The 123,629-nt window shown below is 42.9% G+C and overlaps 9 protein-coding genes, 1 long non-coding RNA gene and 1 pseudogene across 12 annotated transcripts; 6 read left to right on the plus strand and 5 right to left on the minus strand.

The window, feature by feature from the left end:
- Nucleotides 1–10,899: 10,899 nt before the first annotated feature.
- LOC118390761 (39S ribosomal protein L49, mitochondrial-like) lies at nucleotides 10,900–12,326 on the plus strand. The gene is made up of 4 exons (XM_035781472.2): nucleotides 10,900–11,057; nucleotides 11,291–11,441; nucleotides 11,766–11,890; nucleotides 12,073–12,326. Exons 1-4 carry the CDS (start codon nucleotides 10,947–10,949, stop codon nucleotides 12,217–12,219), a joined length of 534 nt encoding a protein of 177 aa, XP_035637365.1. The 5' UTR covers nucleotides 10,900–10,946; the 3' UTR covers nucleotides 12,220–12,326.
- A 1,815-nt stretch (nucleotides 12,327–14,141) lies between these two features.
- Nucleotides 14,142–14,998, plus strand: LOC118389710 (zinc finger HIT domain-containing protein 2-like; annotated as a pseudogene).
- Nucleotides 14,999–15,110: 112 nt separating this feature from the next.
- Nucleotides 15,111–21,055, minus strand: LOC118390378 (delta(14)-sterol reductase TM7SF2-like). Its single transcript, XM_035780868.2, has 11 exons — nucleotides 20,802–21,055; nucleotides 20,345–20,412; nucleotides 20,014–20,210; nucleotides 19,850–19,904; nucleotides 19,324–19,518; nucleotides 19,108–19,211; nucleotides 18,893–19,012; nucleotides 18,531–18,699; nucleotides 18,334–18,414; nucleotides 17,695–17,817; nucleotides 15,111–16,074 (listed from the first exon to the last, which is right to left on the minus strand). The coding sequence occupies exons 1-11, from the start codon at nucleotides 20,810–20,812 to the stop codon at nucleotides 15,914–15,916; spliced, it is 1,284 nt and encodes a 427-aa protein (XP_035636761.1). The 5' UTR covers nucleotides 20,813–21,055; the 3' UTR covers nucleotides 15,111–15,913.
- Nucleotides 21,056–21,193: 138 nt separating this feature from the next.
- Nucleotides 21,194–28,162, minus strand: LOC118390377 (vacuolar protein sorting-associated protein 51 homolog). Its single transcript, XM_035780867.2, has 11 exons — nucleotides 27,821–28,162; nucleotides 27,479–27,608; nucleotides 27,221–27,367; nucleotides 26,864–27,083; nucleotides 25,513–26,434; nucleotides 25,162–25,377; nucleotides 24,935–25,018; nucleotides 23,357–23,491; nucleotides 23,085–23,206; nucleotides 22,852–22,939; nucleotides 21,194–21,979 (listed from the first exon to the last, which is right to left on the minus strand). The coding sequence occupies exons 1-11, from the start codon at nucleotides 28,010–28,012 to the stop codon at nucleotides 21,719–21,721; spliced, it is 2,517 nt and encodes an 838-aa protein (XP_035636760.1). The 5' UTR covers nucleotides 28,013–28,162; the 3' UTR covers nucleotides 21,194–21,718.
- A 55-nt stretch (nucleotides 28,163–28,217) lies between these two features.
- LOC118390379 (FERM domain-containing protein 8-like) lies at nucleotides 28,218–35,254 on the minus strand. The gene is made up of 11 exons (XM_035780869.2): nucleotides 35,086–35,254; nucleotides 34,419–34,506; nucleotides 34,044–34,211; nucleotides 33,436–33,537; nucleotides 33,106–33,164; nucleotides 32,668–32,834; nucleotides 32,354–32,569; nucleotides 32,121–32,244; nucleotides 31,611–31,760; nucleotides 31,264–31,492; nucleotides 28,218–31,130 (listed from the first exon to the last, which is right to left on the minus strand). The coding sequence occupies exons 2-11, from the start codon at nucleotides 34,504–34,506 to the stop codon at nucleotides 31,030–31,032; spliced, it is 1,404 nt and encodes a 467-aa protein (XP_035636762.1). The 5' UTR covers nucleotides 35,086–35,254; the 3' UTR covers nucleotides 28,218–31,029.
- Nucleotides 35,255–38,350: 3,096 nt separating this feature from the next.
- On the minus strand, nucleotides 38,351–46,701 carry LOC118390381 (zinc finger protein-like 1). The gene is made up of 8 exons (XM_035780870.2): nucleotides 46,024–46,701; nucleotides 45,665–45,781; nucleotides 43,531–43,642; nucleotides 43,164–43,357; nucleotides 42,847–42,922; nucleotides 42,483–42,677; nucleotides 42,109–42,256; nucleotides 38,351–40,884 (listed from the first exon to the last, which is right to left on the minus strand). Exons 2-8 carry the CDS (start codon nucleotides 45,764–45,766, stop codon nucleotides 40,698–40,700), a joined length of 1,014 nt encoding a protein of 337 aa, XP_035636763.1. The 5' UTR covers nucleotides 45,767–45,781; nucleotides 46,024–46,701; the 3' UTR covers nucleotides 38,351–40,697.
- A 392-nt stretch (nucleotides 46,702–47,093) lies between these two features.
- Nucleotides 47,094–50,771, plus strand: LOC118390382 (sororin-like). Its single transcript, XM_035780871.2, has 5 exons — nucleotides 47,094–47,588; nucleotides 48,807–48,874; nucleotides 49,030–49,098; nucleotides 49,219–49,716; nucleotides 49,896–50,771. The coding sequence occupies exons 1-5, from the start codon at nucleotides 47,555–47,557 to the stop codon at nucleotides 49,974–49,976; spliced, it is 750 nt and encodes a 249-aa protein (XP_035636764.1). The 5' UTR covers nucleotides 47,094–47,554; the 3' UTR covers nucleotides 49,977–50,771.
- Nucleotides 50,772–51,088: 317 nt separating this feature from the next.
- On the plus strand, nucleotides 51,089–56,093 carry LOC127906233 (uncharacterized). Its single transcript, XM_052457532.1, has 4 exons — nucleotides 51,089–52,218; nucleotides 52,551–52,891; nucleotides 53,155–54,725; nucleotides 54,781–56,093. The coding sequence occupies exons 2-4, from the start codon at nucleotides 52,659–52,661 to the stop codon at nucleotides 56,091–56,093; spliced, it is 3,117 nt and encodes a 1,038-aa protein (XP_052313492.1). The 5' UTR covers nucleotides 51,089–52,218; nucleotides 52,551–52,658.
- Nucleotides 56,094–60,429: 4,336 nt separating this feature from the next.
- Nucleotides 60,430–66,436, minus strand: LOC127906194 (uncharacterized). 3 transcript variants are annotated; one of them, XR_008060612.1, is made up of 5 exons: nucleotides 65,709–66,436; nucleotides 64,771–65,021; nucleotides 64,646–64,708; nucleotides 63,657–63,782; nucleotides 60,430–63,594 (listed from the first exon to the last, which is right to left on the minus strand). It is a non-coding gene; the product is annotated as an uncharacterized LOC127906194 (long non-coding RNA). The 3 variants fall into 3 exon arrangements; XR_008060613.1 differs by lacking the exon at nucleotides 64,646–64,708 and having other exon boundaries at nucleotides 64,771–64,896; XR_008060611.1 differs by lacking the exon at nucleotides 64,646–64,708.
- A 925-nt stretch (nucleotides 66,437–67,361) lies between these two features.
- Nucleotides 67,362–71,075, plus strand: LOC118390763 (RDS/peripherin-like protein xRDS35). The gene is made up of 4 exons (XM_035781474.2): nucleotides 67,362–68,034; nucleotides 68,954–69,384; nucleotides 69,567–69,813; nucleotides 69,978–71,075. Exons 1-4 carry the CDS (start codon nucleotides 67,885–67,887, stop codon nucleotides 70,185–70,187), a joined length of 1,038 nt encoding a protein of 345 aa, XP_035637367.1. The 5' UTR covers nucleotides 67,362–67,884; the 3' UTR covers nucleotides 70,188–71,075.
- Nucleotides 71,076–72,108: 1,033 nt separating this feature from the next.
- On the plus strand, nucleotides 72,109–99,099 carry LOC118390384 (ribosomal protein S6 kinase alpha-4-like). Its single transcript, XM_035780875.2, is given in 19 exon segments — nucleotides 72,109–73,166; nucleotides 74,243–74,314; nucleotides 75,319–75,386; nucleotides 75,503–75,653; nucleotides 75,803–75,918; nucleotides 76,085–76,192; nucleotides 76,330–76,410; nucleotides 76,557–76,660; nucleotides 85,640–85,790; nucleotides 85,905–86,066; nucleotides 86,147–86,272; nucleotides 87,532–87,665; nucleotides 87,950–88,043; nucleotides 88,317–88,487; nucleotides 88,810–89,001; nucleotides 89,094–89,262; nucleotides 90,751–90,914; nucleotides 97,012–97,060; nucleotides 97,063–99,099. Coding segments are annotated over 19 exon segments (2,397 nt in total). The 5' UTR covers nucleotides 72,109–73,054; the 3' UTR covers nucleotides 97,236–99,099.
- Nucleotides 99,100–123,629: the final 24,530 nt, after the last annotated feature.

A 123,629-nucleotide genomic window follows, 5' to 3' on the forward strand; every position in this document is an offset into this window, starting at 1 on the left:
CAACCCCCCTTCTCAGATACTAATACCACATCTTTAATTCATTCTATGGCTCTTCCTTATTTTGCCCCCTCTGCGATAATCATTTTCTCAACTCTGTCACTGCACACTCTCCCTTCTCTCTGCCTCCAGGGAGATGTTTCCATGGAAACTGGTTACAATAAATATGTTTGAAACATAAAGTACGTGATTGGCATATGCACACGCACGCACAAACGCACACACGCACGCACACACACACACAGAGAATAATACCCAGAACAAATTAAAATTACTCTGTTCGTTTATTCACTAGGATGTCTACTTGGTGCATATACTGTACTCGCCTCCTTATGAAGTGTAAGCAAGACATCAAGCAATGTTAGGACTTAGACATAGTGTGTCCACGCATGCAGGGAACAGTGTAAGTAATTGGTGGTATGTAACGCCCACTGATGTATAGTTGACAAAGAGGGTAATTAATACTTTACAAAATTCTTGGGTTTCTAGAAGTGAACCCATCCCCTATATTTGGAAGTAATTTCCACAAGCTAAGGTAGAGAGCCAGAGAGCAGGGAGGGGCATTGGAGAGAGATATGAATTATACATTAGAGAAGATTTCAGATAATTATACCTGGCCAGAAATAAGAAAATACCTTAGCTGGAAGGGAAGGAGAGATGGGGAAATGGATAGAGTGATGAAATACTGGGTATTAGGGGAAAAAAAGAGGGTGATTTGGAGATAGCTGGGTGAGCGAGACAGGGGAATCTGGATGGGATTATTAAACAACTGGGCATATGGACTGAAAAGACAAACGAGAGTATTAAATACTCTCCATTTGGGTTGTGTCAGTTGAGGATCTGGCATGACGTGACAGCCTATATTTAGACTGCATGCAATCTATGAGCATGCATGTGTGAGCTGAATGGACTGAACTGGTGGATACAAGTCTCAGTAAACTGAATATGTATGTGTGTTATGTAGTATGTTCCCAGTGAGTCCATATGGCTGGAGACAAGCCTGGCTCTCTGAATAAAAAACGCAACCTATGCACAACATTTGCATGTCTTCCTTTTTTTGGGCAGCGATAAGGCTATGGCTAACTCACAAATAGATTTCCCCAATCTGCAGCCCAATCTGCAACATACAATTGAAGAAGCAAGACTTCTACACTGGGGCTTATTTTCCACTAAATCTCACAGTAAAAGGCACATGCACGCTAATATGTCAATAAAGGTATAGGCGAATGAACACAATGTATACCCTCCCCCCTTCTCTCTCTCCAAGGACACTCTCTCACTGTATTTCTCTCACTGTATTTCTCTCTCACTGTATTTCTCTCTCTCTCTCAAACACACACACCTGCTTTGTTTTGATGCCCAACTTGCACCTTAAAATGCATTCTGAAGAGGTTGTAGGTGTCGTCCGTTCATGACAAACATAGTTGAAAACAACAAAAGACAGGTCTTCCCTCGCTCTTAGTCTCATCTCTTTGCTGCTGTGTCATGCTGTGAAATATAACACTGAAACAGCTGGGGAATAGGGACCACATGTTGGTGTGAGGAATGCGACAGATTCTGTTTTTGAGTGATGCACAAACACATGACTATTAATATTATAGAATACTATAACACTTTCTGACAAAAATGTACTAGAACAAAAGGAACCATGTAAACAGAGTGGTACGGGATTTAATAAGCCCCAAGCAAACAAAGAATGTACACATGGATGATCACGCTGAAGCACATAGCACCTTTGGAAAACACGTTGTCACGGCAACGGGAACGGGCATCTGCAAGCGTTACTGTTGCAATCTGAAAGGAAACGGATGGAGGATGGGACAGGGTGGGGATAGGGGGTGGATAGAAGTGTCGTTATTGACTGAGCTATCAAGGAGAAAGGGAAGGAGGGAGAAAGAAAGAGGGGTAATGGGATGTGCTGTTGTGTTACACATCTCACTGGGCACACCGGTTGAATCTACGTCGTTTCCACAGTATCATTAAAATGAAATTACGTTGAACCAACGTCGAATAGACGTTGAATTGACATCTGTGGACAGTGGGATAATTCTAAAAAGGTCAGAGTGTTATGCCTAGGGCTAACAAATATTTTGGAAAAGAACGACAAAGTAAAAAGCACTGGGTTTTGAAAACTGTCTTGAGACATACATTTGTTTAATTTAATTATCTTAGAAAGCACTGAAGCACATTGCCTCGTCATTTACAGCAAAATGTATTTTTCATAAAAGTGTATTTGTATTTTACTCAATCAAGGAAAAGCAGATCTGTAAGACATCAGATATCTTATGTGTGTAAATTGTGTATAAAATCTTAGACAAAGTGTATTATCAGTGAACCACCTTCAAACAGTAGCCTACTAAAAATGTTTCAGCGTGTTCTCTGGTTTTATAATTGCCCAAAGTCATCCACTCTTGCAGAGTTAGGTGTCCATTTTAGTCATCCATTCTAGCAGAGTTAGGTGCCCATTTTGGTGCATAATATCACAGTAGGACTGAGTTCCACTATATAATTAGATGGAACTCAACCCTGACAGCGCTCTCTCTTTGCACTCTACCTGACACTGATGAATAGATATTATCAGCACTTACAGAATCAACACTCAATACACACCCACACACTGTGACTCTCTCTCTCTCTCTCTCACACACACACACACACACACACACTTTCTGCCAATGTGCACACAGGTGATTTTCTATAGAAATAGTGAACTAGAACAATAGTATATGACAATGAAGACGCTACTTGACTGACACCTGGTGGTAGAAACTGCACAATTTAGCGCATTACTCACCTAAAAAAAGCTGCACAAGGAAAGATAGATTCAGGGTTGCCATGTTGGCAGCTTTCCTCAAAAAATGTTATACTTGGAAAACAATGTAGTTTTTCGGCTACTACTATATTGTACCACGGCCAACATGGCATTTCTCATTTATATTCACACTACCGTTCAAAAGGTTAGGGTCACTTAGAAATGTCCTTGTTTTTGAAAGAAAAGTTAATTTTATATCCATTAAAATAACAGTAAAATGTTGGAAACGCCTAATCATTCAAGGATTTTTCTTTATTTGGACTATTTTCTAAATTGTAGAATAATAGTGAAGACATCAAAACTATGACAAAAACACATATGGAATCATGTAGCAAACAGAAAAGTGTTAAATCTAAAAAAAAAATCAATTTTAGATTCTCCAAAAATAGCCAGCCTTTGCCTTGATGACAGCTTTGCACACTTTTGGCATTCACTCAACAAGCTTGGGTGAACCCATGATCTCCGCATGTGTGGTTCTCGCTGTGAAGCATGGAGGAGGAGGTGTGATGGCGTGTGGGTGCTTTGCTGGTGACACTGTCAGTGATTTATTTAGAATTCAAGGCACACTTAACCAGCATGGCTGCCACAGAATTCTGCAGCGATACGCCATCCCATCTGGTTTGCACTTAGTGGGACTATCATTTTTTTTTCAACAGGACAATGACCCAACACACCTCCAGGCTCTGTAAAGGCTATTTGACCAGGAAGGAGAGCCTGAGCAGGGAATTTGAGGTTTCGAATGGCTGAAGGAGCGAGAATATACAGTACCAGTCAAAGGTTTGGACATAATAGTACAAATAAAGAAAACCCCTTGAATGAGTACGTGTCCAAACTTTTGACTGGTACTGCATACTATAAAAAATGGTGTAGTTTGTGTTGATTATTGTAACCTTTGTCTTCCCCCTTTTGGAATTGACTTTTTCTTTTAAAATGTTTCACCCCCGTCCAGTGGGTGGCGACAATACACATTTTTTGTGTGTAGTTCGCCATTAAACTTGAATGGGTTTATTTTACCGGTTGCATCCATTTCCGGTATGAGAAACGTTTCAAAACTCTGGTCGAAGAGGTTGGGTCGTCACTATTTACCACAGCCACAACATCATAAACACCGCCTATTAACTCTCCTGCTGTGTTCTGATCGAATTGGACCGATTTCCAAATTTTCTCTCTGAAAAATGTAGTTAATTTAATCTGACTGTCAAAAGGTTCCATGACTTTGTCTACACAAGGCATCTGATCACACAAAATACATTTGGATGATTTTCATAAAATTTGGGGTGTTTATTTATCTTTTGTACACCTGTGGTGTTCCTGGTCAAAAAGGACTGGTCATTAGAAATGAATGAGTGAGACTACAATTCGTGTATAAAATTGAGTTCAAGCACATTCCCATTCATCAGATGGACACACTTCCTCTCCCAGACCTGCACATGCATGTGTGTTTGAGCACACACACACACACACACCTCACTCCCCTTCTTGGCTTCCATAGCAACCCCCACAGGAACCTTTCCCCAATAGAATCTTTCCCCCACAGGGAAAGCAAGCAATGCAGGTGTAGAAGCACGGTGGCTAGGAAAAACTCCCTAGAAAGGCCAAAACCTAGGAAGAAACCTAGAGCGGAACCAGGCTATGAGGGGTGGCCAGTCCTCTTCTGGCTGTGCTGGGTGGAGATTATAACAGAACATGGCCAAGATGTTCAAATGTTCATAAATAACCAGCATGGTCAAATAATAATAATCACAGTAGTTGTCGAGGGTGCAAGAAGTCAGCACCTCAGGAGTAAATGTCAGTTGGCTTTTCATAGCCAATCATTGAGAGTATCTCTACCGCTCCTGCTGTCTCTAGAGAGTTGAAAACAGCAGGTCTGGGACAGGTAGCATGATAACCCTGAAGGAGCCGCAAAGCTCCACAGCGGAGATTAGAGTATCTGTCCATAGGATCACTTTAAGTCGTACACTCCACAGAGCTGGGCTCGGAGTGGCCAGAAAAAAATAAGCAAACATGTTTGGTGTTCACCAAAAGGCATGTGGGAGACTCCCCAAACATATGGAAGAAGGTACTCTGGTCAGATGAGACTAAAATGTAACCTTTTGGCCATCAAGGAAAATGCTATGTCTGGTGCAAACCCAACACGTCTCATCACACTGAGAACTCCATCCCCACAGTGAAGCATGGTGGTGGCAGCATCATGCTGTGACTGGGAAACTGGTCAGAATTGAAGGAATGATGGATGGTGCTAAATACAGGGAAATTCTTGGGGGAAACCTGTTTTAGTCTTCCAGAGATTTGAGACTGGGTCGGAGGTTCACCTTCCAGCAGGACAATGACCTAAGCATACTGCTACACCAGCGGAACCCATCCAACTTGAAGGACCTGGAGCATTATTGCCTTGAAGAATGGGCAAAAATCCCAGTGTGCCAAGCTTATAGAGACATGCCCCACTTGCTGCTGTAATTGCTGGTGGCTCTACAAAGTATTGACTTTGGGGGGGATGAATAGCTATGCACGCTGAAGTTTTGTTTTTTTTGTCTTATTTCTTGTTTGTTTCACAATACAAAATATGTTGCATCTTCAGTGGTAAGCATGTTGTGTGAATCAAATTATACAAACACCCCAAAATACATTTTAATTTCAGGTTGTAAGGCAACAAAATAGGACAAATGCCAAGGGGGTGAATACTTTCGCAAGCCACTGTATGTGTTCCTAGCCGCCCAAAAGGTGATGCGCCAAGGTGGGACAACCTCTATGGGAAATGTTTGAGACATGACAGAGAGTATTAAGAGTAAGAACACGTCCTTTGTGTTGGAGGTGCAGTCATAAGTCAATATTTTTGTTTTGGGTTTGGCTGCTTGGAGAATTGTTGTCATATCTGATCCAGTGGGGAAATCACACAGGAAGACGTGATGATGCCCTACTGTCAGATATGTTTTTTGAAGCTGCTGAAGTATAATCCATCCTCCCTGTTAGATATGGAACCATGGTCATATCCAAGATCACTTTGGCAGATAAGAGTGATCTTGGCATACTGGTTGAGATAAGGCCAAAGACTATTCTCATATCATCTGTCAGTGTGACTTGTAAACGTTGTCCAATACATTAAATAAATTGAGAATGTGCATTTGAACTACCTTGTGTTCATGCCAGAGTCCATTTCATCACTGGTTCTTAACCACGACCAGAAGGACAGCCTGTCATACAACTGCTCAATTTTCCCAATGTAATATAACTATCAAATCGGTGCAGAGTACCACTTTCTTTCCTCACTGAGTTTTATTGTATTTAATCACAGTGAATATCAGCCCAATTCCAAATGTAATTCCAAATGACAGAACCTGGTCCAGGTCCATTGCTCACATGTGTGAATGGTCATGTCAATGTTCGACTGGTGAGACACAGCAGACAGGCTTTGGGGGAAATAGTTTGATGAGTTGGCGTTTGGTCCCTCCTTGCTTAATTTTGGTACCACATTCAGAAAGCGCCTGTTATATTGGATCTTTGTTTTAGCCTACCAGTCTTAATTCTTCTCCTGCTTGTCCACCTGTGAGAATGGTTCAAAACAAAGGGTCAGAAGTGTGGCATCTTCAAAGCAAACTTACCAGAAGTGCAAGTCATGAAGAATATGCCACATTCATTTTAGTAGTTAATTTAATTTCTATTAAACACAAAATCCCACCTTGGGAGTAGGTCCCCTGACATTCCATGCTCTGGCCAAGGAGCTTGGACTGGGATAGGAAAAGGAAATGGGAAACATGAATCAAAGTAAACCCCTCCAAATAATCTCTTGAAATAATGGTACACAAATAAATGAATCAGACCTAAATAATTTCACATATTTACAGTAATGTTCTAAATCCTTAGTTGCTACATAATTATTTTTGTAACTTTTAAATGAATGATATGAAATACACCTTATAAAATGCCCAGCCTGGTCTCAGACTAGATGTAACATAGTAACTATAAATCTGTGACATTCAAATTAGTATGATATATTACATTTAGTATGGTTACATAAGATCGATGGTTACTAAAGGCACAAAACTAAAGTAGGGTGGTTTGTCAAGGTGGATGGGTGGCCGAACCCTTTAACCTAACTACTAAACTTAACACTAACCCCTAGCCTAGCTAAACGTAGCCATCTAGCTAGAATTTGTATCATATAATACGTTTTGCAGATTCGTAACATATAATAAGATTTGTAATTCGTAGGTCGGTAGCCAATTGGTTAGAGTATTGGAGCAGTAACCGAAAGGTTGCTAGATCAAATCCTCGAGCTAACAAGGTAAAAATCTGTCGTTCTGCCCCTGAACAAGGCAGTTAACACACTGCTCCCCGGTAGGCCTTCATTGTAAATAAGAATTTGTTCTTAACTGACTTGCTTAGTTTAAAAAAATATATATATAATACAAAATGGGTGATGAACATCCACAAATTAACACATAACATACTAAATGGAGTGTCTTGGATTTATGTACAGAATAATACCAAATGCTCTGAGATCAGGTTGCAGTGCTTCTTGCGCATCGTTCAACTCCTACCCCATCAGTACCCAAAATGTACGCTTTTTTTATTCCAATGTTTGTAAACAAACACTGTATAGCCTCACAACATGGTTAAAACGATCATTTTTACATCATACTGTAGATAGTCAGTCCTTGCATCCATAGCTGTCAATGAATTTGAGAGTGGTTACATTTCTCCAGGCACATCCCTCAGCTTTGAACCACAACAGAGCTGGGGTGACCATTTGGTTATTGTTTCAATTAAGGACTAGATTTAATTATTGATTACTTGCCTCCCAACAGTCTGGGGGTAACCTCAAGTGTGCTGAACTCCAGTGCAGACTGGCTGAACACAGCATTGCCCTGCAGGGGCACACCACCTGGTTATCACAGGACAGTCCTTCCAATTCCTCAATATGAGCCTTGGGGAGAAGGGAAGAAATTAAAGAGCTGAATACCTTTCAATAACCAGTTTTTCATCCAACCATTTAATGCGGATGACTTACCTGATGCATGAAAAAAGTTGCGACCGGGCTGACGGAAACATGAAATGCTGGTACAATTATATAAATGCAGACAGACAATTTGTTTGTTTGACACGATGGGATCTTTTTATGTCTGTAAAGTGTATTATTCTAGAAATGGCGGTGGAAACTCCTTTATGTGCAAATATTGATATAATATAAATGTATTGAAGTAATAAGTTACACTACATAAGCAAAAGTATGTGGACACCTGCTCGTCTAACATCTCATTCCAAAATCATGGGCATTAATATGGAGTTGGTTCCCCCTTTGCTGCTATAACAGCCTCCACTCTTGTGGGAAGACTTCCAATTAGATGTTGGAACATTGCTGCGGGAACTTGCTTCTATTCAGCCACAAGAGCATTAGCGAGGTTGGGCACTGATGTTGGGTGATTAGGCCTGGCTCGCAGTCGGCGTTCCAATTCATCACAAAGGTGTTCGATGGGATTGAGGTCAGGGCTCTGTGCAGGCCAGTCAAGTTCTTCCACACCGATCTCGACAAACCATTTCTGTATGGACCTTGCTTTGTTCATGGGGGGCAGTGTTATGCTGAAACAGGAAAGGGCCTTCCCCAAACTGTCGCCATAAAGTTGGAAGCACAGAATCTTCTAGAATGTCATTGTATGCTGTAGCATTGAGATTTTTCCTTTCGCTGGAACTAAGGGGCTTAGCCTGAACCATGAAAAACAGCCCCTGACCATTATTCCTCCTCCAAACTGTACAATTGGCACTATGCATTGGTGCAGATAGCGTTCTCCTGGCATCCTCCAAACCCAGATTAGTCTGACAGACTGCCAGAAGGTGAAGAGTGATTCATCCCTCCAGAGAACGCGTTTCCTCTATTCCAGAGTCCAATGGCAGTGAGCTTTACACCACTCCAGCCAACACTTAGCATTGCACATGGTGATCTTAGGCTTGTGTGCGGCTGCTCTGCCATGGAAACCAATTTCATAAAGCTCCCGACTTACAGTCATTGTGCTGACCTTGCTTCCAGAGGCAGTTTGGATCTCCATAGTTAGGGTTGCTAACGATGACAGAGGTGGGCCGTTGTTGCTCCTAGACATTTCCACTTCACAATAACAGCACTTACAGTTGACCGGGGCAGCTCTGGCAGGGCAGAAATTTGATGAACTGACTTGTTGGAAAGGTGGCAGCCTATGACGGTGCCACTTTGAAAGTCACTGAGCTCTTCAGTAAGGCCATTCTACTGCCAGTGTGTGTCTATGGAAATGGCATGGCTTTGTGATCGATTTTATACACCTGTCAGCAATGAGTGTGACTAAAATAGCTCAATCCACATACTTTGTACAGTGTACTAATAACAAAGGGACTCAAGTGTCATGATATTTTAAATATCGCCTATTAAGAAGTTGTCCTTGTTGACATTTAAGTCGACAGGAAATATCAAGAGACTCTGGCTGGTCAAATCAAAGTGTATTTGTCACGTGCACAGGATACAAGAGTGGAGGCTGCTATAGTAGCAAAGGAGGGACCAACTCCATGTTAAAGCCCATGATTCTGGAATGAGATGTTTGACAAGCAGGTGTTCACATACTTTCAGTCATGTAGTGTATGTTACAACACAGAGTTTAAATGTATTTTATATCTCACCACAAAGTCGCAGGTCAGCAAGCGTGCCACCTGTCATCTGGACCAAAAGGCCAAATTAGCATGGGCATCCACCATTTTAACACAGGCAGATTTTAATGTAGTCAACTATCTTAAAATTAAGATAGCCTCAATTGCTGTCACAGATGCTATAGTGGCACAGATACAAAGACGAGTCCTCTATCTTTATGGTCTTGACTAAAGCTGTGTTCAAATACCCATAATAACATATTGTATACTACATACTTAAAGAGTATATACTGTAAATGAACAGTATCCTTTCAGTTGAGCGCGCTTTGCCTGTCTACCGGAAGTTGATGCTGTTGCTATGCAACATACTTGTAAATTCAACCTGGAGTGCCAGAGTAGCTAATTCACAAATTCAAAGATTTCGCTCGAGTGTTCAGAGTGCACACTGGCTGCTCTGGCAGAGGAGTAAGGTTGTTCCTAGCATTCTGACCTCACAATGGCAGTCAAGCACCCAAGCTAACTGGCTAGCTACTTCCAAACACAAATGAGAGAATACTTCACTCTGATCATTTTAATCACCCTAGCAGAGCTGGTTAGGCAGTTTATGCAGAGCATTGGTGACTAACTGTGTTGCTAGATTTTTTTCTCCCGACTTTTACTGATGCCGGGACACATTTTGTTTTTTACATGTATTTTTATTTAACTAGGCAAGTAAGTTAAGAACAAATTCTTATTTACAATTACAGCCTACCACATCCAACCGGTGTTGAGCGTTTGTAAATTCATCAGTTGTTCCTATGAATGATGTGAATAATCAAGTCAATAAATGTTGGGTAGTTAGTTAGATAGCATAAAGTAAATACACTTGGCAAGTTCGATGTACTAGTAGCCAACTAATGTTACAGTAGGAAGCTAACATACCAGGTACATACTGCTGTAATGATATGCTATGCGGTTCCTAAGGATAGCGTAGCTTACAAATTGTCAGCCAACATAACGTGTAACGTAATTTACTTTATTACATTGTTCAACATTTTCTTAACATTTGTCATAATTAGTTAAAGCAACGAATTCGTATCTGCTCTCGTTGGACATCGATAACTTGTGGCATGCGAAATATATCCATACTCCGTATCTGCTCTCGTTGGACATCGATAACTTGTGGCATGCGAAATATATCCATACTCCGCGTAAGTAGACTATGGCCCTGATCGGACAGCTCAGAGCCTCTGCTCTTTTCTGTCCATAAGAAATCATTGGATTGGTGGAAGAGGCAGGGCAGGCCTGGAGCAAGGAAGGAGGGTGTGGTCAGCAAGGCATCCCCCGAGGCTGAATGCCCTAAGGTTTTTATCAGAACGGTCGTATCCATACTATGACCAATAAGCATACTATATACTCAATTTACGTCACAAACAGTATTGCTAGTATGAGTATTCGAACACAGTTTATGAATGAAAAGGATGTATTTAACTGCGCATACCTATGACGTTGTATTCTCTGATCCCGCCCACGTGTGGTGGTCAAAAGAAACATGTCGCTCCCCTTCATACACAGATCCGCAATGTTATGCAGAAGATTTAGGGCAAGTTTAAATCTTTACGATCACACGACAAGGATTCCAAATACTACGATACGGTTACGAGTGAGTTAGCTATTTGATATCAATATATTCATAAAAAATATATTTACATGGCCGAAATGTTGGTCAAATCGAAGTAACAAACGTTAGCATGAAATCAAGGATGCTAGCTAGCTCGTGTCAATGTCAAGCAATACGTAATGTGTGGAATTGGGATGGATTGTTTTTTTTATTAATGAGTTATCATGGGTATACGGGAATACATTTCTCCCTGTCTCTTCCCCTTTCAAAAACAGACATTGTGTAGCTCAGTTGGAGAAGCAAATACTGGGATATTACAATCTACAGAAGAATACAAATTTGTGGAACGACTGATCCCACCTTCACGAGTGCCCATTCCCCCTAAACATGACGGTCCTTCCCCATCTGGCTGGACCCCTCCATCAGGTAACGCTTGACACCGGAGATTGATAGCTAATTAGCATAGGTAGTCAACTGTCTTCCGTCTGTTTTCCGTAATCAAGCGCTGTAAAAGTGCAAATATGTCCAGTTGCAGCCGACAGTATATTTTTCGGTGGTATGAAAGACAAGGTCCTTATGCTTCCAAAACCATACCGCTAGTAATGTTAATGTTCAGACCGAACGTCGGGGCTCTTACCAACCCCCCCAAGTCATGATCAAAGACTAACCTAGCAGGTGACATTTACTTTATGGTTAACCTCAAATGTTTTTCCATCTTTTCCTTACCCCCTTTAACCCAACATTTTATAGAGGTACCTCCTGCTTTGCCGTACATGATCCGTCGCTCCCGAATGCACAATGTTCCTGTCTACACAGACCTCACCCATGGCAGCCGCAAGACAACCCTTGTACGCAAGGTTGAAGGGGACATCTGGGTGAGTGAGACAGAATTTCTATGGTTCTTCTGTCAAAACATTTTTGTAACTTTGGTGGAATTGCAAATCAGTATGGATGACTGACTGGAAGTACAAGAGCTTTATATTTATCTATCTGTTATGTTTTCCTGTCAATATGCAATTGTTTCCTCCTAATTAATGGTGCTACTTTCTCCTGTCAGGCTCTTGAGAAGGATGTTAAGGAGTACCTGCAACAGCTTACTGGCAAAGACCTGCCAACACAGGTCAATGAGGTGACCATGATACTTCGGGTCAAAGGTCACTTTGATACAGAGCTGAAGGAGTGGCTGGTGAAGAAGGGATTCTAACTGGACCACTGGCGAGGGGGTAAACTGTTGCAGAACAGTTGTCAGAGAAAAAAAGTGCATACTTTTCTACATGAAACCCGTTGTATTGCAATAAAATATCACCATTACCTGTTTGTGGTGTAGTCAATACTGAAAAATTAATTTACGATTTGGTGTATGGCACATTTTTCATGGCTGTTCATGATATATATATATATATATATATATATATATATATATATATAAAATAAATTATACTTGAGGGAAGTATCTCGAACGATACTGTGATGTTTATGTAGGCAGGTTTCCATTGGCACATGTTTATTCGAAAAAAGCAATGTCAAAAACAAAACAAAAAATCCTTGCAATGCTCATGGAAACTGCAGATAGTTTTCTGAAGATCGATAATATTTTTCTGTTTTCCGAATAGTAATTATGGCCGACAACATTTGAAGGTACGTGGAGCACGTGATATCACAAACTCAATTCCACATTTAATAAATTGCCTAATGCTTGCAAATAAACATGTGAAACTATAAAAATATATATTGACTTTCAAGAATACCTGAATTGCTTGGCCTTTTCTGGTTGGCTGAAAAGTTACCATGCAATTATTTAAGATCTACAATAGTGCAAGTTTTACCATAGAGTGGACTCGTAGCGATCGTTGACATGAAACATGGGAAATAGTATTCTATCCATGCTGGTTTAGGTGGCCTACAAGAGACTTGAAACACAGGTGTGAGGGCATACACGCTGGCGCCAATTTATTAATGGATTATTTTCCTAAATGGGTGATGGAAACACTTGTCATTCGAAACTAGGTTTTTGCGAGAAAAAAACAAGTTTTATATAGGTGTAACGTCATTATGTCCAGCAGTTTATCAACCCAAGATAGTTGAATGGAAACGCACACTAGCAGGCAATTACCGTATCTATTTTGTGTGAATGCTGTGAGTGAACTCGGATGCAAAAATATCTTTCCTTCCAGGCAAATTGGACGTTCATCGTTTCACTCAACATTATTACATCCGCATGCAATCACAATTAGAAACTCATTTGCCCACCCAAAATAATGAATCCAATACTTAGACAGAGAATCCCTCCATCCGTGAGGAAATTACTGACTGACATTGGACCAAATGATCAGCACCGAATGGACTGACACGGAGTCTGATACTATCACTAGAGATCGAATTGAACTTCCTGCCAGAGTAATCACCAATAACAATGATTTTCTGACACCAGCTGCAGGGAAAGATAATGGAGATGCTGATCATACAGATACCACAAAACAAAGTGTGCAGGCTGTGCTTATCCAAACCCTCTTGCTATACCTGTCCACAATACAACGTACCTAACTGTGGAATGGAATACTACCGAACTACAAATCATTCCGTGTGCTCAGAGGAATTCTATAAGGAATTTGTTTTACAGAAGCTGAACACATGGGAGATACAGAGAGTGGGGGGAGGAAGAAGATGCAGGATATTCTGTTTAGGAAGAAACATGGGGAAGAGGGGGGGATGGAGTGTTTTAAAGGCTGTTGAGGAAATGGGAGGTAGTGAGGAGACAAAGGAAAGAGCACAGGTTATAGAGCTCCTCTCCAGGTTAGCAGAAATTCAGTCATCTAGGGAAGTGGGTGTGGAGGAGATTAAGGACATTTTAACCAAACTCAAATAGTTAGGAGACGAGGATGAAGTAGCAGTGCAGGTGGTCGCTGCAAATATTGGAGACAGTCGCTGCAGACATGGAGAAGGGGTTTGAAGAGAGTGAGGAGCTGGACTTTCTGACAGGCTCTCTGGGCTGAATATCGATGCTTTCTTAGAAGAGGCACTGTGGAACCTGTTGAGCAGCCAGGAGAAGGAGAAGTTCAGAAATCTGGGCTCTGGTTCCCCTGTGGAAACCCTAGTGGGAGCAGCACCAGGAGGGAGAAAGCCCAGATGGAGCTACTGGAGGAGGAGATGATGCCGCAGGACAGGAAGGGAGGAGTACAAGAGAAGCAGTGAAGACAGATGATAAAGGACAGAAGGGGCATGTTCACCCAGTTGTGAAGAAAGTGTCAAAGTCAAATTGTGGTCATCGCGGATATCGAAGTCAAGGCTTCTGGGGAAGGACTTGAGAGTGTGGGTAAATCAGTGAAAGAGCAGGGACAGAGAAAGGGTAAACACAGAAAGGAGGTGAGGAAGGCCAAGGGGACAAAATCGACCTCTAATGTGCTTCCAGTCAATGACAAAATCCCACCTCTGAGCTCCTGGTCTTCCCATCCATCCACCCCCTCTTGTTTGCAATGGCTTGGTCAATGCTCTGTTTGGCAACACCTTCGCCCTATGCCTGATGATCAATGGTGACATCGAGTCAGACCTAACTCAGGAGTTCTGCCAGATGGTTCTGACTGTGTCCGAGGCTCTGAGCTCAGGCAGGGTGTTCAGCTCCCTTCAGGGGGCCCTTCAGGGAGGGGAGGCATCCATTTTGTCCAGGGGGTTACTTTGACCGAGAGGACCCCAACCAGAGCTGTGGAATCCGTGGCTCATATTCTGACTGGGAGAAGTAAGGATGATGTTGGATACTGCTTGGCAGCTTTGAGACAACTCCGTACTGTGCTATCCCAGGCCAGGGCAGCTCTGCCCAAAGGGGGAGATGAACGGGGATATGAGAAATAAGTATTTGAAATAAGAAATGTGAGTTCTTTCAAGCTTGGGGGTCTAACAATACCCAGGAGGTGAGAAGGCTGGCTGCTGATTTATGGAGAGAGCACAGGAAGGAGGAGGATGAGATGAGTGCTTTGGAGAAGAGTTGAAGAAAAGTGAAGGATGTGTTGATTGAGAATGTTTTAGTAATCTATAACAGTTAATAAAGAGACTCATATTTACCCATCTTATTTTCAATTCAAATTCAGGGCCAGACTGGTATTACTTGTTTGCATACAATTTTGTAAACATTTATTCTGACTGCAATTACTATTGTTTATTGTGTTTTTTTGTTGTAAAAAAATCACAACAAAGTTATGCAATAACGTTAAGGTAAACTTAAGGCTTCAATTTCAGTTTTCAAATATTAAAGAAACAGGCTAACACTCGTCACTCTCCAAATATCGTCCAACATGACCATTTCAATACATGCATACATTTTCCTGATCATTTGAATATCTTTCAGATCAGTGCTAATACACCACAGTTACTGAAAAGTGACTCATCTGTTCATTTGAAATAAAGTGTAGGGCTGGTTTCTTGGACAGAGATGAAGCCTACTCCTGTGCTAAAACACACTTTAAATGGAGATTCCCCATCGAGCATGCTTTTTAGTCCAGGACTAGGCTTAATCTGTGTCTGGGAAACCAGTCCATAGTGTCCAATCTTGAGGAAGAAAGGAAAGATCAGTATGAAAGCTAATGCTCAAGATTGATCGTGCTTGAGACTCACTAGAAAGACATCACTACTGTGAACAAATGGTAAAGCCACTGGGCCAAACTGTCAGCTTGTCTGGCCAGTTTATATAGAGTCAGAAGTGCCACTTTCTCCACAGTCATCATGTGTAAAGTACATATTCATTATTACAGAGAAAAGACAGGATTTCAGTAGTTTTTGTTCAGTCTAGTCTGTTGAGGTTCAGAAAGTGCACTTTATACAACACAGCTGGCCATCATATGCAGTATCCATCCCTCGCATGCTCTCGGGCCCCAGCTCTGCCCTGACTGCTTCGGTCGAAGCTTAGCTCAGTAGATATAGGGCAAGATCCTGTAGGGCACGCGCCTGCAGTAGCTGTCCCATGCCAGGCCATACTTGGCCCTGCAGTGCCTCTCGTCACGGGCCTCTCGGTGAATTAACAGGACAGTGAAGTACACAACATAAAAGTAAGGTAGAAGATGGTTGAATCCTGGAACAAGACATACAGTACATAGGATCAGAATAAAGTGCCTTCAGAAAGTATTCAGACCCCTTGATATTTTGGTACGTTACAGCCTTATCCTAAAATGGATCTACACAATCTACACACAATGCCCCACAATAAAAAAAACAGGTTTAGACATTTTTGTAAATGTATTAAAAATATAAAACAGATACCTTATTTACCCATCTTTGCTACACGACTCAAAAATTGAGCTCAGGTGCATCCTGTTTCCATTGATCACCATTGATGTTTCAACTTGGAGTCCACATGTGGTAAATTCTATTGATTTGACATGATTTGGAAAGGCACACACCTGTCTATATCAGGTCCCACAGTTGACAGTGCATGTCAGAGGAAAAACCAAGCCATGACGTCAAAGGATTTGTCCGTAGAGCTCCGAGACAGGATTGTGTCGAGGCACAGATCTGGGGAAGGGTACCTAAACATTTCTGCAGCATTGAAGGTCCCCAAGAACACAGTGAACATAATTCTTCAATAGAAGAAGTTTGGAACCACCAAGACTTCCTAGAGCTGGCCACACGGCAAAAATTAGGAATGGGGGGAGAGGGGCATTGGTCAAGGAGGTGACCAGTAACCCAATGGTCACTCTGACAGAGCTTTAGAGTTCCTATGTGCAGATTGAAGAACCTTCCAGAAAGACAACCATCTCTGCAGCACTCCATCAATCATGCCTTTATGATAGAGTGGCCAGACAGAAGCCATTCCTCAGTCAAAGGCACACGACAGCTCGCTTGGAGTTTTCCAAAAGGCACATAAAGACTCTCAAAACATGAGAAACAAGATTCTCTGGTCTGATGAAACCAAGATTGAACTCTTTGGCCTGAATGCCAAGCGTCACGTCTGGAGGAAAACTGGCACCATCCCTACAGCGAAGCATGGTGGTGGCAGCATCATGCTGTGGGGATGTTTATCAGCGGAAGGGAGACTAGTCAGGATCGAGGGAAAAATGAACAGAGCAAAGTACAGAGAGAGCCTTGATGAAAACCTGCTGCAGAGAGCTCAGGACCTAAGACTGGGGGCGAAGATTCACCTTCCAACAGGACAACGACTCTAAGCACACAGCCAAGACAATGCAGGAGTGGCTTCGGGAAAAGTCTTTGAATGTCCTTGAGTGACCCAGCCAGAGCCCGGACCTGAACCAGATCAAACATGTCTGGAGAGACCTGAAAATAGCTGTGCAGTGACGCTCCCCATTCAACCTGACAGAGCTTGAGAGGATCTGCAGAGAAGAATGGCAGAAACTTCCTAAATATAGGCGTGCCAAGCTTGTAGCATCATACCCAAGAAGACTCGAGGCTGTAATTACTGCCAAAGGTTCTTCAACAAAATACTGAGTAAAGGGTCTGAATACTTATGTAAATAAGATATCAGTTTTGTTAGTTGTAAAAAATCAATAAAAAAACATAAAAAAAAAACAGTTTTTGCTTTGTCATTATGGGGTATTGTATGTAGATCAATGATAATATATATATATATATATATATATATTTTAGAATAAGGCTGTAATGTAACAAAATGTGGAAAAAGTCAAGGTGTCTGACATGCTGGCTGGATGCAGAGAGGGTCTATTTGATCTCTACTTACCACACGGCAGGGACCATGCCAGGGCCATGAGAAGGTCTCCTAGGTAGTTAGGATGGCGTACGAGGCCCCACCAGCCAGACACCAAAAGGCGCTTCCCAGTTGCTGTGGCAATAGTCTCCAGGTCTACAGGCACAGGGGGAAATTATATATATATTTCTTTCGTTTTGGACGTGGCGTTACCTTTATTGAACTAGGCAAGTCAGTTAAGAACAAATTCGTATTTTCAATGACTGCCTAGGAACAGTGGGTTAACTTCCTTGTTCAATGACAGATTTTCACCTTGTCAGCTCGGGGATTCGATCTAGCAACCTTTCGGTTACTAGTCCAACACGCTACCTGCCGCCCCATTTGAGAGAGATCAGATTGCAAATTATTCACACTCCATCTGCTCTTTCTGTTGGGGCCAGATTCTACTCTGTGGTGCCTCCTACCGTCCACTGTATTCATTATGCACTTTGTTCCATTATGGAAAACAAAATTTGAAACAGCCAGTAATAAAGATTTCATCAGAGAGATGGCCCAATTCGATCTATCCTCTCAAAACTGTTAAACTGATTTAAGAAAACTGTATTAATTCCAAACTAAAAACGTGTGGAAGTTGCCATGCCAGGAAATCTAATCAAGAAGTTGAATACTAACTTGCAACACTGGGATGTGTAGGGTCCCGTCTGAATTGGTTCTTCTGGGAGTTTGATTTTCTGAAAATATAATACCCAGCACCTAATGACAAGAAGAGATAAAATACATTCCATTAATAAGGGGACAAACAAATATAACAAACAAAACAAAGTGCAGAATGTACACTTTCCCACCCCACATCTTAAAACATGATTTACCATTCAATGTGACTATAGCTGTGGCTCCTAGAGGACTAAGGGACTGTGGGTGCACGACCAGGAAGGCAGCTTGCAGGCTGTACGTAAAGGGAACCCAGGCCAGGTCCCCAAAGACCAACATAAACCCAAAGCCATCATGCACTATGTCCATGGTGGTCAGCACAGCCTCCTGCAACATCACAGAGAAAGCATCAGTCAAGAAAATATATTCCACTGTCAAATGAAACATACAGCACTGTAGAAATGTAATGAATTTTAGGGCTCAATATACATCTGCATTGTAACACCACAACACATTCAATTGGCATCACTCTGTTATACCACTGTTATTTCCTAGCTATTCCTGTGGACTGTCCTCTCACCTCATTCCACAGAGCATCCGCCACGTAGAGCAGCTGGAAGCTGTTGACCAGTATCATGGCCAGGGAGGCGGAGTCCCGTAGCTCCACCTCTTTCATTAGCATCCCAAAGTTAATCACCACCTAATTGGAAGAGAGTGTTTTTTTTTTTTTTACATATCAACACAACTATATTTGACTTCATATAATATAGTCACACTTGCTCCATTTCCACTCACCCAGCCAATCAGACCTGGTCTCAGCTCACAAAAATACTTCAGATCAAAGCTTCCAATCCGCGGGTTCAGCTCTCGCCCCATAAAGAAATCATACAGGGGGTTTCCTGTGTGAGATATAGCAGGCGTGAGCCTATACAGGAAAACCTCTAATGCATTTTGATGCATGTTGTTTACTTGATATTTTATGTTACTTCTCTAATCCTGCACCACCCTTACCTGTGTTTCCCCCCTGGGCGAGGGCATGGTGAGGGGCCCAGAAGGAACATATGTAGAGGTAGAGGGAGAGGAGGAATGACACCCCAATAGCACACACTGCCAGAGGCAACAACAGCTCAAAGAGATACCCCAGAGGCATCCCCAGCCATAGTGACAATGTCAACAGCACAGCTGTGATGCAAAGGGCATGAAAACCTGTAGAAGGAGAGAGAAAAAGAGAAAGATAGAAACAGAGCTTGAAAGGGTGAGGGAGCAGGTGGGAGGGATAGATACAATAGATAATTAGTTGGGAGAAGGAATCATTAAAAAAACAAGTTGAGTTTGGACTGAGTAGCTTGCAACAAGATATATCATTGTGGACTAATGGCCTGCATAGCTCAAGGTCAATGACACCTGCAGTAGATGAAAACATAACCAGTTAACTCTTCGCACCCAGCTCAAAGCAAACCTGCTTAAAATTGAAACTGTACACATTGGAACACACTACTTCAAAGCTTTATTTCTGCACCCGCCAACCCTACAATACCGTTTATGGGGTACTTGAGTCTTGAGCTATCTTTTAGCACCATCCCCTCAGACACCTGCAGGTAAGACAGAGATATGTGTATCAGCCAAACCTCACATGACAACGTAGTCAAGAGACAAGGACTCCAGAACTCAAAGGTATTCATAATGAACAGCTCGTCTCACCTTCCCCATAGGCAGCAGGTAAAAGAAGCTCTGGAGGGCCATCCAGCCCAGTATGAGAACAGGGGCCAGGGGGTCCCATAGCTGGGCTGTGGGGGGCAGGACAGGGGGCCACTGGAGCACGCTGGCCACAGGGGAGCGACATACACAGAGCAGGTAAAGTACCGTCAGGGGCAAGAAGACAGGTATACAGGTGGCACCTTCAAGGGGGAACAGGAAGAGACCAAGGAAGTGAAGTTGGTGGAGAAGAGAATGGGTGTGAGATGGGATTGCAATATGCCTATTTAAAACTGAACAAGCAAAATGTGTTTTCTTTTTAATCAAGCAAACTCACCCAAAGTCCCCCCAAATTCCTTTTCTGCTTGTGGGGATTTTAGTTTGTTGAACTTCATTATCTGTCTCCTGTGAAAATGTTAAGAGGAGGACACTGGTAGTGTGCATGCTCAAGACAAATGTGTATAGGCAGCAATAAAGACCTTTAGCTCATATTCTCTGAATGAACTGGACCAGTATAGACTCTAGTGACTACTAGAATGTCCTACTTTATTGTTGATGTTGAGAAATAAAAACATAACTCTGCTAATATAGTTCATCTCTAGCGTAACGAGGATACGATTCGGTTGAATGACACAATGTAGACAGATACAACATAGACTGATTACATCACAGAAAAACAATTCCATGCGCATTAATAGATAGCAGCTAAATAGAACATTTTTGCGTTGGACGTAAACCAAGAACATTAAAAGGTTGTTTTTTTCCAACATCGCATAATTTATAGCGTCACTCACCTGTATTCCATATGTATACTCAAGCCAAACAAGTACAGTGCGATAAGAACGCGTGCGTAGAACTGCCCCAAAGCTTACCCCCCTGACATGACCCATCTCTAAACCAATGGGATTGAGCCATGGTCATCAGAAGAGCATGGAGAGGGGAGCGTTAAACCAATCAAATTTACACTGGGGCGGTGACCACATATATCATAGGGCCGAGAAAAGTGATGGTCAAATTGAATGTACAACTTTTTACTCTATAGCGCTCTTATTGGTTGCTAGAGACTTAACTCTTGCTTATGACGTGAGAAAGTACTCATGCAACACCTACGCAAACATTATTTCCATAATTGATGCAAAGTATGATGATTAATCAATCATGATTCAAAATGAATTGAAACACAAAGTTATTACTTAGAATGCTGACACTTTATATAACATACAGAGATGATGAATTGTAACCTAATTAGTATAATTTAAATTGCAAGATTAAGTGTGCAATGGGAAAACAAGAGAAATACAAATAATTGAGATCAGGTCCTTGAATTTGTAATGCAGTATTAAGTGTGCAAATTGAGATCACGTCCTTGAAAGCAGGAGGCGCAACTCTGCTTTACATCCGTTTATGAGTTAGATTTTTTAAATTCAATTCATATTACCATATGATAATGTTTGTTATTACTAATCAAATTAATATAGATGCATCCCACCCAAACATCACATCATTCATAATAACATTCATAGTAACCTCAATCCCCCTCCTGACCCACATTTACATCATGGGAATCGAGAGTATCAAGTAAAAGCCCTCTTTGTCCAATCTTCAATGTTCAGTTAACTTCAAAGGCCTTTTTTTGGTTTTAACCTGTTACACCCTCTTCAATTTCACCATCACAATTCACCAGTTCCTCAACCAATGTGACCTCTGGCCTTTAACCTCTCTCACAGATGACCTCAATCACGCTCTGCTCCATGGGAGCGGGGTCCAGGGAGCGGTGGGCAGTGCTGCCAACTATCTCGTCGAGTAGGAAGTGGACCAGGTTTTCATCGGAGACGAAGCGCCACAGATACATCTGCAGGTAGTTGCAGTCAACCTGGATCTGCTGCAGGCCGTAACGACCAAAGGTACGCAGGCGGACACACTCCAGGAACGTCTTCAGACTGATCTTTATGATCCCTGTCACCACAGAGACCTGAGAGAGGAGATTAAGACTGTCAAATTGGGACAGTCTCTATGCAAGGGGTCTCCAACATTTATAGCATGAAAGCTACTTTAAAAAAAAATGCTACTCATTTCAAATAGGCACATTCTTCTCTTCTCCTCTACCCTGCAACTCTTCACCAGGCCCTTGTTGTAAAAGAGATGCGTTTTCTGGTAAAAATAATGGTTAATAAAGGGCCCCATAAAATTATCCATTGTATTTTCCCGGATTAAGTTCTGTTCTTTTTTCACTTTTTTATTTTATTTTTTAACTCTCAATATTACAATTATTTATAGAGAAACAATGAAAATGGATGTTCTGAGTCCATGTTAATTTTCAAATCACATCCGAATTTTAAGGTCAGATTTTTTTTTTTAATAACAATGTTTTGATTTGAATGCAATTCCCCTTTAATTGTGCATTTCATTGCTCAGTCTAGCAATGTTTCTGTTAGGCCGACTGCTGCAACATGTCATGGCCGAGTTTGCAAAACAATGGCCACCCAATTGCTACAAATAATTATGATATCTGTCAGGTGTCAAATGTTATCATTACTGGCATCGCTAACTGGCTACTTACGGAGTGAGCATAGACAAATGAGTGCACCAAACAGACAGAAATGCAATATTTCTGGAAATTAATTGGCAGATATTGTGTTACATTTGGATTTTAAAGCCAAGAGGCGCTAAACAGGGGTGAGATAATGTCAATGTTGCTTTGATTGGATAGTAGCCGGGATGTTTATGTTTATGACAGATTGCGATGGAACACCTGAAAAATAATTGCCTGTACTTTTAGAATTGCTTTCCGACCCCTACTCTAGGCCCTAAGCTACCAGAGCTCTGTGACCCCTCTCTACCCACTTTGTTAAACTCCACAGGACTGAAGATGTCGATCCGCTCAGAGAAGAGCTTGTGTATATTACTCAGGAAATTGGTATCCATAGCAGCACTGCAGGGAGACAAAAACCATTCATAAGCCATTAGGAAAGATAGCAGAGGTAGGATCAGTCTAAACATCCACACATTGTGATGCAGTGTTAATGTATTGTGTTGTTATGAAAGGGTTGTGTGGTAGGCGACTGTAGTTCTGGTACCTGGGTGTGTAGCTGGGGGCGTAGCGGGTTTGCTGCCTTGAGCCGCTGTAGACAGAGAAGGTCCTTTTGCTGGAGTCACTGCTGTGGGCTTTCCTCGTCCCCTCCTCATAGAGAAGACTCACCTGTAGGGCAACACAAGGAGAGACAGATCAGGGGATGGAGTAAAGCTGTTTAGATTCCTAGCACTGATGATTCTTTTGTCCACTCACATTCATCCAGTGATTAGAGTTTTCCTACATTCCAAAGGGTTTGATATAGATAACGGCCATTACCTGCACATCAATGGAAGTGGTGTCCTCCACCACTCTCTTCATCACAGCACGGACGTTCCGTGGCTCGATGGTGTTGACCCAGTCTCGAGTCTCCACACTCTTTCTCAGCATCTGGGATATGATCAGGCCCTGAACCTATCAAACAACAAGAGAGAAGAGGTCAGCTTTGAAATAGAAGGAATAGGCCTGAAATGGCCAGTCGCAGCAACAGTAATTTGTTGGTAAAGTGGGAAAATGTGCCTTCAGAAATTATTCCTACCCCTCGACTTATTCCACATTTTGTTATGTTACTGCCTGAATTCAAAATGGATTAAATCTTCTTTTTTTTTCTCACACATCTACACACAATACCCCATAATGAAGTCAAAACGTGTTGTCAGAAATGTTCAGAAGTATTCACACCCCTGAGTGAATACATGTTAGAATCACCTTTGGCAGCGATTACAGCTGTGAGTCTTTCTGGGTAAGTCTCTAAGAGCTTTGACACCTGGATTGTACAATATTTACATTTTTTTTTTCAATATTCTTCAACCTCAAATTTGTTGTTGATCATTGCTACACAACCATTTTCAGGTTTTGCCATAGATTTTCAAGCAGATTTAAATCAGAACTGTAACTCAGCCATTCAGGAACATTCACTGTCTTCTTGGTAAGCGACTCCAGTGTAGATTTGTCCTTGTGTTTGAGGTTATTGTCTTGCTGAAAGGTGAATTAATCTCCCAGTGTCTGTTTTTATCCTGAAAACCTCCCCAGTCCTTAACGATTGCAAGCATACCCATAACATGATGCAGCCAACACCACCATGCTTGAAAATATGGAGAGTGGGTACTGAGTAATGTGTTGTATTTGCCCAAAACATAACTTTTTGTCCTGAACACAAAGTTAATTGCTTTTTGCTGTTGAAAACGGGATGCATGTAAGTGTAATTAATAACTTCACCGTGCTCAAAGGGATATTCAATGTCTGCTTTTTATTTTTAACAATAGGTGCCCTTCTTTGCAAGGCATTGGAAAACCTCCCTGATCTTTGTGGTTGAATCTGTGTTTGAAATTCACTGCTCAACTGAGGGACCTTGTAAGTGCGGGGCACAGAGATGAGGTAGTCATTCAAAAATGTTAAAACACTGTTATTGCACGCAGAATGAGTCCATGCAGCTTATTATGTGACATGTTAAGAAAATGTTTACTCCTGAACTTATTTAGGCTTACCATAATAAAGGGGTTGAATACTTATTGAATTAACATTTACATTTTTTACATGTTAGTCATTTAGCAGACACTTTTCTCCAGAGCGACCTACAGTAGTGAGTGCATACATTTTCATACGGGTTCCCCGTGGGAATCGAACCCACAACCATGGCGTTGCAAGTGCCATGCCCTACTGAGCTACACATTTCAGCTTTTCATTTCTAAGGAATATGTAAAAATGTCAAACATAATTCCACTTTGACATTATACGGTATTGTATGTAGGCAGTGACCAAAAAAATCTCAATGTAATCCATTTTAAATTCCGGCTGTAACAAAACAAAACGTGGAAAAAGTCAAGGGGTGTGAATACTTTCTGAAGGCACTTTTACCTTAACATAATGGTTCAGTAGCTTCTGTGCTGCCTCTCTGGCCTCTCCACATAAAGCTGCGACTGCAGTTACAGGAGAACGATGCTGTGAAAACGAGAGAAACATGAGGATATAACAGCATGTGATACACATTTCTCATGACTAAAGAGGACCTATTATTTGGATAGATACTCTTACATTCCCATCAACAGCGTTGAAGAAGTGTTCAGTCTCATTGGCATATTTACCTGCACGAGGAACTGCTCGTCTGTGAGGGTGAGGATGTAGGTGATGGTGGAGGTTTCATAGTCCAGGCAGAGGCGTGACAGCAGCAGGAGGAGGGCAGGGGGTGTAGAGCCGCCCCTGTCTCCCGCACTCTCACAGAACTGACGTGAGGACTGGCACACAAACTTAATGAAGTTAACCACAAGGCTCTCACGCACACCCTGGCTGCAAAACTCCCCCTGAAATAGAGAGGTGAAAGAGAGTTGTCAATTACATAAATAGCATACCAAATTCAGAGAATAAGGCAAACTATCAGAGCAACTCACAAACTGAGGGACACAACTAACCCACAAAAGCATCAGTATTAATCTCACCTTGAAGTAAGGCTTATTGGAGAAGGTGATGTCCTTTGCGGTGAAGAGGTGCACTGATGCCAGCACTGACTTGATCTGATTGAGAATGGAGGCAGACAGACAGGAGAGGAGCTCTGGCAGGCTGGCGGGAGCATCTTTCCCAGTGGCTGGTCCCGCCAGATGAGAGCCCCCTCCAGCTGAGCTTCCACCCAGCCGAGGGGTTGCTAGGGCCTGCCTCACGTCTCTCAGGCTGTCCAGGTAGAAGCTCTGCAGGGCTGCCAGGTACTGCTTGATCCTCTCCCTGGCTGCTCGCACCACGATCTCAGTCCCTTGGCTGGGCACAGCAGACCCAGGCAGCAGTTTGGCCACGGCCTGGAGCCTGCGGTGGAAACGGTCCAGAGCCCGGACCAGAAGAGAGTTGTCTCCAACACTTTTCTCCTCCTGTATCCTCCTCTCCACCAGCGAGAAGTAGCAGGTGGCCATGGCATCCACGAAAGCATGCAGCTTGCCAATAGCCATATGGGGGATGTTTTTGGAGGCCAGATTACCCTCTTGTGGACGGTTGACAAACAACTCTTGGTACGAGGCAATGACCAAGCAAAGGCTGCTGACGAATTCATTGCAACCTCTGTCTATGAATTCCAGAATATCAGTCCTTGAGCTGGAAGAGAGGAAGGGATTGCCTGGAGAGGTGGGGTCAGTAGGAGATCCAGCAGTGGGTGTAGCTGACAGTCTGCGGGCAGGGCCAATGGAGGGATCTATCACTGATGTGGGTCCAGAGGACAATGGTGGTCTTAGCTCCGCCTCCAGTCCTCGGAGGTTTGCTTCCAGTCGTGACTGGGCGTGGATCAGGAACTTGTCACACAGTTCCTCTGCTGGCTCATCCAGCTGCAGCAGAAGCTCCACACACTCTGAAAGGTCCTTCGCACTCGAACCTCCATCTCTGCAAACACAGTCAAAACCAGGCAGAGGCATAATGTATTATTACTATAGAATATGAACTAGAAATTAAAATTCAAAGAACATTGTTTTGCAGCCATACTAATCTCAGTTAACACAGAACTAAAGTCTCAGGTAATTGGTCAGCTTCTCCATTAAGTTCTGGGTCCATACATGTTGAGAGAAGAGATCAACAAATGCTAGAAGGACCAGAAAGAGGATCTCCACCCTTTTTCTTTGCAATTTAGGTGCCGAATGTCCCCTCCCCTTCTGAAATTCAAATGATGCGAACACCTGCAAAATCATGATTTGTCTAAATCGCCAGTGAGGAAAAACAAACACCAGATCTACTGCTGCTCGTTATCCTACGCATCCCCTTCAGATTCTCTCGGTTTGCATGCAGAATCTTTCCACAAGTGACTACTTCTCCTACCTGAACTTCTGCCTAAGCTCCTGTGCCAGCTTGTCCATGATGGCATGACAGTCATCCTGGATGCCCCTGAAGGAGGGCATGTGGCTGTACTGCTGCAGCACGCAGCGGGCACGACGATGGGAGCTCACCGCCTGGGAATAAGCCTGCAGCTCCAGACACTTATTCAGCCTGGCAGGCAGCTCAAACAGGAACTGCAGCTTTCGAAGGAGAGTGTGGACTCCTGGGTGGGGGGAGGGAGAGAGGAAAAGTTTGAACAAGTAATCTGACAATGATAGGTATATGACCAACAAATACAATTTGTTAATTAATTTTCATTTCAGGCGATGGAGGCGTGTCACCACAGGTTTCATTACGGACCTGACAGTTTGGTTATCTGTGCATGCTGGTCCTGAAGAGTCCCACTGATGTGTGCACTGAACTCTGTGATAGCAGCCATGTTAGTAGAGAGACAATCCATTTCGTCCTCCATCTTCTTAAAATCATTCTTCATTTTTCTGATTGTGTCTAGTGGGAGGAGATGAGGGCATTCATTCATTACATGGTATGTATACTGAACAGTGAGTGACGCAAACATGATATCCAATGCATCGCATACACTGTCCCCTATTTGCTTACCTGTGGCAGATATGAACTTGTTGTAGTTCTCATACACCAATGTCTGCATGTCACTGTCCAAGGAGCGGATCTGTTTCACCATGCAGGTCTCCTGGTCCATCAGCTCTCCAAGGGAACATTCCCTCCTAAGCTGCAGCCACCAATGACATAAAGGTCCGTTTTGAAGACAAGACAACCAACAGACATCACTGAGTGACCGTACTCCCTGGGTGACTGACGCCAATGCCAGATAAGCAGTTGGCATTGGCTCTTGTACAGAACATAATAATTTGCCTCAATTTAATTTGTTGTCTTATGTTCAATGAATATGTGTGGCATCCAGACACAGAAATGTGATTTTACCTTATTGAGATAAACCTCAGGATCGAAATGCGTGCCGTTTATATCGCAAGGATTCATCGACTCTGCTTGATCCACGGTCTTTCCTTCCTCGTTCAACCCATAATAGAGCTTCAACATACCGTGCACTCGGCGCTTCCGCGCTGGGTCGGAGTCAGGTGGTGTGGTGGCCGTAGCACAAATATCCCCGTCCATTTAGACTGAATACCAGCAAAATTGTTATTAATTGCAGGACAGACCAAAGAACAACTAAATGTAACCGCCAGGTAAACAGAAAACCAGCTATTCGCCACTAAAGCAAATAGAGAAGTTACCGTACATGTCCCGATGAGAAGCCCGTGATAAACGAGCCAGTAGGTGGCAGCAATGACTCAAAAAACACCAAATCAAGGAACGGTGATCGGATATTCAAAACATTTTATTGATCAAATATGAACAAAAAAAACTACGATTGTAAGGTTTAAAACACAATTATAACTAATCTTATAGTTTTGTCAAAACAGTACAAAGCGGAATAAAAAAACTTATTGTGGGTTTAACTAAACCTACAGTCAGTCACTGGTTAAGTTTGGTAGTGCACATTATATAAATTACAAAGGAAAGAAAACAGTGAAGTTACAGGGTTCGATATATTTTAGTCTCTACGGCTGCGTTTACACAGGCAGCCCAATTCTGATATTTTGCCCAATTATAGGAAAGATAGTTTATCTGACTAATTATTTTTTTCCCTTTACCAATCAGATAAGCCATCTTGCCTATAATTGGGAAAAATATCAGAATTGGGCTGCCTGTGTAAACGCAGCCAATGTACACACGAGGTAAAGTAAATGTATAGCAAACAGAGCAGATCATGTTTGACAAACAAGCCTACACGTTTACCACGTCAGTCTCTCAACGGCCAAATTAATACTGAAAGAAAAAGGCACTTGGTCTTTTTATCCAGACTATTGCTTCATTTGAGTGTGAGAAAGACAGAAACAGAGATACAGTGTAAGAGTCAAAAATTATTACTCCAATAATAATACTAAGAATACAAATAATGACCAAAGGTAAAAACTTGACAGTATTTCTGATGTATCAATAGTGCATGTTTAAGATATTGAATGTTGTGCATGTACAGCAAGTGAGTACACCATCTTTTTAAAAAGGAATACCACATCCATAGACCGCGTGCCTTAGGAATTATGAATCGGAACATTTTGTTGTCTTTGCATAATTGACCATATCAGTTATAACATAGTGGAAACCACATTCTTCAGTTTAACACTTAATTGCATCAGAGATATACAGTAGAATCGTTCCTCTCATACTGAAGAGAGGTCAGCAGAAGAACTGTCATCAGGAAACACATCCTCTTGCTGAATGGTCAGCTAAGTGGGTGAGACTAAATGTACTTTTCTGATGTGCAAACCGACTAGCCAAATCTAAAACCGACCCTTACCGTAAGCCAGACCCTAACCCACATTTAACCAATTCAAAAAGTAAATATTGGTTTACGCATCAGAAAATTCTCTTTAGTCTCTCCCCTCCCAAGTCAAGCTGCCCTTGCATAGTGTACAATATAAACAATAACAGTGCTAGAATGCTAGGCCGTGTCATTTCTGGGAGGGAGATACAGATAAAGTCCATGATAACCATGAGACTCTGAATCTGAGTGTTTAGCACGGAGAGGCATAGACTACCACAAGATATACGTTTGTTTTGGTACAAAGACTGAGGTTTGAACAAGATAGTTGCAGAGCCTCCAATATCGCCCTCCTTTCAGATAATACAATCTGCATGACAGATTTTTACCTTGTCAGCTCGGGGTTACCGGCCCAGCAACCTTCCGGTTACCGGCCCAACGCTCTATAACCACTAGGCCACCTGCCACCCCCCAATTCATCCCAAAGGTGTTTGGTGGAGTTGAGGTCAGGGCTCTGTTCAGGCCTGTCAAGTTCTTCCACACGGATCTCGACAAACCATTTCTGTATGGACCTCACTTTGTGCACTGGGGCATTGTCATGCTTTAACAGGAAAGGGCCTTCCCCAAACTTTTGCCACAAGTTGGAAGCACAGAATCGTCTAGAATGTAATTGTATGCTATAGCGTAAATACTTCCCTTCACTGGAACTAAGGGGCCTAGCCCGAACCATGAAAAACAGCCCCAGACCATTATTCCTCCTCCATCAAACTTGACAGCTGGCATTATGCATTTGGGAAGGTAGCGTTCTCCTGGCATCCTCCAAACTGAGAATCGTCTGTCGGACTGCCAGATAGTGAAGCGTGAGTCATCACTCCAGAGAACACATTTCCACTTAGTCCAATGGTGGCAAGCTTCACACCACTCCAGCCGACCCTTAACACTGCGCATGATGATCTTAGGCTCCACGGAAACCCATTTAACAAAGGTCCAAACAGTTCTTGTGCGGATGTTGCTTCCAGAGGCAGTTTGGAACTTGGTATTGAGTGGTGCAACGGGTGACAGGTTATTTTTTTACAAGCTACATGCTTCAGTGGTCCCTTTCTGAGAGCTTGTGTGGCCTACCACTTCGCGGCTGAGTTGTTGTTGCTCTTAGGCATTTCCACTTCACAATAACAGCACTTACAGTTGACCAGGGCAGAAATTTGACAAACTGACTTGTTGGAAAGGTGGCATCCTATGACAGTGCTACGTTGAAAGTCACAGAGCTCTCCAGTAAGACCATTCGAACTGCCAATGTTTTTCTATGGAGATTGCATGGCTGTGTGCTTGATTTTATACACCTGTCAGCAACGGGTGTGGTTTAAATAGCCAAATCCACTCATTTGAAGGGGTGTCCACATACTTTTGTATATATAGTGTACATAGTCATTGCACAAACTCCATCTGAAGGAGAACTGTAATAAAGGTCCCCTATCACAAGGGTAAAAGCTCAAAGGTGGCGCTACTGTCAATGTTACCACTACTCATCAACAGTTTCATATTAAACTCCAACTGGTTCAACTTGACCAGTGAAGCAATGCCACTCAATGTCACTTTCCAGCACCTAAAGAACGTAACTTGATATACACAACATTTAACCATAAATATTTATTCACACTTAAATCCTACTCTTGGTCCATAGTATTTTTGCAATCAAGAAGATAAACCTCACCAACTCCCTACATATATTTTAGCCTTAATCTCAACTTGCATGTTCAGTTTTGGTCTCCAGGTAGTATAGAGCAGTGCCTAGATCAGAGATGGAGGCTCAACCTTGCTCCACCTGTACTGATGAGTATGTAGGTGGCTGTGCCTGCCTGGTGAAAAAGGAAGCAGCTCTCTTCGGCTTCAAGCGTTTGATTTCTTTACCTGCCCGGAGGACAACAAATGCATTTAACAGTTAGTTTTACAACCTAACCTGATCAACAAATGAAGCTTAAATGGATGGTTGATACTGACGAAATGAATGACATGCATGATGCTGGCCTCTCCCCAGACTCACCGTTGTCCACATAGCTGATGGTGTTCAGTGTATGGACCCGACTGCACACCACACTGCTCTGCCTGCGCAGTTTCCCTCGCCGACCGCCCCTTCCTCTGTCACTGTTCCCTGCCTGTCCAGCAGGCTGATGGGATAGACTGACATCATTGTCCGTTTCTGTCGCCGCCCCTCCTTCGGCTGCAGACTGTAGCTCCACACAGAACTCAATAAGACCGCTCATAAGTTCTGCCTAGAGAAACGAGGGAAGAAAGAACAGTAGCAACTCTGGTCACTTCAATGACATCTATGACCACCTAATGATTTTTGAAATTATACATTTTAAAAAAGGTAGGTTTAAGTTTCATTACTTGTTTTGAATAGATCTTCAGTAACTTGTTGACAGGGGTGCCGGCCTCCTCCCCATCGAATTCAAGCCACAGGATGTGCGAGTCACCTTCCCCCTCGGGGTAGCTGTGGTCCCAAGACAGCTCACTGAAACGCAGTCCCAGGAGCACATGCTGTCATGGAGCAGGAATGCACCAGAGAAAACGAGGCAGAAAAGTAGAAGGTTGGGTCATTCAGTGAAGTCTTTTTGCATTGATCGAGGACACCTCTGGTTCATACAAATCCACATCTTACTTAATCACACACAGTAAAATAGGTCATATTCTGCTAGTAATGTAGAGGAGTTATCATTTATTTAACAAGGCATGTCAGTTAAGAACAAATTATTGTTTACAATGACGGCCTACCCTGGCCAAACCCAGACGACGCTGGACCAATTGTGCGCCGCCCTTTGGGACTCCCAATCACATAAATCAAATCAATCACGGCCGGATGTGACACAGCCACTCACAGCTTGATATTTCAGGTCTCACCTTCTCTTTGATGTCCATTACATACACCCCCTCCAGACTAATCCCCACATTGACAGCTTTCCGTCCTGCTCTATGAAGAATCCCCTGAGCTGGCTTGTCAATCTCCCCCGAGAAGAAAGCACACCTGGCCAGACAAGAAACAAACATGATGCAAGTGACCTGTGAAGAAGATCCAAACTGTGAATGTGTTCCATGCAGTTAAGTTGAGGCCAATAGTTTGACTTGTTCCTTACCCATAGTAAGGCAGAGAGTGGCATGTGCTGAGGTACTGGCGTAGATGCTGAGTGGGCTCCGGGGGGGTGCTTCCTAAGGTGCTGATCTTGCGATACTCCTCCAACAGGTTGTGCTCCAGCCCTGCCTGACGGCCCCCTTTTCCCCTCAAGGTAGAAAACAGCCCCCCACCTCCCCCTGATACATGTGCAGGCAGGAAGGATATCAGCTTCTTCTCTCTGAGGGAGATGGGAGAGGAGAAGCAATAGTCTGGGTATTATTTTGAGTTACACAACGTCACCAAGAGGCAGACGTTCAGATGACTGGCATAGTTTACCTTAAAGCAGCAGTGGCTTTCTGGTCGTCCAAACCTACTCCCAGTTCCATAGCAAAAGACAGTGCTCCCAAACCCGTCCAGGTTTCAGGGTCACAGGGGAAGCGGCCAGCGAGAATGTTAACCCGTGCCTCGTCGTAAAGTAGTCTCAACACCCCCTCGTCTTCAATCTGGAGGGAAATACCATGCAATGAAATGTGGAATAGAGGATGTATATACAGGAGGATCCAAACACATGCATAGGGGCATTCATCAATTCTTGTAACTCTTGAGGGACAAACATAACATTTTGTCTGAGGGCTGGTGCTAGAGTGCTCTGGGGTATGTGTCTACAACCAGGAAAGTATAATCTATCCATTTGACTTGACACGACACAACTTGACTGATATCCCCCCCAACAGCTTCATGTTAAATTTAAGGAGAAAACAGAACAAGCCGTACCTGCAGCTCTTTAGACTTGGGATGAAACACATTCCTTCTGTACTGCAAGCATGGCTCATCTGGAGAAAAAAAAAAGGAAAGTAGGGCATGAGGAGGGTAATACAGAACATTGTTATATGATGGCAGATGTACGGCTTAGGATTAGTGATGTTGGGTCAGTGGTAACATGAGGTCAGGTTGACAAAGCAATGTGAATTCAGCAGTGGGGATGAAAAACATCTAACAGATGTGAGACAAAAATGTTAATCTGCCAAAAATACAGAAACAAATAGAAAAGATTACAGAAACACACAAGCTCATCCCTACACACAGAGACACAGGCAGTCTCACCTTGAGATATGTCCTCCTCTGAGGCCTCAGTGAAGCGATACAGCAGGTCCTGCCACTGGCGGCACAGTTTGTAAGGCTGATGCTTCGGCTTTAACTGCAGTTCTGAGAGAGGAGGAAAAGGCATGTAGTAGACAACGATGTGATAATTAATGAAAATTATGAAAAGCATTCTCATGGCATAACAAAGAAAGGAATTTGGCATGACAAAGCATGCTAATATATAGCACCATATCCACAAGCCGTAGACTTGGCCTACACTAATTTCCTCTGTAGTGATCCCTTCCCTATTTTACAAACAATGCCAGTCTTTCAGCAAGACAGTAGTTTAAAAAAAGAAGCATTCAAATTGTAAAATGTTCCCCTTATGGCCCAAGTGCTCTCTTCGAATTGCCACCAATACATAATACAATGAACCAGACCAGTCTCAGACAACACTATTTCTTTGTAATACACATCTGCCTTTCTTCTCCTGATCAAATTAAGAAACTGTCAAATGAATGGCCAAGTTGCTTATATTAAAATAACAGCATGTGCCACACAGTTGTTTGACGGCTAGGGGAGGAGGGGGAGGAGGGAGGGCAGGAGCATACAGAGTGTACTGTCATTACCGAGCAGAGGAGAGCAGAGCCAGAAGGCAAAGGCATCCATTGCAGAATCAGGAATGTGGAGAGCCTCCCGGACACTGCGGCCTAGCTCCTGGACACTCACACAGGCAACCCCCTCCACACACAGGTGTACTGCACTGTCACCCACCAGGTACACAAGCACATCTTGAGCTGTAGGAGAACAAAGCCAGGGATGGAAGTCGACATAATAATCTAATGCAAAACATGGAACGTCTGCAAGCCACGATGATGTCATGAGCTTACATGAATCAGTTTGATATATACACAAGGCTATTAAACACCATGTTCCAAATAAGAAAACACAGAGGGAAAAAATGCTATATTGTAAACACCAGACAAAGCAAAAAGGGAACTGACCGCGGGTGACAGAGGATGCCACACTTCCTCTCTGTGAGCTCCCCTCCGACGGCTCTGGAGGAAAACCCCCACACTCATCTCCTTCCATCTGTGTGAGACACACAAATCAAGATGAGTTTTTCGAAAAATGCATGTTATCCACTAGCAAATTCACTGTGGCATAGCTAGCTAGCCACCTCCGCGAGTAACGTTAACAATAGCTGTAGTGGTGGTGGGGATCGATACAGTCGTTCTCCATCTTCTTTTTAAATAGTGAGACGATTTGTTTTCAGCAGTTATATTCCCTGACTGATGATAACTCGTTCTCATGAGTCTCGCTTGTCCCTCTGCAGCATACACATATTGAGCAATATGTAACATATCTAACATATCTCTCGTACTGGCACCCAAGTATCGTGATAATATAATATCGTATCGTGATGTCCCTTACAATTCCCTGTCCAAGTTATCTATAACGATGTTCAATATCAAGGCTTTGATTTTGTCGTTGTTGTTAAGTCGTAAGAGTTTTTACTGAAACGACATTTCACATCTAAGTTAGCTGGTATCCTGCCAACAAACTGTAGACAACTCAATTACGAATATTGTGCTAACATTAGCTACTAGCTAGCTAGTTACCAAGCAAGAAGACAGCGGTGGCTAATCCAGTGACATGACATTCAATTACCTTCTTTTGCTGAAAATGTAGAATTGACAGTCCACAAACTAGTATATATATTTTTTTCCAACTCCGTATGAGAATATATTTTGTCAAAACAACAACTTCAACAGTTTACCAGCACACTGACAACTGTCTAGACTAATGTACTGCGCCCTTTGTGCTTCTTCTTTTTCTGTGCGTTTTATGGAAGACTACAATCCCAAAATGTGTATTACCGCCACCAGCTGGACGGGGTTGAAAAAACCAAGGTCAAAATAAAACCCATACGTGATAGGGAGAACTAACTTAATCCACCCAAATAAAACAATTAAAAAAAACACACAAACCGCCAAAACTCCCACTTCTTCCTTGCTTCAAAACACCATGACTTGAGAGGGTGTACGGGTGGTGACAATACTCCATGCAACTACTCCGCTGAGAAGTCTTTCAGTCCCAGGAACCGTTCCACAGCATCCACAATGATATCTATTTTACTGGACCTCCCTTGGGGAGGCAGCGTAGCCTAGTGGTTAGAGTGTTGGAATAGTAACTGAAAGGTTGCAAGTTCAAATCCCTGGGCTGACAAAGTACAAATCTGTTGTTCTGCCCTTGATTGAACAAGGCAGTTAACCCACGGCCTAGGCCATCATTGAAAATAAAAATTTGTTCTTAACTGATTTGCCTAGTTAAATAAAGGTTAAATAAAAATCAATCACCGTAGCTATTATGGCCACAAAGCCCACCTTCTTAAACTTTAACATATCTGGATCCTGCTGTTGAACCACAACCCATGCAGCCTTCAGTGAAGCCCAATCCACCACCATGGACTCTTTAGGAGCACCATTCAAACCCTCAACACTTTTAACAGCCACTGCATATGAAATGCTCTGGAGAGCCCACATCATTCTCTTTCACTCTTGTTGGGCATTCTAAAAACTTGGCTTCATGGTTCCCACCACATTGCAACATATCACATTTTCATTACTTTTAAAACTTTTAAAACATATATGATCTTTTCCACAACTTGGACATCTCGGCTTCTCCCTTCTGAAAACGCTTGAAACATGTCCAAAAGCTTTACAGTGATCACACTCCATTGGTCTTGGAACAAATGCTCTGACTCCGTAGTTGCCGACACCACTGTAAAGCAGGCAAGAATAACTAAGTACTTCTGGGTCCTGGATTTTGGGAATCCTTCAGAATAAGACTCTGTCCTGTTTACTTCGTAAATGAAAAATTCTGGTAAAAAAATGATAGTGCACAATTATCGATATATGTATACTAGTTATCATAGAAATAATCATTACAATTATTTATATGAGATATTTTTTTGTTTGTTTCAAGCCTAAATGGCCAACTGTTTTTTGTGTATGTACTCCTATCATTTTTTTGCACCGTACACAATTGTATGTACGTTGTGTCACAGTAAAAGGGTCCATTCTACTCAGGAGCAGTTTTAGTTTATAAATCGAGTTTACACCCAGAGGAGCGTTGCTGCTCATTTTGTAGCTGCTCATTTGGCAATGAGGCCCTTAATGTATCATTTACAATGTTATAATGCGTGTTACTGGTGATTTCTAACCTTTGGTGGGCAGATTTCATAATTTAACTTAGTCAGCACATTTACATAAACGGTGCCTTTGATCACAATTTTGAGGTTTAGGTTGCTTGATGTAGGCCGTCATCGTAAATAAGAATATGTTCTTAACTGACTTGCCTAGTTAAATAAAGGTTAAATAAATAAATAAATGTTCATAGCTACAGTAGCTAGCAGCACAAGCATATACTGTTGTGAAAATCTCTTTTCACCCACCATCAACTCCAACATTCTCTGCAATCTTCCTCCATGCCATTGACCTTATGATTTTGTCTCTGTATTTTAACAAGGAAAAATCAGTTTCATGAACCGAAGATCTTCAAGCAAACATCTGCTCCTCACCTGATTGGTTAACGGCAGCCACGTGCAATTTGCATAAAGTAAAGCAGTGCTGAACTTATTCAGTTTGCTCACCTTCCCACAACCTCCTGTACGTTGCTCCGTGTGTTCTCGTTGAAAATGAATGGGGTGGAACGTTGTCTGGCGAATTCGGAAGTAGTGGAAACACTACATAATGCAACAACAAAAATTCTGCTGCCCCGCAAACAACTGCATCTACGCATGTCAACATTCCTCAAAAAACCCCACCAGTCTTCTGAAAGCCTATCCCTGGGATAGTTTTATTTTTCAGTTGGACAATTAGACACATTTTCCCACCAAAAGACACACCAGAATGGCTTTCCAAGAAGTGTTGAGCATTCTTGAGTGGTCTAGTTGCAGTTTGAATATTGCTGCCATCAATGATTCCCAACCAAATGTACAGCACTTGAACAATTTTGACAAAAACAATGGATATGCTGCAGTAAGAGTTCTGCAAAGTTGGTAGAATCTTATTCAAAATTATTTACAGCTGTAATGGTTGGGGTGTGAAGACAATCTTATTTATATTTTTTTGTACGTTTTCTATAAAAATTCTTTCACTTTAAAAATGCGGAGTGTTGTGTAGATCAGTAGGAAAAAAATACTGCAAAGGGTGTGTAGACTTTTACTAGGCACCATAGCCACGGGAAGTAGGGGTGCTGCATCACCCCCTAAAAAAATATATATATTTAAAAAATAATGATTAATACAAAAAAATATTTTTTTTCACCAAAAGTTGTGCACTGGCCCTTTACCAGTATTAGCAGACCGATGTAGAAGTTTGTAGTGCGGGCAAAAACATTGATTCACCGTATCTGCTTTGGCAAAAAAAAGTTGAATAATTAAGAACAGTATCTTGTAGGATTCAATAGTTGGAATTAAAAGAGTTGTTGCCTTGTCCCTTTCTCTGCAATTGTCATTCTAATTGAATCCAGCAAGAACAAAACCCTGTCCTCAAACATTTACATTTCAAATAACATGGAAATTAATTGACCATCCTTACAAACCACTTAATGTACATTACTGTATTACATAGCCTGGTCATCTAAGTTCATACCTGTAGACTTTCCATCACCATGAATAGAAAAACAAATTACCAATATAATTGAGTACATTGAGATAGCAAGTGGTTTGTGATGATGTGGCTCAGTTGGTAGAGCATGGCACTTGCAATGCTTGGGTTGTGAGTTTGATTCCCACCAGGGGAGCAATATGAATAAGTATGGAAATGTAGGCACTCACCACTGTCAGTTTCTCTTGATCTACTAAAAGGAATGAATAGACCATTTCAGTTATCACATAGAAATAAAGTATTTCAAGAAACTGGAAAACATATCAAGCAAGTAATTTTATATTCCACAATATTAGCAGATTAACTGTTTTGTACAGAGCAGTTCTGAGATACCAATAAATTAATCACATTCCCCTCAAGAAACACAACACTTGCATGAGTCAGCAACTTTCCATCCTCAGATAATGATATGTCAAACCATTCAGTTCTTTTAAAAACTGATGTGAAAAGTAACAATATGACGTGTTCATAGATCATTTCAAACCGTTAAGTCTTTACAAACAGTATAATTTAATTGAGAAATGTGAAAAGCAAAACAAAAATTGGGGTTGTCAGCTTTATCAAAAGGGATAAAGTCAGCTTTATCAAAAGGACATTACTCCAAAATAAATGTTTAAAAAAAACAAACAGCTTCTTATGACAGAACTGTCTTCTGCAGAGTAAGCATCAGGCAAGAGACATTTTTCCTCAAATATTTTTTAAAGTATGTAATTTTTCACAAAAGTGCAAAGATAAGAACAGCAAATTGATATTGGTGTACTGTTGACATTTGATTTAAATACATGAAATGGGACTTCTCAAACACAATGATTTCAAAAGAGGTCCTAGCAACACACCTACCCACGAACACCTTTTGTTTTTGTAAATGCCAAGTTAAAATGGTCAAAGAATGTCCAAATATACAACCAAATTTGAACCACAGCAATGCGCAGACACCTTTAGTAACACTTCAAACTCAAGAGAAGCAAGTTAAGGATCTTTGAAAGTAGACCACTCTGTCAAACATAGTGTCTGAGCACACAGCCTGGTCTCATAGACTATATGTAACATAGCGAATGTAAATCCGCAACCCTGAAAATAATATGATATGTTTAGTATGGTATAGTTACGTAAGACAGATGATTACTTAAGGCATAATTGAAAGTAGGGTGGTTGGTCATGGTGGATGGGTGCGATTTCGAATCTCATCACGGATAACTTTAGAATTCTAGCTAATTAGCAACTTTACAACTACTTAGCATGTTATCTAACCCTCACCTTAACCCCAGGCCTAGCTAATGTTAGCCACCTAGCTAGATTTCATAACATATCATACGTTTAGCAAATTCGTAACATGTCATGAAATGGGTGATGGACATCCACAGATTAATACTTACCATATAAAACATAACTTGGTAAAAATGGAGTTTCTCGGATTTACATATAGAAAAGTACTCAGACCAGGTTGGGGCACAGGGCACTTGTGGATTTCAGAACACTGATATTTTAATGCTATACCAAGATGAACAATGTCCCTTGGGTTAACAACCACTCAATTTTAATATCCTCAGACTATCTGTTCTACATTTTCTTTGTCCAAAGATTACAATTTATATTGCATTCAGAATTTGGGAGACAATCGGTTCGAATGATTTATTCCAGTTCAACACAAAATTCACCGTAATTCATTCAATTTCTATATTTACATACTTTAAGATTTAATCAACATTCAAAAACAGTATGTGCATGTCAGACACATCATTCTTCCAGTTCAACACAAACCTCACACTCACTCAAGTAACTTAAATAACTGTTATTGATGCCCACTCCAAAAATACCTTTGTTTTTAGCAGATGTTGCAACAAGCCATATTTGTGTGCCATATCTAATAGAACAGTATTTCTGTTTTCCCATCACCTCTATTACCATCACTGCAATCTCATTTAAAGTAACTGTCCAGTGTTCCCAGATTTATATTAAATATGATCTAGAACTAATTACAATAGGAGTGAAATAGTTCCTTCCTTCCAAAAAAAAAAAAAAAAAAAAGAGGTAATTACGTTTAAAAAATATTAATGCGAGTAAAGCGCTGATTGACCAGCTCATCCTCAGGATGACATCGTCCTCTCTGAGTAAATAGCCAGCATTTTATAAACGGCCTGTTTGAGTTCAGTTTGTGTTGGATTAAAAAATTACAATTACAATTTATGCTTTGGCCACAAATATGAGTATAGGATGAGTCAACAACATTATTTGGGTAAAAGTTAAATAGAGTATGAACTTAGTGAGATTTTCACTGGACAGTTACTTTAATGTACAGTGGGTCAAAATATATTACATTTGACATATAGCTCTAAAAGCAATGTAAATCATTTAATGTGTTCACACACACACAGGTTAAATAGCCCATTAGTTCTTAGTAGTAGATAGGAAATTTGCACCTGCCTATCCCAAAGAGGGGAAAAGGGTATAAGGTTGTTATCATTTGCAGTGCAAAAACGCATCATCCTGTCCTCTTCTTTCATATCCGAGAGAGAAGGTGCCTCTCTGCCTCTACTGGTCCCACCATCTTAGATGGACTTAGATCGGCCCCATGTTCAACACTCACCAGGACATGGAGTTGGGTGCTGGTCAGTTTTTGCCCACTCGGATGTTGGGGTTTAGTAGGGGGTCTAAGTTGGGGTCGGAGTCAGCTGAAGCACGGCCCAGTTTAGCCATAATGATAATCAAGGTAAAGAATCCCAGAACTCCAACCAGAAGGAGCATGAAGACCCTCTGTTTCCAGGACAGGCCTGTCCTCTTTGAACCCGTCCGGTTTCTGAGAACACAAATTCATTTATATCTTCAGAGTTTAGAGAAATGGTACTCCACCTTTGGAGACAGTAACTGATAAATCAGATCTATAAAAACTAAGTTACAAGGATATGTTTATTTTTTATTTTTACAACCAAATCTATGTTTTTGATGTAAATGGAATGTTGTTATTAGAAAAGTCCAGAAACTTACCCCAAACAGCAAATCAATTCCTGATCCTCGTTGTGTATAAAGGGGGCCCAGAAAAACCATGAACAAATGCTCTAAAACACCCAAATACATCCTTTCAGAAATGGCATACCTCTCACTATAGCAATGCAGGTCTTTAGATGCTGTACACATGAAATTGTGTCATTCCGAACTTTATCTGCAATGTTATATTCAATTTTGTTGCGACCCTCTCTACAGGTAACTGCCAAAAATAAAGAATCAAATAAACACTTAAGTAAATGAGGAATACAAAGTACAGTATATTGAAAACATAGGGTGACTCCACACAGGAAGTTCCAGACACTTCCAGAATCTATGCCAAGGTGCACTGACTCTGTTCTGGCGGCTTCTAGTGGTCCAACACCCTATTAAAACCACTATGTTGGTGTTTCTTTTATTTTGGCAGCAACCTGTAGCAGCAACCTGTAGCAGCAACCTGTAGCAGCAACCTGTAGCAGCAACCTGTAGCAGCAACCTGTAGCAGCAACCTGTAGCAGCAGGCTACATGGAGAATGAAACAGCTGGATAGGGGAAACAGCTGGATAGGGGAAACAGCTGGATATGGGAAACAGCTCAAGTCGCACAAAAGGGAATAAAACGTTGCGGAGAAAGTTCGGAATGACACAGTTTCATGTGTCCAGCATCTGAAGACCTGCATCGCTATACTGAGAGCTTTGTTGTTTCTAAAAGGATGTATTTGGGTGTTTTCGGAGCCTTTGGCCCCCATATTACACAACAAGGAAAATTATTGCTGTTTGAGGTAAGTATATCAAAAACAAGTGAAATCACAAAAAAAGATGTATTGGACCCTTCTATAACATTCCATATACATAAAAATAGAGATTTAGTTGTAAAAATAAAACTTCTCATTTAAGTATGTTAAATAATGGTTAAGTAAAAATTACAAGTACTGTTGTCCATATGTAATGTAGTTTGATCAGAAAGGTGTACTTGCTGTGCAATAACTACATGAATAGCACATACGTTAAATAACTAGTAACATAATTAAATGACTGACTTGAGAATCTGTGCAAACCAGCTGAGTGCTGGTCGTCGCCGGTACTTGTCGTCGTCAAAGTCGATCTGTGTCACAGAGCTGTGTCCAGCGCTGTAACTAGAGCTGGGACCAGTGTCCCGTGTGTCATAGACTTTCCTTGGGGTTGATGCTGGAAGCAAAAATAAACATCAAATGAATAACCAAATATGAGGATACATTATACACATGCATCTACGTGAAGAATATCAGATGCGTTTGCAAAAATGACATGAACTAAGATTAGATTTGAGGCTACGGATTGGACTAGCCTGTATGGCATGACAACACTATGTGGTTAGTCAAATTTAGGATTAGTACAGTTCCTGCAAACCAGAGTAACATTCATAGTCCTTTACCTGTGTGTAGGGTGATTGTGTCACTGGAGGTTGCAGTGATCATGTTGACCCCAGAGTGTTGTTCTTGTGCTACCATCCCCCCGTTGTTGTCGAGATTTCCATGATCTTCCTGTACTGGAGGTGGAACTAGACTAGGGGCCGGGCTGGGGGTGTAGGAGTGGGTGGGGTAAGCTTCAGTGGTCTCCAATGCTGGGGCTAGCACAGTGGGGGAGAAGGTAAATGTTACAGTAACCTTTCTGATTTGAACAAACAAATCGAACATTTAGCTTAGCATTATGTCATGATGCAGGGATTCAGCTGCAATACAGGCTCCCGTTATATTGCAGACCAACAAGGCAGTAACAAACCAGAGACAATGACTCACCATCAAATGTGGACCAGTCAGCATAATCAGTGACATCCTGTGTGCTGTCTTGAATAGCTTCTACAGGTTCATCAATCTTGCAGTGGAGAGAGTATGTGCATGTTAGATTTGAATAGTCACAGAATACTTGCCATCTCGCTGAAAGAAACACTTGATTTATGAGTCCTAAAACATATTTTAAGCCTTAAAAATATTTTACACTAATGTCATACACAATTTAATGTCGGTACCCAGCATCTCAACCAGTATATCCCTGTCACCATCATTATTCAATTTCTCTAACCGCTAGTGTGACCCAGCCCAACCCTATTCCTCACCAGAGGTAGGCCTAGTCCAGCTCTTGCCCAGTTGACTAAGGAGAGCTGTTCCCTCAGCATGTCAGCTATTGGGCTGGCCAGGTTGGAGGGGGGAAACACTGGACCCTGGCAGCTGGGGCACTGGTATCCTGCAGGAGCAGTGTGTAGGGGCAACCGGGCTGCCAGGTCATGAAGACAGGCCCAGTGGAATACATCTTGGATAGAGAGAAAGGGCAATGATCCAGGTGAGTTTGTGCAAATTCCACAGAGCAGTAATATCAAGCAACAACAATAATAATATGGAGAGTTACTCTCAAAAAAGAACACGACTATACCAAATTCAATAAGAGCACAAAGGATAACAAATCGAAGATGTTGACAATCTTACCATAGCAGACCAATCTGACAGTATCCTGGGAGATCAGTGGGTTATTACACAGTCGACAGTTAGGGCTGTAATCACTATCCTGAAGCCACTGGAGGTAGGACTGCACTATACACTGGTAATCAGAATGGAGAGAAAATACTTCATAGTTTAGTGGCAAAGACAGCTACTATTAGTCCCTTTTAGAATCCGAGAGTGGAAGACTTACACTCTCGTCTCTAGCTCAACATTTCCAAATAGTCCCATTACAAAGTCAGAATGTGTAACACACTTCTGGACTTACTTTACTCGTTGGCAATGATTGTGTCCTTATGTTGGAGGTAATCCACAATATATCCACAAAGAACTGTTACCAGTCTGACCTTCAGTATGACGGTTTGCACATGGTTCTGCCTGCTGGCAGCTTTGGCCCGTACCTCCAACACAATGCGGTTTTCAAGGGATTGTTAAATAAATATTAACTGTTTGGTCATAATATCATCACCTCTTGAAGAGTATAATCAGAACTACAAATGTCAGATTATTACATGCAAAACAACTGCGTACATGTAGCGCGATCAGAGTTATACAGCAAGTAACTGCATGCTTTTCAGTAAACAATTTTAACATGTAATTTCAAATATGTGAGGGTAGCCTCAAGATCTCTCTCAATATTGGCCACCATGAATTGGAAATTTGAGTGATATAAATTAAAAGTGAACTGTTCCTGACAAGTATGAGTGTTTCTTTTAGGTTAATTTCCCATCCTTTGAGGGCTCTGCCTGTCAAGTAGCAGAAGGGGCATTTCCCTATGTACAGTTAACTGATAATATTTACTTTGCAAGCTACCAGTATGAACTTTGTACAGTTGGCTAAACATTGCTAGTGGTAATTAGACCTAGCTAATGTACTTTTTGCTGCTGACAGACATGATAGGCTACATTGATTGATGGATCACGTCAAATTAACTAGCTAGCAAATAACATATCACGTCAATATAAACTAACTTTCAGGGGATAAATTAGATGGCTAACTTATATCAAAATATTGTTTGATTTTCTTGCCATCTATAGTGGTGATGACAGAAGTCCGACTGACAACTTTACCAGGACGAGGACTTGCTGATGTCAAGCCATTTCCAAAAGGACAATCTCTGATGAAGCGAGCTAAATGACACGTTTGTTTAGCTAGCTAGCCCAAGATATACTCTTAAGAAGCCTATCGTTTCTCCTTAAGGTCCATGGATAGTATATGTTATTTCCAGAGGCAACCACAAACTCAATCAACAAGTGAATCGATTCTCAATTGCGATAAGGTTCTAGAAACATAAAGCACTTTACTTTCATGTCACATCAAAATAATTTCACAAATGCAAAATATATACTTACTGTACACTGTTTTAACAGGCTTTATCAGAGTTGCAGACAACAACATTTTCAGTGACAAAACGTTTCTGGTGGCATTCCTCGGTTACACACAGGTGTTCGGAGTATGCTAGGTAGCACATGTGGTCCCTCCAACTTCCGTAAACATGCGCTGTAACATGGCATTAAGGCCATGTGGGAACACTAACCCTATAAAAAAGGTATTTTTGATATATATATATATTTTTAAATTACATTATTTCTCGCTGATATGATAGATAAGTTCCTTATGCTTCCAAAACTGTACCGCAAGCGATACATTGTAATGTTCAGAACGAGTGTTGAGGATCTTAACAACATTCCCCGGTACAGAAGACACCTTCGTCCAATGTGTAATGTAATGGAACGGCGAGTCATGATCAAGGGTTAGCTAGCTACATGCCAATCGGATTGGCTACCCTCACATATCTGAAATTACATGATAATTGATGTTTACTGATCATGAAACGAATGCAGTTACTTGCTGCATTACTCTGATGATAGTTGCACGTGGAATAATCGGAAATGTGTAGTTCTGATTATGCTCTTCAAGAGGTGATATGAAAGACAAATAGTTGTTTAACAATTCATTGAAAACGGGACGTAGTTCTCAATGGTTTTAGCAGAGTTTGAAGTCTCCTTTCCCCCCCAGCAGCCAAATCGAACGCGCTGCACCATATTGTGACGTTTTATTGTTAACGACCTATATTTCCATTTCACATTACATTAATATTCAGAGCAGTCCATCCACTGACCTTGTTGTGGTTGGAGACCAGGCAATGCTCACAAACATTCACCCGATGTTCAAAGCAGAACAGGTTGGTCACCTTCCTCTTAGGACACTTGCACAGACCCATGGTCTGCCTGTAGTACTGTACACACAGATTCAGACACAAGTGACCACCAAAACAAGCTTCAGCAACAACATCATAGTTATGGGTATTATCTAAGCAATGTTATGATATCCCAGTCAAATCTACTCATGGATCAAATTAAGTTTGATGATTACATATGGGTGTGTAAGACACTGCTTTCGTGTATTGATAGATATCGCTAGTTCACTAGCATCATATTTGTTTCGGGTGGCCTTAATTATAAATTATCTCAACCTTACCTGTTACACAAACTTTCTCCTTGATGCTTTTTCGTATGAAGGAAGGGTTGTAAAAATACTGATGCTCCGCTCTACCAATTTGGTCAGCTAAATCTAGAAAATGTGAACGTTTTCAGATGCTGACATTTTGCCACGTCTCTTCCGGTAGAGTCGCAGAATAATGATATCACGTGAGCACGGCACAGCTGGTCCAAGATTAGTTTGTGCTGTATTTTAAGACGGTTAAATGCTCTATTAACAAAAAAGCTGTTAGAATTGTAAGTATATGCATGTCCCTTAAGGTCATTGTGTAATTGTAATGTGATATTGTACCCCCTAGCTCGATTTGTCTATTGTTTGTAATCTATGTATGCTTGTGTTCCCTTATATGCTTTATGTATTGATTTGATATTAATAAAAAATAAAAATAATAAAAAATATTAGTTTGTGCAGTTTTTAATAGAGGTTGTCAGGTTCAAATTGGTTTGGCGAGAGCAGATCAACGATCAGATTTTATCGTCATTTTTTTTATTTTTAAGAAATGGGTGGAGAACAACCCCCTCTTCACATTGTTTAAGATAGAATTTAAGTATTATTTAGAAATTATCAATAAGTGTGAAAACAAAAAAGCAATAACGTTACGTACCATAAAACGTTTTGACAAATTGAAAATGTATCTCGATATGTAATACTCCTGTCTGTTAGGTGATGTACTCTTTGTTTGTATATTTCTATTGTTGTATTTGTTTTGTTCATAATAATAATATTGGCGCGTTCTAAGCACGTAGCTGCATATTTTCGCCTACTCTATGACGTGCACGTGTGTATTAACTCATTTCGCCCTTGCACTCCTAAACAACGCAATTTTTTAAAACTTTGCAAAGGGTCAAATCTACAAAACTTAGTCCACTCTGTTCGTAACAGGTTTTAGTTTTGGGAAAATACAATTATTGTTTTGAGAAAAGAATTAGAATCCATCTCGCTCCATCCTTTCCGACTGGGCTTCTTGTCATCGCCATATTCGGTAGTGAGTAGAAACGCCCACCGGATGCTTCAAACGTATACATCCGTTGACATCTCTGGCAAATGTTTCTATCTGTGTTTATCGTAGGTTTTCTTCATAAAAAAAAAATTTGGCGGTTGCAACAAAATGAAAGGTGTATACTGGAGTGTTAATCTATTTATTTGATCTAGCCCTGTGTTTCCGCCTACTATTCTGGAGTAGTTTATTGCAGTACTGAAGTAAATGGTTGTAGACGTAAACAACGGACAGGAAGTGGCAATCTAGCACTTCGGTACTTCCAGGCGGGCAATTTTGAAACGAGTAGGACGTCAGCTAGGGAGATCAAGCAAAGTGAACTACTACAGTAGTTATCTAGCTAGCAAGTTATCCACTCGCAATATTGCATTACATCAGTTTTGCATTAGTTATTAGGGGCCTAGTTAGCTTTTTATATTTTTGTTAACTATACAATTGTTTTTTCTCATTTCGTAAGCTAGCTTGTTAGCTACTGATTTTATATTGGTAAATCAAGCTGGATAGGCGGCAAGGATGACCAACGAGACACCACAACCCGTTTTGGCTGGTCAGTATTTATGTTATTTTGTTCTTTATTTCACACCCGCTATATCCGAAAATGTGCCTCGGGATTCTTGACAGCTTTGCACACTTGGCATCCTTTTAACCAGCTTCATGAGGCAGTCACCTGGAATGCATTTCAATTAACAGGTGTGCCTTGTTAAAAGTGAATTTGTGGAATTTATTTCCTTAATTCGTATGATTTAATCAGTTGTGTTGTGACACGGTAGGGGTGGTATACAGAAGATAGCCCTATTTGTATAGATTTTTTTTTAACCTTTATTTAACTAGGCAAGTCAGTTAAGAACAAATTCTTATTTTCAATGACGGCTTAGGAACAGTGGGTTAACTGCCTTGTTCAGGGGCAGAACGACAGATTTTTTTTACCTTGTCAGCTCGGGGATTCAATCTTGCAACCTTTCTAACCACTAGGTTACAGTCCATCATTACATTAAGACATGAAGGCCAGTCAATGTGGAAAATGTCAAGAACTTTAAAGGTTTCTTCAAGTGCAGTCGCAGAAACCATCAAGCACTATGATGAAACTGGCTCTCATCAGTACCTCCACTGGAAAGGAAGACCCAGAGTTACCTCCGCTGCAGAGGATAAGTTCATTAGAGTTATTGCAGCCCGAATAGATGCTTCAGAGTTCAAGTAACAGACACATCTCAACATCAACTGTAAAGCAGAGGCTGCGTGAATCAGGCCTTCATGGTTGAAGATACTTGCTTGGGCCAAGAAACATGAGCAATGGACATTAGACCGGTGGAAATCTGTCCTTTTGGTCTGAGTCCAAATTTGAGATTTTTGGTTCCAACTGCCGTGTCTTTGGAAGACTCAGAGAAGGTGAATGGATGATCTACGTACAGTGCCTTGCGAAAGTATTCGGCCCCCTTGAACTTTGCGACCTTTTGCCACATTTCAGGCTTCAAACATAAAGATATAAAACTGTATTTTTTTGTGAAGAATCAACAACAAGTGGGACACAATCATGTCTATGTCTTTACATATTAAAGCATACAGCTGGATCTTCACAACAGATGGCTTTGGACATGGACTTATCTTGACAGTAGACTAAAAACAACTGTCACTTCAACTTTAGCAGTCAAGGGTCTTTACCTGTCAAGTCATGTTGCTACTGGCTACAAAGATCACACACCATTGTAAAGTTGCCAGTTAGGTAACGTTGTTTATGGTTGGGCCATTCTTTGTCTTATCATACCAGATTCTACCTTCCAGCCACGAAGGAGGTCAATGCGGTTGACCTCTCCAAATGATAATGTCCCCAACTCTGTGAGTAGTAACTTTGTCAGCAGATAGAACTAAACACCACCAGTCTTTCAGAACTAGTAACATTTCAATTTACCTATTGAGATAGTCAAACTGCATCCTGCAAACATCTTCAGTCATTTCAGTATTTTGTCGAATTATGTTACTGTAATCCACAGGCTCCTACAGATGCCGTAAAACGCCACATCACTGTGAGGAAGATTGCACCCAAGAAAACACAAGTCAATGTGAGTTGAAAGAACACAGCAAATCGGTTTCCATAATAAGCTGCATTGTTTTTTAAATGTTTGGTCCTTCTGCTATTTCATATTAGCCCAGTCATATGTGCACAATTGATTTTGTTTCAGGTCCCCTCTGAGGACCACACAGAAAATGAACAAAGATTGATTGAAGGCAGTCCTAAGAAGTCCCAAATCTATACCCCAGGACCTGCCCAGGTCCCTACACCCAAAGCCACCATGCTCTCCCCGATCTTGGCCCCCTCACCACCCTGTCCACAGGCTGCAGCAAACCCAGAAGACTCAGCATGGTCACAAAAGGTGCGGAGGTCTGATACCCGCCTAAGCCTAGGGGACCCTTCATTTGAAAGTCACCAGGCCATGTACTCCTCATCTCCTCAGCGTCGGGAGACCCGGTTTGGATTTGAGAAGCTTCAGACACCTCAGGTTCTCCGCAAGGTTGAGAAGTTCAGGGTGGGCCCTGAAGCCTCCAGGTCTCTCTGTGGAGTCAGCTCCTTCACCCTGCTGGTAGGGGACAACAGTGTTGCTCCAGAGCCAGATTTCAATATCCCTGGTGTCGCTGTGGTAAAGGAGAAGAGGAGGAGGAAGAAGGTTCCTCAAATAAAAGTAAGTGAGGACATATGTCACTGTTGACAACTAAACTATAGTAGACTACAGTGTACTTTACCACTTAATTAACAAGATGTGAAAACCAGCGCTTACCACTATTTTCAAGATGGAGATGTGGAAGAAGTTATAGCATTTGTACCTTTGTTGATCTACTTTTCAATTTCCTTCCTAACCAGCTGGCAGAGCTGGATGACCTTGCGGCAAAGATGAATGCGGAGTTTGAAGAGGCAGAAGGATTTGAATTGTTGGTGGAATAAACTCAGGGGTCATCTACAAAGACTTTGACATTTGACTTGAAAGACTGGTTGCCAATACTGGAGAACGTTAATGTTTTTAATTTCATTATTGAATTACAAAGACAGTGAAGAAGAGTTCAATTTTTATTTGAATGAATATGCCACCTATGGGAAACCAACAGGATTAATTTAATTTGTTGATTTTTTTTTTTTTTTTATATATATTTTTTTAATACAAACAAAAAAATTCAGTTGGAAATGTCAGATTGGTATCATCAACAATGTATCTCAAGAAAGAATTCTAGCTTCAAGGATGTTCCTGTCACTTTGATATGTTAATAGTTATTTGTTTTTTGAAATTACAACTTCATTAGGTCACTGGGACATCATATTGTGTTGATGAGCAACCTTTATATTTTAAATGATTTGCTCAATCATTGTTGGATTACAGGTGTGTTTTAACCTATAAGAATGATTTACAAAGCACCTATCACATTTTGTTCCCTGGAGGTTGCGCTCACATTCTCATTGTGGCTTCTTCCATCACTGTTATTGTCTTTTGTATTAGTGTACATGTAATTAGTTTCTTTATTCCACTCATCGATGATAGTTTAGATGTTAGTGATTTAAGACTTTTATCTGATCACCACTCCATATCAATTGGAAACGTGTTCTTATTGGCTGACCATGTCTGTTACTGACTCAAGTCTATCATATGGTTGATCTCTTTGCTTTGTTTAGTTTTTCTGTAAGAAGTCATGTTGCTTTTTAGAATTGTTCCGTTATCATGAATATAATAAATAGTTTGTTATTCTGTGTAACTCTTCCAGTTCGAATAATTACCGTATGAAACAGTTAATTTTTTCCTTTGATCTATGCATTTGTGATAACAACTGTGCTACATAATGCTTTCATTATAGTCATTCATTTTTATCTTTTAAAGATACTTTTTGAAGTAACATTTTACCAGGCCAGTGATTTTTTTTAAATTTTGTTATTACATTTTTTTGTTTATAGTGAGTATCAATGTTCTAGGTCTCCTAAATAACATTGTCCTTTAGAATTGAAGGAGAAAACAGTTGATTTGTGAGTTATATAACCTGTGGGCTGGGTTTCAGCCCCACACTGCTTTGACCTTCCATTCTCTTTGCTGGAGGGTCACATCAGTGCAGTGCTGCCATTGATTGCGAGTGGAGGGCTGTGCTGTATCACACAATTGATAATCAATTCAGGGAAAGGGGCTGCGGGCGATGGACAACTACAGACGCTAGTATTGTATGGCTCTAACCTCAGAGATAGACAGTCCGGAGACAAATTATTGCCTATATTACTGGTGTCAAACATCCCAGAAGCAGTTTTTATGTGTACCTCTGTACTTAACTGTCAGGGTGTGGTGATATGGGATTAAGATATGATCATTCATTGCAAATAATAGTGTTTCTTGGTATGTGGTTGCTTGTGTCATGCCATTGGAATTAAATGGAATTCTCAATGCCGTTCCTTTTTAGTTATCATGGACCATTGCAAGTCAAATCCAATTTTATTGGTCCATATCATGGTGGATATTGCAGTGACACAGTAGGTGCAGGTAGGTCAATAGCAAGCTGGGCATTAACCAGGCAATCTCCTAAACACTGAAGTCCACACAGTTTCATTGTATTCATAGATAACTTAAAGGGCAACATTATTTGATCAAATTCAGAGATATTTTTAGTTTCAGTTTAAGCTTAACATAAACAATGAGTTCTTAAATATAATAATTGAGTTTGTGAATAAACTACAACCCCCAAGAATGTTGCACAAATGACAAATGTTTTAAAATGTAACATTGCCCATACCATGTCACTTGAATAGACTAGCTGACCAATGCTTTACTTTATTATGCATCACAGAAATAGGAAAAGTTTCCATGTTTTGTCTATTATTAAGTAGCTTCCACATGTGTTCTGAAATAGCTTGGGGCTTGTGGGTGGGTGCAGAGAATGTATTGATGTTTCTGTGTGGTGTGTTTCATGCACGCTCCAGCGCAATTGGAAAATGGTTTCATCAGATGGAGAGTGCCAGCAGAATCCTAGTACAAAACATCAATGAGCATCTCAGCCTGTGTCATTCTTGTGGGTTCTCTGACAGAGTATGTGCTGGCACCCACTGCTTATGTGGTTTAGGATAATATCTGAATTCATAAATAAGATCAAGTTCATTAATCCTGATAAGGATTCTTGAATTAATGGCACATCGAAATATTTTCAAACCATTTTTTTAGGTAAGTCTGACGGATTTGAGATTGATTGTATTTGCTGATATGTTTTTGTATTTGTGTTGACCTCTTAAAATATTTCAATAATAACTCAACATGTTATTAGGTTTTGTAATAAAAAATAGTTGTACTTGATGCAAGATAATGTGTTAAATGGCCTGTTTGAAGTCAGCATAACTATTGTGCACTTATGAATGTGCTCAGTTTGAATTAGCTCACATGTAGTAATGTCCTAACTTCGCTATGATTAAATGGCATTTTTCCAAACAGTTGATTTCTGGTCCAGAAAATATTTTTGAATCATCAGAAATAATCAAGGAAATACACCCATTACACAGGGAGAGGAATAGTTCAAAGACTTGCAGACTGCACAGCAAGCAGAGGAACAGATTGTTCCTGCACCCAGGACTACCACACGGAAGCAGTGGAGGGAGAAGCAGCAGGTGATGGAGAAGTACTTCACTCCTGTGCAGCTTAAACAGGGGACCAGGGGCCACAGGCACGGCAAGCCCCACCTCCATGAGCATCAGGAGAGGGACCCCAAGCATGGCAAGATGGCTGACCAAAAAACGTATCACCACAAACACCATCCCCGCCACCACCACAACCATGATCAGCATCACCATCCTCATCATCACCAGCAAAAGACAGATTGGTCAGAAGATCAGAATGATCATGGGTATGTTTGATTACATTACTTTATTAGTTAACTAAGTTCTGAAATGTTGTCTGGATGGAACTATAATTCCTTGTTTTGGTATTCAACATTTTGGAAATTGTACATATTTTGATCAGTATTATGCAGATGTGACAACATGATCTTGTCCTGGTTAATTTACCAACGCTGCATTATAGTAAAGCGTGTAACTCAGCCTAAGAGTATGGTCTCTGCCTCAGTGAAATACTGCTCAAATCTGTCATTGTTATCTCCTCTTGCAATAGCAACCATTCAACATCAGAGGGCAGTATTGTCCACCACCATCACCATGGCCACAACAATCACCCTCACCACCACAATGAGAAATCTCATCCCTCTTCCCCTGACCATCCTCATCATCACCATCACCATGCTACAGATGGGACCTCCCACCCTCAGGTTGCAGCCACCTCATCCAGTTCCTCTGGTTCCTCATCATCATCTTCATCCTCTTCCTCCTCTTCCTCAACATCATCCTCTTCTTCCTCCTCGTCATCCTCTGGCTCTTCCTCCACCTGGTCCTCTCAGACTAGTATTAATGAGTCCGTGAAGGATAACAAACATCCACTGCAGAAGCCCAAGTACTCACAGTCCTGCACTGACATCTACAGGGGGCGGAAGGCCTATGACGAGGAGGAAGATGAGGAAGATGACACATCTCCTTTGATTGATGATGAAGGCCACCTCCCAAGACAGGAAAAGAGCTTGAAAGAAAAAAAGAAAAAGAAAGCAATGTCCTCTCATCAGACCCCTGCCAATGTCATCCTGAAGAAGCAGGAGAGTTCTAAAGGGGCAAGAATGGCTGGCAAATTTCGCAAGGCAAAGTCAATGGAGGCACTGTCCCATTGTAAGGACAGGGATGGAGATGCAGATACCATTGTAGACAAGGAGTTGGAGAAAAGAGAGCAGGTAGCCAAGAAGAATTTAGTGCAGGAAAAATTGAAGTTCTCTGCCTTTTTGAACGAGATCACCAGGCAGGTGTTCAGCCCGTACAGACTCACCTCCCTTGGGGTCACAGCTGCTCACAGGCCCAGCAGCCCCGGACAAGCCTCCCTGAGGTCCCCCAAGGTGGAACACAGAGGGGAGGAGAGGCAAAGACAAAAGAGTAGTCGGCCTGGCAGTGCAAGCTCTACGACCTTCAGTGTTCACTCCCATATCCGCAGGCAGTTCCGCTCCAGCAAGCACTCTCATTCCAGCAAGCACTCTCGCTCCCATCTCGGCAAACACCAGGACCACCAACACCATCAGCCTGCAAGAGACATACACCACAGTCCCAGCAGCCACACCGATGACAGCACTAGCCCAGATAATAGCCCCTCCTCATCAAGACATCCCTCCTGTCATTCAACACCACACCACCATCATCACCAGCATCGCTCCCATTCTCCATTTCACCATCACGGACTTCACAGTCCATCTCATCACCATGGAGACCACCACAGCCCAAGCCATCCCCATCATCATGTAGAACATCACAGCCCAACCAATCACCATGGAGACCACCACAGCCCAACGCATCCCCATCCCCATGAAGACCACCACAGCCAAACTCATCCTCATGGAGAACACCACAGCCCAAGAAACCGCCATCAACATGGAGACCTCCACAGCCCAAGCCATCCTCATCGTCATGGAGACCACCACAGCCCAACGCATCCCCATCCCCATGAAGACCACCACAGCCAAACTCATCCTCATGGAGAACACCACAGCCCAAGAAACCGCCATCAACATGGAGACCTCCACAGCCCAAGCCATCCCCATCATCATGGAGACTACCCACGCATCCCCATCCCCATGAAGACCATCCCCACTTGTCATGGAGAACACCACAGCCCAAGAAACCGCCATCAACATGGAGACCTCCACAGCCCAAGCCATCCCCATCATCATGGAGACTACCACAGCCCAAGCCATCCCCATTGTCATGGAGAACATCACAGCCCAACCCATCACCATGGAGACCACCACAGCCCAACTCATCCCCATCCCCATGAAGACAACCACAGCCAAACTCATCCTCATGGAGAACACCACAGCCCAAGAAAACCCCATCACCATGGAGACCACCACAGCCCAACTCATCCCCACCCCCATGAAGACCACCACAGCCAAACTCATCCTCATAGAGAACACCACAGCCCATGCCATTCCCATCACCATGGAGACCACCACAGCCCAACTCATCCCCACCACCATGGAGACCACCACAGCCCAACCCATCACCATGGAAGCCACCACAGCCAAACTCATCCCCATGGAGACAACCACAGCCAAACTCATCCTCATGGAGACAACCACAGCCCAAGCCACCTACATCACCATGGAGTACTCCACACTCCCAGTCATCCCCATCACCATGGACACCACCACAGCCCAACTCATCCCCATTACCATGGAGACCAACACAGCCCAACCCATCCCCATGGAGACAGCTACACCCAAACTCATACCGATGGAGACCACCACAGCCCAACTTATTCTCATCACCATGGAGACCACCAAAGCCCAAGCCAACCCCGTCACCATGGAGACCATCACAGTCCAACACATCCCCATCAACAGGGAGATCACCTCAGTCCGAGTCATTCCGATCACCATGGACATCACCACAGCCCAACTCATCCTCATCACCATGGAGACCACCACAGCCCAACTCATCCCCATCACCATGGACACCACCACCATCCTCTCCACCCAGATTCTCACCGTCGCCATGGCTCCCATCCAGAATTGCACCACCACCATCATCTGTCCCACCCTGAATCCCACGATCACCACCGCTCCCATCCAGAATCTCTCCATCACCATGGCTCCCATCCAGAATCTATCCATCACCATGGCTCCCATCCAGAATCTTGCCACCACCATGGCTCCCATCCAGAATCTCATGATCACCATGGCTCCCATCCAGAATCTCTCCATGATGATAGCTCCCATTCACAATCTCTCCATGACGATAGCTCCCATTCACAATCTCTCCATCACCATGGCTCCCATCCAGATTCTCTCCATCTCCACAGCTCCCATCCAGAATATCTCCATCACCATGGCTCCCATCCAGAATCTCTCCATCACCACCATAGTTCCCACCAAGATTCTCAACATCACCACCACCCCTCTCATTCAGAATCTCACCATCCACACTCCCATTCTGAACCCCATCACAGTCCTAGCAACCTAGAACCTCATCATCACCACCATCCTTCCCACCATGAATCCCATCACCACCAACCTTCCCATTCTGAATCTCGCCACCATCCCTCCTCACCTGCAGACACACACCACCACCATCATCACCATGACGATCACCACAGCCCATCAAGCCCTTCTAAGGAGAACTCTCCTGTCAGTGTGTCAGCTGCAGAGCTGGAGTCATTGTCCCATTCCAGCAAGTCTTCCAGGAATACCACCAGCCCCACCAATCAGGATGAGCAGCAGACAGCCTACAGCGGCTCAACTGCCTCTCTGCATAAAGTATGACTGCTCCTGGGGTTGGGTTTATTACTAATTGCTAGTTATGTCATGCATTATCTACTGTGCACGGTATATTTATTGACCCATTTGTACCGTTGCACGTGTTTTACATTCTTAATTATGTAAGAATGTTCCATTCATTTGCTTCCCATTGATTGTGGCATTAAACATGCAGGCACCTACCTACATAATCATGGATGAAAAATCAAAATGACCACACAACGTGTCACTATTGGTTATCAATGTCTATTAACTGGAGGCTTCAAAATCCATTTCTATTTATGAAATGCACGTTGTTGACTACTGTAAAAATCCATTTTGGCTTTGTCCTTCCCATATAGGAAGGATCCGAGGTTGATCGAATAATGTGAGTTTGATTTTATGTTTCATTTGATCTCTGTCTTGTTGCTTATCTGGGGAATAATTAAAATTGGGAATGTAAAATAAAAGTTTTTGTCACATGTTCCATATTATTGTTGTTTAACAAATGAATGAATGTTTCATTAAGAAACAAATGGTGATCTAACTGAGCACTAACCCCTCCGCTCTCCTCTCTCTTACTCCCTTCAGGATGCTTCAGGAGCAAAATGAGGATCTGCACCACAGTTTGCTCCAGACTGCCGTGCGAATGGAGTGCATGGGGACTGAGTTTAAGAGCAGTCACCAGCTCCTTGAGTCAGAACTACAGAACACACGTGTGGAGCTGAGTAGCCTCCTGGACAAATTCAAAAGGTCGGGGGAGGAGTTATAAGTCATTGGGATATTTATTGTACCTCAAAATTAAAAGGGGGTTCAGGGAGGAAAATTAGTGTGGCAGTTACAGTGTTCTTTTATTTGCCATTAATTTTGAGTTGATATGCATGACATTGACAAGCTTAGATAGTGTTATTACTGTAACTCTGACAATCCTTCTCTCTCTCTCTCCCTCTCCCTCTCCCTCTCCCGCTCTCTCTCGCTCTCTCTTGCTCTCTCTCTCTCTCTCTCTCTGTCTCCCTCTCTCTCTCTTCCTCTCTTTCTCTCTCTCTGTCATTTCAGACTGAGGGATAACTACTCCTACACTCAACAGACCAATAATCTCTTGGAGCGGAAGCTTCATTCAGTGGTGAGGCACCAGCAGATGGCTCATTTGATTTTTTTGAAGTTGATAGAAGTACATTGTTTACATATCTTGGATATGGTATTACAATTTTTTGTCATGTTTATGTGTGTCTTATGTTATGTGTGTGGTTTGACAGGCTCAGAGTATGGACGGGGAGCGTGAGCATCTGAACCAGCGCATCACAGCCCTGACAGATCAGCTGTCCTCAGCCAAGACTACCATCCACAGCATGGAGACTATTAACGTGAGAACTCCTCCTGATGAACAGATCTAGCCGAGACAAACAGACAACCTAAAACGTGCGCAAAACCAGACCAGAGTGGCCGAGTACAGAGAAATACTGCTAGTACAGGTCCTGAATCAAACCCGCCTGACCTTTATGATCCCCTGACCCTCAAGCCCCAACCTTGGAATGCATTGCAATAAGAATTAGCTATAGTGCATGGCATGCACTTACACAATGTTATCCCTTTACATTCGTACCAGTATACATACTGGTTGAAAATGGCTCCTAAATTGGAATGTAGTGGATGTACAGCAACATGCTATACATGATGTCAGAGCTCTGTATGGGTTTTGACTGACAACCGATCTGAACTTGAGCACTGCGTGACAAGAAGTTATCCCGCCCCGTAATTGGGCAACTTTTACTATTTTTTTATTGTCTGAGCGAGGGAAATGCTGTGAAATAAGATGACTCGATGTATTTTGAATGATAAGACTTTGAGCAGTGGAGCAGTGGAAACCCGTTCTCTGAAATGATGAATCACGCTTCACCATCTAGCAGTTCAACGGATGAAGCGGGATTTGGCGGATGCCAGGAGAACACTACCTGAAACAATATATAGTGCCAACTGTAAAGTTTGGAGGAATAATGGTCTGGGGCTGTTTTTCATGGTTTAATCTAGGCCCCTTACTTCCAGTGAAGGCAAATCTTAATCAAACTGGGCTCTCCCATCCACATCCTGCCAGCCAGTTTGGATGAGATTCCCTCCTCCAGGAGACAGAAGCACAGGCAGGAGGAGCAGCATGGCCAGCTGAAGGGCACAGAGGCCATGATGGACCTCCTCCAGGACGGTACCATGGACGACTCAGAAGATGAGATCATCCGGAACTGGAGGACAAGGAGCGAGGACATGGGTGATGATGGAGGTGTGGATGTCAGGGAGGTAGATCCTGGCAGCAGGTTGGACAACCTGCAGTTGGCCCAAAATATGCTCAACCGCTTCTGCCAGCTGCAGCCCAATGTGGAGGAGGGGTGGGGCTGGACCGGAGGGGTGCCGGACGAAGAGCTGAATTCCAGTAACGGGAAATCTTAAGGCTACAGCATACAATGACATTCTAGATGATTCTGTGCTTCCAACTTTGTGGCAACAGTTTGAGGAAAGCCCTTTCCTGTTTTAGCTTGAAAATTACCCCATGCACAAAGCGAGGTTCATACAGAAATGGTTTGTCGAGATCGGTGTGGAAGAACTTGACTGACTTGAGCCCTGACCTCAACCCCATTGAACACTATTGGGATGAATTGGAACACCGACTGTGTTCATCAGTACCCAACCTCACTAATACTATTGTGGCTGAATGGAAGCAGGTCCCCACAGCAATGTTACAACATTTAGTGGAAAGCCTTCCCAGAAGGGTGGATGCTGTCATAGCAGCAAAGGGGGGACCAACTCCACATTATTGTCCATGATTTTGAAATGAGATGTTTGACGAGCAGGTGTCCACATACTTTTGGTCATGTAGTGTATGTTCCTCTTTGTATAGAATGTCTCCTTCCTTCCACCATCCATATCTCCCATTAGTTTGACCTTTTGTTTATTCATCAAAAACATTTTAGTTCAGAGTGAAACCACCAATAGAAACCATTGTTTTTGCTTTGAGCTGTGTGTAGTTAGTAAATGCTGTTTTACGTAGCCCATTCTTTCTAATGCCCATTGTTATGAAGCTATGAGTTGTCTTTTAGTTTTGACTCAGCTTTTTTCTTGATGTACAGATGTTCATTGTCATAACAACATAACTGTATTCTGTTCTGTGTCATCTATTTTCATTCCTTAGGTAACATCCTTGCTACAGGAAGCCCTCGACAAACATTTCCACCCAGATGATTCTGTCAATCAATTCCTTCTCCCTGTTGCCCCCCCTCCAGTCCAATTCATGGATAGTCATCATTATGGAAAGGTCACCACCAAAGGGGAAGACCTATCGCTGGGAACATTGCCAGAAGAGGAGGAATCTGATTGGTCGGAGATGGGGGAAGAGGCTCCAAAATGCGTTCTGAGGTCAGCGGGAGGTCATCATGGTGGCACAGCGTTTCAACCGTGGAGACAGGAGCGTATTTGCTGGGCAGGACAGGGAGATGGAGACACAGAGAGTGAGTCAGGGGGTGAGGAGATTGTCAGACAACACCCTCCCCACTCCCTACAGATCCCCCATCTCCATGTCACCATTCACTCTGAGACCTTATCAGCCCCCATGGATGATGTCACCCTCACCACCAGCTTCAAGAACTCAGCTTATGGCCCAACAGAGGAGGACGGGTACAGGGTCACTGCGAGCCGCAAACTGGGCTCTCCCATCCGCATCCTGTCAGCCAGTCTGGAGGAGATTCCCTCCTCCAGGAGACAGAAGCACAGGCAGGAGGAGCAGCATGGCCAGCTGAAGGGCACAGAGGCCATGATGGACCTCCACCAACCAGAGGACGGTACCATGGACGACTCAGAAGATGAGATCATCCGGAACTGGAGGACAAGGAGCGAGGACATGGGTGATGATGGAGGTGTGGATGTCAGGGAGGTAGATCCTGGCAGCAGTTTGGACAACCTGCAGTCGGCCCAAAATATGCTCAACCACTTTATCTGCCAGCTGCAGCCCAGTGTGGAGGAGGGGCGGGGCTGGACCGGAGGGGCGCCGGACGAAGTGCTGAATGGGGAGAGAACACAGCTGTGACACTTGATCTCTTCGCCGAGACACAGATGTGGACAGGTGTCGACTGGGTTGGTGGTTACTGAAGTAAGCATGATTTGGATAACATTATTAGTATTTTGAACATAAAGCAACAGAATTGACCACTTGAATAATAATACTTTTAATTATTACAATTTTCATCTGATTTCAAACGTTTTCAGGCCTAAATAACAGGGCCCCAAATAGTATTCATCATTAATAACAAGTAAGATAAAGAAACTGTTTCAAACATAGTGTTTTCCTCTTTTTGAAGATATTAAGTAATTAACGCCTGCAAAGAGCTGTAATGGCAAGCGGCCCAAGTTGGAGATCCTCAGCTCCACATTTTAATATTTGTGATATTTTTCTCGGTTCATAATCAAAGACATGTCCTTAGGTCTTTTTTCCCCCAAGTATGCAGGGATTTGGCTTTGATGTCCTCCAGAGGTAACATCAAACAAAAAACATGTGGCTTTGATTTTCCCTGTTCCCTCACTCTGGGAAACCCTGTCCTAGGCTTCACTACTGTCTCATCATAGCAGAGCACAGCCGAATCCCACCCTTGTCTCTGGATTATATAATAATAGATCCTTCCAGAACCTCTTGTGCATAATTCATCATAATGGTTTGTGTTTTTCCCACCGTGCATGTTAGATAAGAAGAGGAGTGTTGCATAGGATTGAGGTCCTTTAGGTAAAGATGTAAGATGTGTTGATAGACTTTGTTTATCCTCATAAATGAATCCACCTGTAGATATAGACATAATACCAGGTCTAACCTGTACAGTGTATAGTCAAATATTTAATAACGTACCATATAAAGAGTGTCCGTTGGACCGTCACTGTGGATGGGAAACAATGTATTTTAAGTCAGGTTTTTAATTGATGGAGATCAAATGAAAACAGAAACATTTGATACGGTTTTTATGATTTTTGCTGATGGATCTGTGTGGTCTGGTGTGAATGGTTCCAACTGCTAGATAGTTTCCTCCTTCCATGGGGGAAAAAAAAAATATATATATATATTTATTCTTCTTGCATGCAAACTATGTTTTATCTTGAAAATATTGATGTTTATGTACATGCAAACTACAGTATGTTCTATATTTTAATATTGATGTTTGTGTACATGCTGTAGTCTCCATATTGATAGTATGGCAAAAAACCACAAGACAAAATGTAAATCTGAATCACCATTTCTCATTGTGGTCACCAGAGGCATGCAACAGTCAGTTTGAGAAATGTATGATATAAGCAATGTTATGCCACATGAAATGTCTGTTTTTGTCCTGTGTAAGGGATTTTCCTCTGGTAACCACAGTAAAAAAAAAAAAACACTGAGCGTACAAAACATTAGGAACACCTTACTAATATTGAGTTTCACCTCCTTTAGCCCTCAGAACAGCCTCAATTCGTCAGGTCATGGACTCTACAAGGTGCCGAAAGCGTTCCACAGGGATGCTGGCCCATGTTGACTCCAATGTTTCAAAATTCAAAAAGGCAGTCGCACATCTGAGCAATCTTTTTTGCAGGTGCATGGTATCAGTTGACTAAAATGAGAAAAAAGAAGAAACCCGCACTCTGCTCTTTAATAAGCTCAACGTTTGAGCAAATGGTCGAGAAATATCGACTCCCAAAGCAGGACTTTTTACGCTTCCTACAAGTAAGATATTATATTCTGAAGAGCACCACCTTAATTGGCAACCCTGATATGTCTGTCATTGAAAGAATGCCTTTTTTTCCACAAAGGAAAATGTCTGTAAGTCTGTTTTATGATGCTTTAAGGTCCCTTTTCTGCTGTCGACACACAGAGTGCGAAACAAGTGTGGGAGAAAGAATTGTCTGTTACTATTGACAAAGAGATGTGGGAGGACATTTGGAAATATGCAAAAACAGTATCTATATGTAATCGTACTAGAGCAATCCAATTAAGTATAATACACAGACTGCATGTATCCCCAAATCGCAGACATGCTTTTAGCCCCACTTCCTCTTCCCCTCAGTGTCTTAAATGTAAAACTGATACAGGCACCCTAACACATTGTTTATGGTCGTGTACCCAAATACAAAGATACTGGTCTGGTGTTCTGCAAGAAATTGAAAAGATCATAGGGGTTGATCTAGAATTGGACCCAGTTTATTTACTGTTAGGTCTCCCTAGTAGGCATGTTACTTCTGTGGGTAAAAGGAGGCTTTACAACATCCTTACCTTCGCAGCGAGGAAAAACATCATTTTACAGTGGATTAGTGATAAGGTTCCTTCTATTAAAGATTGGCATAAGATACTATTTGAATGGGTGCCTCTGGAATATCTGACATGTACATTGCATTCTAAAACAGATCAGTTCTACAAAGTATGGGAACCTTGTCTAAATTACCTTAGAATGGTGGTGATCTATGTATTTCAGAATTACACTGCACCTTCCATGTGTGGAACCTAACTTCTTGGTTTAAACTGAGCTTTTTTTGTTTAATTTCTGTTTGTATGCTTGTTTAAAATGTATGTATTGAGAGACGCAATGATGGGGATGGGGTGAGAGAAGCGCCGAGCGGGGAGAGGGAGATGGTGTATGTATGTATATGGGTATGTATCTGTGCACCCTCTGAATGGCACACACGCACAAACCACGTCTCAATTGTCTCAAGGCTTAAAATCCTTAATTAACCTGTCTCCTCCCCTTCATCTACACTGATTGTAGTGGATTTAACAAGTTGCATCAACAAGGGATCATAGCTTTCACCTGGATTCACCTGGTCAGTCAAGGAAAGAGCAGGTGTTCATAATGTTTTGTACACTCAGTGTACTGAGATGGATCGGAAGGGGCATATAGAGACAGAGGGTGTGTCGGGAATATATATTGCTATTTTCAACCAAAATCATAGTCACTGTGTCACGTGTCAAGATGTGATGAAAGCACAGTGTGTTCTGATGACTGTACTGTCAGGCCCCTTCTGCCTCCCCCTCCAATCCATACCGCTATCCTTAATGGTGTATTGTACTGTCATGCCCCCTTCTGCCTCCACCCTCCAATCCATACCTCTATCCTTAATGGTGTATTGTACTGTCATGCCCCCTTCTGCCTCCACCCTCCAATCCATACCTCTATCCTTAATGGTGTATTGTACTGTCATGCCCCCTTCTGCCTCCACCCTCCAATCCATACCTCTATCCTTAATGGTGTATTGTACTGTCAGGCCCCCTTCTGCCTCCCCCTCCAATCCATACCTCTATCCTTAATGGTGTATTGTACTGTCATGCCCCCTTCTGCCTCCACCCTCCAATCCATACCTCTATCCTTAATGGTGTATTGTACTGTCATGCCCCCTTCTGCCTCCACCCTCCAATCCATACCTCTATCCTTAATGGTGTATTGTACTGTCAGGCCCCCTTCTGCCTCCCCCTCCAATCCATATCTCTATCCTTAATGGTGTATTGTACTGTCATGCCCCCTTCTGCCTCCACCCTCCAATCCATACCTCTATCCTTAATGTTGTATTGTACTGTCATGCCCCCTTCTGCCTCCCCCTCCAATCCATACCTCTATCCTTAATGGTGTATTGTACTGTCAGGCCCCCTTCTGCCTCCACCCTCCAATCCATACCTCTATCCTTAATGGTGTATTGTACTGTCAGGCCCCCTTCTGCCTCCCCCTCCAATCCATACCTCTATCCTTAATGGTGTATTGTACTGTCAGGCCCCCTTCTGCCTCCACCCTCCAATCCATACCTCTATCCTTAATGGTGTATTGTACTGTCAGGCCCCCTTCTGCCTCCACCCTCCAATCCATACCTCTATCCTTAATGGTGTATTGTACTGTCATGCCCCCTTCTGCCTCCACCTTCCAATCCATACCTCTATCCTTAATGGTGTATTGTACTGTCATGCCCCCTTCTGCCTCCACCTTCCAATCCATACCTCTATCCTTAATGGTGTATTGTACTGTCATGCCCCCTTCTGCCTCCCCCTCCAATCCATACCTCTATCCTTAATGGTGTATTGTACTGTCAAGCCCCCTTCTGCCTCCACCCTCCAATCCATACCTCTATCCTTAATGGTGTATTGTACTGTCATGCCCCCTTCTGCCTCCACCCTCCAATACACCTCTATCCTTAATGGTGTATTGTACTGTCATGCCCCTTCTGCCTCCCCCTCCAATCCCTTAATGGTGTATTGTACTGTCATGCCCCCTTCTGCCTCCACCCTCCAATCCATACCTCTATCCTTAATGGTGTATTGTACTGTCATGCCCCCTTCTGCCTCCACCCTCCAATCCATACCTCTATCCTTAATGTTGTATTGTACTGTCATGCCCCCTTCTGCCTCCCCCTCCAATCCATACCTCTATCCTTAATGGTGTATTGTACTGTCATGCCCCCTTCTGCCTCCACCCTCCAATCCATACCTCTATCCTTAATGGTGTATTGTACTGTCATGCCCCCTTCTGCCTCCACCCTCCAATCCATACCTCTATCCTTAATGGTGTATTGTACTGTCAGGCCCCCTTCTGCCTCCCCCTCCAATCCATATCTCTATCCTTAATGGTGTATTGTACTGTCATGCCCCCTTCTGCCTCCACCCTCCAATCCATACCTCTATCCTTAATGTTGTATTGTACTGTCATGCCCCCTTCTGCCTCCCCCTCCAATCCATACCTCTATCCTTAATGGTGTATTGTACTGTCAGGCCCCCTTCTGCCTCCACCCTCCAATCATACCTCTATCCTTAATGGTGTATTGTACTGTCAGGCCCCCTTCTGCCTCCCCTCCAATCCATACCTCTATCCTTAATGGTGTATTGTACTGTCAGGCCCCCTTCTGCCTCCACCCTCCAATCCATACCTCTATCCTTAATGGTGTATTGTACTGTCAGGCCCCCTTCTGCCTCCACCCTCCAATCCATACCTCTATCCTTAATGGTGTATTGTACTGTCATGCCCCCTTCTGCCTCCACCTTCCAATCCATACCTCTATCCTTAATGGTGTATTGTACTGTCATGCCCCCTTCTGCCTCCACCTTCCAATCCATACCTCTATCCTTAATGGTGTATTGTACTGTCATGCCCCCTTCTGCCTCCCCCTCCAATCCATACCTCTATCCTTAATGGTGTATTGTACTGTCAAGCCCCCTTCTGCCTCCACCCTCCAATCCATACCTCTATCCTTAATGGTGTATTGTACTGTCATGCCCCCTTCTGCCTCCACCCTCCAATACATACCTCTATCCTTAATGGTGTATTGTACTGTCATGCCCCCTTCTGCCTCCCCCTCCAATCCATACCTCTATCCTTAATGGTGTATTGTACTGTCATGCCCCCTTCTGCCTCCACCCTCCAATCCATACCTCTATCCTTAATGGTGTATTGTACTGTCATGCCCCCTTCTGCCTCCACCCTCCAATCCATACCTCTATCCTTAATGGTGTATTGCAGGACCAGTAGTTTATGATAGAGTTCCACTATATAGATTATGTACGATAATGTTTGTATATATGACATGTTTATTATTTAGAAGTAGCTGTTGCTTTCACCCTGTTCTACATCCCCAGGTTGTACTTCATTAAACCATGCACGATATTACAGAGCTGTGTACAACTACTTCTGTCTGTATTTTCTTATCCTCGTGTTGTGTACTGCACGTGTGTCTGAATGTTCTCAATACATATAGTCATCTGTAATGTACTAATTTAACATGAATTAAAACAAATAATGACACACAAAGTCTAGTATAAATAATTCAGTCAAACACGTTACGCTGTTGTGTCTTATCGTAGGCGACGGTGCTAGATTGAGGGGAGGAGAGTCAGTCAGTTATCACAAAGGGGAGACACTCTTTGATTTATGGGTTCTCCTTGGCGTGCAGCAGTTTTACTGAGATATGAGTAGTAGACTAATATATGTACTTCTACCCGTTTCTCAGGCCATCTTGGTGGCCTGTTAATTTAAGGGTTGGCTTGTCTTGTCAAATGCTGTTACTAAGGCTTCATTAACACTGATATACTGCCATAAGGCCATGTCAGTCCACCTTTATGTGTCACATATTAATGAATCAAGGTGGATTCAGTCTGAGTTGTCAAGAGCCAGCCACTTGATAGCAGTTGAACATGGGTGTTGCTGTCACAGAAAACACCCAGTCAACAGAGAAGTCAATGTGCTCAATGTACTGGATCGTAGGTTTTTAGGCTGTAAATGGTTTTCCGTGTTCGAGTTTAAATTCACCCTGCTGAGCCGGTTCTCGGAGCTTCAGAAAGGATAATCCTCCGTTTCCCTCTCTCTCCCTGGATCTCTTGCTTTCTCAATTCAATTAAAGAGTAGCCTACTACAGTATATCCTCGATGAGTTTATTACCAGTATGCTTGTACATCATTTTCACTCCAGTTCGTACTGTAATCCTTTTCTGGCCTTACATTGTCTGTCTGAAATGGATTTGGGGAAAAATATGGATTTGGGGTCTTGAGATTTGACCATATCAATCTACAAGGTGGAATATCTGTCGACGTGCCCTTGAGCAAGGCTTCATTTTCTCCTGGGGCACCGTACTACTATGGCTGACCCTGTAAAACAACAACCCTATCCAGTGTGACAATAACACATTTTTAAAAAATCAAATTTGATATCAATCCCCAATAAATGTTCACCACAGTGCTTGAGAGCAAGGCCATACACCGTTTTTTAAATTGTCTCATAAGATTCATGCTAACATTTCAGAAAGGTTAGGGAGAGTTACAGGAGTGGCCGACATATCAGTGCCCATGCTTATATCAATCGCCCTGTCATCTTCAATTTGGTTCGTCAGAGCTCATCCATGTCCCCACCCCTGCTTCAAGCGAGGCTACCTTTGCTGACCAGACAGACGCCTGAATTCCAATTGGAAAGGCCGTTTAATAGGATAGGTGAGGGATTAGTGCTAAGACTCTCTAGACGTCCAACATTGTCCAAATCCACTGTGTCTCACCTACCTAAGCATGGGCACACAGGTGCTAGAACAGGACTGAAGGGGCATCTGGACTTTCTCTAATACATTTTTGGGGGGATCAAGCATGTGAACTTTAACACACCTCCACTAATGAATCCAGAAGATACCAATTAAGTTTTTTGTGGCTTTTATTTCTCCCCACAGATTTTTTTGACAAACTATCTGGTTGTATTATTCCTTATTTACTTTTGGATAACAAAACCACCTTTCTTCATCAAGAATTATCTTACTGTCTCTCCTTTGAGAAACACTCATCAGAATACTCCATCTCCAGTTCAGAATTCTACCTGCTCCGCTTGAAGTTCTTCCAGGCTTACTGTTCTTCACCTTTGACCCGATCCTTTCTCAAGGCCACCTTTATCAGATCGCTTCAGCAGTCTGTTGCTGCACTCTCCTTCTTCCCCTCAGATCCCTTCATCACCACATTCCTCATCCAATTCTCACAGTGACCCTCGGAGCCTCCGTGGACTCCCACTAACACCATGGTGCTGATGAAGATGAAGTTCCCTTTTGAGAAGAGAATGAAGCTAGCCCAGGGGCTGTGGCTGCTCTCCTGGATGGCCACACTGGCCGGAGCGTTGACTTTCACCCTGGGCTGCTTCCTCAAGACCGAGCTCCGCAGGAGGGCAGAGGTACCACAATGCTCTACAGCTTTACATCGTACACAACGCCACTATGATTCTTGCAGTACAATACATATTACTTATCCAGAAGCTTCACTTTCTCAGATTTCTCCTCTTGTGTTTAGGGTTGTATTCAGTGAAGTTCTACAGTAGAATGGAATGATACTAGTAAACTTCTGGTGATAAACTGCATGAAAAGCATGAGGGTGAAAACGGGGGAAATTCATTCTTCGAGTGTATTAGAGCTTAAATTAAGATATTATTTTTGAGTGCTTCCAGACATGACACAATAAAATGCATTGGAGTGTTGACGATCATATCTCATGCAGAATGCAGGAGCCTTTGATAATGCTCTTATGAGTGAGATTGTGATGAGGTATTCATATTGGATAAGGGGTTAGGTGTGGACATTATCAACAGGGGGCAATTGTCTCTGGTCTGAACACACTGGTGATAAACTGAGAATAGGGATACGATTAACTGACAGAACGTGGATTGAAATCAAATGTTATTTGTCACATACAACGGGTGTAGGCTTTACCATCTATCTCTTGAGATTTCAGAACTTGGAATAATATACTATCAACTATTGCACTTGTTAAATACATAAATAGAAACAAAATTAACCTCAATGTAGCCTCAACAAGGCTTTCACCTCAGAGTGAGGCCTGGAAGTCAAGGCTTCCCTCAATGCAGCCTTTTTGCAGCAAATATAGTTTTTATGTCAAATTCGGCATAGAAGTCAAAGTAAAAACGACCTAATTGATTTCCTCAAATACATAATTATGTTTCCCACTTTAAAGAATGAGATGAATCACCAACCTCTACAGATTCAATATTACGGGATCAATGGGTTGAGAGCCTAACATATCAGTTTATGCTGTATAGTTTGCAGTATGACTGATGCATGAGGTTCTTCTGCCTACAGGTAATGGACAACACAGAGATCCATGCTGTGCCCAACACCCTGATGATAGTGGGTCTGGCCTCTCTGGGTATCAACTACTTCGCTGGCCGTATGTGCCAGGATGCCCTGGATGCCGGACGCTTCCCCCGCTGGAAGACCTTCCTACAACCCTACTGGGGAGTCTCCCTCTTTTTCACACTCCTCATGCTGTCGACTGTGATCATGAGCTACGCTATGAAGGGGAATCTGGAGTGGTCCCTGAAGATCGGCCTGAAGAATGGCATCCGCTTCTACAAGGACACAGACACACCCGGCCGCTGCTTCCAGAAGCAGACCATTGACCGCCTGCAGATGGAGTTCCAGTGCTGTGGAAACACCGACTACAAGGACTGGTTCGAGGTCCAGTGGATCAGCAACCGCTACCTAGACTTTAGCTCCAAGGAAGTGAAGGAGTGAGTACTGGCAGAGACTATTAGAGGACAGGGAGCAGTCTGACAGTCTTTGGTAAAGGAATAATCCCATGTCAGATTATAATTTAAATAAATCATTAAGGTTCTAGGAAAATATGCAGTTGAGGTGATACAAAGCCATGATGCAGACTGTTTATTCTCTACATGCTTCTCTTCTTCTTTAGCCGTGTTAAGAGCAACGTGGACGGGCGTTACCTGTTTGATGGGGTCCCTTTCAGCTGCTGCAACCCCAGTTCCCCAAGACCCTGCATCCAGGACCGCCTCACCAACAACTCAGCCCACTACAACTACGAACACCAGACCGAGGAGCTCAACATCTACATCCGCGGCTGCAGGGAGGCTCTGGTCAATTACTACATGGGCCTGATGAACACTATTGGTGCTGCGGTGCTGTCCATCTTCCTGGTCCAGGTACTCTGCAGATATATCAATCTAAAAACCTAAAAGGGAGATAATGTCCTGTGTGGCAATCAGAGGGTCCCCGGAACAATTATACTTGTAGCTCGCTGTTGAGTAATACAGTATGCCCATCCTCCTGTATAACCTTTCTATCTTCTCCTATCCTTCCCTCCCAGTCATCAGTGTTGGTAAGTCTGCGGTACCTGCAGACAGCCATGGAGGCGGTGGCAGGGCAGGAGAACACTGAGATTGAGACCGAGGGCTACCTGCTGGAAAAAGGGGTGAAGGAGACGATCATGGAGTACGTGACTCCTGTGCTGGTTTTCCTTCAGCTGAACCAGGTGGGAAGTGAGGACGCTGAAGCTGGGGAGACCCCCGCCAAATAATGAGGAGAAATCTAAATGTTTCAAACTGGGTGGTGTACAGGGCAAACATGGCACTTTATTGGGTGATAAATAATCTAACTAGACACTGATCAATTCATTTGGTATTTCTTTGATATCACAATCCATTCCAATGCTGATATGTTTTACCCCAAATGAGTGATTTGAATGTTGTAATCTATTTCAGTCACTTGGGGGCAAATATATTTTTGTATCAGTTGTCCCAGTCTGAGCTTTAGGTACCCATGGCCACACACACACACACACACACACACACACACACACACACACACACACACACACACACACACACACACACACACACACACACTAAACACATTAACGTCACCCCAAGCCCTCCACAATCCTTTCATGATTAATGAAGCTATTTGATGTTCAGTCAATTCCATGTACTCCCCAAAGGAGAAATAAAGAACACAATTGTTTTTTTTAGAACCGGGGATTGACGTACTATTATTTCTACCGGTCCACAATCCACCTTGAAGGAAAATTTGGTTGTGGTTCATTAAAAGATAATTAAATTGAGAAAGATACAAAACCAGCTGTAACATGGTCATGACATGAATTAGTTGGATATGTTCAATTACTTCACAATTTCAGTGTTCAATAGTCAATACCACAATAATATCATGGTTGACACTTACAATGTAAAGATATTTCCAATTACTGAAGGATAGAGCTATGTCAAATTGATAAAGACACAAATAAAAAAAATAGAATTTTGAGGAATACTTGCAATGTAAAGCTGACTGTAGAACGATACACTGCTCATTGTTCTGCTACTTAACACTTAGCAAAATGACATACACAGCACTGTACAACAGAACTATTATGACAGGGAATCTATTAAAGTTGACCATTTTGAATTGCTTTGTGGCGTTCTGTCATTTTGTCTGTTATTTGATTGTTGTTGACCAGCTTCCCTTTACCATTTCTTTCTTCCTCTGCCTTTCACTAAACCCCTCCTCACCTCTCTAAGTGTCAGTCACAGGGAGGAATAGGATTAAGGAGATGATGATTGATGTCAGTAATGCAATTGAAAGCTGTGAGTCTGTGTCCTCTGTCCTGACACCCTTCACAACTCTGCTAATCGCAGGGATAATACTCCAACTGCTGCCCCAGCAGTCATCATACAGGAAGGCCATGAAGTCCCGTGTGGCTCAGTTGGTGGAGCATGGTACTTGCAATGCCAGAGTTGTGGGCTCGATTCTCAAGGGGGAGCAGTGCAAAAAAATAAAATAAATAAAAATCTATATATCTTTTAAAAAGTGTGCAAATGTAACACTGGAGAAGAGTGTTTTGGTTTTTGCTTTAGCACTACACAGCTGATTCAAATAAGCAAAGCTTCATTTTAAATCAGCTGTGTAGTGCTGGGGCAAAATCCAAAACGTGCACCCGGGGGACAGTGTTCGGGAAACCCTGTGCTAAATTACAAAAATGTATGTGGAGAAGGGATAAATGTACTGTTCACATACAGTATATGTAGTTTATTATGCAAACCAGAAATACAACCAACATTATATGGAATAAGATTAAACAAGTGGAAATAATTAGGTGTAGGCCTACTAGATAAAATTACTGAGTAATTATAATTAACTATAATCCAGGCCGTGATTAGGAGTACCATAGGGCTGCCACAATTGGCCCAGCGTTCTCCGGGTTTGGCCGTAGGCCGTCATCGTAAATAAGAATTTGATCTTAACTGACTTGCCTAGTTAAATAAAGGTTAAATAAAAATGATAGCCGATAATTAATCAATAGAAACATAATAATAAGCATCATCCTTGTCATAACTTAGTTTGCTATCCTCATTCATATCAGAAAAAATGTCACCTGCTGCAGAAACCAACTTCAGAGGTCTAACAGGCCTCTCCAAAAGTTCTGAAAGCTGTAACATTGCGGCTTCCGTACTACGGAATCCCAGCCATAACATCAACTAGCTAGATAGCTAACCTACCGGTAGCTAGTTTTTCAGTCATCGTTGTCAAATGAATTTGACACATAAGGTGCATATCTTAAGCGCGAGTCACATCCTATCCGGACGAAACCGGATAAAAAAACTATTCGCGACATGCTATCAACAGTAAGCTTTCTATGAAATTAAAATTAACCGATTGTCAGCAGGCTAGCTATCTCTGACAAGATAGCTAGGTTGTGAAGTTAGCGAGCTTTCACATAGCGTTAGCGTTGTGGTATTACTGAAGTTAGCTAGTTGTAATTGTTTCTTGCGGCTTTGCTACAAATGACTAGCTAGTTTCAGTTTGTCCAAATATATTGTTGCGAAAGGTAGCTAGCAAGCAAGACATGGGCTACTATGTAGCCAGTTTAACGCTGTCTGGTCAGATCGGCGCTACATTGTAACCAGATCAGTGCTAGAGAGAGATCAGTAGCAGTTTGTCTGTCGTAATAGGAAACAACATCCTCATTATGGGCACAGTTAGATAGCTAGCTACAGATTGACGATAACTGGTTTATTTTTTACAGTGATAGTTAGATTTGTTAGATGGTGCTAGTATTTGCCCTTCAGTACAAGTAAAGCCGTGCTTTGTGATTTCTGACTCAGACGATCATCATTGTCGTGTCGTGGAAATCATTGTGCGCCTGAAGATTAGGCGGAACAGCAGGATGTCTAGGGGATTTAGTGCAGCAATGATATTGTTTAGAAAACACAACAACACAACCATGATCACAAGGCATACAAAAGCCCCCAAATGAAATCGTATAAGGCTCAACTTTTCCTTTTCTCTGACTATACATCACATCTGGTGCGTCTTGGATTATAGAACACACATACGAATATAGCCAAATCGGTTTATTTCATTTGAAGAGTAGCCAAATAAATATTTGATATGTCTGGGGACGGCTCGGATAGTAGTAGTAGTAGTAGTAGTAGTAGTAGCGATGACTCCGATACAGGGATCCGGAGAAAAGCCTGCACTGTCAAACATGAGATTACCAATGGTAAGTAACCATCAACGTAACTAGCGCTTTGCCTGATTAATCAGACTGTGCTACACAATGGAATTGGTATACAGTCTGAAACATAGGAGTACAAAATAGTGTTAATGTCCCTTACAAGCCAGAATGTTTAGTGCAATTAACTTACTCTACCGCTTGTCTGTAAGGTTGGTCCTTCAGCTGATCTACATTTTAGACAAAGTATTCACAGGAAAGTATTGTTTATACAACTTTTTAGACTAGAGCACCAGTACGTACTGTAGTTTACATTTCTATCACCTGGCACGTGCACAAAACCACATAAACACCCGTGAGACTTTTGGTTCGTATGCAGGCACTTCTGTCTTGTGCACGTGCCTGGTCATAAGCGAACACGTCTTGATCACCACACAGACCTGGGTTGCGAAGCCGGTTTAATAATACTTCCCTGGGGATATTTTGTCCTACATTTCGAGCAGTTGATAGCCCAACCGTAGAGTAAGTTCAAACGTCATTGTATTAAACATTCTAGCTTTGTATGGAACATGTCCACGATTTTGCGCACCTGTTTTGACTGTATACCAATTCAATTGTGTAGCACAGTCTGATTAATCAGGCAATCTAGCTCTGCACTGTTTCATAATTGATTATTTGAATCTGCCAAAATTGATTTCAAGATGTGGTACACTTTGGGTAAATATTGCCTTCTGTAATTTAGCTATTGGGCTCGGGCTCTATGTAAGCTTAAAAGTGATTGTTTGGAGTTTCTGTAATTCTGTGTGGATCAATATCTGTTTCCTGACACAATTGCATCCTGACCTTGACTGACACAGTAATAGCAGAAGTAGTAGTGTATGTTCAAGCTGTGTTCAGTTGTCTTCAGGTGCAGATTGATGTGCTATATTTTGGTGAGTGGTGATATCTCAGGGAACCATGACACCTGGGAACACAGCCATGGATGAATGCCAGCAGACCGTGTGGTGTCACAAAATATTCAGTTTACTGTGCTCTGCTATGTTTTCTGTGTGTGCCTGCCTGCCTGCGTGAGCGTGTGTTGTGTGCATGCAAACACTGATACTGTACTCTCCCCCCCCCGCCAGCGAACCTCACAGGCCATTCTGAGAGAGTGGGCATGGAGAACTTTGAGCTTCTCAAAGTCTTGGGCACAGGAGGTGAGGCTCACTGCGCCGGTCTTGGGTCGATTGCTTATAAACTGACTATATTGCTTATAAACTGACTAAACGCCTTCCTAATATTGAGTTGCATACACCCCCCCCCCCGCCTTCAGAACTGCCTCAGTTCGTCAGGGCATGGACTCCACAAGATGTCAAAATCGTTCCACAAAGATGCTGGCCCATGTTGACTCCAATGCTCCCCACAGTTGTGTCAAGCTGGCTGGATGTCCTTTGGGTGGTGGACCATTCTTGATATACACGGGAAACTGTTGAGTGTGAAAAACCCAGCAGTGTGGCAGTTCTTGCCCAGCAGTTCAGTTCTTGCCTGGCACCTACTACCATTCCCTGTTCAAAGCCACTTCAATCTTTTGTCTTGCCCATTCACCCTCTGAATGGCACACATACACAATCCATGTCTAAAAGAGTAAAAATCCTTCTTTAACCCGTCTCCTCCCCTTCATCTACACTGACTGAAGTGAATTTAACAAGTGACATCAATAAGGGATCATAGCTTTAACCCGGATTCACCTGGTCAGTCTGTCATGGGAAGAGCAGCTCTTCATAATGTTTTTTTTTATACTCAGTGTACATGATTAGAATTTTTAAATTGAACCTTTATTTAATTAGGCAAGTCAGTTAAGATCAAATTCTTATGTACAATGACGGCTTACCCCGGCCAAACCCAGACGACGCTGGGCCAATTGTGCACAGTCCTATGAGACCCCCAGTCACGGCCAGATGTGATTACAGCCTGGATTCGAACCAGGGACTGTAGTGAAGCCTCTTGTACTGAGATGCAGTGCCTTAGACCACTGCACCACTCGGGATAGCGCCATAGTATTATTGGAGACCTGGATAACTTCATTTTACTGTCTATTTTTTTGCGGAACATTTAGAATAAAAGGTTAAGGTTGTAAATGTGGTGGGTGGTAGGATGGGTGGGAGGGGCTCCAATTAAATGTGATAAATGTTTCCAACCTTTCCTCTCTGTCTCTGTCTAGCCTACGGGAAAGTGTTTCTGGTCAGGAAGAACAGTGGTCACGATGAAGGGAAGCTGTATGCCATGAAGGTGAGTCTCTGTGTCGTCTTTGACATTGGTCCAAAGGCAACCCAAAGCGTTGACATTGTCTGATGTGGGGAGAATTCATGGACGGGTTGACCTACCTGTTGATGATAACGTCTCAGGTGCTGAAGAAAGCAGCCATCGTTCAGAAGGCGAAGACAGCGGAGCACACGCGTACAGAGAGACAGGTGCTGGAGCACATCCGCCAGTCCCCGTTCCTGGTCACACTGCACTACGCCTTCCAGACCCAGACCAAGCTCCATCTCATCCTGGGTGAGTGCTTGATGAAACAAACCCATACGTGGAACTCTCTGGCTATGACCTTGGAAGTGCTGAAAGTGTGTCTCTGTGTGTGTATACTGTGTTTCTGCCTGTGTGTGTGTTTTTCTATTCAAGTGTTATCTGTATCTGTCTGTGTATAGACTATGTGAGCGGAGGGGAGATGTTCACACACTTGTACCAGCGGGATCACTTCTCTGAGGAAGAGGTGCGGATCTACATCGGGGAGATTATCCTGGCACTGGAGCACCTCCACAAGGTATGTTATCGAGCCTCTCTGTCCTTTACATAACCTTGCTGATATTCCATTCCTTAATTGTATCTGTGGTCCTATTACATGATACAATTTCGGCTGGATACTTTGCTCTTATCGTTAATGTTATGTTATCCTGTGTACAACTTCTTGCTCGGTATGATGTGTACAGCTCGGCATCGTGTACCGGGACATCAAGTTGGAGAACATCCTATTGGACAGCGAGGGACATTTGGTGCTGACAGATTTTGGGCTCAGCAAAGAGTTCCTTGAGGAGGAGGTACGACAAAAATACCTTTTTCATTGATGCCTCTATTTGTGTGGACGCAATCTGTGCATGTATGCATCCATCCATCCATGCATATATTTTTGTCACTACAGAATGAGACTTGTGTTTTTACCCCCCCCCCACTACAGAAGGAAAGGACGTATTCGTTCTGTGGCACCATAGAGTACATGGCTCCAGAGATCATCAGGGGGAAGTCTGGTCATGGAAAGGTAAGAGTTAACCCATCACTCGGGGCATGGCTATGAGCTACGGCGGTTCATTAGACATCAATTACTGTAGAACACAAATGTATTCTCCTTCTTGTATTTTAATTTTTTCATTCTTCCTTTTGACCCTTTTCTCCTGCCCACCCCAGTCAGTAGATTGGTGGAGTTTGGGTATCCTGATGTTTGAATTGCTGACGGGGGCGTCCCCATTCACACTGGAGGGGGAGAGGAACTCCCAGAGTGAGGTGTCCAAGTGAGTGCTGTGTGTCATCCACCCCTCCTCACACACACACCATGGTTCCATCCAACTCTTTCTTCATTGCCCGTGGCCCTCGGCTACTTATCAAAATAATGACATCTATTGTATCGGTGGCTTCTTTCTCCCTCTCTTTATCTCGCTGTCTGAATACAATAACAAATAAATGAGTTGTGCTGCGTTCTATGTGTAACATAAAGCCTGCAGCCTAATTAGACATTCTGGTAAGCTGCTTCTTTTCAATCATGTTCTTTATGGCCATAATGGTTGTCTTGTAATGAGGGCTGTGCCTTCAGCAAGTATTCTTACCCCTTATTACACATTTTGTTGTGTTATAGCCTGAATTCAAAATGGATTTCTCTCCCATCTACACACACTGCCCCATAATGACCAAGTGAAAACATGTTTAGACATTTTTGCACATTTTATTGAAAATTAAATGGAGAAATCTCATTTACATACAGTACCAGTCAAAAGTTGACACACCTACTCATTGAAGGTTTCTTTTACTGTTCTACATTGTAGAATGATAGTGAAGACATCAAAACTATGAAATAACACATATGGAATCATGTAGTAACCAAATGTATTTTATATTTCAGATTCTTCTAAGTAGCCCCCCTTTGCCTTGATGACAGCTTTGAACACTCTTGGCATTCTCTCAACCAGCTTCATGCGGTAGTCACCTAGAATGCATTTCAATTAACAGTTGTGCCTTGTTAATTTGTGGAATTTCTTTCCTTAATGCGTTTGAGCCAATCAGTTGTTGTGACAAGGTAAGGGTGGTATTCAGAAGATAGCCGTATTTGGTAAAAGACCAAGTTCATATTAAGACAAGAACAGCTCAAATAAGCACAGGGGAACGACAATCCATCATTAATTTGACTAACCATAATGTCTCAATCTGGACAATTTCAAGAACTTTGAAAGTTTCTTCAAGTGCAGTCGCAAAAACCATCAAGCGCTATGATGAAACTGGCTCTCGTGAGGACCGCCACAGGAAAGGGAAACCCAGAGTTACCTCTGCTGCAGAGGATAAGTTCATTAGAGTTACCAGCCTCAGAAATTGCAGCCCAATTAAATGCTTCAGAGTTCAAGTAACAGACACATTTCAACATGAACTGTTCAGAGGAGACTGCATGAATCAGGCCTTCATGGTTGAATTGCTGCAAAGAAACGACTACTAAAGTACACCAATAAGAAGAAGAGACTTGGGCCAAGAAACACGAGCAATGGACATTAGACCGGTGGAAATCTGTCTGTTGAGTCCAAATGAGAGATTTTTAGTTCCAACCGTCGTGTCTTTGTGAGACGCAGAGTAGGTGAACGGATGATCTCTGCAGGTGTGGTTCCCACCGTGAAGCATAAAGGAGGAGGTGTGATGGTGTTGGGGTGCTTTGCTGGTAACACTCTCTGTGATTTTCGAATTCAAGGCACACTTAACCAGCATGACCACCACAGCATTCTTCTGCGATACGCCATCCCATCTGGTTTGTACTTAGTCCCACTATAATTTGTTTTTCAATAGGACAATGACCCAACACACGTCTAGGTTGTGTAAGGGCTATTTGACCAAGAAGGAGAGTGATGGAGTGCTGCTTCAGGTGACCTGGCCGCCACAGTCTCCCGACCACAACCCAATTGAGATGGTTTGTGATGAGTTGGACCGCATAGTGAAGGAAAAGCAGCCAATGAGTGCTCAGCATATGTGGGAACTCCTTCAAGACTGTTGGAAAGCGTTCCAGGTGAAGCTGGTTGAGAGAATGCCAAGAGTGTTCAAAGCTGTCATCAAGACAAAGGGTGGCTACTTTGAATAATCTCAAATATGATTTGATTTTAATATGTTTTTTTTTTTGGTTACTACATGATTCCATATGTGTTCATAGTTTTTGTCTTCACTATTATTCTACAATATAGAACATGGTAAAAAATAAACATCCTTGAGTGAGTAGGTGTGTCTAAACTTTAGACTGGTACTGTAAGTATTCACACCCCTGAGTCAATATTTTGTAGAAGCACCATTTGGCGGAAGCAATTACAGCTTTAAGGACATCCTGGGTTTGTCTGTATCAGCTTTGCACATCTGGATTTGGGGATTTTCTCCCATTCTCTGTTCTTTTGCCCATCTTAATCTTTTGTTTTTATTTTCCAGTCTGAGATATGGCTTTTTCTTTGCAACTCTGCCTAGAAGGCCAGCGTCCAGGAGTCACCTCTTCACTGTTGACGTTGAGACTGGTGTTTTGCGGGTGCAATCTAATGAAGCTGCCAGTTGACCAACCCACTCAAGTGACACACCCCTCCAGTAAGCTCAGCCCCCGTAATAGGGTTTAGAGGCAGAGAATCCCAGTGGATCCCAGTGGATAGAGGGGAACCGGCCAGGCAGAGACAGCAAGGGTGGTTCATCGCTCCAGTGCCTTTCCGTTCACCTTCCAGACTACACTCAATCATAGGACCTACTGAAGAGATGAGTCTTCAATAAAGACTTAAAGGTCGACTGAATCGGCGTCTCTCACATGGTTAGGCAGATCATTCCATAAAAATTTAGCTCCATAGGAGAAAGCCCTGCATCCAGCTGTTTTCTTAGAAATTCTAGGGACAATAAGGAGGCCTGCGTCTTGTGACCATAGCGTACGTGTAGGTATGTACGGCAGGACCAAATTGGGAAGATAGATATGAACAAGCCCATGTAAGTTAGCAGTAAAATCTTGACATCAGCCCTAGCCTTAACAGGAAGCAAGTGTAGATTGGCTAGCACTGGAGTAATATGATCATTTTGGGGGGTTTTAGTCAAGATTCTAGCAGCCATGTTTAACACTAGCTGAAGTTTATTTAGTGCTTTACCTGGGTAGCTGGAAAATAGAGCATTGCAGTTGTCTAATCTAGAAGTGACAAAAGCATGGATACATTTTTCTGCATCCTTTTTGGACAAAGTTTCAGATTTTTGCAATGTTACGTACAGTTGAAGTCGGAAGTTTACATACACTGAGGTTGGGGTCATTAAAACTTGTTTTTCAACCACTCCACCATTTTCTTGTTAACAAACTATAGTTTTGGCAAGTCGGTTAGGGCATCTACTTTGTGCATGACACAAGTCATTTCCCTAACAATTGTTTACAGACAGATTATTTAACTTATAATTCACTGTATCACAATTCCAGTGGGTCAGAAGTTTACATAGACTAGTTGACTGTGCCTTTAATCAGCTTAGCAAATTCCAGAAAATGATGTCATGGCTTTAGAAGCTTCTGATAGGCTAATTGACATAATTTGAGTCAATTGGAGGTGTACCTGTGGATGTGTTTCAAGGTCTACCTTAACTCAGTGCCTCTTTGCTTGACATCATGGGAAAATTAAAAGAAATCAGCAGAAAGATAATTGTAGACCTCCACAAGTCTGGTTCATCCTTGGGAGCAATTTCCAAATGCCTGAAGGTACCACGTTTATCTGTACAAACAATAGTACGCAAGTATAAACACCATGGTACCATGCAGCCGTCTTACCGATCAGGAAGGAGATGCGTTCTGTCTCCTAGAGATGAATGTGCTTTGGTGCGAAAAGTGCAAATCAATCCCAGAACAACAGCAAAGGACCTTGTGAAGATGCTGGAGAAAACAGGTACAAAAGTATCTATACCCACAGTAAAACAAGTCCTATATCGCCATAACCTGAAAGGTTGCTCAGCAAGGAAGAAGTCACTGCTCCATAACCGCCATAAAAAAGCCAGACTACGGTTTGCAACTGCACATGGGGACAAAGATCGTACTTTTTGGAGAAAGGTCCTCTGGTCTGATGAACCAAAAATAGAACTGTTTGGCCATAATGACAGTCGTTATGTTTGGAGGAAAAGGGGGAACATCCCAACCATGAAGCACGGGGGTGGCAGCATCATGTTGTGGGGGTGCTTTGCTGCAGGAGGGACTGGTGCACTTCACAAAATAGATGGCATCATGAGAAAGGAAAATTATGTAGATATATTGAAGCAACATCTCAAGACATCAGTCAGGAAGTGAAAGCTTGGTCGCAAATCGGTCTTCCAAATGGACAATGACCCCAAGCATACTTCCAAAGTTGTGGCAAAATGGCTTTAAGGACAACAAAGTCAAGATATTGGAATGGCCATCACAAAGCCATGACCTCAATCCAATAGAACATTTGTGGGCAGAACTTGGAAAAAGCGTGTGTGAGCAAGGAGGCCTACAAACCTGACTCCGTTACACCAGCTCTGTCAGGAGGAATGGGACAAAATTCACCCAACTTATTGTGGGAAGCGTGTGGAAGGCTACCCAAAATGTTTGACCCAAGTTAAACAATTTAAAGGCAATGCTACTAAATACTAATTGAGTGTATGTAAACTTCTGACCCACTGGGAATGTGATTAAAGAAATCAAATATGAAATAAATCATTCTCTCTACTATTATTATGACATTTAACATTTTTAAAATAAAGTGGTGATCCTAACTGACCTAAAACAGGGAATTTTTACTAGGATTAAATGTCAGGAATTGTGAAAAACTGAGTTTAATTAAATATATTTGACTAAAGTGTATGTAAACTTCCGACTTCAACTAGATGGAAAAAAGCTGTCCTTGAAGCAGTCTTGATATGTTCGTCAAAAGAGAGTTCAGGGTCCAGAGTAACGCCGAGGTCCTTTACAGTTTTGAGACGACTGTACAACCATCAGGATTAATTGTCAGATCCAACAGAAGATCTTTGTTTCTTGGGACCTAGAACTAGCGCCTTTGTTTTGTCCAAGTTTAAAAGTTAAACATTTGCCGCCATCCACTTCCTTATGTCTGAAACACAGGCTTCCAGGAAGGGTAATTTTGGGGCTTCACCATGTTTCATAGAAATATACAGCTGTGTGTCGTCCGCATAGCAGTGAAAGTTAACATTATGTTTCCAAATTACATCACCAAGAGGTAAAATATATAGTGAAAACAATAGACGTCCTAAAAGGGAACCTTGAGGAACACCGAAATGTACAGTTGATTTGTCAGAGGAGAAACCATCCACAGAGACAATCTGATATCTTTCTGACAGATGAGATCTAAACCAGGACAGAACTTGTCCATGTAGACTAATTTGGGTTTCCAATCTCTCCAAAAGAATGTGGTGATCGATGGTACCGAAATGTACAGTTGATTTGTCAGAGGAGAAACCATCCACAGAGACAAACTGATAACTTTCTGACAGATGAGATCTAAACCAGGACAGAACTTGTCCATGTAGACTAATTTGGGTTTCCAATCTCTCCAAAAGAATGTGGTGATCGATGGTATCAAAACAGCACTAAGGTCTAGGAGCACGAGGACAGATGCAGAGTCTTGGTCTGACGCCATTAAAAGGTAATTTACCACCTTCACGAGTGCAGTCTCAGTGCTATGATGGGTTCTAACACCAGACTGGAGCGTTTCGTATACATTGTTGGTCTTCAGGAAGGCAGTGAGTTGATGCGCAATAGCTTTTAAAACATTTTTTAGAGAGGAATGGGAGGTTTGATATAGGCTGTTTATTTTTTTGGTATTTAAATATTTTCTGGGTCAAGGTTTGGCTTATTCAAGAGAGGCTTTATTACTGCCACTTTTAGTGAGTTTGGTACACATCTGGTGGATAGGGAGCCGTTTTATTATCTCCAACATGAGAGGGCCAAGCACAGGAAGCAGCTCTTTCAGTAGTTTAGTTGGAATATGGTCCAGTATGCAGCTTGAAGGTTTAGAGGCCATGACTATTTTCATGAACGTGTCAAGAGATATAGTACTAAAACACTTGAGTGTCTCCCTTGATCCTAGGTCCTGGCAGTGTTGTGCAGACTCAGAACAACTGAGCTTTGGAGAAATACCCAGATTTAAAGAGGAGTCTGTAATTTGCTTTCTAATGGTCATGATCTTTTCATCAAAGAAGTTCATGAATTTATCACTGCTGAAGTGAAAGCCATTCTCTCCTGGGGAATGCTGCTTTTTATTTAGCTTTGCGAAAGTATCAAAAATACAGTTAGGATTGTTCTTATTCTCCTCAATTAAGTTGGAAAAATAGGATGATGGAGCAGCAGTGAGGGCTCTTTGATACGCATTGGTACTGTCTTTCCAAGCTAATCGGAAGACTTCCAGTTTGGTGTGGCGCCACTTCCGTTCCAATTTTCTGGAAGCTTGCTTCAGAGCTCGGGTATTTTCTGTATACCAGGGAGCTAGTTTCTCATGACAAATGTTTTTTTGTTTTTAGGGCTGCGACTGCATCTAGGGTATTACGCAAGGTTAAAATAAGTTCCTCAGGTGGTTAACTAATTTGTTGTACTCTGACATCCTTGGGTAGGTGGAGGGAGTCTGGAAGGGCATCTAGGAATCTTTGGGTTGTCCAAGAATTTATAGCCACGGCTTTTGATGATCCTTGGTTGGGGTCTGAACAGATGATTTGTTGCGATTGCAAACGTAATAAAATGGTGGTCCTATTTAGTCCAGGATTATGAGGACAAACATTAAGATCCACAACATTTATTCCACGGGACAAAACTAGGTCCAGAGTATGACTGTGGCATCGAGTCGGACCAGAGACATGTTGGACAAAACCCACTGAGTCGATGATGGCTCCGAAAGCTTTTTGGAGTGGGTCTGTGGACTTTTCCATGTGAATATTATCTGCAATGACTACAAGGTCCGATATGAGTTCGGGGAACTCAGTGAGGAACGCTGTATACGGCCCAGGACCCTGTAAACAGTAGCTATAAAAGGTGATTGAGTAGGCTGCATAGATTTCATGACTAGAAGCTCAAAAGATGAAAACGCAGTGTTTTTAAAACATTTAAAATAAAAAGACATTTGGTTTCTTAAATGTTATTAACACCTTAGCCTTTGCGGGATGTGTGGAGGATATGGTCACTAGTGGAACCAGGAGGAGAGGCCTCATTTAACACAGTAAATTCATCAGGCTTAAGCCATGTTTCAGTCAGGCCAATCACATCAAGATTATGATCAGTGATTAGTTAATTGACTATGACTGCCTTGGAAGTGAGGGATCTAACATTAAGTAGCCCTATTTTGAGATGTGAGATATCACAATCTCTTTCAATAGTGACCGGAATGGAGGAGGTCTTTATTCCAGTGAGATTGTTAAGGCGAACACCGCCATGTTTAGTTTTGCCTAACCTAGATCGAGGCACAGACACGGTCTCAATGTGGATAGCTGAGCTGACTACACTGACTGTGCTAGTGGCAGACTCCACTAAGCTGGCAGGCTGGCTAACAGCCTGCTGTCTGGCCTGCACCCGATCTCATTGTGGAGCTAGAGGAGTTAGAGCCCTGTCTATGTTCATAGATAAGATGAGAGCACCCCTCCAGATAGGACAGAGTCCGTCACTCTTCAGCAGGCCAGGCTTGGTCCTGTTTGTGGGTGAGTCCCAGAAAGAGGGCCAATTATCTACAAATTCTATCTTTTGGGAGGGGTATAAAACAGTTTTCAACCAGTGATTGAGTTGTGAGACTCTGCTGTGGAGCTCATCACTCCCCCTAACTGGGAGGGGGCCAGAGACAATTACTCAATGCCGACACATCTTTCTAGCTGATTTACACGCTGAGGCTGTTGCGCTTGGTGACCTCTGACTGTTTCATCCTAACATTGTTTGTCCCGACGTGGATAACAATATCCCTATACTCTCTACACTCGCCAGTTTTAGCCTTAGCCAGCACCATCTTCAGATTAGCCTTAACGTCGGTAGCCCTGCCCCCTGGTAAACAGTGTATAATCGCTGGATGATTCTTTTTAAGTCTAATACTGCTGGTAATGGAGTCGCATAGGACTAGGGTTTTCAATTTGTCAGAGCTAATGGTGGGAGGCTTTGATGTCTCAGACCCTGTAACGGGCAGAGGAGAGACCAGAGGAGGCTCGGCCTCTGACTCCGACTCGTTTCTTAATGGGGAGACCCGATTGAAAGTTTATTTTGGCTGAATGAGCGACACTGGCTGAGCATTCCTACAGGTCATTTGCACTTTGAAGCAGGCTCTCATCAAGGACTTGCCTGTATTTGGCTTCATTCATTGTTCCTTCTCTCCTTACCAGTCTTGCTTCACGGTAGGGATGGTGTTAGACGGGTGATGAGCTGTGCCTAGTTTTCTCCAGACATGGCGCTTTGCATTCTGTCTAAAGAGTAACATTTTTGTCTCGTTAGACTGCAGAATCTTATGCCTTATGATCCGTCTTACACTTGCCTTTTTGCAATCTCCAGGCATGCCGTCATTCTTTTTTCTCAGGAGTGGCTTCCGTCTGGCAACTCCCTTAACGCCCAGTTTTGTGAAGTGCTGTGGAAACTGGTGTCCTTCTGGTAGGTTCTCCAATCTCAACCAAGGAACTCTGTAGTTCTGTCAGAATTGTCATTGGGTTCTTGGTCACCTCCCTGACCGACGTCCTTCTTGCCCTGATGCTCAGTTTGTTCGGACGGTCAGCTCTAGGCAGAGTCTGGGTAGTTCCATATGTTTTCCAAGGAGATCACTGTGCTCTTGGAAATGTTCAACGCTCTAGAAATGTTTTTTAACCTTTCCCCAGATATGCCTCATCACAATTCTGATTGTTCCTTGGAGTTCATGATATAGTTTCTGCTCTGATGCACTGTCAACTGTGGGACCTTTATATAGGCAGGTGTGTTTCTTTCTAAATCCTCTCCAAACAGTTGACTCCAATCATGTTGTAGTGACATCTTAAAGATGATAAAAGGAAATGAGATGTACCTGAGATCAATTTGGAGTACCATGGCAAAGGGATTAAAATGAGATAATTCTGCATTTCATTTTGACTTTGTCATTGTGGGGTATTGTGTGTAGATGGGTGAGATACATTTATTTTATATTGAATCCATTTTGAATCAGGCTGTAGCAACAAAATGTGGAGTAAGTCAAGGTATATGAGTACTTTCTGAAGGCACTGAAGGCAAAGTGATTGCTCTTCCCTCTTTCTCTTCTTCGGCCCGCCCCCTCCTGCCCTCCTCTCAGGCGTATCTTGCGCTGCGAACCGCCGTTCCCCTCTATGATCGGAGTCGTGGCTCAGGACCTGCTGAGGAAGCTGTTGGTTAAAGACCCCCACAAGAGACTAGGCTCTGGACCACGAGGGGCCGAGGACATCAAAAGTCATGCCTTCTTCAAGGTTCTCCTCTTCTCTCCTGCCACTCTCTGTCTCTAGGCCCATCTCCTCTCTCTCCCAACGTGCTCACACACACACTCTGCTCACCATTCTCCTCCCATTGCTCTATATTCATAGGGTCTCAGTTGGTCAGACCTTGCTGAGAAGAAGGTAGTCAGCCCATTCAAACCAGAGATCAGGAGTGAGCTGGATACAGGGAACTTTGCTGAGGAGTTCACTGGCATGAATCCTGTCTATTCTCCAGCCAGCACCCCACCAAGCACTGACCGCCTGTTCCAGGTTCGTTAAATACACATTGTGTGCTTCCACCGTTACAGAAAGACACCCTACATACACAAGACTCTTGTCTTCCATTTCAGGGCTACTCCTTCGTTGCTCCCTCCATTCTGTTCAACAAGAACGTGGTGATGGGTGACTTCATGGAGGGCCAGATGGGAGCAGACCGGCCGGGCTCAGCCACTGTCCGTCGCAGTGCTATGTTAGCGGTATGGAACTAATCCTCTCATGGCCGCAGGATAGACGAGGTTCGGTGAAATGTATCGGTGTTAATGTTGGCACTTTCTTTCATTTTTTTTTATTTAGTCTTAGTCATTTTGTATAAAATATCATTGTCTTAGTCACATTTTTGTCATTTGAATAATTATTTAGTCTCGTTATTGTCAAAATGATAAACAGTGGGCCATTTTAGTCAACTAAATCCTTTAAATTTAGTCACTTCATTTGTATTTTTTTTTGTGCCTCATTACCCTATAGTAAACACAAATCACTGACTTCCATGTGCACAAACATACATAGCCTGGTCCTACCAACATATTTTTCTGCATAACATCCTACTGCATGATTCTTTACCCAACAGCCAAGTTAGCAGAAGAACACATTACTCTGCAGCAGATACAAATCTCACCCCTTGACATACTGTAGCTGTATTGTAATTGAAGTACTGTCATCAGTAGTGGTCTTCTAGGTTGCAGCAAACTATCTAGCTAGGATTATCAATCTGTTGTTATCTGAGTTATCAGATGTGCCTTGAGGTTGGTAGTATTTTATTCCCTGTCAACTTGTGGGTGCAAACACTGTGGAAACGTTGCAAACACTGTGGAAACGTTGCATTCGGTCTTGTTTGAATTGACAAGATGGCTCCAAACATCGCCCCTTTTTCTACCGGGAGCTTGTACCACCGGTAGAGTAGCCATGGCGTGGGCCTTATTTGCAGCAATGATTTGTTGTTGCCAGATTGGATAACGGTTGCCGGGCAGAGAGGTGAATCATGAATGACCTGAGCATGGTATTTATTTCCCACCAATAACAGAATTGCAACATTGCGTTGAGAAAGCCTTACAAAAAAAGCTCTCAAGCTCTGTAAAAATGTTTGTCCAGTTCACTTACTAATCATATTTTAGTCACAGAGATAATTTCACCTAGTTTTCATCAACCGAAATGGAAAAAAAAAAATCTGTTTTCCTCTGGGTCTATTAAGTCAGTGATTTGTCAAACGCCTATTTTCCAGTGGCAATTGACGACACAATAACTATCACCGGAATGTATCCAGAGAGGGTCTTATGTACAACACTGTTTGACATGAGTTCAACCTGTGCTTCATTAGTATATAAAAAATCTATGTGCAACATTTTCACATTTAGCAAGGGTAGGATTTGGACATTTCCTGCAGTGGAGCACATTTTGACACATTCCACAGTTTCCGGTGTAGTTTGTACTTGACTTCCCTCTCTCTTGTCCTCTGCAGGACTCTACGTTCTTCCAGCTGTATGAGCTGTGCCTGCAGGGGGCGCCCCTGGGCGAGGGTAGCTTCTCTGTGTGCAGGAAGTGTCGACACCACCAGAGCGGCCATGAGTACGCCGTCAAGATCATCAGCCGCAGGTGAGCCGGGCGTGGCGCTGGCTGAGAGACCGTCACGCACTAATGCAATGTGTCATTGTTATACCAGCGTGATGAATGACACACTTCACGCTGCTGTGTTTTAATATATTCTATTCCAATGATTTACCATACCTGTTTGGTGCACTGAGGTGGTTTGTGTTGTTGACCTTTGGTGCATGAATGCCTTTGAACTCTGTCTCTCTGTCTGTCTCTCTGTCTCTCTGTCCGTCTGTCCGTCTGTCTCTGTCTCTGTCTCTGTCTCCTGTGTGACTCTGTCTCGTTAGAATGGAAGTAAACACTCAGAGGGAGATTGCTGCCCTCAGGCAGTGTGAGGCTCACCCCAACATCGTCAAACTGCATGAGGTCTACACTGATCAGGTACACAATGATGGTAGAAATGCCATCAGCAGACACACATTCAAGCACTGACAAAACTGTCAGGTGTTCTTTCTCTTCTCATTGGTTGTGTTTACTTATAAGGTGGCAGGACTCGAATCACAATAATGTTTGACATTTGGGGAATATATTGGGAAACTTAAGCAATCATGCAGCAATAAACAATTTTCTCATCACAGACACAACCTTAATCTTCTCTCTCTCTCTTCTCCCATCTCCCTCTCAATCACCCCTATCTCTTCCTCCCTCTCTCAGTTCCATACATACCTGGTGATGGAGCTGCTGCGTGGGGGGGAGCTGCTGGAGAGGATCAAGAGGAAGAAATTGTTTGGGGAGGCAGAGGCCAGTCAGCTTCTCAGGAGCCTGGTGTCAGCAGTCGGCTTCATGCACGAGGCTGGAGTGGTGCACAGAGACCTCAAACCAGAGGTGGGCCAACAGACTGACTCACAGAGAGGGAGTTTGAATATATTCTAGAATCTATAGAAATATATGGCCAGGAAGAAGTTACACATTGAAATGGCTGCAGTATTACACCGACCAAATTTTGCAGGCAGTGAGTGTAATGACATCAAGGTGTTTAGCAATGCTGTAAAAACCACTAAGCATGGCCTATTGTATTTTGTTGGTTCAGGGTGAAATAAATTGACATTTGTTGCTCCATTACATCAGCCAATGAATGTAACCTTCTGTTGACGGAGTCATTCCTGCACTGCCCACTCACTGCTCTCGCTCTCTCTCCGCCTGGCAGAATGTGCTGTTTGCAGACGAGGGGGAGGACTCGGTGCTCAAGGTGATAGATTTTGGTTTTGCCCGACTGTGCCCTGCAGGCAGCGCCCCCCTGCAGACTCCCTGCTTTACACTGCAGTACGCTGCTCCTGAGCTCTTCCACAGCACCGGTTACGACCAGGCCTGCGACCTCTGGAGCCTTGGGGTCATCCTGGTACTTACACTACTGACTGACTCTGTAATGTGTCATTAGTAAAAACTAATTATGGTTATGTTATTGATGATGTTTGTGTTTTTCTCTGGCAGTACACCATGCTGTCAGGACAGGTGCCCTTTCAGAGTGAGCAGCAGCAGCGGGCGGGGATGACCTCATCTTATGCTGCCGACATCATGCATAAGATTAAAGAGGGTGACTTCTCTTTGGCTGGAGAGGCTTGGAAGGGTGTGTCAGACGAGGCTAAAGAGCTTGTGAAAGGTGTGTTGTGCATCCCTCCTAATTCACTCATTGACATTGATGCAATTCATCATTTTTTCCCCATCTGTTCACTACATACAGTGCCTTCGGAAAGTGTTCAGACCCCTTGACGTTTTCCTCATTTTGTTACGTTACAGCATTTTAAAAAAATGAAATCCTCAGCAATCTACACACAATGACAAAAGCAGAATTAGGTTTTCAGACATTTTTGCAAAAGTATTCAGACCCTCTGCTATGCGACTCAAAATTGAGCTCAGGTGCATCCTGTTTCCATAGATCATCTTTGAGATGTTTCTACAACTTGATTGGAGTCCACATGTGGTAAATTCAATTGATTGGACATGATTTGCAAAGGCACACACCTGTCTATATAAGGTCCCAAAGTTGACAGTACATGTCAGAGCAAAAATGAGGAGTCGTCCGTAGCGCTCTTAGACAGAATTGTGTCGAACCATCTCCGCAGCACTCCATCAATCAGACCTTCATGGTAGAGTTGCCAGACGGAAGAGACTCAGATCATGAGAAACAAGATTCTCTTGTCTGATGAAACCAAGATTGAAATATTTGGCCTGAATGCCAAGCGTCACATCTGGAGGAAACCTGGCACCATCCCTACGGTGAAGCATGGTGTTGGCAGCATCATGCTCTGGGGGTGTTTTCAGCGGCAGGGACTGGGAGACTAGTCAGGATCAAGGCAAAGATGAACGGAGCAAAGTACAGAGAGATCCTTGATGAAAACCTGCTGCAGAGTGCTCAGGACCTGACTGGGGTGAACGTTCACCTTCCAACAGGACAACAACACTAAGCACAAAGCCAAGACAATGCAGGAGTGGCTTCGGGACACGTCTCTGAATGTCCTTGAGTGACCCAGCCAGAGCCCGGGACTTGAACCCGATCGAACATGTCTGGAGAGACCTGAAAATAGCTGTGCAGCGACGCTCCCCATTCAACCTGACAGAGCTTGAGAGGATCTGCAGAGAAGAATGGGAGAAACTCTCCAAATACAGGTGTGCCAAGCTTGTAGCGTCATACCCAAGAAGACTCGAGGCTGTAATTGCTGCCAAAGGTGCTTCAACAAAGTACTGAGTAAGGGTCTGAATACTAATGTAAATGTGATATTTCTGTTTTCAATTTTGAATAAATTAGAAAAAAATATACATACCTGTTTTTGCTTTGTCATTAGGGTGTATTGTGTGTAGATTGATGAGGGAAAAAATCTATTTAATCAATTTTAGAATAAGGTTGTAACCTAAAAATGTGGAAAAAGTCAAGGAGTCTAAATACTTTCTGAAGGCACTATATATATATATATATATATATATATATATATATATATTTAAAAAATAATGGAACCCCTTTATCTGTCACTCCCTTATCATTTTGCTTTCTCTGCTCCTCCCTAACCTTCCTTACTCCTCTCTGCCCCACCTCTCATTTTATTTTTGCTCTCCTTCCCTCACTCTTCTAACCCCCCCCGTTTGTGTTCAGGGCTGCTGACGGTGGATCCAGAGAGGCGTCTCAAGCTGTCTGCTCTGAGAGAGAACAGCTGGCTGCAGGGCGGGGCCATCTTATCCTCCACCCCCCTCTGCACCCCAGATGTGCTCGAGTCCAGTGGCCCCATCGTCCGCTCCTATGTCAACGCCACCTACAAGGTAATGGGACTCTTAATCTTTTGTTACATGTTTTTACTCAAATCCATTGAGGGAAAAGTAGTTTGTTCCTTTTAACTTTTTGATTTTATTTTTCCTACTCTCCCAACCAAATCAAAGTCAATTTGGCATTTGCAGAGTACTGCGTATTGTACAATGAAGTGTTTACTTGCAAGCTCTTCTATCAAAAAGTGTAACATTTTATAAAAAAGTATTCAATAAAAATATCAAGTCAAAAAAATATAGTATATGAGTATTTATACAATGGGTGGGTCTAATCCTGGATGCTGATTGGTTAAAACCGTGTCCCAGCTGTTCCACAAGTTACCACCCGGCTAAGGCTATGATGTTGAAATGCCTATTTACTGTTCCATCTCCCTGTGCAATCAATCCACTGTCTCATCAGCCCAGCCAGGCTATTTATCAACTAGATCTCCACTGTAAAAAATCATCTAGACATTATCTTCCATTTCTTTTAGACTAGCAATTGATTTTCAACAGCAGAGGTGTGTATAAACCTTGCCATCTGTCTCTGACTTTTGCAGCAATGTTTCAATATTGAAATTCGATCTCTAGCTGTCCCACACAGTAATGAATGTGTAGGGGCCAGACAGACATACGGGCAGCTTTTCTCAGCCAGTCGAAATCATGAATTGGTATATTGTTTTTATAGATACAGTACCAGTCAAAAGTTTGGACACACCTACTCACTCAAGGGTTTTTCTTTATTTTTCACTATTTTCTTCATTGCAGAATAATAGTAAAGACATTAAAACTATGAAATAACACATGGTATCATGTAGTAACCAAAAAAGTGTAAAACAAATCAAAATATATTTTATATTTGCGATTCTTTAAAGTGGCCACCCTTTGCCTTGATGACAGTGGTAGCCATGCTAGTTAAGTGTGCCTTGAATCCTAAATAAATCACAGACAGTGTCACCAGAAAAGCACCATAACACCTCCTTCTCCATGCTTCACGGTGGGAACTACACATGCAGAGATCATCCACTCACCTACTCTGTGTCTCACAAAGACATGGAGGTTGGAACCAAAAATCTCAAATTTGGACTCAGACCAAAGGACAGATTTCCACTGTATAATTTATTTTATTTTATCTTTATTTAACCAGGTAGGCAAGTTGAGAACAAGTTCTCATTTACAATTGCGACCTAGCCAAGATAAAGCAAAGCAGTTCGACGCATACAGTGGGGCAAAAAACGTATTTAGTCAGCCACCAATTGTGCAAGTTCTCCCACTTAAAAAGATGAGGCCTGTAGTTATCATAGGTACACTTCAACTATGACAGACAAAATGAGAAAAAAAAATCCAGAAAATCACATTGTAGGATTTTTTATGAATTTATTTGCAAATGGTGGAAAACAAGTATTTGGTCACCTACAAACAAGCAGGATTTCTGGCTCTCACAGACCTGTAACTTCTTCTTTAAGAGGCTCCTCTGTCCTCCACTTGTTACCTGTATTAATGGCACCCGTTTTAATTTGTTATCAGTATAAAAGACACCTGTCCACAACCTCAAACAGTCACACTCCAAACTCCACTATGGCCAAGACCAAAGAGCTGTCAAAGGACACCAGAAACAAAATTGTAGACCTGCACCAGGCTGGGAAGACTGAATCTGCAGTAGGTAAGCAGCTTGGTTTGAAGAAATCAACTGTGGGAGCAATTATTAGGAAATGGAAGACATACAAGACCACTGATAATCTCCCTCGATCTGGGGCTCCACGCAAGATCTCACCCAGTGGGGTCAACATTATCACAAGAACGGTGAGCAAAAATCCCAGAACCACACGGAGGGACCTAGTGAATGACCTGCAGAGAGCTGGGACCAAAGTAACAAAGCCTACCATCAGTAAAACACTACGCCAACAGGGACTCAAATCCTGCAGTGCCAGACGTGTCCCCCTGCTTAAGCCCAGTACATGTCCAGGCCCGTCTGAAGTTTGCTAGAGAGCATTTGGATGATCCAGAAGAAGATTGGGAGAATGTCATATGGTCAGATGAAACCAAAATATAACTTTTTGGTTAAAAAAAACGAAACTCGTCGTGTTTAGAAGACAAAGAATACTGAGTTGCATCCAAAGAACACCATACCTACTGTGAAGCATGGGGGTGGAATCATCATGCTTTGGGGCTGTTTTTCTGCAAAGGGACCAGGACAGCTGATCCGTGTAAAGGAAAGAATGAATGGGGCCATGTATCGTGAGATTTTGAGTGAAAACCTCCTTCCATCAGCAAGGGAAGATGAAACGTGGCTGGGTCTTTCAGCATGACAATGATCCCAAACACACCGCCCGGGCAACGGAGTGGCTCCGTAAGAAGCATTTCTAGGTCCTGGAGTGGCCTAGCCAGTCTCCAGATCAACCCCATAGAACATTTTTGGAGGGAGTTGAAAGTCTGTGTTGCCCAGCAACAGCCCCAAAACATCACTGCTCTAGAGGAGATCTGCATGGAGGAATGGGCCAAAATACCAGCAACAGTGTGTGAAAACCTTGTGAAGACTTACAGAAAACATTTGACCTCTGTCATTGCCAACAAAGGGTATATAACAAAGTATTGAGAAACTTTTGTTAATGACCAAATACTTATTTTCCACCATAATTAGCAAATTAATTCATTTCAAATCCTACAATGTGATTTTCTGGATTTCTTTTCTCATTTTGTCTGTCATAATTGAAGTGTACCTATGATGAAAATTACAGGCCTCTCTCGTCTTTTTAAGTGGGAGAACTTGCACAATTGGTGGCTGACTAAATACTTTTTTGCCCCACTGTACAACGACACAGATGGAGTAAAGCAAACAGTCAATACAAGTCTATATACGATACGGCAAAAAAAGGCCATGGTGGCGAAGTAAATACAATATAGCAAGTAAAACACTGGAATGGTAGAGTTGCAGTGGAAGAATGTGCAAAGTAGAAATAAAAATATTGGGGTGCAAAGGAGCAAAATAAATAAATACAGTAGGGAAAGACGTAGTTGTTTGGGTTAAATTACAGATGGGCTATGTACAGGTGCAGTAATCTGTGAGCTGCTCTGACAGCTGGTGCTTAAAGCTAGTGAGGGACATAAGTGTTTCCAGTTTCAGAGATTTTTGTAGTTCGTTCCAGTCATTGGCAGCAGAGAACTGGAAGGCGAGGCGGCAAAAATAAATAATTGGTTTTGGGGGTGACCAGAGACATACACCTGCTGGAGCGCGTGCTACGGGTGGGTTATGCTATGGTGACTAGTGAGCTGAGATAAGGGGGGACTTTACCTAGCAGGGTCTTGTAGATGACATGGAGCCAGTGGGTTTGGTGACGAATATGAAGCGAGGGCCAGCCAACGAGAGCGTACAGGTCGCAATGGTGGGTAGTATATGGTGCTTTGGTGACAAAACGGATGGCACTGTGATAGACTGCATCCAATTTGTTGAGTGGGGTATTGGAGGCTATTTTGTAAATTACATCGTCAAGGATTTTATTTAGTTTTACTTGTATTTAAGAGCAATTGGAGGCCACGGAAGGAGAGTTGTGTGGCATTGAAGCTTGCCTGGAGGGTTGTTAACACAGTGTCCAAAGAAGGGCCGGAAGTATACAGAATGGTGTCGTCTGCGTAGAGGTGGATCAGAGACTCGCCAGCAGCAAGAGCGACATCATTGATGTATGCAGAGAAGAGAGTCGGTCCAAGAATTGAACCCTGTGGCACCCCATAGAGACTGCCAGAGGTCCGGACAACAGACCCTCCGATTTGACACACTGAACTCTATTTGAGAAGTAGTTGTTGAACCAGGAGAGGCAATCATTTGAGAAACCAAGGCTGTCGAGTCTGCCGATGAGGATGTCGTGATTAACAGAGTCGAAATCCTTGGCCAGATCAATGAATACGGCTGCACAGTAATGTTTCTTATCGATGGCGGTTAAGATATCGTTTAGGACCTTGAGCGTGGCTGAGGTGCACCCATGACCAGCTCTGAAACCAGATTGCATAGCAGAGAGGGTATGGTGAGAGTCTAATGTCCATTGCTCATGTTTCTTGGCCCAAGCCTCTTCTTCTTATTGGTGTACTTTAGTAGTGGTTTCATTGCAACATGAAGGCCTGATTCACACAGTCTCCTCTGAACAGTTGATGTTGAGATGTGTCTGTTACTTGACCTCTGAGAAGCATTTATTTGGGCTGCAATTTCTGAGGCTGTTAGCTCTAATGAGTGTATCCTCTGCAGCAGAGGTAACTCTGGGTTTTCCTTTCTTGTGGCGGTCCTCATGAGAGCCAGTTTCATCATAGCGCTTGATAGTTTTTGCGATTGCACTTTAAGAAACGTTCAAAGTTCTTGAAATTGTCCAGATTGACTGACCTTCATGTCTTAAAGTAATGATGGACTGTTGTTTTTCTTTGCCCATTTGAGCTGTTCTTGCCATAATATGGACTTGGTCTTTTACCAAATAGGGCTATCTTCCGTATACCACCCCTACCTTGTCACACCTCATCTGATTGGCTCAAACACATTAAGAAGGAAATAAATTTCACAAATGTACTTTTAACAAGGTACACCTGTTAATTTAAATGCATTCCAGGTGACTACCTCATGAAGCTGGTTGAGAGAATGCCAAGAGTGCGCAAAGCTGTCATCAAGGCGAAGGGTGGCTACTTTGAAGAATCTGAAATATGAACTAGATTTGTTTAACACTTTTTTTTGGTTACTCCATGATTCCAAAAGTGTTATTTCATAGATTTGATGTCTTATCTATTATTCTACAATGTAGAAAATAGTACAAATTAAGATATACCCTTTAAATGAGTAGGTGTCCAAACTTCTGACTGGTGCTGTATATACAAAGAAATGTCAATAGAAAAACAGGTCAAATGAAATGCAGTCTGCTGTCTTTCCAACTTTCCGTTTGAATCATTGTGTTAGCTGTGTAGTTGGCTAGCTCCACTAAACTGTGTCCTTGCAAAAGAGCCAATTTTTTTAATGCCAGGCAAAATCGTGCATCATTAGCTCATTGGTATTTAATGACATGTTTGTCAATCATTATTTGAATTTGTTGGTAGCCCATGTAAAAAGCTGTTTTTTTTTATATTGACTTAGTCTCAAGCCTAACAACACAATATGACTATAAAAAACACTATAATATATTAATATAATAAATGGTATGTGCAATGTAACGACAGTAGAGAAATACACTTAGTGGACAGTTTTAGGTACAACCATCTATTACTGGGTCGGAGCCCCCTTTGCCTCCAGAACATTCAGAATTCTTCGGGGAATTGAAACATTGCTCAATTGATATCAAGGGACCAAACATTCCCTACACCGTTACACCACCGCCACCAGCCTATACTGTTGACACTAGGCAGGATGGAGTCATGGACTCATGCTGCTTGCGTCAAAATCCTGACTCTGCCATCAGCATGACGCAACAGGAACCCGGATTCGTCAGACCAGGCAATGTGTTTTTTCACTCAATTGTAAAGTTTGTGATTGCGTGCCCACTGGAGATGCTTCTTTTTTTTTTTCTCGTCAACTGCAATAACCCATCCATGACAAGGACTGCCGAGTTGTGCGGTCTAAGACGCCGTTTGGCACACCACTGTTGTACACCACTGTTGTACCACTGTTGTACTGGGCTGTTATTTGCCTGTTTGTGGCCCAGCTGTTAGCTTCTTGCCATTCTCTTTTCACCTCTCATCAACGAGCTGTTTTCGCCCACAGAACCGCCGCGGACTCGATGTTTTTTGTTTGTCGCCCAATTAACCCTAGACACTGTCGTGCGTGAAAATCCCAGGTGGCTGGCCGTTTCTGATATACTAGAACTGGCGCACATGGCATCGATGATCATACCACGCTCAAAGTTGCTTAGGTCAGTCTTTTTGCCCATTCCAACGTTCAATCGATCAGTAACTGAATGCCTTGATTCCTGTCTGCCTGATTTTTATATAGCAAGCCACGGCCACGCGACTCGCTGTCTGTAGGAGCGAAGCATTTTCGTGAACAGTGTGGTGTACCTAATAGACTGTCCACTGAGTATATACTGGAGGTGTATGTGCAATGTAATAGAATAAGTAGGCTATATTATTGTATGTACATCCTCTCCATTAGGCATTCAACAAGGGGAAGAGGGAGGGCTTCTTTCTGAAGAGTGTCGACAACGCCCCCTTGCAAAGCGACGCAAGCTCAAGATGACAAGTACAGGTGTGGAGACTCGACGGAGCTCCTCTTCCTCCTCCTCGTCATCATCTTCCTCAGCTGCCTCTGCCGCTACAACAAACCTAAAAACACAGCCACCACACCAAACTCTACCCCCGAAGCTAGAAAAGAGCTAGCAGCCGAGGAGGGGGACGAGTAGGAGGAAAGGAGTTAGGAGAATAAAGCACATTAATTCAGCTATGACAGATTGGAATACTGGCTCTGAAAGACCAGAGATGATTTGTTATATCCCCTCTAAGTCCAAAGTCATATAGAATCTCCAAATTCTAAGATCTTATTTATGAACAAACTAAGAGACTAGTCCAATACTTAAGATGAAACAAAAGGGTTCATTCACGTCCCTTTTTCCTTTGAAAGAATATGCCGAATGGTATTTTGCATTATCGTAATGATGCAAGGACTTTATATGTATTTATACCAGTAGCTTGTCCCATCTCATGCATTTTCTCAAGAAATAAACTAACGTGTCATTTCTTGAATGGAACAAAGCTTTAGACTATTGTTTTCTAAATTTCGGTCAGAGGCTTTACATCAGTATGGTAAGTTACGGAAGACATTTTCGTCGGCTTTCAGATCACACTTGTGAAGTTTTCAGTCACTTTTTAGCAGGGTGACGATGAGCACGCAGTTGGACATGATGCTGACGCTTTGCATGTTGTCAGCACCTGAGGTAAGGAGCGCTGTCGTAGAACGAGTCAGAGAGTCCTAAAGGGGAAATGCAAAAGCCATGAATGAGCACAAGCCATACAAACACAGAGAGGCCATGGTCTCTACAACAGAGCACTTATGGATAGATGCACAGTGCTCATCACATGGCAAAACAGAGAGGCAGTGGTTGGGGGTCTGTTGGAAGTCTCGCTCTGTTTTTAAATGATATGGTTGGGATTAAGAAAGAACGCTGGTACTGCGGACAGCTGTTCAAATGAACTTTGACCTTGAGGGATGATCCCAGTCCATGGGACGCTGTCTTTGTAACCCAATGGTTCTAGTCACATACGGCCAATTTACAAGGACCCTTAGAATCATTTCCTTTTGGCTTGAGATTATCAGCCTTCTATCGACGTCGGTGTCTGTCTGCGTAGTTAACTGGTTCGCTGAAGTTCACCTGAGAATCAAATTAACGGCATCCATTGTTCTGTATGTGTGCTACATTAACAACCATCATGATTCTGACAGGGAATACAGGGAGATGGAACGCTTGGTGATAGACATTCTGATTTGATACCATAGTCCCATACACAGTGCTCCAAGGCCTATGATGTACTTTTCTGAGCAGGGCAACTTTTCATTATATTGCGCAGGGCCAAATGGGAAAAAAATGAATAGTTTTTTACTGTGAGTAAATATTGTCACCCTGGTTTAGAGGTTAGTGTTTCTTGTAGCCGTTTAGGTGTTTTGATCATTGAATGTCAGTTCCACTGATCATTTACTCATCGCTTTTTTTTCTACCGGAATATATTGACTGTTGATTTGATTTGTACCTGGATATCACACAAATGTAGTCCTTTTAATCAGTGATAGTTATTTCAGATTTAAACCGGGCTTATTTTAGTATTTATTACATGTCATGTTTTTATAATGTTGTGGTAATGGTTGTCGTGTGTGTGTGTGTGTGTGTGTGTGCGCGCGGTGTGACTGGTTCTGGGGATTGTATATTATTGCAAGTTACTGTAGTAAATAATTGTTTTGATCACATTTGTATTAGTTACTCCTTTCTAAACATTAGTTTTGTCGGGAACCGTGCTTTTGTCACAATGCTATTGTTTGGCTGTTGATGTTGTGTTGTCTTTTTTTTTACGTTATGAATTTGACTCTTTTTAATGAGCTACTACCCTTTTCCTGTATAGCTGTCCTTTTTTGCCCAACATTTTCAATTATTTCTTCAAAGCATATCCTGACATTGAGATTCCCTATGTCACGATTGCTTGGTTTTGGGTTAAGAACACTTCAGTCTGGAGCAAAATAAATGACTTTTCTCGATCTGGTCGTAGTCTGTGTTCCTAGTCTCACATCAATTTAGCATTTACTGTTTTCGGTTTACAGATGATGACCATTTTATGTTTTTAAATTCAACTCTCTTGGAATTAATTTTGTGGATCCAGGAAATATATTATCAATTATATTATTGAGAGTTGACAGAAATGGCCTGTAGTATTATTACGCTGCCAGCAGGGGTCAGTAGGGTGCTTACCAGTAGCAGGCCAACCGGTACAATGAGCCATTGAAAACCAATGGCTATAATGTGACTCATTGTGCCATTAATCAAAACGATCCTTGAGTGGATCATTTGCATAGGAAATTGTGATATATTGAGCATGACACAGATGGAACGCTAAATCAAAACCATTCCATCAATTACAATCTGCAGCCTTGGAAGTGCCCCAAGAGGACTGAGCCTGCCTTCGGTGAGAACACACACACACACTGGAATGGATGAAATGTATACGTGAGCACATATACCCAGCCCTTTCACACAGATGCACATCTTCTCTTGACAGACCCGAAAGCCCTGCGAACAGACCACATGCAGACTTCGTCTTGCATTCTTCCACCAAGCTTTTAAATAAGGAACAGCAGAGAAGGGCAGCTCTACCCGTGTCAGCCAATGCCGTGAGGTTGACTTCATGGCAGATGTACCACTTTATTCCCCTGCTGTCAAAATATAACTGTTGCTTTCCGACAACTCCTTCTGCTAAACCTAAAGATGACCTCTGCGCAACATAGAACTCGAGGAGGCAACATTCCATCACCAGCATGTACTATATGGAGCCCAAGGAGTTCCCGTAGTATGGGGTAGAAAGGGCCAAACCAGAAATCATGTGACTGTAGAGGCGAAGAGGGTGTCCCGCATGCAAGGTCACTGGTGGTGAGTGCTCATCTGTAACTCCAAGCACCAGTCACATTGACTGATGTGCTGCTGGCGCAGAGGGGAAACAAGGAAGGAATGTGTGTGTGTCTCCATACAGCAAGTGCGGGGTGGCAGTGTCAGTGTCCTTCTGCTTTGGGAGATGGCTTGCTGAATACTGCATTAGCCAGCTGCCACGAGGAGGTAAGAGTGCTCCTCTGTGTCTGTCCCTCTACCCCTTTACCGCACTCTGCCTCTCACTCAATGACATTTACGCAAGACACTATTATTGCGACAGTCAAAATCTGAGTAGATCTGAGACATCGGACTCAGAGACTGCAGTTTGCATAAATTGAATTGGGCAGCCTGTTTTCTTTTTCACTAATTGCTATTTTGACCAATCAGATCAGCTCGGAAAAAATGTCTTGACGGGAAAAGATCTGTTATTGGTCAAAAGACCAATTAGTGGAAAACACATCAGAATTGGGCTGTCTGTAAATGCAGCCACAGTGTGGGCACACACACAATTACACAGTCACACATTCGCTCGTTCGCATCTTCCTGTCACTGCAGTGAGCGTCCACTTCGACACGCAGTTAAATAGCTTGAAAAAAAGGATCTTTCATTGTTTCAAGTGGATACTTTTTAAACATTGATAGATGTTTCCTTTGAACAGCTTTGTTGTTGAGGGCCTTGGATTATTGAACAGCATTGAATATTTATATCACCATTATAGCAGGCCAAGTCTACGCTGGATCCTCTGTGTTCTTCCTACAGTAATTACAATGTTGATTTGGTTTGCGACTGGTGATTGTTGGAGGTCATTGCTTGAAACACTCAGTGTGTGGTCTTTTTGTGCTAATTAAAAGCTGTTGTTTCCTTTTAAACAAATTCAAATCATTCCTATAATAAGGACATATTCCTCTTTAGTTGGCTCCCCTACGTCCTCTGCATATACTTTATTGCATGCCAATGAAAGAGATCAGAAGCGTGCATAGTCTTAGCATAAACTCTCACAGATGTATCGTAAATGATTCCTCCGTTGTTTGTTTTATTGGTAAAAACTCATTTTGTAAAACTAATTAATTCCTAGCTCAGCATTCATTTGTCTGAGATGTGTAATGCAAAGCGAGGCAACTACAGCAGTGCATCGGTTTCTGGCCTAAAATACATTTATGCGATTGTTGACATTGTAGTTTCTAATCCCTTGAATATAAACAGCAGGTTTCCTGCAGTTTCTCTTCACCCCGCATCCATTCACCCCTATAACCACGAGTCATAACTATCAGTCTACCCCCATCCCCTACTGTGACAGGCTCTCAGACAGAGAGCGGCTGTGCATCGATTCAGTGGCTAAAAAGGCATTTTGAATTCACATGCCATTTACCCCCGCCCCACACACACACTTTACTCCTGCAATTCCATTAACCTCGCCCTCCCCTCTGGCACAACCCCCCTCTTCTATTGCTCTCTCTTTCCCCCCTGTCCCCTTTTTCCCTAACCCTTCATTTCTGGTTCATTTGAGAGAAAAAATGAGAGAGAGCGATGACCCCTGTCTTTCTTACTCTTTGACCCCCAACCTTAACACCAATTATCTTCATCCTGCCCCTCTCTGCCCTGACCGACCACCAGCCATCTCTCTCTCTCTCTCTCTCTGACCGGTCAAATGAATGAAAAGCAAACTGATGTTATCACTAATGGAACGTCCCTTAAACACTGATTAATTCATATGGATATTCATACATTCCGACAAATGCACCAGGTGGGGCCGGCTGCGGCTGACACACTGACCCAGTTGGCCGAGGAAGTGTAGTGTGTGTGTGAGGAACAGACACCGAATCATGGCAGTAAAAAAAAAAAGAAGAGGAATCCGTTTAGCTGGAGGGTATGAAAAAGCACCCGTAGGGCCAGCACCCGTAGGGCCAGCACCCGTAGGGCCAGCACCCGTAGGGCCAGCACCCGTAGGGCCAGCACCCGTAGGGCCAGCACCCGTAGGGCCAGCACCGTAGGGCTAGCACCGTAGGGCCAGCACCCGTAGGGCCAGCACCGTAGGGCCAGCACCCGTAGGGCCAGCACCGTAGGGGCCAGCACCCGTAGGGCCAGCACCGTAGGGCCAGCACCCGTAGGGCCAGCACCGTAGGGCCAGCACCCGTAGGGCCAGCACCCGTAGGGCCAGCACCGTAGGGCCAGCACCCGTAGGGCCAGCACCCGTAGGGCCAGCACCCGTAGGGCCAGCACCCGTAGGGCCAGCACCCGTAGGGCCAGCACCCGTAGGGCCAGCACCCGTAGGGCCAGCACCCGTAGGGCCAGCACCGTAGGGCTAGCACCGTAGGGCCAGCGTCGAGGAGAGGATGAGACGTCAGCTAAAGGTGTCAAACATGTCAAATTAGAGGAGAAGAGGTGAAGAGGAAGGGCACAAAGTGAGAGGGGGCTTCAGACATGTGCCCTTTGGTTGGTATAATTTCTAAATCATTTCCACGAAATAACGACTCATATCTGTCATTGTTAAGTGCACCTCCCCCAGTATCTGATCTACAGGGCCGTGAGCAGTTTATTAAAAAGTGAAAGTCATTCTAAATGAGCTTATAATGCTCACCCCTCTCTGGAAACAGCAGACAGACACTAATGGGATGCTGCAGTGCATCTCTGACAAGGTTAAACACAATGGGACGGACAGTCGGGGAGATGGGGGATGTAGGACCGTAAGGGGTGGGATGAACTAGCCAACACAAACCATATTTCTGTTCTCAAATAAATAAGCTGCCCCACCTATTAGTACTTTATGAGTAGCCTACTGTCCCTTATGTGGGCGATCGTTGAGGGGAGCTCAATGCAAGCCTGACGGCATCAGACACTGGGGCTGTGAAGTGGTCGGCCTGTCTACTGGGACGTGGAGCATTCAAAAGGATGAACCGCCATGAATTGTCGTGTCCATCTGTGATTTAGGTCAAGGCCATCTCTCTCATGTGTGTGCATTTTAAGGGTCCAGTCCGACAAGCGCAGAGGCGACTCGTGTCGGGCCACCATTTCAAAGGCAGCACAATCGACTGCATTGTGGAGACACCGCTGCTCTTATTAGCGTCCTCTCTCGCCATCTCTCTCTCTCTCTCTCTCTCTATTGATCTGAAGCTGAATTGCATTCACAGTGCATACAGTCACAGAGTCCTCACAGGCCTGATGCCTTTAATAGGTTGCCTGTGTGCTGGAGCTAGCTCAAACCACTGAGTGATGCACTGACTACATTCTCACCCTTGTGCACAAACAGAGTGTCAGTGTAGCATCATGATTACCATTGAGGTGATTCATACCAGGGTTACGAGGCAGGGCGGAGTGGGGAGTAGGGGACATGTAGAGCAGAAGGGAACCAAACAGTTGGAGTGGAGTGCAACCTCCTCTTTCAGAACCAGTCAATCCCCCCTCTCATCATCATTATCATCGTTGTCTCTGCTCTCACAATCTAGTATGTCAGGATAAAACAGTTTGGGGCAGTCATCATAACAGTTGTGCCCAACAGGAAACAGGTCAGATGGATTTCAGACACTCCCTCACTCTGCCAGCTAGGACTGCACTCTGAAGGACTGAAACCATTAGAGCAGCTGTGTCGTCTTCTCATACCCTACGTGGTACAGTATATGTCACGCCTGTCAATCCTGTTCTGGACTGTATATCTGAATGCATTCAAGTGCCATCATCGGAGAGGTTTTCTTCTCAAAAGATACGCACAGCACGTCTAACCATATGTATCTATGGCAACACCTCCAACCTTCTCCACCTCCGATATTTCCGTCCCCTATGCTCCGTGACGGAGTAAGTCGACCCAGTGGTGTGGAAAATTAGATCTCTAATTGGGAATCTTCAAGAAGGAATCCTTGATTAGTAATTTCACACGTCTTTGGAGTCTGTGGGGGATGAGCCCTGTGTTGAGAATAACTCACCACCCAGACAGGCGTGTGGTGACGATAACCCACAAACACACAGGGTGCGGTGACGATAACACACAGGGTGCGGTGACGATAACCCACAAACACACAGGGTGCGGTGACGATAACACACAGGGTGCGGTGACGATAACCCACAAACACACAGGGTGCGGTGACGATAACACACAGGGTGCGGTGACGATAACCCACAAACACACAGGGTGCGGTGACGATAACCCACAAACACACAGGGTGCGGTGACGATAACACACAGGGTGCGTTGACGATAACCCACAAACACACAGGGTGCGGTGACGATAACCCACAAACACACAGGGTGCGGTGACGATAACCCACAAACACACAGGGTGCGGTGACGATAACCCACAAACACACAGGGTGCGGTGACGATAACACACAGGGTGCGGTGACGATAACCCACAAACACACAGGGTGCGGTGACGATAACCCACAAACACACAGGGTGCGGTGACGATAACCCACAAACACACAGGGTGCGGTGACGATAACCCACCAACACACAGGGTGCGTTGACGATAACCCACAAACACACAGGGTGCGGTGACGATAACCCACCAACACACAGGGTGCGGTGACGATAACCCACAAACACACAGGGTGCGGTGACGATAACCCACCAACACACAGGGTGCGGTGACGATAACCCACAAACACACAGGGTGCGGTGACGATAACCCACCAACACACAGGGTGCGGTGACGATAACCCACAAACACACAGGGTGCGGTGACGATAACCCACAAACACACAGGGTGCGGTGACGATAACCCACAAACACTCAGGGTGCGGTGACGATAACCCACAAACACACAGGGTGCGGTGACGATAACCCACAAACACACAGGGTGCGGTGACGATAACCCACAAACACACAGGGTGCGGTGACGATAACCCACCAACACACAGGGTGCGGTGACGATAACCCACCAACACACAGGGTGCGGTGACGATAACCCACCAACACACAGGGTGCGGTGACGATAACCCACCAACACACAGGGTGCGGTGACGATAACCCACCAACACACAGGGTGCGGTGACGATAACCCACCAACACACAGGGTGCGGTGACGATAACCCACAAACACACAGGGTCCGGTGACGATAACCCACCAACACACAGGGTGCGGTAACGATAACCCACCAACACACAGGGTGCGGTGACGATAACCCACCAACACACAGGGTGCGGTGACGATAACCCACAAACACACAGGGTGCGGTGACAATAACCCACAAACACACAGGGTGCGGTGACGATAACCCACAAACACACAGGGTGCGGTGACAACCCACAAACACACAGGGTCCGGTGACGATAACCCACCAACACACAGGGTGCGGTGACGATAACCCACCAACACACAGGGTGCGGTGACGATAACCCACCAACACACAGGGTGCGGTGACGATAACCCACAAACACACAGGGTGCGGTGACGATAACCCACAAACACACAGGGTGCGGTGACGATAACCCACAAACACACAGGGTGCGGTGACGATAACCCACCAACACACAGGGTGCGGTGACGATAACCCACCAACACACAGGGTGCGGTGACGATAACCCACCAACACACAGGGTGCGGTGACGATAACCCACCAACACACAGGGTGCGGTGACGATAACCCACAAACACACAGGGTGCGGTGACGATAACCCACAAACACACAGGGTGCGGTGACGATAACCCACAAACACACAGGGTGCGGTGACGATAACCCACAAACACACAGGGTGCGGTGACGATAACCCACAAACACACAGGGTGCGGTGACGATAACCCACAAACACACAGGGTGCGGTGACGATAACCCACAAACACACAGGGTGCGGTGACGATAACCCACCAACACACAGGGTGCGTTGACGATGACCCACAAACACACAGGGTGCGGTGACGATAACCTGTTTCCTCTGACACATTGGTGCGGCTGGCTTCCGGGTTAAGTGGGCATTGTGTCAAGAAGCAGTGCGGCTTGGTTGGGTTGTGTTTCGGACGACGCAAGGGGGGGTGACAAAATAAAAAATTAACTGCCAGGCAAGACTGACTCAACACAACTCCCTGTCCCCCTCACCCCCCTGTCGCTACCTTACTATAGCAGTCCCAGTGTGACGCCTTTTAATCTCCCCCCCAGAAACAACAGCAGCAGGAACAAGAGTCCTAAGGACAAACACAATGGACCTGCTGGGATCAACCTATTAATCATACAGTATCATATATCACACCAATAACACAGATGAAATCACCAAGGCTGCATACTAAACAGGTCTAAAATACTTTGAACGTGTGGCTAGTTATCTGTTAATCTCAGTTCTGTATTGCTCATTGGAGTGTTTCCTGTCAAGTCAAATGTTCATTTGACTTCTGGCACCAGATTTGATCAGAGTGGTTCAGTGATATTGCTCAGTCCCCTCCGGTCCTCTAAAAGGTCTGCGGCGTAACAAAATGATGATGAAAGGGGGAGGCGTGTGATTTTATTGATTGCATTGACAGACAAATTAGATATTAAAGCAGGAAATGAAAAAGGAACTCCTCTCCTCCTCCGCCCCTTTCTGGCTGTCCTGTTCCTCTGCCACGACGGCTTATTTACAACCTCTTTCCACTCCTGTTTACAGCATCGATTAGCCCCGTGTTTGTTTTACCTGTCACCTAGGCCATACATCAACAGAGCGTGAGAGAGAGAGTGTATGCATGTCAGAGAGAAGGTGTGAAAGGGAGAGGAAGTGAGATAGCATTAGCGAATTGTTTGCTCATCAATTTGATTGAGATGGAAATGTGTACCGCACACTCAGAGTGAACAGAATCACTCAGTAGTGCTGTTGTTAGTTATGTCTCAGCACCAATTCAAATTGAAACATCTCAAGGGCATGTGTGCGGGCGCAGATTTGCTTGCAGAAGGCCGGTTTATTTATAATGCAGCGAGTGGTTTTACTTTTGTTGTCAGTGGTGGTACAGCGAGATGGCCTCACCAGTATCGCCACTCCCCATTGGTGCTCAGCAGAGCAGACACAGTGACCATACAGTGCCACAAAAGCATCCCTGGCCTCATTCCCTTTGTCTATCTGCTCATTTTACCCCTGCCGTTCTCTTTCACTGTCCTGCCTCCCCCTTAGCCCTGTCTCCTCTCCTCCCATATTTTTCTCTCAGGTGACCAGCCAACGAAAAGAGGCAGATATGAAGAGGAGAAAAGGCACTTGAGTTGAGACCAGAGAATAAAAGAGATAAATAATTAAAATGATAAAAGGATGGATTTGGTGGCCTTTCTGTCTGCCTGTCTGGGAGCTTAAATACCTCCCCTCTTTCTGCTTCCATCTGAAACCATTCAAATCCAGACCTTTCGTGACTTAAGGGGTTTTAATGTTTTTCTGAGGGGGTTTTCCCTCAAAGCTATCCACAATAATGAAAAAAATGTCATATCAAAATGCAGTCAACGATAGAGAGGGCATATTGCAATGCAAAGCACACTGCCTATATTAAGTTTTTCCACAAGATAAGTTAGGTGTATATATACACACACACACAATATATCACAAAAGTGAGTACACCCCTCACATTTTTGTAAATATTTGAGTATATCTTTTCATGTCAAGTATATATTTTTCAACATTGAAGAAATGACACTTTGCTACAATGTAAAGTAGTGAGTGTACAGCTTGTATAACCGTGTAAATTTGCTGTCCCCTCAAAATAACTCAACATACAGCCATTAATGTCTAAACCGCTGGCAACAAAAGTTAGTACACCCCTAAGTGAAAATGTCCAAATTGGGCCCAAAGTGTCAATATTTTGTGTGTTAACCCTCTTGGGCATGGAGTTCACCAGAGCTTCACAGGTTGCCACTGGAGTCCTCTTCCACTCCTCCATGACGACATCACGGAGCTGGTGGATGTTAGAGACCTTGCACTCCTCCACCTTCCATTTGAGGATGCCCCACAGATGCTCAATAGGGTTTAGGTCTGGAGACATGCTTAGCCAGTCCATCAACTTTACCCTCAGCTTCTTTAGCAAGGCAGTGGTCGTCTTGGAGGTGTGTTTGGGGTCGTTATCATGTTGGAATAGTGCCCTGTGGCCCAGTCTCCAAAGGGAGGGGATCATGCTCTGCTTCAGTATGTCACAGTACATGTTGGCATTCATGGTTCCCTCAATGAACTGTAGCTCCCCAGTGCCGGCAGCACTCATGCAGCCCCAGACCATGACACTCCCACCACCATGCTTGACTGTAGGCAAGACACACTTGTCTTTGTACTCCTCACCTGGTTGCCGCCACACACGCTTGACACCATCTGAACCAAATAAATGTATCTTGGTCTCAACAGATCACAGGAAATGGTTCCAGTAATCCATGTCCTTAGTCTGCTTGTCTTCAGCAAACTGTTTGCGGGCTTTCTTGTGCATCATATTTAGAAGAGGCTTCCTTCTGGGACGACAGCCATGCAGACCAATTTGATGCAGTGTACGGCGTATGGTCTGAGCACTGACAGGCTGACCTCCCACCCCTTCAACCTCTGCAGCAATGCTGGCAGCACTCATATGTCTATTTCCCAAAGACAACCTCTGGATATGACTCTGAGCACGTGCACTCAACTTCTTTGGTCGACCATGGTGAGGCCTGTTCTGAGTGGAACCTGTCCAGTTAAACTGCTGTATGGTCTTGGCCACCGTGCTGCAGCTCAGTTTCAGGGTCTTGGCAATCTTCTTATAGCCCAGGCCATCTTTATGTAGAGCAACAATTCTTTTTTTCAGATCCTCAGAGAGTTCTTTGCCATGAGGTGCTATGTTGAACTTCCAGTGACCAGTCACTATGAGGGAGTGTGAGAGCAATGACACCAAATTTGACATACCTGCTCCCCATTCACACCTGAGACCTTGTAACACTAACGAGTCACATGACACCGGGGAGGGAAAATGGCTAATTGGGCCCAATTTGGACATTTTCACTTCGGGGTGTACTCACTTTTGTTGCTAGCGGTTTAGACATTAACGGCTGTGTGTTGAGTTATTTTGAGGGGACAGCAAATTTACACGGTTATACAAGCTGTACACTCACTACTTTACATTGTAGCAAAGTGTCATTTCTTCTGTGTTGTCACATGAAAAGATATACTCAAATATTTACACAAATGTGAGGGGTGTACTCACTTTTGTGATATACTATAGGTACATATTGTATATTTGATTTTTAAAAAAATGTTTTATTCAGGTTGGTATGTTGATTGTTTCACCACTGGAACATTGCTTTTTAAAACAGATGAAAGTCGATGAAGGGAATGAGAAGTAGCTGTTAAAAAAAACACTTGAGGAGGACAGATGAAATGCCTGGGTTGATGGAAGAAGCTACAGACTAACAGGAGGAGCACAGTTCACATAACTCATTGTAACAATACAACGGTGCGACATGACAGACAACAAAATAACAATACCACAGCTCTTAATCTGCATTTCATGAATGACATTATAGGTGTAGGAACTTAGTTTGATCACTCTGTTGCAGGAAATTTTATACTTGTAGTGTATTTTGAGGTTTAAAACGGCTTCTGAAATTTGTTATTTCCACTTTGGATATTTCAGATTTAAGAAAAATGTCCATGAATTATAATCCACATAATACTTCACATATACTGTTGCTGCAGGATTATTTTCCAGCTGCAGCAAACGGTGTCAAATTAAGATCCTAAATCTGTATTTGTCGCCACATCCCTTCAGAACCTTCTCTTAACAACATTTAAATGTGTAACATCATTGATATTCTCTGCTTTAGAAGGGGTTTCATTCGAGATAAGTATATAGTTAAGTGTCATAGCGGGAGGCATTGAAAAAAAATTATACATACAGTCCCAGTCAAACGTTTGGACACACCTACTCATTCCAGGGTTTTTCTTTCTTTTTTCTATTTTCTACATTGTAGGATAATAGTGAAGACATCAAAACTATAAAATAACACATATGGATTCATGTAGTAACCAAAAAAGTGTTAAACCAATTAAAATATATTTTATATTTGAGAAAGTAGCCCCCCTTTGCCTTGATGACAGCTTTGCACACTCTTGACATTCTCTCAACCTGCTTCATGAGGTAGTCACCTGGAATGCATTTCAATTGACAGGTCTCCCTTGTTAAAAGTTCTTAATGCATTTGAGACAATCAGTTGTGTTGTGACAAGGTAGGGGTGGTATACAGAAGACAGCTCTATTTGGTAAAAGACCCAGCCTATATTATGGCAAGAACAGCTCAAATAGGCAAAGAGAAACGTTAGTCCATCATTACTTTAAGACATGAAGGTCAGTCAATTCAGAAAATGTAAGGAACTTTGAAAGTTTCTTCAAGTGCAGTCGCAAAAACCATCAAACACTATAATGACACTGTCTCTCATGAGGAAGACCCAGAGTTACATCTGCTGCAGAGGATAAGTTCATTATTAACTGCACATTAGATTGCAGCCCAAATAAATGTGTGAATCAGGCCTTCGTGGTTGAATTGCTGCAAAGAAACCACTACTAAAGGACACCAATAATAAGAAGAGACTTGCTTGGGCCAAAAAACATGAGCAATACATTTTTGGTTCCAACTGCTGTTCCTTTGTGAGACGCAGAGTAGGTGAACGGATGATCTCCACATGTGTTGTACCCACCGTGAAGCATGGAGGAGGATGGTGCTTTGTGATGGTGCTTTGCTGGTGACACTGTCTGTGATTTATTTAGAATTCCAGGCACACTTAAACAGCATGGCTACCACAGCAGAGATACGCCATCCCATCTGGTTGCGCTTAATGGGACTATCATTTGTTTTTCAACAGGATAATAACCCAACACACATCCAGACAGTGTAAGGGCTATTTGACCAAGAAGAACGCCAGGACAGCGGAGTCAATCACCACCTTCCGGAGACACCTGAAACCCCACCTCTTTAAGGAATACCTAGGATAGGATAAAGTAATCCTTCTCACCCCCCTTAAAAGATTTAGATGCACTATTGTAAAGTGGCTGTTCCACTGGATGTCATAAGGTGAATGCACCAATTTGTAAGTCGCTCTGGATAAGAGCGTCTGCTAAATGACTTAAATGTAAATGTAAATGTAAGAAGAGTGATGGAGTGCTGCATCAGATGACCTGGCCTCCACAATCACCCGACCTCAAACCAATTGAGATGGTTTGGGATGAGTTGGACCGCAAAGTGAAGGAAAAGCAACCATCAAGTGCTGAGCATATGTGGGAACTCCTTCAAGACTGTTGGAAAAGCATTATCTATATACACTAACATTCAAAGGTTTGGGGTGTCCTTGTTTTTGAAAGAAAAACACTTTTTTGTCCATTAAAATAACATTAAATTGATCAGAAATACAATATAGAAATTGTTAATGTTGTATATGACTACTGTAGCTAGAAACAGCTGATTTTTAATGGGAATATCTACATAGGCGTACAGAGGCACACTTTCAGAAACCATCACTCCTGTGTTCCAATGGCACGTTGTGTTAGCTAATCCAAGTTTATCATTTGGAAAGGCTAATTGATCATTAGAAAACCCTTTTGCAATTATGTTGAAAACTGATTCCTGATTAAAGAAGCAGGTACTATTTAATGAAGTCAAAAACAAGGACATTTCTAACTGACCCCAAACTTTTGAACGGTAGTGTGTGTGTGCAGAGAGAGAGAGAGAGAGAGAAAGAGGAAAAAAAGAACCTTGGGGATATGTTTGTGTTAGGCCACGGGGGCATTCACTGATGTTAATTACACAGACGGTAGAGAGACCAGACTCCAGGTCCCCTTGATAATGAATGCTGTTTGTTTCTCTCTCCGTCTCTCCCTGCTCCACTGGGGTGAGCCTTCCGGTGGTACACAGGTTGGTTCAGGGACTCCTATCACCATGAACACCCAAAAAGTAATAAACACAAGACCAGGCCCCTCCTGTCTTTTACTGCCTTTCAACTCTAAACTACAATGTCTCCCTGCTGCACATACAGTACCCCTCCTGCTACCCTCCCACCGCCCCTGTCCCTCACTAGGAGCAGCCCCATGCTGCGACTCAGCAGTGAAACAACACCCTCCAGGGGCCACCAGGCCTGCTAACAGACTGACAACCCTCCCTCTCCCCATACTCAGCCCAAGCTCTATCCATGCTGACACCAGAATAGAGAACACCTACTCTACATGTCACGTCCATGTCTGACACAGGATATCTGGGGACCAGTTCTCTCGACCCAGATTAAGCTTTACTCTTCGACTAAAAAAGTATCCTTCCTGAATGGAGAATCGACCTTCTCCTTCTTCCTTAAAGTAAAAAAGATGGTTATCCCCAGTCTAGCGATACACCATGCATCTCCCACTCAAAAGTCTATTAGACACAAACACTCTGGGAGCCCATGGAAAACACACAACATGAGTACATAACACTCTCGCTTTCCCCCTGGGGACAGAGGCTCTCTGTAGATATGAAGTCCAAACACTAAAAGGCTGGACTGACGACACCACTTAATGCACAGACAGAGTGCCTCTCTCTCATGCTGTTCGCTCTGGCCTCCGTGGTGGATGGGGGTCCTCTGACTGTCAATATTGAGTGTATGAAGTACTAACTCCCACAGCAAGACTACCATTACCCACAATGCTAATGGCCACAAAGTCATTGATTGTTTTGGAATCACATTGATAGAGCACGACATGTTATTTATAACTCATCTCTAACTCCATTATTGCTTTCTGTAAAAAAAAAATATGCAGAGGAAGGTATTTTTTAAAGCAGACAATAATGCCTTGAATATAAATGTTTGGCCAAAGTGTTGTTCAGAGTGAAAGGTGTTGCATGGGTTTTAAGTGGAGAGATGAATAATGACCAGACATTGCGCTCATCCCACGCCCATTATTGATCTGTCTGTAGCTAAACGTGGCGTTTGACGTCATCGAACACAGTGTCTGAAATGTCATTGCATGCCAATAATGATGCCTAAGAGGAGTGGTGCGAAGTAACTAGGTAAAAATACCTTTAAGTACTGCTAAAAGTTGATTTTTGGGGCAATCTCTACTTTACTAATCATATTTTTGACTACTTTTACTTTTACTCCACTACGCTCCTAAAGAAGATATCTACTTTTTACTCCATACGTTTTGAATGCTTAGCAAGTCAGGAACATTTTTTTAATTCACACACTTATCAAGATAACGCGTGGTCATCGCTACTGTCTCGGATCTGGTGACTAACTAAACACACATACTTTGTTTGTCAATCATGAGTGTTGGAGTGTGCTCCTTGGCCTCCATAAATATAAACAGATTTATAAAAATCGTTCTGTCTGGTTCGCTTAATATAAAGAATTTGAAATGATTCACAGCATTTACAATTGCATTTACTTTTGATACATAAGTACAGTCAATTCAAAAACCAAATACTGTTTTACTTTTACTCAAGTGGTATTTTACTGAGTCATTTTCTATTGTTTCTTCACTTTCACTCAAGTATGACAATTGGGTACTTTTCCTACCACTGCACAGCAGTCAGCACACAAACACCACATACTTTCCGGGGACATGAATGAATGGACAGATTTATGGTTCATGTTAAAGTAGATCGTTTGGGTCGTTTTCCTTTCCACTAAAGCTCGGTGGCCGGCTGTAGGGGTGCGTCCTACACCACTGATTCCAATTGGTTTCAACGGAAATTGGTTTCAACGGAGGAAAGTCCCTTAAAATTTTCCTGTGGGTTGAAATCTTTCAATAGAACTGAAACATTCAAAGGAAAAGGCCTAAAGATCTGAAACAGATTGTTAGATCTCTTAAAGTATAGTAGTGTGCAGAGTGTAGGGTTGATACTTTAATATACATTGAGTGTGAAAAACATTAAGAACACCTTCCTAATATTGAGTTGCAACCCCCCTTTGTCCTCAGAACAGCCTCAATTTGTCGGGGCATGGACTCTACAAAGTGTCGAAAGTGTTCCACAGGGATCCTGGCCCATGTTGACTTCTGGCACCAGAAAAACCCAGGAGCGTTGCAGTTCTTGACACAAACCAGTGCGCCTGGCACCTACTACCATACCCTTTTCAAAGGTACTTAAATATTTTGTCTTGCCCATTCACCCTCTGAATGGCACACATACGCAATCCATGTCTCAATTGTCTTTTAGGCTTAAAAATCATCCTTTAACCCGTCTCCTCCCCTTCATCTGCACTGATTGAGGTGGATTTAACAAGTGGCATCAATAAGGGATCATCACTTTCACCTGGATTCACCTGGTCAGTCTATGTCATGGAAAGAGCAGGTGTTCATAATGTTTTGTACACTCAGTGTTTGCTCTCTCCATCTCCCTCTCTCTCTCTCTCTCCCTGGGGTGGGGGAGCTATAAATTAAAGTGGGGAATTACTGCTAACTGTTGGAATAAATTAAATAGCTTTTTCATCTGTAAACACAGTCTGACTGTGTAATTACTGCACACTCCCACTGAGAGACAGAGGAGAGAGAGAGAGGGATGAGGGAATAAATAGGATAGGAGGGAAAGAGAGGGCAGTGGGGGACGAACATGAAGGGGGAACTGACTCGGGCCTCATGAGTGGGGATTGGATAGTAGATTTATTCACTAACTTTGTTTATCTTGTTGTTGAGTGTAAACGAGAGCTGAATAATTTTGAGGTCATAATCAAAAGGCACAGATTCATAATATCAATATTACACACATTAACAACAGCTGTGTCCTCACTGCTTATGGAAAAGAGGGCTACTGCATTGTGTAGGTTTAGCCAGACATTCATGGGATCCAAAGAGAGGAAACTGAGCCCCATGTCAAGTAACTTTAAGCATCAGCTGTCAGAGCAGCTCACAGATCACTGCACCTGTACATAGCCCATCCAACTACCTCATCCCCATATTGTATTTTTTATTAATTTTTCTCCTTTGCACCCCAGTATCTCTACTTGCACATTCATCTTCTGCACATCTATTCACTCCAGTGTTTAATTGCTAAATTGTAATTACTTCGCCAATACTGCCTATTTATTGCCTTACCTCCCAAATCTTACCTCATTTGCACACACGGTATATAGATTTTTTTCTATTGTGTTATTGACTGTACGTTTGTTTATTCCATGTGCAACTCTGTGTTGTTGTTTGTTGTCGCACTGCTTTGCTTTATCTTGGCCAGGTCGCAGTTCTAAATGACAACTTGTTCTCACCTGGCCTACCTGGTTAAATAAAGGTGAAATATATATATATATTTTAAAGTGTAACATATATGATGTGTTTCTTTTTACTGTGATTGGCCAGGCAAATTTTATTTGGGGGTGCAATTGATCTTTGCTGCCCTGCAGGTAGAAGCATAGTTTGATATAATCAGGCAGGAACCAAAGGGCTTGAGCATGCTCAATCAGTAATCAAAGAGAGGATTATTCATGTCACTCACAATAAAAGGATAATGATGACAGCCAATCAAATAGGATATAGTTCCATCAGGCTGACTAAAGGGGCAGACACCACAAAGACTTGAGGGAGAGATAATATGAGGACGAGTTGATGTGGTACACTCTTACAAATAGAGGTGCAAGCTAGAGCCAAATAAGGTTATTGGGAGCTATGTCATAGGGAAACCATTTTAGGGTCTCTGAAGAACCAACCATAAATGGGATGGTTCTTTAAGGAACCATAAGAAAATCCCAAACCAGAAATGTTTTGGCCGACCAGGACCGGATTTGAATAGCACGGCTGTATGGTTTTAAGCCTTTCACGCTGACCACACCACTCGTGTCGCATGCAAAATAAATGTAGACATTCAATCTGTGTACAGGCGCTAAAATAGAAATTGGTTTTATTTGTGACACTCAACACCACTGCAAGTCCAGCCTCTCCCATCTCCTCATTGGTTTTTAGGAGCATATACCCACATGGGTGATTGAAAGATTAACTCAGGTCCACACTCTGGTCAGTTTATTTAACTAGACAAGTCAGTTAAGAACAAATTCCTATTTACAATGACAGCCTAGGAACAGTGGGTTAACTGCATTGTTTAGGGGTAGAACGACAGATTTAACTTTGTCAGCTCAGGGATTTGATCTAGCAGTCTTTCAGTTACTGGCCCAATGCCCTAACCACTAGGCTACCTGCTGCCCCAGCAAATTGGCCAGTGTAGTAATGTTGTAAAATTGGTTGCCAACTGCCATATAAAGTCCAAAGAAGAAAAAGAAGCCTGAAGGAAGGAGGAGAATTCGGTTTACCGTTTTATCTGTGGATTCAATGTCGGAGTAGAGGATCTTGTGCATTTCAGGTAAAATAACAACCCAGGACAAATTAGCTAGCCAGCTACATTGCTATAAATGTTTCATGCTTTTTGACCTGAATCCAAATTAATATAATTAGTTCAACCTGTGTGTTTCAACCTGGTGTGGGTGAACAAACAACTTACGTGTGTGTGGTTTGGTCAGCATGTTACTTGCATGTTTCCCAGGGTGCCTTTCGAGTCTATTTTACAGTTACCAGTACAACCCATGACCATGTTTGCTAGTGACAGAGACATGGTTGTTGCGTTCATTCATTTCCAGTCCTGTAGCCTTCACAAGTGAGATCATAAGTGAATATGGCGTCGTAAAAAATTAAGACAATTAATAATGTGCAGTTCGCGAACGATTCACGACTATTTTTATTGACCTGAGAGTCATGTTTTTGTTTTCTAGTGACTCATTAATTTCAGTCACCGGCTCAGCAGCTCCAGACTAACATATATAAGGAAATAAAAATGGATCATGCAGGCAGCATAGAGAATAAAAAATATATGATCATATACATTCATTGATCGCATGGTGCAAGAATTAATGCAATTAATTGATTATTTAACGTTATCGACGGACAAAGCTTTGTAGAACCAAAACCTATAGCCTGACTGTTTAATTAACAAGCTCGAACTCCATAGCGAATCATTCGTTTTGCGGGGCTTCTGCAGTTCGCAAACGATATTGTGCTCATCTCCCTCACCACAGTCAAGCAATTGCATTCTGACAAAAATTGTTCAACAATCTAGTCCGGCTGCGGCCGCAAATATACCTTGTTTCAAAGGTATCAAGAACTAACCTTATTTGAATGCCTAGCAATCACAAAAGTGTATTGTTTGATGCACACTTTTATAAATAATTTGCCATTTTGACTGAACGAGTTGGAAAGATCCAAGTCAGTAACAATAGTTGAACTTTCCATCACTAAAGACAACACTATACATATTTAATAGAGCCTTCATTTAAGGGCCTAGGTATACCTTAATCCAGTGGCATGAAACTCACAGTTTAACAGGCCACACCAGGCCTGCAAGTCACATTATGCTGGCTTGCAAAGTGATGTATAATTCCTATTGGATTCCGGCCAGAGTGAGGATATTCAACATTTAGGATTTATATTCACCTGAAACCTGCATTCAGAATGACTGCCGGATTGGGAAGACTAAGATATGAGACTACCTTAAACATATAAACTGGAACAACCATTTCAGTAATGGGTGCATTATAATAATAATAATAATAATAATAATATATGCCATTTAGCTGACGCTTTTATCCAAAGCGACTTACAGTCATGTGTGCATACATTCTATGTATGGGTGGTCCCGGGAATCGAACCCACTACCCTGGCGTAACAAGCGCCATGCTCTACCAACTGAGCCACAGAAGGACCACAAGTACAAGGAATAGTTTAGAAAAATGTATGTTATGTATATCTGAGTAGCGTAAGATTAATCAATCAATCAATGTACATACAAAATCAACCTGCATGCTGGAAAATATGATAATGATGGGCGTGGTTTTAGTTCAACTTTGGTTATTAACGCCAAAACTGGGGTTCTTTTACACCACAGTGTTCATTTAACTACCGAATCAATGCTATAAATGTTTCGCTGAGAAATCAACACTAACACCCCCCAATTTGCCGTGTGCTATGAAAGGGACACGTTTGCAGGCTTCCACAAATTTCAAGAACCTTTTAGAATTCTGAAGAACCTTAGATGCAACGTCAAGGACCCCACACTTAACTCAAAAGGTTATTTATCGGGCAAGAGTTCTCCAAAGAACCTTAATAAGAGCTGAGAAAGAGCCATTTTAAGAACCTTCATTTTTTTTCAGTGTATGTGAACAAAACCACAGGGGTATAAACATGGAAAGGATGAGGAAACATCAACACTGCAGTAAGAGCAAGAAGAAAGACAACAAAACTGGACGAGAGCAACAAATACAACTGGTCATGTTAAAAAAAACATTTATAAAATGGAAGAGAGAGATTATCTAGGGGGAAACAGCGAGCGAGGGACCTGTGGGGTGTAGAGGACGGAGGGAGAGAAAGGAAGAGAGCAGACATGTTGGAGTTGATTGAGGGGCTGTGCAGTGTGGCTCTCAGTGAGTCAGTGCGAGAGCAGCGGTGGTCTTGGGGATCATGGGCCTCTGCACACACATCCTACACCTCCGATTCACATAGGCACAATGAGCACACACACACACACATATATATATATATTTATATATATTTATATATATATAAACCCATACACACAGGCTCATTAGCAGGTGCAAATAGGCAAAGCACAAAGTAGCCAACAAGGCCTGGAGCCTGCAACCAGTTGCGAGACCTTATTTAGAAACCTGGCATGTATATATATATTCATATTTTCTACATTGCTATTGTCTGAATAGTTTGGCTGTCGGTGCCAACATGTCTTGCTGACTTTTCCTGATGTTTTATCACAACTCCACTCTGTCTCTCTCACAGACTAGCTCTCTTTCCTCCCACTCTACCTTTCACTCCCCATCCCCTCTCTCTCGCTTCATCAGGCATACTGTATCCCTTGGAAATGATCTCCTCTCTTCTCTCTCTGTCCCTCAATAATTAACACCAAGGTTCTATGCTTGTCTGCTCTCAGCAAAACCCAGGATGACATGAGAAAGAGAGCGAGGGATGTAGGGATGATCTACTTTTCACTCTGTCTCCAGGTACATGACCAGTAACCATCAAGGCATTACTGAAACTAGTGTTGTTGATGAAGTACATGTTCCATCAATAGAAACGTCAGTTCAAATGCTGATCTTTTCCCCTCTGAACAGAGAATACTCATATGGTCTCCGTCAGTGAGTTTGCTTGCATAGATATATGGGCAGAATGGAATGTGTATGGGCTTTTAGTACGACGTCTAACTAGAAAGCCCATACGGTCTGTACATGTGACTTGATCACAAAACCTCTGAGGCACAACAAGAGTCTGAGTCACAAATGGAAACAGAAATCTATACAATAGGCCACAGTAACGCCAGGAACTGAAACAGAGCTCGCTTTGAAACATGTGGTCACAGTTACTGACAATGACCATCGCAAACATAGACACAAATAGTGTCAACGCACTGTGTTCAAAAAGCCTGCAGTGCCAAATCGCATAGGACCTGCCTCCCAGATATCAGTCCTGAAAGAGAGCAGTGTGCTCTTGGATGCCTCTTCAAGGAGTTGACTCACTGTCAAGGAGTTGTTCACTGTTCCCACCACTGGGCTCCAAAGACAAACTCCCCGCAGCAAAATAAATACAAATGCATCTGCCATTGCAACAGCATCTCTGCAGTAGCCAAACATGCCAGGATGTAAGGCAAGTCCAATAAACATAGCTTCCCTTCACCAATTTACCAAATGAGAGTTTCGACATGATGAAGTGGAGAACATACTTTGTCTAGAGGAATTTCTCAATATTTTTTTGGATCGTTTGTTGCTCTATTGGCAAAACTAAGTTGACAGGCTAAGATGAATATAAGTGAGAAGGTCAATGAGAGGCAGAAGCAAAGGAGGTGGTGGAGGTGGAGGAGAGGGATGGGTTTTGATGAGTAGGAATTAGCAGCGCAGATTTATCACTGATATAAACGTGTATGCAACCAATAACATTTTATTTTATTGATTAGCACACAGCAAGGCACTTAACCCCCCACACCCCACACACACACACACACACAACACCCCAAAGAGTACTGAGTCAACACTCCACTATTAATTAATATTTACACAGCGGTGCGTTACACCCATAAATTACACTTACATGACACACAAAAGAAGTCGCTGCTGCACAGATGCATCACACATCCTCTGTCTCCCTCTCTCTCTTTCAAACCTACAAATACTCTAAACCCACACACATAAAACCCACAGGTACAAATAGAGCGCTTGTTGAAAGCTTGTCTACTCCCATGATGCACATTTAGCTAATGCACATTTATATAGCCAGGCACCTGGGTTTGCCATATCAGACACACCATCATCCTTGCACCTCAGGCAAAGCCATGTGTAGAACCTACCAGTACGCATGCTAAAGGAACAGAATAAAATGAAGAGGAGAGAGAGCAGAGCGAGCCACATAGTAACTGTGACATACATAGAAGTACAGATACACTATGTATACAAAAGTATGTGGACACCCCTTCAAATGAGTGAATTCAGGTATTTCAGCCACACCCATTGCTGACCAGGTGCATAAAATCGAGCAGAGCGCCATGCAATCTCCATAGGAGATAGAATAGCCTTATTGAAGAGCTTAATGACTTTCAACGTGGCACCGTCATATGATGCCACCTTTCCAACAAGTCCGTTGGTCATATTTCTACCCTGCTAGAGCTGCCCCGGTCAAGTGTAAGTGCTGTTATTGTGAAGTGGAAATGTCTAGGAGCAACAATGGTTGCAACATACACTACCGAGTTCCAAATTTCCTCTGGAAGCAACGCCAGTACAATAATTGTTAGTTGGGAGCTTCATGAAATGGGTTTCCATGACTGAGCAGCCACACACAAGCTTAAGATCACCATCCGCAATGCCAAGTGTCGGCTGGAGTGGTGTAAAGCTTGCCACCATCTGGCAGTCCGACAGACGAATCTGGGTTTTGGAGAATGCCAGGAGAACGCTACCTGCCCCAAAGTATAGTGCCAACTGTAACATTTGGTGGAGAAGGAATAATGGTCTGGGTCAACAACAAAAAAATGTTATGGTTCGAGCTCGGCCCCTTAGTTCCAGTGAATGGAAATCTTAACTCTACAGCAATGACATTCTGGACAATTCTATGCTTCCAACGTTGTTGCAACAGTTTGGGGAAGGCCCTTTCCTGTTTCAGCATGACAATACCCCTGTGTACAAAGCGAGGTCCATGCATTAATGCTCTTGTGGCTGAATGGAAGCAATCCTGTAGCAGTGTTCCAGTATCTAGTGGAAAGCCTTCCCAGAAGAGTGGAGGCTGTTGTAGCAGCAAACGAGGGACCAAGTCCATATTAATACCCATCATTTTGGAATGAGATGTTCGACGAGCAGGTGTCCACATACTTTTGGTCATGTAGTGTAGCACATGGATCATTGACCACACTTGCTTTAATATACACTATTCATGCAGAGTTTGATACTCACTATCAGCCCTACTGGCTGTACAGCATGTCCTTTAGAAATGTCGTTCAGATGTCCTAACTGTGGTCATTAAAGGTCCCTTGACAGGGAGGAAGGGTGTTGCCGTAATCAAGACACCCTGGTTTACTTCCCAATCTAGCCATCCACATAATTGCTGTACCTTTGCCAGCCAATCAGCGACTAGTTCAACAGCTGTGTATCTGGTGCTCTGATTGGATTCCCAGCCTCTGTAACCCTCCACCCCCCTGGTGAACACTTCCTTTAACAAAACCACAGATGAGATGTAGAGTTGGGTACATGAAAGAGATGGAAATAAAATGGACTGACATCATCCTCTATCTAGTGTCGTCCTTTTGATGTCATTTTGTTGCATAGCCACCGTGGCCACTATGGACCCTTTGTATGGAAATACACAACATTATGTAACCTAGACACCAGAGAGAAGATAGTGAGATTGTATACACAGATTCATACAAACAAATGACATCAATGGGCAATAATACTATCACGATCATTTGTATTTTACTTTGAAGTTAGGGTCTAGTGTAGTTCAAAAGCCCATGTGCAGACAAACACGACCTAGTGTATAATAGGCTGAGGTAGACACTGACCTACTGGAGCTTTGCAGAGATTCAAAACTACATGAGTCCAAAGACTAGGCTTGGGTTTGATGTGTCCTGAATCCTTATTAAAATGATTGGCGGCTACAAGTATGTTGGTGTGTATGTGCAAGTGAGTTTTCTGTGTCTGTGTGACAGGAATCAAAATAGAGGGGGGGGTGTGATAGAGACAGGGAGTATCCAAGCACATACACAGTCAGACACACAGATGAAAAAAATTGGGGACGGGGTAGCTATGGCAACGGCGAGGCCTAAAGGATAGCCACTGAAGCCAAGTTAATTATGGAGAGGATGGAGATGTATCTGTCTCTGGTGGCACCTCTCTTTTCCCCCTTCACTCTGTCACAGCAATACTGACAAGTGGTTAAAAAATATGGTAGAATTGAATGAAAGGAGCGACAAAGACCGAGACAGAGGGCAAAAGTACAGACTGAGTAAGCGGGAGAGAGGAAGATGATGACATAAGATGCTGCTATTACTCTGGACATGGAACACCATCTCACAGCATGGACTGAGGGTCTGAATGTACTCCACAGTGTGCAGATTTAGCATTTACATGTACTGTTTCAGAAATGAATAAAGGAAAGCATAGCTAAACCATGGGACTGTCTTTATTTACACTTAGCTTTACGTAAGACAATTATATTGGGTCTTGTTGTTCAGGCCCTTGTGTCAATTTCTCTCTCCCTCTCTGTGTGTGTGTGTGTGTGTGTGTCTGTCTCTCTCGTTCTTTCTCTCCTTTTTTTACATGCCCATTGAGACTATTACCAAAATGTTCCTGTGATGTAATATTTATAAGTCCTAGCCTCCGTTCTTCCATCCATCTTTTCCTCCTCCCTCTGCAGCTGCTGCTGCTACCGCTCTCAGCTTAATTGCTTGCATTGTCAAGTCCACTCTTTAAGTTCTGACATAACAGGAGGAAGAAGAAATAAAACGGTGCCACAGCGAATCTTTTCTTTTCCTCCCGTATGCATTCCTACTGCAGAGAGAAACAAGCAAACAGTGAGAGAAAGAAAGAGGGAGGAGAAGAGACAAATGCATTTATATAATCACTCAGGCAAACAGGCTGATGTATCTGAACGTCTCTATACAGTGTCCCATCGTGACTCTACTATGCCATAAAGGGTTAAAACCATGTTGAAACCAAGTTCCTCATACTTCGTTTCAATTGTATATAAGAACCAGAGCATTCAATCCTACTAACTGTAATTATATGCATATTACATCCCTTAAACTGTTAATATGAATTATTCCATTTCAATGTTGCATAATAATGGTCAGCTCTGTAATTATTCATGAATATATCTGATGACGTTCTATTACAGGAAATTAGTCATAGTCTCCAGCAGTAACAATATGCATGCAATATGCCCTAAGGACATTTTAGGAACGCTACGTATCCTATTTCCAGACAAATTGCATCAAAACTGCCCCGTCTCAAATTGAAAGCAGGAACATGCAGTCACACTGTCTGGGCTGGATGGTCGTCAATAGATACCACAGCAACAAAGTCACAATGATGTTGAACCTAGCTACAGATTTTTACACCAGATAATGTGATTTAACTAAATAGGTTTGGCATCAGTACTGGGAGTACTGACAGGTACTGTTTGGTGTAGCACAGAGAATTGTCGACCAACCTTATCTTAAAGTTGGTGATACTGTCTTTATCCTAGATTTGTGGAAACGAGGAGTCTCATAAAATGT

This window comes from Oncorhynchus keta, chromosome 11 (assembly GCF_023373465.1).
Source record: "Oncorhynchus keta strain PuntledgeMale-10-30-2019 chromosome 11, Oket_V2, whole genome shotgun sequence".
Lineage (NCBI taxonomy): Eukaryota > Metazoa > Chordata > Actinopteri > Salmoniformes > Salmonidae > Oncorhynchus > Oncorhynchus keta.

Excerpts from the sequence above, each read along its gene's own strand:
- LOC118390379 (XM_035780869.2), bottom strand. The coding sequence starts at position 34,506 with ATGGAAGGAGATGAGTGTGGGGGTTTTCCTCCAGAGCCGTCGGAGGGG. Across the intron at positions 31,761-32,120 it reads TAATGGACATCAAAGAGAAG|CATGTGCTCCTGGGACTGCG; the intron begins GTGAGACCTGAA and ends GCTCCATGACAG. Across the intron at positions 31,131-31,263 it reads CATCAGCTATGTGGACAACG|GTAAAGAAATCAAACGCTTG; the intron begins GTGAGTCTGGGG and ends TCCTCCGGGCAG.
- LOC118390377 (XM_035780867.2), bottom strand. The coding sequence starts at position 28,012 with ATGGACGGGGATATTTGTGCTACGGCCACCACACCACCTGACTCCGAC. Across the intron at positions 27,368-27,478 it reads CAAGTTCATATCTGCCACAG|ACACAATCAGAAAAATGAAG; the intron begins GTAAGCAAATAG and ends TCCTCCCACTAG. Across the intron at positions 25,378-25,512 it reads CCAATAAGCCTTACTTCAAG|GGGGAGTTTTGCAGCCAGGG; the intron begins GTGAGATTAATA and ends TCTCTATTTCAG.
- LOC118390382 (XM_035780871.2), top strand. The coding sequence starts at position 47,555 with ATGACCAACGAGACACCACAACCCGTTTTGGCTG. Across the intron at positions 47,589-48,806 it reads ACCACAACCCGTTTTGGCTG|ATTCTACCTTCCAGCCACGA; the intron begins GTCAGTATTTAT and ends TTATCATACCAG. Across the intron at positions 49,099-49,218 it reads CCAAGAAAACACAAGTCAAT|GTCCCCTCTGAGGACCACAC; the intron begins GTGAGTTGAAAG and ends ATTTTGTTTCAG.
- LOC118390378 (XM_035780868.2), bottom strand. Across the intron at positions 19,519-19,849 it reads ACTCAAGTACCCCATAAACG|GTTTTCATGCCCTTTGCATC; the intron begins GTATTGTAGGGT and ends CTCCTTCTACAG. Across the intron at positions 18,415-18,530 it reads AGCTATAGTCACATTGAATG|GTGCTGGGTATTATATTTTC; the intron begins GTAAATCATGTT and ends TCTTGTCATTAG.
- LOC127906233 (XM_052457532.1), top strand. The coding sequence starts at position 52,659 with ATGGAGAAGTACTTCACTCCTGTGCAGCTTAAACAGGGGACCAGGGGC. Across the intron at positions 52,892-53,154 it reads GAAGATCAGAATGATCATGG|CAACCATTCAACATCAGAGG; the intron begins GTATGTTTGATT and ends CTCTTGCAATAG. Across the intron at positions 54,726-54,780 it reads CATGAAGACCATCCCCACTT|CCCAAGCCATCCCCATCATC; the intron begins GTCATGGAGAAC and ends AGACCTCCACAG.
- LOC118390761 (XM_035781472.2), top strand. The coding sequence starts at position 10,947 with ATGTCGCTCCCCTTCATACACAGATCCGCAATGTTATGCAGAAGATTT. Across the intron at positions 11,058-11,290 it reads ATACTACGATACGGTTACGA|ACATTGTGTAGCTCAGTTGG; the intron begins GTGAGTTAGCTA and ends TTTCAAAAACAG. Across the intron at positions 11,891-12,072 it reads AGGTTGAAGGGGACATCTGG|GCTCTTGAGAAGGATGTTAA; the intron begins GTGAGTGAGACA and ends TTCTCCTGTCAG.
- LOC118390763 (XM_035781474.2), top strand. The coding sequence starts at position 67,885 with ATGGTGCTGATGAAGATGAAGTTCCCTTTTGAGAAGAGAATGAAGCTA. Across the intron at positions 68,035-68,953 it reads AGCTCCGCAGGAGGGCAGAG|GTAATGGACAACACAGAGAT; the intron begins GTACCACAATGC and ends TTCTGCCTACAG. Across the intron at positions 69,814-69,977 it reads TGTCCATCTTCCTGGTCCAG|TCATCAGTGTTGGTAAGTCT; the intron begins GTACTCTGCAGA and ends CTTCCCTCCCAG.
- LOC118390381 (XM_035780870.2), bottom strand. The coding sequence starts at position 45,766 with ATGGGTCTGTGCAAGTGTCCTAAGAGGAAGGTGACCAACCTGTTCTGC. Across the intron at positions 43,643-45,664 it reads TGGTCTCCAACCACAACAAG|TGTATAGTGCAGTCCTACCT; the intron begins GTCAGTGGATGG and ends TCTGATTACCAG. Across the intron at positions 42,257-42,482 it reads CACAATCACCCTACACACAG|CATCAACCCCAAGGAAAGTC; the intron begins GTAAAGGACTAT and ends TTTTGCTTCCAG.